Raw genomic sequence first — 119,358 nt, 5'->3', positions numbered from 1 at the left:
TTATTATTATGATAATAACTATTATCATAATAGTAATGATTATCATATAATACTAATTATTATTATGAATGCTTTGAAAGATTTCAAAGAAAAATATTTTCTCTGTGACTTTACACATGAGTTAGTAAACGAACCATTATCTACTGCAGTAGAGAACGTACGACATTTCCAAATATTTGAAGTTCACCTGTTCTTTTGTTTCTTTGAGCAGAGCTCCTCCTGCTGGGTGGGTGTGGCTACAGCCCGGCTACAGACAGGTAGCCACACCCACGGAGACAACCTACCTGAAGGAACCGAAGTCACAAACATTACGTGCCGTGGACTTTTGGCATCTCTAATGGAGACATAATCATCGATACACTGTCATCGAGATCATGATCATAAAATACATCTTCTTCGTCTGTTTTTTGCTCTGCCACATTTCTGGAGTTGACAACAAAGGTGAGGTGCTGCATTATTTGTCCTTCGGTTTCGTCATTTGTTTGTCACGTGATTTTCCAGGAAGTTGTTGTTGACCGAATTTCTAACTCCTCTTTGTAGTACTTGTTTTGTATTTTTACACACATTTTCCTGTATTTTGTGTGTGTGTGATCCTGCTTCCTTGTGGTAAAATGTGTCAGAATGACTAATAAGTATTTCCCTGTGTATTTTTTGCTCTCCCAGACTTCCACAATGAGTTCACATCAGAACTTTCCAAGTACTCCATTGTACATCCTCAGGTGATTGAAAGAGGGAAAAGGAGCATTGACAGCCTGCCAAAGGCAAAACAGGTTGGTAAGAACTCGGCATCATGGCACAATACCACTTTTTAATGTCCGATACCATAACAAATCACAAACACGAGTACCTCCCGATAAAAAATATTGACCCTTTTAAACTATCAAGCTGTTAACAACACATTTGTGCCATTTCAAACTGTTTCAAAGGCACAATTCTCGAAATGTATTACAAATCTCCCATATAGAAGAAATAAACAGCCTCAGCTAAAATGCTATTGATGACTTTTATTTACATTTTTACAGTGAATTGTGCCACATATAGGATTGTATGGGATTTTATCTGTGCGATATCCGATCCAGTGATTTTTACCATATTAGTATCGTATCGGCTCATCCCTAGTAACAACCCTGGTTTAATAAAACTTTCACTGATGCTTTAACATGACGACACAAATGATGCACTTTATTTTTGCATAATAACAGAAAGATGGAGAGGAAACAATATCATATTCACTCAACATAAACAACAGGCATCACCTGCTTCATCTAACACCAAACAGGTATCTGAACAGAGTGAATTCATCATTTAATAACATTATTATTTGCTGTTGTTGTTCCACACATGTTTCATATTTTTTCTCTTCTTGTCAGAGATTTTTTACATCCTAACTTAATCAACTCAACACTAAGAAAACATGTAAGTCACCATATGCTTTTATTGGGGAGTTTTTATAACAGGGCTGGTTTGAACATCAACCCTGAGTCTGTTTTTTTCTTGCCTTCTCTCAGGTGCATTGCTATTACCATGGAGAGGTGGAGGGATATGACAATTCAATGGTTGCCCTCAGCACTTGCTCCGGCCTCAGGTTTGAATTGACTCTGTCTCTGGATTGACTTTCTCTATTGAGCAATGGAAGGGCTGTTTGAACAGTTTCATTTGTTGTAATATTTAACTCGTTCAACGTCCTTTTTGCTATGTTTATCTATGATTTTACATATATTTTCCCAGAATTGAGAATACACAATACATGAGACATACTGTTTGTGCTGTGTTTATCCTTATTTTTTTAAACTCGCTATAATTGTTTCAAATATTGTTCTTTCTCAAGCTTCTAATCCAAGTAATCTTGAGTCCTACTGTTCCTCAAATTCTTTTTGCCCGTTGCAACACCACACCTTTTCTTTTTCTTGGCCACGCATTTACTGTAATGGTGTGTCTTTCCTGCACTGCTTCCCTGCAGGGGTGTTATCATGCTTGGAAATGAGACCTATGGACTTGAGCCTTTACCACAGTCGGCGACCAATGATCATATTCTGTACCTACTGAAGGACGTCCAGTCTGAGCCTGTCACCTGTGGAGTCCTCGGCGAGGCAGAGTCGATACAAAACCATGAAGCCTTTGACCCCGATCATTCGCTGACTTCACTGCTGCGGGTCAGGATGCTCACTGTGATCACATGAACAGTGTGAAGTTATTTTAAAATGTATATTGGCTGAGGGTGGGAGTCAGTGCTCCTCCTTATTTTCTGTTTGTTGTTTTAACAGAGGAGGCGCAGTTTACCACAAACCAGTTATGTGGAGTTGGCCCTGGTAGCTGATAATCTCAGGGTGGGTGTGTATCTATCTATGAAATTTCACTATCGTGTGTGGCAGAGCAAGTTTTGTGAAATTCATGTGTTAATTTCATTGACAGTATAATGTATTGGAGAAAAATGAGACGGCAGTACGAGAAGAGTTGGTGGAAATGGCTAATCTGCTGGACTCGGTGAGATTTTGTAAATAAAAAAAACAATAAACATTCCTGGTCAGGATGTTCTTTATAATCATCGGCTTTTCATTTCTGATCTGTTCCAGTATTACAAACCACTGAATATCCGTGTGGTGCTCGTGGCCCTGGAGATTTTTAAGGATAGTAATCCTTTCAGTGTGGACGGCTCTGCGGGAGGTGTGTTGAGGAACTTTGTTCAGTGGAGAAAAAGTACTCTCATACCAAAGATCAAGCACGACATTGGTCAGCTCATTGTGTAAGTGAAGCCGTCGGATGCCAATGTTTGACAGGCTGCATTCTTTGTATTCTGTAATTTGTGATTTGTGTCTTATTTGCCAGTGGTCAGCCTAACGCATATGAAGGGGGAGTGTTAGGAATGGCCTTCGTTGGTACCGTCTGTTCCGTGGCAACCTCTGGAGGAATCAATGTGGTTAGTCCATCTCCCCTTTACCGTCTTCACACCAGCTGACACTGTGGTGCTTTGGCACCGTGAGCATTAGTGTAGAAACTGACACCGTCTGCATTATTCATGGGAGGATCTATAAGTGCAGCTCATTTTCAGATGCTCGGAATAAGACGGTTAGTAGTATCAAACAGGTAAGACTCGAACTCCGTCTTAAAGAGCTCCATGACGCGGCGTCTTCTTTTGTGTGACTGGATTCTTGAAATTCTTTGTGTTGTGATTGTGTTTAGTTCTATCTTTGATGTGAAGGAAGTGCTCATCTTTTCCCAGCATATAAAATTGTTTACAATGTCCCACCCATTTGGATATCAAGGACCATGGGTTTTTTTCCACAATGAATACACTTTTGTTTAAGGAAGATTAAAGTGTAGCCTAAGCCCTTTTAATTTAATAGAACAGCATTGATTTAATAACTTTAATTTACATTTCAGAATCATATTTATAGATATACCAGCGAAGAAGAATATTATCACTGAATGTACTTTTGGCTCTGTTCACAGTTCAGCAACAGAAACTTGCCTTATGTTTCCACGGTTGTGGCTCACGAGATGGGGCATAACCTGGGCATGAATCACGATGACAGCAGCTGCAGCTGTGATGGGAAAAGCTGCATCATGTCAGCCGGTGCTAGGTAAAACATCTTCCATAGACAATGAAATTCAAGTCATAGTACATAGTGTACAGTATTTGGTGCTTTTTTGCAACACCCTTATTGTCTCACCTTGGCTTTTTGCCCTCAAAGTAAGAAAAATGGCAGTCGTTCTGTTTTTCTATTTAGTTTAATTAAATATCCATGTGTACACTGTACATATGAGCCTTTACTGGTTGTATGTTATGTTATTGAGCGTTTGCTGCTAGTTTTTATTTATAATTTATACCTTTCTAAACACAATTGTTAAGGCGATTAGGTAAAGGGTGTTTTGTGTGAAGCACTCACATGATGATTGTGGTGTTTACTATTATTATTATGTCACAGGTTGTCAAGCGTAATATGTGTCAGGATGATATAGCCTCGTTCGGAGGTCATTCGTGTTGCACTGAAAACGACAGCTGCATAGACTCGCTTCACTCAACAAGGGGATGATGAGGAGCAAATATGACCATGTCATAGAGTGTTATGTCATAGCCAAATAGACATTTCCACTTATTGCTTTTCCTCTTAACTTACAGTGGATCCACCACTTTCAGCAGCTGCAGTGAACAAGACTTTGAGAGGTTGGTCCTTAGGGGAGGAGGCGTGTGTCTGCGAAACGAGCCCGCACCGTCCGATGTGATTGGCACACCTGAATGTGGCAATGGGCGGGTGGACAAAGGAGAAGAGTGCGACTGTGGCAAACCAGAGGTAGAGTTGTAGAGTCTTCTAGAAAGACACAAGAAGTTGCACAACTTAATGTTTTTGTGTAGTTGCTCTAATACATCCTTGTTACATAATGTAATTTACACAGTTTTCAGCCGTAATGACACACCTAAAACTAAGTTTTTATGCCAACGTGTTCGATGACACCAGCAAATATGAATGTCTTAAGCCGCCATTCTGTTTGTTGTTTCAGCAATGCTATAATAATCATATATAATTATTTGTCAAACAAACTAAACTAAAGACTAAAGGTATTTTTCTGGTAGCTGGTCAGTGGTTTATGATCCAAAGCTCAAAAACAAGCTGCTAGATTTAAAAAAATAGACATGAGCTTGTCCTATGAGTGACAGACACCACCGTAGAGGAAGACATGTCTTCTCCTACTGGAGCTTTGTGACACGTACACAGACAAACGGACAGAGGCTGTGTTCACAAACCAGGACTATGAGGATTAGGAGGAAACTTTGTGTGAATGCTTCTTATTGTTTTCAGTCAAGAAGGCAGGCGGTGACATCAGACTTTCCCCACTCCACAGGTGAACCTGCAGGGCTTTCTGAAAGGATGCAATACAGAGACACAGTCTCATAATGTGTTCAGCAATGTGGTTTTAATTCAACAGACATTTGTTTATATTTCAAACTTGTGCACGACAGCTTTGAATCTTGAGTGGAACCCTAATTCATGTCACTGGTTACACCTGTGTTTGTCCTATTATTTCATGTCCTAAATGGCTGCTGTCAAAAAGGTTTATTCAAGACAATCACTCAATTTAAAGACCCACCTTGTCTCTTTAGCTTTTAACTCGGGTTGAATCTGGGCTTCTTGGTTGAGTGGGCAACCTCTTCTGTGCTCTATAAATACATTTGGCATTGTTTCGTGCACATATTGCATGAGTTTAACTCATTGGAAACCCACTTTTAGTCACATCATCCCATTCAAAATGTCAAAGATCACAGAATTTAACAGACATTCTAGTCAGCAAGGCCAACAACAAAATTGTTCTGGCCTAAGACTTTTTCACAATACTGGATAAAAAATGTTTGTATAATGTCAGTAGTATCAGTAAATTAAGTAGAACCTTTTGGTGTAACATGAGTGCAAATGAGAGGAAATGCACACAAGCCATGATGAAGTATTTTCAAGTGTTGTACTTTCTGTCTTTTGAATGTGGTGGAAATGATTGTTCTTGTTTTCATTTCATACAGGAATGCAAGACAAAATGTTGTGATCCTGCCACCTGCAGATTTACATTCGGGTCTGCTTGTGCTCACGGAGAGTGCTGTGACAAATGTCAGGTCAGCACATGAGACTGGAAATCGATCTATCGATCTATCGATCTATCGATCTATCGATCTATCGATCTATCGATCTATCTATCTATCTATCTATCTATCTATCTTCCTTCCTTCCTTCCTTCCTGGGAAAACATTCTTTACACTTACACATGATGTATATTTTTGTTGCAGATCAAAGTGTCTGGAACGCCGTGCAGAAAGTCTATCAACACCTGTGATCTTCCTGAATACTGTGATGGCAAAGGAGCGTTCTGTCCCAACGACTTCTATATCATGGATGGCCTGCCTTGTGAAAACAACGTTGCATACTGCTTTGAAGGCAGATGCCAGACGTATGATTTCCAATGCAAACATCTCTTTGCACCAGGTACATTCAGTTCAGAATATGTCATCTCAGAGTTCACCAGGAGTCCCCTGTCATAAATATATTATTTGTCTTGGCTATTTTATCTTCACAGATCCAGCAACAAAGGCAGCAGATGCTTGTTTTGCACACGCAAATATTCAGGGAAACTTGTTTGGAAACTGTGGCATCACCAGCAACGGAAAGTACATCAAATGTGCTGTAGAGTAAGTACACATCACTTTTTTTATTCATAAATAATAGATCGCTAGAGTGTATCCCTCTGAGGGATGAGGATTAGTTTCACAAGACTGAAACTCTTGAATCATTTATTGCAAAACACAGCTACACAAAGCCCACCTGTTCAAACGCTCTGCTGCAAATTTAAGATGTTTTGTCATCTGAATTGGTCTTATTCGACTCATGGATACAACTATCTTTCTGTATTTCTTTACATTTGTACATGTGTATGTACGTATGTACAGTCAATTTATTTTGCATTTAGTGTGGCATAAACCTGAGCTGTGTTTGTATGTTTTACGGACACTGTACATCAAAAGGGAATTCATACAGTGCAATCTATGCTGCTTCTCCGTATTTGCTGATGTTGCTGTAACTTTTGGGTATATTTTTCTTGTTTTGTTTTTGTTTGTGTTACCCTTAAGCGTTTGTATATGGGTATTTTGTCTTATTTTGTCAACCAACCTAGAGACAACAGATGTAAATTAGCTGTAATCTGGCCTATTTACATGTTGACGGGCAATAAAGTGCCTACTCAATGAATAGATGATAAAACTCTCTTAATCCTATCCTGCAGACATGCCATGTGTGGAAAGGTGCAGTGCACTAATGTGGACGTCAACAACCCCCCACCCGGTGCCCATGTCAGTATCCAAGTAATTAATGGGTCAACTTGTGTGAATGCAGACTTCAACCTTGGTACGGATGTGTTGGATCCTGCCTATGTTAACCCTGGAAGTCCTTGTGGTGCAGGAAAGGTAAACAGTTTGAAACTGGGAATTCATTGTGAGTGTACAAACCAGACAGATGGAATTTAACCAGGAACTTATGTGTATTGCTTTTGTTCCTCCATTGTGAAAGTGAACCAGATGACTCACAATGACTCGATTCAATTCTATTCATTACGTTTTTGTACCTCTCTTGCAGACCTGTATGGATTTTAAGTGTGTTAATGCTTCTGCTCTGTTGCCCAACTTGGACTGTAACGCAAAGACCACCTGCAATGGCCGAGGGGTAAAACTGCATCTTTATTACTTTCTTTACTAGTAACCAGCCACTGATAAAATGTCTGACTTCATTGCTGTAATGTTTTCTGCAGGCCTGTAATGACCAAGGACATTGTCACTGTGAAAATGGGTGGGCCCCACCCAACTGTGCCACGTCAGGACGAGGTGGCAGCATAGACAGTGGTCCAGCTCAGATAGGTGGGGTTAAATTGATTGTGTTTACTTTTCAAAACAAATAAGGTTCTCACTGAAAGTGTGTGACCTGCAGTTGTCGGTTGAAACATTTTCATTTACACCAGTGGAACAGAAACCATAAACATCATTTTAATTCACAATAACTACTGTATAATGCATATTAGGAATGTGTGTATTGAGTTGTTTTGTTACTGTTTATTCACATTGACTTCAGACTACTCCCTGAGGAACGGCCTGTTGATCTTTTTCCTGTTGGTGGTTCCCATTTTGGTCCTTGTCATTCTGGTGCTGCTCTACGTCTTTAGGAGAAGCACCTTTGATCCCTGCCTGAAAAAAGGCCGCAGGTAAACATCAGTGTTTCTGGGCTGTAGTGTTGTAGTTTTTAGACCTGTCTAATATCATTTTCTAAAGGTCTTGGTCTCATCTCTGGCTTCAACACATTTTTACTCGGGTCTTATCTCAGTCATAGAGGACTATGGATTATAAATTAACTTATAATAAGACCACAACTGATTTAATTGTATGTTATAATTGTATGTAAAAACTCTTGTCTTGTCTTGTCCTGTCTTGTCTTCAAATGCAACCAATAAAATATTTATTAGAAAATGTTGCCACCTGCTCAGCCTCCCCACCTCCCTTTACGCAAGGGTTAATTGTTGTTAGAAAGGTATAAATTGTTGTTTTTCCTTTCTTAAACTACATTGAATTAATTTGTATTGCAAACACGTTTCATTGTGGTACTGCTCCCTCACTGGATGAAGAAAGTTAGAGATGTGACAGCAGAAAGTGGAGATCAGTTATTGCTCTTTAAAATGTTTGAACAATGTATGTCATTAACTACCATCTTTGCTATTCATTCTATTGTTGTTATAATCATTGCTTTATTACTACTTGTCTGTATTTGTATTTGTGAAGTGTTCTTTGGTATATGATTTTAAGACTGAGATTATTATTTAATGTATTTATTAATTTATTGTTGCTTTTACAGGTCAAATAATGGAAAAAATGGAAATGCTAATGGACAGCCTAACAGAAATGTTGAAACAGGTCCAAGAACCCAGCCTCCAGTTCATTCTCCCCCTGTGGTATATATCATTTTTTTAATCACTATTTCAGGGAAGATGAAACGATACTTATTTTACAGTATTAAAACCAGGTCGTCATTACATGAAAAGTCGCAAATAGTAATAGAAGTAAATCAATAATAACTGATACTATACCAGTTTTTGTTTTTTTTCAGTATATCCTTTGACTCTGACTATAAGACCTTTTTTTTCTCATTGTAGCCTGGAAATTCAGTGGATACCTCACCTCCAAGTGCCAGGTATGAACTGTTGTAATTTCTTTATTCCATGTAATCCCTATTGCCCTCACACATGCACAGGAATAGACATTTTTGCTTAGGCTTGACTTTTGTGCAAAAGCAAACCCGCAACAGTTTTAACATTATTTTTACATAATTGGTCATTTTCAGGTATGGAGATCTGGACTATTGGAATATTGATGAGAGCATTGTCCCTACGCATCCAGCAGCACCTCGGCAGGGCCCCGGGGTCCCCAAACCAATTCCATCCAAGACACCAAATGAATGATTCTCTTCGTACACTAAGTTGTGAATCCATGAAGTTTACTGTAGGTTAACACTAAATGAAGAGAGGGTTTTAAATCACTATGTTAAAAAAATAAAAATATATACTCTCTGTAACTTGTTACTGGCACCTTTTTTAAGATATACTGTTGTCACATCAGATGATGCTGGGAAACCGTGTATGTGTATGTGTATATAATTGGATACTTCTTTATGTCTCACTGCAAATATGTGCAGATAAAGTATTTTGTAAATTTATTGTTTTGATTGATTTCTCCTCCAAAATTTGTAACATGTTTGATTTCCTGTTGATTGTAAGTATAAAATAAAAGTGACGCTGGATGTTTTAAAGTTTACTTAGTATTTATTTGTCTACATTTTGGAAAAATAAATTCTGTATCATGTGATATATTGACACCGTGTTTGTCTGTTTGTTTAGAAGCCCGGACTGTGTCTAGCCTATGGCTACTGTTCCCAGGGTCCTCACAAACTTTTAAATACATCATAACATAAATTACATTAAGAAACATGTACTGTATATCCTTCATTCTAACAGGTGACAAAGTCTGACTAATCTGATAATGAAGAAAGGGCCTATTAATACAACTTATCTTGTAAGTGTAAGGACATCTCAACTCATAGTTATGAGATTAGGATCTTGTTAAAATACAGTATTTTGGGGAAAATATGAGTTTGTTTAATATTAGGATTTTTTACTGATCCCCATGAAGAATAAATGTCTACTAAAAGAAGATGCTAAGAAGAAGGAAGGTAAGATGATATAAACACAAATATAGCGCTGTAAAATAATTATATACAATGTGTATGGTGTAAAACTGACATCTTGGCAGTTTCTATGTTTTATTTGTATTGCCCTTGTGTGTTTCACTGGTTATATATTCCGTTTTATTGTTTTTATATTGTTTTTTTCAATTTACATCGCTGTTTTATGTATGTATGCGAGTTACAGTACTTTGGTCAACTATGTTGTATTAAAATGTGCAGAAACGTTTCAACATTTCGCTGTTTTTGCAAAGCAGTTCTTGTAATGTGAGATGTTTTCCCACACAACTTATTTTTTACCTGTATGCCTTAGTTGGCTTTTATTCTGAAAGGACTGTTGCCGGAAGTCTCGTTTTTGTCTCCTGTTTCGACGGCGGAAGTCAGCTGTTAACTGCAACAGGAGCACAACACAGTGGGAAACGTCTGAATATTAAATGGACTCTATCAGCTAGGGCATGGCAGCAGAGGAGGGGACAGGTGTCGCTCGGACTCCGGTCTGTCTGTGTGTCCTCTGCGGGCTTCCTGCTTCCGGGAAGTCCACTCTGGCCCGCACGGTTCTGGGCAGCGCGGCACAGCTTGGATGGAGAGCCTCTGTGGTCTCGTACGATGACCTGATTCCGCAGCATGCTTTTCAGATCAGAGCCGTCCAGAACAGCGGTGCTCAACTGACTGAGGTGGTAAAGACACATTCACTGTTCTGTGCATTCAGTTTTCACACTGAGCCAGTGTACACTATACGTATGAGATTATCTGAGACATTTTTTTTGTTTTTATTACATTTCAAAGTTGATAATTATTCGATTTAAAAGTGTGAGTATGGGATTTTCAACAAGAAATTTCTCTAAAACTGTAGACTATAATGTCTGATATCCAGTACACTAGATGTAAATGTGCTGAACATAACTTTTTCATTCTTATTCACTCTTCTTTATACAATTTTCTCTGAAACATAGCTGTGATGATTTGCATTGGTTTTTCCCATTCACAAATGTGCTTTCAAGCAATTAATCTGTGAATTATGTTGCTTGTATTTCTCTGATGTTCCTTTATTAAATATTCTCAGTATGGTGAAATTCAGGTTTCTCAACACATTGATCCATGAATTTCTCCTTCTCTAGCAAACTGAATGGAAGTTACACAGACACATAGTGTTGCAGTGCATTGAGCTGTTCCTTAAGACACCTGAGGTGATGGCAGAGCCACCAAGCAGCTTTCAGATAAACGTAGCCGCGTGGGAGCAGTGTGTCCGTGGTCTGCTGCGCCCTAAACCGGACCGGACACCACTGCTCTTTATTCTGGATGACAACTTCTACTATCCGAGCATGAGATATGAAGTGTACCAACTTGCAAGAAAGTGTAAGTACCTTTTATCTGTGTGAAAAAATCAAACTTCACATTGAAATATCCAGTGTACCACATTGAGGAGGCTTTATTGGCAGAAATTGAACATACAAACCTAAAGTAAGCCTTTTATATGTATGTTTGGAAAGGGCTTTGCTTTACGGAAGCCAAAATCTTTCCCTGACATGTTTCTACAGCAGCCTGAATGGACAAACCAGCAAGGCCCATGATTGTTTGTTTTAATTGGAAGCTAACTTTGCAAACATAGAAGAATAATATCCTTTCTTGTGAACGGGAGGGAGGGGTGGGTGGAGGAGTCCTCCATTTGTTCCAATCTGCAGTCTTAACCCTTCACAGTCTTTCACTCATAGGACCTTTAAATCCTGATTGGAGCATATTGCAAGCACTTAAATGCATCAGGAAATACAGTATTATCAAAAACCATCCTTTTGCACTAGAACAACATAACATTGGCAACTACATGTTGACTATGATAAATTGGTGTCTCCAAGCACTGAAACAAAACTCACCGCCTGGATGACAAATCAGTGTAAAAATGTGTGGAAGACCACAGACAGTAAATTAAACCTACATTGTGTTGTGTCCAAATTTGTGGGTTGTCGTTGCAGATTCACTGGGGTTCTGCCAGGTGTATCTACACTGTGATTTGGAGTCCTGTATCAACAGAAACCAGAGTAGACCTGAACCTGTTCCCACTGAGGTGATACTGGACATGGTGAAGCGTTTGGAGTCCCCAAACCCAGAGAAAAACCCATGGGAGGAGCTGAGCATTTTGCTCAACACGACAGACAAATTATCTACATGTGACACGTAAGACATTACAGTGAGCAGATATGAATACTTATTATTAAAGTAATGCATAAGTTATTAATGAATTGCCTCTGTGTGCTTGTCCTCAGCCAGAGGGTGATGGAGTTGATCTCCTCTTCACTGAGAAACCCGCTGAGCCCAATCGAGGACACCACAGAACAAAAGGTATGTCAGTCCCCTTTGTGTGAGTAAATTTGTTTTTAAATATGCAAATACAGGAGTGGAGATAAGAGATGTATTGTTGTCATACTGTGCAGGAAGCTGACCGTCTGAAATGTGCCATGAATGTTGTTCATCAAGCTGACCAGGCCTGTCGACGCCTCATCTCAGAAGCCATGAAGACAGCCAAAGGTCAGCTGAGAGCTTTTTTTAACCACATACACTCCATGTTTTAGCCTGTAATTTGCAGCCCTGTGACGTAATGACGTCTCATCCCTCCCTCTTCAGAAAATCACGTGTCTTCTGAGTATATGAGGTCTTTGGCCACGCGGCTGAATGAAGCCAAGGCGACATTACTCTGCAGCCTGCGAGAGAAGGTGCTGCAAGAAACATCCCTGGCTCAAGAAGAGGACATTGATGTGGAGCGTGTAGTGCAAAGAGCAGTGGATGTTTTTGACCGAGACAGAAAGGAAATCTTCATGAGAATCACTGGTGACCCTGAATGACTTTTTCCACACAAAAACACAATCATGAGGCATCACACAGCTTTGGAGACTTAATTGTTTACATTTAATCTTGCTTTTTAGCTTGTCAATCACTGTGGCGTGAAACAGTCTTGAAAAGTGTATGGATTATTTAATTCATTTATTTTTTAAAACCCATTGTCCTCCAAATCCATGTCCAACTCAAAATAAGCCACTGCGTAGTATCTATGTACAACGGTTTTTGCATCTGGAGTATGAAACATTGATCAAGCAATTTAATTTTGTTCATCGGGATACATGACACACTTAAGATTAAGAGGGTTTGTATTGCAGTTACTTCAGTCAATCACATTAAACAAATTTAGCTTCATCTTGACATTCAACTACTACTTAAAAATATGGTGAAATAAAATAACATTACAGTAAAGTTGCATCACAATAAGTCTTTAAGACACATGGTTCTGAATCTTTGCAGTGCCTCAAAGCAGCTACAGCACTTTAAAGAAGTGGCTACAGTGACATTTTATTATACTCAAAAGATTGATACATGACCACAAAACTATTCAAGACAGCTTAAAAAAGTTGTTGTTTTTTTAAAAAAAAAAAGGTATAAATTAATATTTTTAAAAAAGGTCTATCTCAATGATTACTGACCAATGACACTGGAGTTTATCAAAAAACATGGATACAACTCCTTTTGTTACCAAACCAACCCATGCATGAGTGGTTAGTTCTATGTGGACACTTAAATCTGTTTCGAAATGATCGACTGAAGAAAAATATCTGATTTCCCTGCAGTCTGAACAAGGAATCACTTTTTGTGTTGGCCCCGTGCAAAATGGCATGCAAAGTCGTATTTGTCTATGCACATGTGTCCACAGATGTTGCACTGGAATGGGTGTTCATAGCCGTGACAGCCCATGTGAATGGTATAGAGTATGTTGTCAGGAAAGTTAATATCACAGTGCTGGCAACTATGCATGAGCTGTTGGTCTGGTGTGGTCAGGGCGGGGGTGGGCGTGCTTGGCTGGCTGTTGCTGACGCTCACAGAAAGAGCATTCATGTTGTTCTCGCAGCCGAGGCTGGGACCAGGACTGCCATGTTCACGGCCCGAGGTGGGAAATACTTGTTTAGATGTCGACATCTGCACACCGTTTGAACACACTGCAAACTCTTCAGTAGAGACCTGATGTATGAGGATGGGTTTCTCGTCTTCTAAAGACTCCCTGTCTGGGGACACTGGAGTCTGAGACTCAGGGTGGAGGTCGGCCAATTGCCCAGCAAGTGTGGACAGTTGGTCCAGTGGGTTATTAAATGTCAAACCGTTGGAACCCTTATTAAGACCTTCATTCTCATCCATCTTGGGAAGGTTTTTATATTCACCGCCACTCAAATGGGAGTGTAATTTGTGAGACAAGTCATTTAGATAATCCGTCTTTGGCATAGAGTTCGGGTTGAAATTGATGAGCAGTCGTCTGCTGAAGCCCATCGTGCCTGTCCTCTTTTGCAGGGTGCCCAGCATCCTCTTGTTGGCGAAAGCAGAGCGCACGACCCTCGTGGGCAGGAGTTTGTGGCGGCGGCGGCGATGGTGCGACAGGTTGCTGCGGTCGCTGCAGCGGAAGGCACAGAGGTCACACTTGTACGGCTTCTCTCCTGTATGCGAACGCATGTGGGCTTCCAAGTGGCGCTCATATGCTGAGGCGAATGGGCACAGCTGGCAGCGGTGAGGTTTTTCTCCTGGTTTATAGTAAGAAGAAGGGAAAAATGCAGTGAGATAAAAAACAAAGACAACAAGCTTTATTTGTCTAGTTTATGTAGACAATATTTGTAATGTAATTATAGAATTTCTAGCCATCATGATCATAATATAAGCTTCTCACATATGAGAGGCCGAAACCACTTTTTTTTTTTTAAATCACATGGGCAATGAGAAAATGTAACTGCAACTGATACAAGTAACACACTATAAAATGTGAGAGGTTCATGGGGGTTGTAAAGCCTGTTTGACTTCAACAGTAGATCGTTTTTAATAACAATTTTTATATGTTGATAGCTCGAATAGAATAATGCTTAGGTTTTCTCAGCCACTAGTATGTGACCACTCCTTCAGCACCTGTATTGTTTCTAATAAAAGTTCTTGAGCCTGGCATTGTCTTAGTAAACAGATGCAGAGGAAATACTGACCCGTGTGGATGCGGATGTGCTCTGTTAAACGAGCCACGCCTTTGTTGGTATAGCTGCAGTAGCTGCACTTGTACTTTCCATCGAAGGTTCTCTCCAGTCCGTCCATCTGCATGTCTGACCCTTCCTCCATAGACAGATTCACCTCTGCCGACGGAGGGTCCAGACCATTCTGTTCACTCCTGGGTGCAGCTAGAAACAAACACATCAGGACTTTATCGTCTTACCATTTCCCTGGGAAATAAACAGTGCTTTGATATGTGTAGAGGTGGAAAATAACAGGTTACATCTATCAAGACACTGGGATCACATATTTTTAGTGCAGTTCCAAAAAATGTCAGTAGTTGGCTGTAAACAAGTGAACTGGATGTTTCACTTCTCATCTAAGAGGCTTCTTCAGTTCTGACTACCTGGTGGAAAAATTCAGGTTTTTAGCCTGTGTAGGCTGGATACCTGTCCAGAGAAACGTTAAACAATGCAGGTCATTCTCCCCCTGATCCAGTTTCAGGATGTTAGTTTCCACTGAGTCTAGGTGTGAAATTTATATGTTATATTATACATCCACTGCATATATGCATGGCACAGCACAGAAGTGCCAGTGCATCTGGACATGGCTCAGCTGTCCACCTGCATCTAAAGGACAAAGAACACTCTTTTAATGCTGAGAATGTACACATTCTGGCCAGAGAGGACAGATGGCGTGAAAGAGAAGTGAAAGAAGCCCTGTACCTAAACCTGGAGAAACCATCACTCAACAGAGGAGAGGGCCTAATACACCAGCTATCAGCGACATCAACACTCACACAGAACAACAAAGGTGCACTCCAAGCACCTTTACACACACACACACAATAGCAGACTGTGTTTCTCAGGTGACCCTTACGTCCCTCTTTCACACCTTGACTCAGGTCAAATTAAAAACCTGAAACTGGATCAGAGGGAGAATGACCTGCATTGTTTAACAGCTGTCTACACAGGTATCCTGCCTACAGAGGTGAAAAACCTACATTTTCACTCCAGCCAGTCAAAATGAAGAAGTCTCTTGGATGGAATGTGTGGAGTTTTATTTAACTTTAATGCACAAAAACGACATAATAGTAAATTTACTACATATAGTTTTAAAATGTTCGATGGGGGCTGGTTACATTTCCCTAAACATTTGAAGTGTCTGTCAACATGTTTTCTTTTGTTATTGCACTTTAAATAACAATTACCTCACAACTAAAATGTATATCCCCCTATTCTTTTTTTTAGAAAGGTAATTTATTAAGTACAATTTCATCAAAGGAAAATCGGTTTTACTTGATTGGAATATATTAGTACACTTTCCACCTCTGATCACTGTATGTATTTTAATATAGTCCCTCTCACCGGCTTGAAACGTCTCCGCTGACTCTTTCTCTCCACAAACAGAGCCTGAGATCATGTTGACATGTTGAGTTTGCTGTGTCAGGTACTCCTGAAATTCCTTCACAAAATCCACAGGCTCGGTTTTTATCTCCTCCATTTCGTCCCAATGTGTAGAAGCTGAAAAAGACGACTAAAGGAGGTTGGTGGTCAGGTCAGCATGTGATAACTAAGCTTTCATATTTGAAAACACAACCTACAGTGGCTAACGAAACTAGCTGTCTATGAAACACATTAGCTCACAGGCGTTAAAATAGCACTAGGCGCTGTCTAACACCGACTGTTTGACACCATATTCAACAAATTATATAACTACAATTTCAGCAAATGAATAACATGAACGCTAAACAGAGGAGAAACGCGGAAATGGAGCCCTAAGCATAAACTGTGAGTTATATTACCAGGTGAACGAATGCCTGACCGATTCAGTTGAGGCTTCTGTGTTCCGTGTGCACATAAACGCAACTGTTGCATTCGCGGACCGTTAGTAAAACAAACCGTCTCTCGCACAAGTGGTGTGTCTTCCCTGCATATTACTTAAAAAAATAACAATAGTAATAAATATAATCACGAGTGACAGCTTAAAATATTTTTGCATCTAATTAACTATATATTGCCATTATTGTATTTCATTGTACACGTACACACATGTATGTGAATCGTACCCGAGGTACTTGAAGGCAGCATGTAAACATTGTGTAACTTGCTCAGTATGGCTGCCCCGTTGGTCAAGAGTTTCCTAAAGGTGAGGACGAATAATCACGTCATTCGTAATTTAATTTTCACAGTTACTGCACTTGTTTTTAACATTTGCATCTGTACCAGCCATCTATATTTGAGCAACCTATTTGGCTCTTGTTCACGCAAGGTTTCAAGCTAACAGAGTGAGGGCTAACATTAGCAGAATCACTCCAAGCTATGTGTTTTGTTTTTGTCCCCTAGAAAAAGATAACAGGCAGCAAAACACAGTCAGTGCTGTTATCAGTGGCTTAATGATGATGAAACAAGTTGACTAATGTACCTAAAGTGAAATAAGAAATATTTATAAAACGTGCGTCTCCGACAGTTGCGATGTCTTTGCTCTACACTTGCTTTTCTTCTCATGGTGAAATTCTAAATATGTACATATGGCTCTATTCTTAGGTTTCAAATTCCACATTTGGTTATGTTAAGACATAAACCGTAGTTGCTAACTTAAAAAAATAAACTAAAATGTTTATGTTTATGGCATGTCTATTTTACATATTGATATGTGTTTTACAGTCTGTTTTCTTGTTTAACCTTGTTTTCTGTTGTGATTTCAGTCTTGCAGACAGATCTCTCGACCATGGGGAACATGCCAGACTGGATGGAGGAGAATGTGCAGCAGTTCTGCTCCAGATGTGGCTGCACACCAGGCAGCAGCAGAGGCAATGCCTTTCCCTCCTCTACAGACTTATTCAGAGGAGGAAAGCATGATGAGGGAAGCAGGTGAGCAGTGTCAGCGTGTTATCATCTCTCCTGTTGACGATCGTTTGAGACAGAAAGTTAAACATCTGTGTTTTTGTCTGACAGTGAAAAAATATGCACAGGAGCGCATTGCTCCATTCGTGTCAAAGATGGATGAGAATTCTGCCATGGACAAGGAAGTGATCGACTCTCTCTTTGAACAGGGTGTATGTATTTCCAGTATCATTACATTTTAGGTCATTGCCATGACTGAACAACTTCGCTAAAATATCTATTTGCAATTTTATTTTTCATACATTGCAATGTATGAGTCAAGCTTCATCACAATACATTGCTGGGTTAAAGAATTGATAATAAGATAACATTACCACAGGAGATACCATCAAAATATTAAATACTATAATATAATGCAAGGATAACAACTTAATGATATGAGCTGAAATGAAGCCTTTGTAATTGCTTGTCTTGTTTTTATTTATTCTAATCTATGAAGTGAATCTGTTATTGCATTTTCACAGCTCATGGGCATTGAGATTGACCCAGAATATGGCGGCACTGGCTCTACATTCTTCTCCTCCATTCTGGTCATTGAGGAGTTGGCGAAGGTGGATCCTTCCGTGGCTGTTCTCTGTGATATCCAGAACACACTCATTAACACACTGTTCTCCAAACTGGGGACACCCGCACAGAAAGAGCAGTACCTCAGCCGACTGTCAACAGACATGGTGAGCAGATAGACTTCCTCTGAAGTGTCCTCAAGAATGAAACACTGTTATTTTTACTGTTGGTTAAATCACATGGTGCCATGACAAAAACCATGTTCCTAGGTGAATATTTAGTCAATTTGGTATGTATCACATATATGGCTGTGCATTTTCTGCGCTACATCATGTCTCACAGGTTGGAAGCTTCTGTCTCTCTGAAGCAGAGTCAGGGAGTGACGCCTTCTCTCTGAAGACACGTGCAGAGAAACACAAGGACTTTTACATCATCAATGGATCCAAGATGTGGATCAGTAATGCAGAGCATGCAGGTGTATTCCTGGTGATGGCCAACGCTGACTTGTCTGCCGTGAGTTACTGACCACCTTTTAATGTATATAATAAATATATAAATAGGGTTGTATTTGTTATTTCTCCATCTTGTTTCATTTGCCTGCATCCATAACAAGTTGCACAACACAAAGTAACCGCAAATTATGATTATTCTCAGTCCTGCATATCCACTCTCCTTTTTTACACACCCTTGCTTGCTTCACATGGCATGTTCTATTTAAATCCAACTATAATATGTACTTTATATGGTTATCTTGTTCTCTATATTAAGAAATGACTTTTTAATGATTTAAGAGGTGTAGAGCTGCGAGTTTCAGTGTAGACATTACTTCCTCTAGAGTAAATGATGACAAAAGAATTGCAACTTAAGACTAAATATCGCATATGTCGGAAAAGAGTGATAAATATCAAATGTAATTGCACAGAGGGTATCTTGTCGTAATATGTAGAACCAAAGGTTCTACAATTCAGCAATAGAAAACAAAATAAAAGATAAAAAACATCACATTTACTAAGCTAGACTCAGATAATGTTTGTTAGTTGTGCTTTAAAAACAACTTATCAAATAACTGATGACCAGAACAAGTGTCTGTTGGAAAGCTTAAACTTAATTGATCGATCATTTCAGCTCTTAACTACTTCATCAGACTGATGTCGGATCCAAATCAAGACATTGCTTACGCAAAAGTACTTTTTAATCACAGGCATTTGTAAATTACAACTATATGACTTTGCATCAATGCTACGCTCACACCCTGTTGGTCAAATGCTTGTGAAACCTTTATTAAAATGTGTACTTCTATCATTTAAAAGGGTTGTCTCCTGATTAACAGGGATACAAAGGCATCACCTGCTTCATCGTGGACCGAGACACTGAGGGGCTTGAGATTGGCAAAAAGGAGAACAAGCTCGGCCTGCGTGCGTCCTCCACCTGTCCGCTCAACTTTGACAATGTCAAGGTACGACCAAACACATTGTGATTTATCAGACTAATGAGAAACAGATACACACCGACTTTCTGCTGTACACTGTAGGTACCAGAGAAGAACATTTTGGGACAGATGGGTCACGGGTACAAGTATGCCATCGGAATGCTGAATGAGGGCCGGATAGGAATAGCCAGTCAGGTAAACCATGAGACGTTTTGTCAAAACCAGCCAAATGTGCTCTTTTGAAGATTACAGTGGGTAAAATAAAACCTTTGTGTTTTTCAGATGCTTGGACTGGCACAGGGTTGCTTTGACCACACCATTCCTTACACCAGACAGCGAACGCAGTTTGGAAAACGCATCTTTGACTTCCAGGTGAGAGCCTCTCATTATTTTACCATAACGTGTTAGTCATTATCTCCTTTTGACGTGGGGACCAGTAAGTGCTTGTGTTATTGTTGCACTCTTTGAACTCCAGGCCATGCAGCACCAAATCGCCCACGTAGCAACACAGATTGAAGCAGCTCGGCTGCTGACGTACAACGCCGCTCGTCTGAAAGAAGCTGGGAGACCTTTCATCAAGGAGGCCTGCATGGCTAAGTACTTCACTTCAGAGGTGAGCTTCCTGATTCACTGACTCATTTTTTTTTTGAGACTCTGCAGCTACTGGATATTTACCTTGTTCGAACTTGGTATTAACATCTGTCCTGAGTGATTTCCTCCACTGTCTTAGATCACATGGGGCAGGCAGACAAGATTATATTACTGCTCTGAGAAGCAAAATAGTTTCATTCAATAAAAATATGCCCAAAGATTGTCGGTCAACCTTTGCAGAGCCTAAATGAATCAGCCTACCATAACAACATTGTCTGTGGTTGTAATGTTGTTTGTTGTGTATGAATTATTACCATCAAACAATAGATTCAGGGTTTGCGTAGTTTAATAGGATCAGATTGAAGCGAGCTTTTGTGCATCACTCCATCCTAAAACTTCATGAAAAACATAAATCAAGGCCAAACACATGATGACAGGATTCTTCTCTCGTTGCTGTGATTATGCGTTTAATTGTATCATGTGCTCAGTTGTAGTATGTCGAATTGTATTATGCAAAAAAAGATGCTAGAAAGGTTTTAGACATCTGTCTAACAATTCAAGTGTTTATCATTCATCTTTATCTCATCTCTGATCTGGTCACAAGTGGACAACGCTAAGTATATCTATGAACGCACACCAGTGTGTCGACCGTTACAATAGAAAAAAAAAGCGATTTTAATGCTAGGTTTGAACAGTTGTACTTAATTTACACTGTCCACTTGTGATCCTGTCTCTCATGTTGGATGTGAACACCAGGTCTGAACAGAGCCATTATCATAATGAGGTTTATTTGGTCCATGATTCTATACATTTATACCGCCCACCCTTTCACTTAACATTTACATATACCCACAGTTCACCTGTGAAGTGTGGCCGGTCAAACTGCTCCAAATTATAATGAGTGTCAGAGAAATGGCAGTAAAACTACTCAGAAAAATCATATTATATGCAAATTAGCTCTGGTTGCAATAACATTGTGAATTGGGCTGCAATGCTTCAGCATGTTTAACAGGTAGGTCCCCAAATAAACAGTATGTGGTGTTGTCATCATTTCCTATGTAGCCTTGTAAATAAAAATGTAATGGCTGTCTTTATACACTGTTGTGTTTGATCTTCCTCAGGTTGCGACACTAACCACCTCCAAGTGCATTGAATGGATGGGAGGGGTGGGCTTCACCAAGGACTACCCCATCGAGAAATACTACAGAGACTGTAAAATTGGTGAGATTATGAACCGCTGAACAAATACTGTGATGGCATTTTTGTTTAGATGACAGTTGTTTGAGGTAAATGCGACTAAAACTACAACGTGGGGAAGGTCACAACTCTCGAGGGCTATGGGAAGGTCGGGTGTGACTGTCTGTGATTGGATCACAGTGGGGGGTGGAGAGAGGGGGCTGACAGTAATCAGACACTGCAGGAATTCTCCCCTCCGAGTGTCATTATACCAACACACAGCCAAGGAAACTGTTGGGGCAAAATGCTACTTTCCCTTTCATCACCTTCATTTTGGCTCCTCAGCTCTCCAGCTGGAGCCGTGGCAGAGCGAGCTACATAATAAGCCCGCTTGTGTCACGATAGTGAAAGCTGAAGGATTATCAACTGAGCAGGGGAATTTGACAGAACCTGACCTTGTTGTTGACCTTTGTTCTCATGCTTTATTTTGCCCTTCTTTGCAGGCACCATTTATGAGGGCACATCAAATATCCAGCTCTCCAGTATGGCCAAGTTCATTGACAAGGAGTATGACCACTGAAAGAATCCGACCAGAGCTCGATCATTTGCACTCTGACATGTTACACTCCGTATTTGTTTCTCTACGATGACTTTGGAGTGTTTTGCTGTTGACCTGGTTTCACGGGTGGTTCTGTTACATTTAAAACTTGTAAAGTAGTTCCTGCCATTGGTGCAGGTGGTATTTGTTTCATTTGCCTTCTAACAGTTTAAAAAATTCCTCTATACTACTTTTTGGGTATATTTGGGCATAATTATTTTTTTTGATCAATTCTGGGATGTAATGTGTTTCCTTAAATTATTCAGTAGTTGACTGAGATCAAGGACTTAAAAGTGTGTTGTATTTGCAAGATAATATAGAGATTCTGAGTAAAACTTTATACAAAGGAAAATATCTAATTGCGATTTTACTGACAGATATCACAACTACAGCTCAATTAGCCTTATCATTTTTATGTCTAGCTGCCGTTCACTGCAAGGATCACAATGTTTCAATGCCAAGTCTATATTAATGAGGAGTTTTCTTAGGGTGTTTAGTGTGTAATAGATTGAAAACATGACATGAGATAACAAATTATGTAAAAATGTCCAATGGGCAGCCACGACCAAGTAGAAAGAGAACTTAACTGGAGGTTTGCCAGTTTGAGTCCCCACCAGGATGAAGGGCTGTGGTACTCCTGAGCAAGGTACCCAACCCCCATTGCTCCCCAGGTGCTGCTCAGTGGCTGCCACTGCTGTTTCTAGTAGAGGTTGGGTTAAACGTAGCAGTTCTGATTGAAAGCAATTCAAGTTGTTGAATTTAATCACCTTGGTGCTCCATAATCACATTTAATTTGTTGAATTAGAAAAAAATGTGAAAAGTAAAGAACAACTGAAACTGAGTCAATCGTTTCATGTTCTTTCTATTTGCCAACTGATACAAGTTTCTGTCACTAGATGGCAGTATTCTCCTGAGTGACAGCAGCTCTATTGTCTGACGTGACGCTGCTTCTTGCTTCTCACAGTGCACGAGCAGTCATTTACCATAACTCCTGTCAGCTCTAATGATATTTAATACCAAATTCATTATGCCTGCAGTGCATAACTGCTGCACTGATCATTTTTCAAGTGAGATAATGTTTGTCACATGTCGTGTTAAAATAAGGTCTATTGTTCTGCACTCAAATGGGTCCAAATTATCAGACAAACCTTTAAGCGTAGTTGTTCAAGACCCATCACAATATATGACCCATCTCTATTTATATATACGTATATATATATATATATACATACACATGTAAAAAAAAGTCAGCTTGTAATTGCTGCTGTGAGACAGTGACAGTGTTGAAACCAGATTTAGACATGTTAAAAATCCCATTAACTTAATAGATATCATCATCATATGAATACATAATAACCATAGAAGATTATGTCATTCATCACGCAGATTTAACAGAGAAACAAAGCCCTTGTTCTCTACAATACCTAGACAAATTGACTGTATTTAAAAAGAGCAATACATTCTATTAATTCCATTTTTTAGTCATCACTGACATTCAAAAACATGCACAGACAAGGTCTCAATCTCACCTGAAAGAGATTCTGATCTCAAGAATCTCTAGACTTCAAAATAAAGGTTAAAATGCAAGTTTTCGGTTTTGAAAATGTCTTTATGTATGGTTATGACATGCCATCTGGTTTTCCATACAAAGAGTGTTTTCCATATATGAAATTTTGTGATGTACAGATATAAACCTATACTTCTGATTGACACGAAAACAGTGGTGTTTTCATGACTGAGAAGTGAACAGAATTGAAATGGTTCCCCAGGCAGACATGTTATTTAATATGTCTCATTAGCAAGATCAGATCCATGTGTCCAAAATCCCTTTAATGACAAAGATGTAAAAGGGAAACAGAGGCCTGTGTCTGAGTGTCCTCATCTTTTCCACCTCTAACCCACTCTGACTTGTTCTTTCTGTTGAACGAGCCGCTGTTTAATGAACACAATCTGATGGAAAACCACAGCTTTTCACTTTTTTTTGCTTTGAATTGGCAAACACAGCTCGACCAGCCTCCTTCTCCGCCTCCCCCCCCATCTTTAACACAGCCATGAGACCTCTAATTATGCAGGGATTCAAGTGGCTTTCCACAAAACACAGTGTTGTCCTTCAGAGCTGGAGAGCGCTCCATGAGCGGAAAGGACAGGCTGCATGTTTGCAGGTTGAGCAAATTCAATTTGTTTGATTACTTCACTGCATCTGCTTCAGCTTTGGTTGATGAATGATGAATCTTAAATGAAGCCCATGTTGTTTTATTTTTTATTATTATTATAATATTTCTTTTAGGTTTTCTTCCTGATTTCTGGCCACACATGGATTGTGTGAGAGCCAACTTTCACCCAAAGATGTGTCCAGAATAGTGCCTTTTCATCACTGACCAGGAGGTTACAGATTTATGTGCAAATATATTCAATTATTCTTTTTTCACCCAAAGGGGATTTTATTTTTTATTTTTTACAACATCTGCAGACAACAACAAAGAATAAGAAAGAATTGTGCACCTGCTCTGACAAATGAATGCTGCACCTGCCTTAAATATAAAAAACTGAGATTAACATGTAATAAAAACCTGATAAAACACTTAAAACAACAAGGCCTCAAAAACCATGTCGTATATGTTGGAAGTTTGACACAGTTGATGTATCAGCTGTATTTAAGATTCCACAGTCCTATAGAATGGAATAGAATAGAATAGAATAGAATTGTATTTAAATATGGACAATACAGTTATCATAGTTCCAATACAAATAATGCTATACTGGTGTGCCATACACATAGAGAGTGTTTAGCTCTCATCCCTAGTTGGGCTTGTACATGAACAGTATAATAACGTTAAAACTACACTTTTAAACACAGAACTACATGCCACAATAACACATTAAAATGTAAATGCATATACATATACATAGTAACTACAGGATAAACTACATTACACACAATAAGAACTGTCAAATGATAAATATAAAACATAATCAGTATAAAGTATGATTTTTAAAAATCCTGCTAAAACTACACTAAAACACAATTTATAAGTTAAATAAACCTAATATACATAAGCCAGTATGACGCACTTTGTCTGCTTTTGTGTCCACATGTTCGTATAGTAATCAGATCACAATCGTCTTATTGCATATGTAACCTGCTGTGTCTAAGCACCGTGCGTTATTATGACAGTGATATGTGACAGTAACAAGACTCGTTGTTTCATTGCATGACACCACCTGCTGCCTCTGTGGCTCTGCAGGCTCCTCTCTGTTCAGAACTGATTTGAAAAGCCTTTATCACAATGGTAAGCATTCAATTTGATGTTGCGCCTGTGGCACTTCCTGCCTAATAACATTACACTGAAGTCAATGAGCTCCGGTGCAGGTGAAGCGCACAGTGCATGTTGCCTTCCTGTTGCGCACACACAGGTGGAGCAGGGGCGTTAAATACAGCAGATTGGTGACGTGGTGCATCAGTAAATAATGCTTAAAAAACACACTAGTACCCTTAATGAAATTCTTATTTTATTACAGCTTTAATAGTGTACTGTGCCTTGCAGCATTAATGCGTAAAATATGCTTCACGTTTGTGCCAATTTAGCTTAAAGCTCCGCCTTTATGTGTGAAGCTCTGAACCATTTATTCAATTTACTGACCAGTGATTGCGCCCAAAGCGCACGTGCCTTAAAGACAGTTTCCTCTTTAATGTAATTGGATGATAAATGTGTCTGTGTGTGTGTGTGTGTGTGTGTGTGTGTGTGTGTGTGCTGCTGCTGCTGCTGCTGAGCCCGGAGCCAAAACGCTTGCGCGGCCTTTCTCTTGAGTCTATTCTCGTCACAACCCCCCGAGGTTTCATCTCAAATCCCATTTGCTGTTTTACCTGCCCAATCGCAGAGACCGAGCGCGTTTTAACTTGGATGGCATCTTTTATCCTCATCATTAGTCTGCATCCATCCGGCGCGCGCATGACGCACTCATCTCTGCGTTCTCGCTGATCAGGAGCTGGACGCGGCGGCTTCGTGAGACTTTTAATCTCACCTCTCTCTGTCTCAGTTTTTTGCATAGAAGAGCTTTTTGTCAGCTGTTTTTTGTTGTTGTTGTTGTTGTTGTTTTTTGATGGTGATCCAAACCGGACAGTAAACGGTGATGGCGGAATCTGACACTCAAGAGACTCGCCAACCCGCAAAAGACTCGCCGTTCTCCATAAAGAACCTGCTGAACATCGAGGACAAACCCACGAAGCCGAAAAGCTTTCTGGGCTCGACCAAAGGAGTGTTTGAAGGCAGCATCTTCTCTCGCCTCGGTGACTTACCTTTCCCTCGGTTTGAGCTTCCCACGCAGAGGATTGGACTCTCGGGACAGTATTTGGAGAGAGCGTCCACCTGGTGGTACCCGTACACGCTTGGGGCTCATCTGAGAACCAGCGGTAAATAATATTATGTACTAGAACTCATGTGAATATTTTGAATTAAGATTCAAGAAGTTGAATACAAGAAACTGAAATTGGAATAATTAGTTGCTTAATTGCCCATAAACAGCGTATCATAAAAGAACATGCATATTCAGGAAAATATAGAACGAATTGTTTAGATTGTCAAATTTACTGTATCAACTGTCACTAAATACTGTAAAAAAAATCATCTTTTCTTGCAGGGTCTGAGAAGGCCAACCCGAGGGAGGCATCCCCGGCACCGGACAGGCGCTCCCCGGATCTCCACAAAAGTGACCAAGATGTCAAAGAAGAAAGCGCCGACGACGACATCACTCTGGATGAAAGTGACGCGGAGGAGCCAAAGAGAGAAGTGGACCATGGCGGCGACGACTGGAGGAAAAAGACGGACGATTTGGACCCGGAGAAGAAGCCCTGTCGGAAGAAAAAGACGCGCACGGTGTTCTCCAGGAGCCAGGTCTTCCAACTGGAGTCCACCTTCGACATCAAGCGCTACCTGAGCAGCTCGGAGCGCGCGGGCCTGGCCGCGTCCCTGCACCTGACCGAGACGCAGGTCAAGATCTGGTTCCAGAACCGCAGGAATAAGTGGAAACGGCAGCTGGCCGCGGAGCTGGAGGCGGCGAACCTGAGCCACGCGGCGGCGCAAAGGATTGTGCGCGTCCCGATACTTTACCACGAGCACGGAGCCGCAGAGTCGAGCGGGGGCCCCGCATCAAACTCACCGGGCAGCCAGTCACTGCTGCCGTTTCCACACCACATGTACTATTCCCACCCGGTGCCACTGCTGCGGCCTGTTTAACACTGACTCTGTCATGATGAGCTGTACATAGGTTTTTAAGTCAGTGAGCCTTCATGATAAAATACCATTTTGTATATTTTGTACATTCAACGGACCAAATGTTGGGTTATTATTATTATTGTTGTTATATTATTATTATTCACTCTTTATTCTGCTGCATTCCCTATTACACCACACCGTTTATTATTATTATTATTATTGTTATTATTTTAAAGGAAGTGAATGAATATATTTAAACATTTTCCGTTAAAAAATTGATTTGTTCACCCTCCTAATGTGTTCCACAGAGATTTGTGTCAGTGTTATAGCAAAAAAATGTGGAATTCAATATTTTGATATTTTTCAATATTGTGCAATATACTTCACGTCAGAATATTCCAGTATATATGTCACATATAGTTTTATTTTACAGAATAACCCCCTTTTTCTTTTAATGTAATAGTGAGGACAATCATTCGATCCTTGAGAAAACGGAAAAAAATACAGCAGATTTGTTTTTGGAGGACAGTGTTATTGTTTTCATATACAAAGACACAAAGATTTGATCTTTTTAAAGCCATGAAAGAGCCAAAACAGCCTTTATGTGTGTGTCTGACTGTGTGTGTGTGTTCTTTTCCCCCTCCTCTTATATTGTTATTGAAAATATGTACATTAAATTGTCTTATAAGCTCAGTAAAAAAAATCTGTTCCAAACCAGAACTATGTAAATACTTTATATGTCACAGTGATGTAAATGTTCATTTGAGAAATGTCGTAAAATAATCGTTGTGAGGATGGAGTGATTTTATTTTTCAAATATTTGAGACGAAGCAGTGACACACGGTGAGTTTGTTTTTCTTATATGGATCACATAATAAATCATCATAGTGGAGTCGTTTTAAAATGCGATGGTCGTATATAATTTTAGATCTGATAAAAAGATATTTTTTCTCCCAGTTCAGTCCTATTTCATCTGAAGAGCCATTATTTGTTATTTCCAACAGTAAGATAGTGATGATGGTATTATTATAATTATTATGAATAATTTGTTTAAATTAAAAGACAAATTCAATCAGTTAAAAAGAAAAATATTATTTAATTTTAATCACATTTATTTTTAATGGGTTTTTTTCTACTTGTGTGTGTCTGAGATGAGGACTACTGCATGACGAGCTGGTCCATCTTTTTTACAATTTTATTATTTATTAGAACTCTGTAGGCAAAGTAACGATAAAAATTACACTCAAAATAAATTTAGATACATTTTAATTATACAACAGCTTAATAAAGACAGCATGGGTATACTAACAGCTACCATGGCAAGCTACTGTGGGCGAAATAGATTAAGTATTTTTATTGTGTGTTTTTTTTACATAGCAACGTTTAACTCAACCAGTAACTCGTAACTCAAGCGTTGGCGCGTGCGTGCGCGTGTGTGTGCGCGCGTGTGTCATCCGTCACGTGATCTCAGCTGAGACAACGGAAAGAACGTTGGGCTCCAATCACATCGCAGGCGGGAATTCGAATATTCGTTTCGACCAATCAGCGCCCTTCCCTACAGATCAGCAAAGCAACGCTTCTCCTCAGAGTGGTGTTAGCTTCACGTAGCCACGCTTTGCTCTTTGACTTTGTCTATCTTGTGTTTGGAAATATTATCGTAAAACAGGCACAATAATAACACTACGGCGTGCGTAAAAACCGAATACACTTCCTCTGATTCACACCCTAACTAAGCGGTAAGTAAAACGAAATTGCGACGACCACAGCTTATCTTATAGTCCGCGTTGTCCTCACTGCTAGCAAACACGACCGGTAGCATTAGGAGTGGGCTCCGTGTAGTTGCTGGATGGCATTTTCTCTCTCGTTCGTTTAAAGAATTACGAGCTTATTTCAGAGAATAAACGGCAACATTATACGACATCTAGCACGTGCGACTGAAACATTTGATGTGGTATAGATGTTATAAGCGAAATGCTGTGTGTTTGTGTGTCGTGTTAGCTTCATTCGCAGCCACTAACACTGGACATGGCTAACAACAAGCGGTAAAGCTATTCATGCTCAAGCTAGCTAGTTGTTTACGCGTGGTGTTGACAGCAGCATTGAACATACCAATGTACATTCACCCATGGCATTAACACAGAATTCATATGGCGATATTGATTCGTGTTTGTTTATGTGTATGTTTTCTCATCTGTTACTGCCTGCTTATCTGAAAAAACTGTAATAAATGGTTTTGAATTGACTGTGTTGGGTTTTTTGTGAAATGTTGTATTTAATATTGTAAATAACAGTGTTTGCACAGTGTCTTTATGATTTAGTAGATATATGTATTCAGTGTGTGTTTGTGTACATAGAGGTGATATATGTGCACAAACCCTGTAAATTGTCCTTTAGTCTTATAATTTGAAGTTCTGCTCTCCTGCAGATGACGGGCTCAAATGAGTACAAGCTGCACCAGGGACCAGAGGACAGCATCTCTGCTGTCAAGTTCAGCTCCAGTACAACTCAGTTCCTGCTGGTCTCCTCGTGGGACTGCACTGTCCGTCTCTATGATGTGGGAAGCAACACCATGCGGATGAAGTACCAGCACACAGCTCCAGTTCTTGACTGTGCTTTTTATGTATGTCACAGGCTTTTGTTTACTACTGACTTCTCAGAGCCTATAGGTTTGCTAAACAGCTCAACAATTGATGGCTTTCAAATTAAGATTTTAGCTAGGAAATTGCAATGGCTACTTTAATCATTCAATTTTTAAATTGCACTTTATAAATGTTAGAAACATATTTGGGTTCCTACACTTGCATTAGAATCGATGAGTTAATATTTCAGTGGTATCTCATGGTAACGACCCATCTTGTTTATAATATTATGCAGTGTAATAGTAAATTTGAATTTGAAGCTTGACTTAAAAGGTTATATCGCAAATCAAGTTGCAATATATGTCAGAAATATCACACTTGGGTAATTTATCCTAATTGTTCAGCCCTGTTAATGTGCTCACTTTTCTTGCAGGACCCAACACATTCCTGGAGTGGAGGATTAGATGCACAATTAAAAACTCATGACCTAAACACAGACCAAGGTGTGATGCAGCGGTTTCTATAAAAGCTGTGGAGCATTACCAAGCATGTGAATAACTGGGAGTTTCATGTGCTAAACATTTTAAAGGTACAATCTACTGATCTGTTTCAATATTTTTATTTTAACAGATACAATTGTTGGAACACATGATGCTCCTATTCGCTGTGTGGAGTACTGTCCTGAGGTTAATGTCATGGTCACGGGAAGCTGGGACAGATCAGTTCGGCTGTGGGACCCAAGGACGCCCTGCAATGCTGGTACCTTTACTCAGCCTGAAAAGGTAGAGCTGAAGACTCATGTTTATCTCTAATTCTTTTTCTAATGTTCATTTCAATAATATTAAAATTACATTCTATCTATCTATGTATGGTAAACAAGTTAATGTAGATATTTGAGTCAGTCACAGTATGGTTTGAAATTGCCCACTGCTTTTCTGCTTTATTGGCCTCAAATTGTTTAAAAAATACAATGACATCTCATAGCCGGTTTCCTCTTTTTTGATTTCCTGTGATTTTCATGTTTTGTATTTATATAGGAAACAAGGTATTTGGAAAGCACATAACATCATTAAAAACTCATTCAAAAGAATAAGCAGGAATAAGGTTCCTGTTCGAAAAGTACAAAAATACATTATGATTTGGGGTACATTTGGGGTACTGCTCCTTTTTTCACAAAGTACTACTTCATGTTACAACTTAATAATAAAGGTACTTAAATGTGTGATGTAGTAATAATAATAATAATAATGTGTAATTGTGAAAATCTTTAAACTATTGTCTAGATAATGTGATAGTAACTTTCTCCATGCAAAAGGTGTATACGTTGTCGGTGGCTGGAGACAGACTAATTGTTGGCACAGCTGGAAGAAGAGTCTTGGTGTGGGATTTGAGGAACATGGGCTACGTACAGCAAAGGAGAGAGTCCAGTCTCAAGTATCAGACTCGCTGCATTAGAGCTTTCCCCAACAAACAGGTACACATTGAAATACAAAATACAAATCAACCTATTTATCAATTAATGCTTGCACAGCTCAAATGAAACACACAGTTTCAACCTGTCTGGAAATTTGCTTCTAATAGAGTTGTCATGTTACATAAACAGTTTCCTGTGTTAATGTGAAGAAGTTGGATGGTAACTGTATATTTTTTCTCTTGGCTTCAGGGCTACGTCTTGAGTTCAATCGAGGGACGTGTCGCTGTGGAGTACCTGGACCCAAGTCAGGAGGTTCAGAAGAAGAAGTACGCCTTCAAATGCCACAGACTGAAAGAGGAAGGAATCGAGCACGTTTACCCTGTTAATGCAATCTCGTTTCACAGCATACATAACACCTTTGCCACAGGTATGACACAGGCTCATTGGCTCTTGGTAAAATCGTTGACATATTTCTTTCTAAATTCCCCAAAACTCTTCACCTGTTAACTGAAGCTGCCAGGGTTGCAGGTGGAACAGTGATATTATAGATCAATATCTCAGCTGTAACACAGTCACAAGTCTTTTGAGGTTGACCTTGAGCTTCCCCTTCTACCAGGTGGCTCTGATGGCTTTGTGAACATCTGGGACCCATTCAACAAGAAGCGTCTGTGTCAGTTCCACCGCTACCCGACCAGCATCGCGTCACTTGCCTTCAGCAACGATGGTACCATGCTCGCCATCGCCTCGTCCTACATACAAGAAAAAGGTGACATCAGCCACCCGGAGGACGCAATCTTCATCCGCCAAGTCACAGACGCCGAGACCAAGCCCAAGTGAGTCTTCCTCACCCCTGTGGTCTGCAGCGCTGCGTATTATATAGCACCTCGCTACTCGCTGAATCTGTGAGCAGCTGCGTTTAAAAGAAGCAAGTCCAGCTGCAGCTTATGCTGATCCATATCTGTCTGTCCACTTTTCAATATCCGACAGTTGAAAGATGCACAGATGAGAACTTGGAAATGAGTCTGTATCTGTGCTGACACTCTGACACTCGGTTTATTGACAAGAAGAAACTGGCTATATAATGTAATGTATTGTTTGTGAATCTAAACTAAGTAAATGTTTAAACTTGAACCCTTAAGTGGTAACATTTAAGGCTGGTGTTGTCTACCTTTTTATAATGAGTTCATATTTTGGTTCTTTGGCAGGAGCAAATAAAATAGTTGTAATACTGAAGTATATCACATTGATTTAATTTAGTCTCAAAAAGGCAGGTGATGGTTTTTTTTTTTATTAAATGCCCCTGAGTTCCTACAACTCAGGATGACAACTTATTTTATCCCAACAATGGGACTGATACAAATCTGTGAGGAGGCACCCTTTTTTTTATCTTTGCTGATAAATAACTAAAATGAACTAACTGTCCAATAGAGCCAACACACTTGAGAAAATTACCATTGTTTCCCTCAGTGGGAGTTAGAAGGGAATAACTGACAAAATTATGAATTTTGTCGTCATGTCTGTACAAAGTGCTCCCACCTTTAGGGCTGCAAGTAATGATTATTTTCACAGTTTTCTCGATTAATCGACTACCTGTTTGGTCCGTAAAATGCTGATTTGTGTTTACCAAACCAATTTTGTCCACAAACCAGAACTATTCAGTTTTTATGATTTCTTTGTTATATGGAGCAAATAAACCAGAGAAAAATTCACATTTAAGAAGCTGAAAAATCAAAAAGCTTGTTTTAATTATTGAAAAAAACTCAAACCGATTAAACGTTGTTGCAGCCCTGCCCACTTTTGTTTCATAAAATTTAGAGTGACTGACCTCCTTTTATTGTTCATGCAAGTGGGATCATTTTAGCTGATGGCTTGTCCAGTTCACGAAGGCTGTTGTCTCCACCTGCAAAAACACAAAATAAGTTGAGCTGCGTTTTCTTTTTCCACATCTTCTGTGGGTTGCTGTGGTCTTATTTTGTCCATATTTGTCATCTGGAGTTCAAGAATTGTTACAAAGACTTTTTCAATTGTGTTGAACTTTGGACAGAATTACACTTTTAAAGAAGTAGAACATCACTCAACAACATGCTTTGGTTCAGTGATTGCTCTCCAGCTGATAGAATCTTTTCTGTTTTTGTTTTTCAGATCAACCTAATTTTACCTTGGAATGGTTCCCTGTGTGTATAATGAAGCCTTTATCACATTTGGGTTATCTGCTGGCATCCAGTGTACATTTATATACATTAGTCTCCTGCCGTTTCTTACTACTTCGAAACATGTTTGTCTCTCTTTGCAAGTAATGTTTGTAAAACTCTTTCTTTCTTGGTTCTTTTTCAATATTTAATTGTTTCATATATGTTCTGTCAACTAAAGTATCCGCTTTATATAAACTTTTTTGACATCTATTGCAAGGGCGTTTTGATTTCCTGACGTTTTTTGCTCTTACGCTTGACTAACACTTTTATACGTGACACTGAACTGTTCTTGAATCAGTCTTTTATTGCTTTGAGTATAATAATAAAACAAAAATGGACCCAACAGCACTTGATCACGCACATGCTCAACTTTTGTCACTTTTACTACCTGTTAGAACAAACCTGAGAAGTTCCAGGAATGTTTCGGGGCAGATGAGGTTTTTCTCTTCATGATGTGTTGAGAGAAAGCGATGGTCCACTCCTCTTGCTTAGGGCTCCACTTGCCCCCAGACAGTGACCTGTGCTGATAGACATCAGAGGTCTGTGGCCTTTAACAGATCTTTGCTTTATTACTGGAGGAAATTTTGGGAGAAAACCACTAAACTGGGTGAAGTGGCTGCGTCTGGCGGACTGCGACGGGAAGTGAAACATTAAAATTAAATGATATTTTCGACATTTAACGTACTTTTTTTATGATACATTTTCATTTCGAACCCCCTGGTAAATTTCAGTTAATCAGGTTTGAAGCACAGTGCTAACGGTTTCCTTGCACTTTTGGTCTGTTTCTCATTTATTGATTCAAAATGCACCAAAAATAATAATTTATTTATCATTTTTGCCAAATTCTGTGATTTACAGGAAAGAAGGAAATGGGCATGTTTTTATCGGGTCATTCGATGTTGTTACAGCTGAATTTTATTTTAGTTGTTAGGCTGCTGACGGTCAGATGTATGGCAGACCTTTTTCCTGCCGTTTTTACTGTTGTATGAATGGGAACAATGATCACAGCACTGTCCTGCAAAAGCCTCAAGTGGCGTCTTTTCCCCTCAGTTCACATTTTCAATTGCAACTAATGTGATTTCTGAAGCCCTTCAGCCAATGCAGCAGAGAAGATAGAGATGTCAATTATTCTGTTTAAGAGCTCCAATTTTTTCTAATGGCTCTATCTGCCGCTGCGGTATCCTGGAAATGATTAGTTCGGTTTGGTTAAATGATGTAACTCATTCCCATGATTGCTGATAATGAGTCTGTCTTTGACGTTGGATTGTGACTGCAGCTTAATATGAAATGGCATTCATTTTGGTACATAATTACTGCTCATGAAACAGACGTGGAATGGCCCGGGGGTTGTTGTTGAGGCTACGGCGAATTACCTTTGCTTCCTGTCATCTTTGGCTTCCGCTAAATTGGAAAATTGAGTTCTTTGAGTGTGCATTAAAATCGTTATGGTTTCCTTGCTTGTAGTGGATAGTTGTTTTTAGAGGGGAAAAAGTACTTTAGCTGCCAATTTGTCAGGTGCAGTTGAGCAATTAATATTTGAGTGACCTCCGCAAAGCTTGCAATGTGTACTTATTATGTTCTGTACCACAAAGGATTTAATGAATGTCTGTAGTTAAACAATTTGCAGCAGATCCTGTACATCTGTTGCATTATCAGCAGCTTCCCTCACGTCAGTCTCCCGAGAGCTTCTTCCAGCTCCTTTTTGTTCCTTCAGCTAAGGCCCAGTTAACCACATGTGCGGTTGTGTGGCCAGGCTCTGGTTTCCAACCGCTGAAGTGTTGCAGACAGTTTGGCTCTACATGAAACCGTTACATGACAATTAAAATGGGTGATTGTGCTCCAACAGCCTGTCAGGTGCATTTAACCCGACCACAAATGGCTCTTATGTTCACTCAAGAGGGCACGGATGACCTTCAACCAGACACCTTATCTCTCAAGACCGGTTTCTAATATTATATGGAGCTGATAATACCGTCCATGTGCTGAGAAATGAGGAAATCACATGATGCATCAGGAAAACATTGACACCGTTTTTTCTTTCTGTCTTGTTTCATATTATTGACACCGTTCTGTGTTGTGGGTTTGTCTTCAGTTTCACTGCAACATACTGACTGGAGATGAAGACAGCCACACTATGTGTAAATATGTTCATAATTGTTTCAGTTATATTCTTAATGAGCGTTAAACACCTTTATTTTATTATTCCTCGCCAGAAATGAGGAATATCATGGGATGCAGCTGTTAACGATGGTGTTAATAATCAATTCCTGTGGCAGTTGAGCAGCTCTTTGTGACATTGATCTCAGTCTCAGATTTTTTCTCCTTATTTTGTGTAACCTTAGGAAGACACAACAGATTTATTATAATTTTTACATTAAAAACACATTTTTACTATATAATCCATCAGTAACTTGGGTAGTTTGACATTTTGGGATGTGCACTTGTTATGCTTCCTGCAGAGTTTAAAGGACATTTAGTCTTGGAAGCAGTAACATCCTCATTTATATGTTGTTTTTTATACTAGAGCTGCTGTTCTGATCAAACAATTGGCCAACTGACAGAATATCAGTGCACAAATATTATGATGCCAGAAACCAAAACTGTCTGTGTCCAACGTCTTAAGGAAGACACAAAACATTAAACCCATCATTTAATAACTGATCACTTTCTCACTTTATAAAAACTCTACACATGTGCAAAGTTTTGGTTAAATAGAAATAGATATAGTCCTCCTGGATAAAACAAAGCTACATAGAGAAGCTTTACCATTGTGGCTATTTTAATTTCAAACCTGGCAACCCAAAGCTTCTGATATGTTTGCTACTAAAGCCATTAAAACAGTCAATATTACATATTAGAAGCATCAGAGAATACATTTTGGGGAATTAGTGTGAAGTGAGTCATGTCATGAAGATTTAAAAGGTTTATAACCAAGTATTTGTGGATGATATGTTAACTATCAGACAGTTTGAACATGGTGCATCAGAGCGTGTCAGAATAAAGATCCTGGACCTGTCAGTGTCCTGTTGCCAGTCCACCCCGGCAGGGAGGGTGAAACCTGAGCCTTTCAGTTGGATGTGGCTGTCCTGCCACTGCACCTCACTCCAAGCTGCCCCCCGCTGCCCCGGGGAGGCTTTTAAAGAGCTGTGGTGGGCAAAACAGCGTCTCCTTGAGAGCATTGTAGTTACATTAGAGCCTAATTAGACGGTGAAGCTCAAGGCCATGTAACCGACTGCTAGGTTTCACACTCGCAGTCATCCATCTCTCTGTTGGTCGGGCAGGCAGGCAGCACTGGGGCGGACTAGTGAGTGGGACTCACCTGGGAGCTGGGTTATAGTAAATCAAAAATCTCTCGGCGTGACAGCAGGGTCAGAGATTTTGGGGCTTCAGGTTCTATGTTTTTTTGTCGCATATTACCGTATTCATTTATAATGAATCACAAGGCCTTGGTGTTTTTACGATCACGCCTCTAAAACTATTTACCAGACGTGTTTTTGAGGCTGTAAATTACAATGTGTGATGTGCTGAAATATACACAATATATATATATATATATATAGATATACTGTGTATGTGGGTATATATATATATATATATATTTCAATTCACTGCTTTGTTCCAGAGTACAAATATTTTATTGGTTGGATTCTGTTTCATTGACTTCCAGTACAAGTTTCCCCTTTAACTGAAATATGGTGAAAACTATTTGATAGATTGTTGCTATCCATTAAAATCTAGTATTATTTTTGGTCCTCAAGGAACACATTAGAAACATGGCTGACCGATAAAGCTGCAGTATGAAACTTTTGGTGAATTTGTATTGGTTATTGTCATCATCGTTTCATGAAGAGTAACTGATGTTTGCTGCATCCTTCATCTTAATGTCACCCACTGTACGATGTATGATCAGTAATGTGATTGTCTTTGTTTAGATACAGATATTGTAGGTTGTTGTTTTTACCGAGTTGCCTTTTCACGGCTCTGGGTTACGCCCCTTCCGTAAAAAGCAGTGGTATGGTGTGTAAATGTTTTGGCTTTTATTTTGAAGGTATGATCGGATGTGGTTGCCTTGTGACGCAATGAACCATTCAAATGACAAAAGCTCCGTGTTGATAGCATAGTTCTGCTATTAAATGTGGTATTCTGGCACTTTTACAAGTTGTCTCAGTGTGTACGATAATATTTGTCAAAATACGATCATTTTAAAGTCACAGTATGATAATTCTGTATTTTCCATCTGGCAACACTGACCAACACTATTAGACCTGACTGAGGAAGCGTTTGTGTGTATACACTGGCAGTGCAGGGGCGGGTGGCGTCGAGATGTATTTATTAGAATTGTAGAATTACCGAACGTATTTTCCGTTCATGTATTTGTAGGTGACATGCAGATGCATCTGCATTTACTTACCTGTGCTTACAAGTGTTCAGTCACTATCTGATTGCAATCTGATTACAGAAATCGCATTTTAATGCCGGGGCCTGTTGGGGCCAACTCTCTTTACTCGAGCAATGTAGCTGTTGCTTCTGTCTGTACAGATATAAATAAAACAGCACCTTCTCTCATAGGCTTAATCTGCATCATTTGAACTCATTGGACAGTGGTTTAACTCGAACAGATGTGCTCACGTTTAAAAGTTATTGAAGCAGCTCTGGAAGTCAGGTAACAAGATGCTGCGGTAAACTAACACCTCAAGAAGCAAACGATGGAAATCGGTGCTGAAGAAAGGGAAAGAAGAGCAGCAGTCATGTCGCCTGTCAAACTGATGAATGTGTGTGTGTTTTTAAGGGGATGAGGGCAGTCGGTGCATCTGGGGTCGTGTTTGAAAATGTATGGCCTGCGGGGTCACCAGAGCGACAGAGTAATGAGCTCTTGTTTGTGGTATTTGTTTGCTCGGACGGTAAAATGGCTCAGTTGTAAATAAGTGCAGTGTTGTAGGTGTGCAGCGTGGATGGATTTAAATCAAAACACATTAAACCATTGTGAAATGAGTTCACACAATGCCGATAAAGCCTGTCAGCGCCGCACGGCTCTCTGCGTTCCGTGCTCCGACGTTCCCACGCTACAGTAAAGCGAGACGCTTGCACGCCGGTTGGAGTAAGACTGAAAACACAAAAGAAGTGAGTTCTGCTCCAAAGGAAAAAAATCCATTTGTTGAGCAGTTTCAGTGCTGCAGCTTTAAGGTGTTGCCTGCAGAGCTGAGAGATAATATTTAAGAGTCCCTACAGATGAAGGACACTCTTCCATGTATTGGGTGTCATTTTTGTTTCATGACTGGGTTGTCAAGTTCCTCCAGGGGTGAAAACCACAAGCACTTAAACATAACTGATCCTTGTCCTATAGAGAGCCACCTGTCAGTCTCTGTGAGAACTGAATCCAGGTCTGTGGATCACGCCGCATATTCCACTTGAAGACATGGAACCTGTTGCATTGTCGTGGTGATTTGCGGTGAGCTTTTGACTGACAGGCAGCTTTCTTGAAAAAAAAGAGAAAGAAACGGTGAGGGCAGATCCCAAGGGGAACTTTGTAAAACAGTAACTTGTTATCCCCGTTTAAACTGAAATCAGATTGCAGGCCTTTTGAGGGCAGCCTCTTTGTGCGCTGCCTGTGTCTATGAAACCCTCTGTGCTGCGTAATGGGCTCATGGCCACGGGGCAAGGGTTACAGTTTGTCCTTCCTGCAATTAGCATTCACGGTTAGCTTAGCAGAACTAATGCACCCACATCTTTGAGGCTCATGTTCCCTGTGTGCCTCTGAGTGACTGCGGGCGAGATTTAACTGACTCCTTGTATCCATTTCAACCTGCTTTATTAGATATTATTGGCAAAATCCCCCTGAAAGAATATCATTTCACGCCAACTATTATCTGCCTATTAAGTGTTGGTGTCACACTGTTGTTCTTAGGAGAAACAGAGGTGAAGGCCTTGAGGTCTATGGACACAATCGGAACCATCAGATCTCCTGCAACGCTCATTTTCACATCACAGATCTGGTCCAGTGTCACTTAATTTAGTCCTTATTTACACAGCAAAGTGATGCAGCCATTGTTGTGTCTTTACTTCTTCATCCCCCTGTGACATGTAGGTCAAGACACTGTGATCTCATGGCAGTTTTCAGCGCACGGGAACATTTACACCGCAGCTATTGTGGACGCAGTTGTGGGCCGTGTGGATCTCATGGGTCTTATGTGACACGTCTGCTACAATGACGCCGCTCGGAGCCATTTTCTGCTGTCGGTTTTTCTTTTTGCGCTGTGTAATATAACATAGTTTATGTAGTTTATGTAGGTTAACTGCGAGCATTGTCTGAGGACTATAGCGAATGTGTCGGCTGTAATGAGGACTGTGGGACTTTCAGGGAGCGAGTGAAGTGAGATGACGGCATACAGAACTGCACAAACCATAACGTGAATTTAACAAAGTACACAAATGCTCGCACTCTGATTTAAAAAAAAAATAAAAAAATGCACAAATACAAAATGACAAAACTCAAGTAAGTAAGAAATCATTAAAACGCACAAATGCAGGGAAAAATCTATGTTATTGAATATTAAACATGTTTGTTGTTTCCTAAGTGCATCCTGTCTGAGTGATTAGTGGCTGCAGTGCATTATAGAGTCGAATCAATGACACAAAATGGGAGGTGCTTTCACAAGAACTTTTTGATTATTGGACATTATTAACTTTCCTGAATTCGGTGAAGTGAAAACAACGCGTTTTCCCATTGATTCAAATGCAGATTAAGCTAACAAATGTGAACGCAGGGATCAATGCATTCATCCCAGTTATGTTTCTGTGCGTGGACCAGCGAGGCATTGGGGAGTCTGGCCCTAATTCATCATCATCCACACATTATATTATTACTGATGGCTTTTGCCTCTGGCAATTCCATTTGTTTGTTCAGATTTGTGACAGGCAGCAGCAGCAGCAGCAGCAGCAGCAGCAGCAGGGTGGAGGTTTGTTCTGCAGCCATGCCAGCAGCGTCTCTCACACACACTCTATTATTTATCTATTGATCATCACACCTCTCAATAATCTGCCGCCTGACACGTTTGACAACATTATGTGATATGGGTCAGAGGATAATGCTAATGAAACTGACTGATAGATGTTAGTATCCGCAGCATTAACCTTGCTCATAGTTGTCACAGGCAGCACATTTACTCAGATGTACATGTAACTGCAGCCCTGCAGAGGCCTGCTGGGATTTCCATGAAAATGAAAATGAAAATAAAGAGCCTGACGTTCAGTGAGGAGCTGCAGTAACGTGTGTGAGAACAAGTCTTTGGTTTTGAGAAGAAAACTAGAAAAAAGAACTGCATTTAAAGTTCTGTTGTGTAACATTTAGGATGATTTATTAACAGAAATTGAATATACGACCTAAACCAGTGGTCAGCAATTGGTGGCCTGTGGGCCAAAACTGGCCCGCCAGCATCAGTATTTGGCCCGACATCAAATTATTTGCTTAGGATGTATTATTATTATTATTATTATCTTCACAAAAAATGATATTTATATTATATTTATATTTAGACATACAGTTTACTTTCTTACTTACTAATTTCATATCGAGTTCAGAGCTTTTATTCTGAAAAACTAGAATCGACAGTTAACCTAAACTAAATAGAAATATAAAAATAAAAACCCTGCTGTTGTCCGTATAATAACTACTTGCATATGTTAGGCTTAAAGAAGAAGCTGTAATTCTTACAATTTAATGATGCACGATAAATAATTAATATTACAAATCTAATACGCATTCGTCTCGGGTTTTTGTTTCTGACTGAAGACGTTTGAAGGCACTTTGTGTGATGGAGACACGATGTTTTGGCCCAAATATTCAATGGCTATTTGGTTTTCAAACAACAGCAGGACAAACCTTATTTTTGTGTTCAGCCAAGGTTCCTTGCTTTACGGAGGCTTACAACAAAAATGAGGAGGAAATACATCCTTTCTGGTGTGTGCAGGCCACCGTAGTTCTCTGTCATGTTTATCAAAGGGAGGGGTGAGTGGTGGAGTCCTCCTTTTGTTACAATCTGCAGTCTCACCATTAGATGTCACTAAATCTTACATCCTTTAAAATAAAATAATATTTGAATATGAAGCAACAACTAAACAGATGTGGACGGTGTGTTTTTGTGTGTCTGTGCACACCTCATCACTTTCAGTAAGGATGAGCTTCTAAACTTTAGGCAGCTCACTGTGGACATTTTTTCTATATTTGTATAATTTGTTTATGATTTATTTCCCCCCTATTTCTCACTTTTTACACAACGTAATTCCTCCTATGTGTCTACGTACTTTACGTGATTCTGATTCTGAAATGTCCTGAAAAATGTCGGCGGATTGTAACCCTGGCTTCCAACTTCATGCTCGTGCATCTGATTATTTACTGTGAAATTTCACTTATAGGAGAGGAGAAGACAAACAGATTGTTTTGTGCTAATAAAATGACGGATAGTACTGTTTGAGGGAAGAAAACGCTAATTAATTTCATCGCTTTATTTTATCCAAAGAGGAAATAACAAGTGTAACAAGTGAACATGTTTTCCATGTCTGTTTTTTTTTTATGGAGTCAAGGTAGAAATCACATCCTGTGTGAACACTGTGAGTGAAGTCATAGGAGCAGGTGGGATGTGAGCACTGCTTCTCTAATGTATCACTCTTAAAAGCACGGGGACAAGAGGAAGAGGAGCATAAAAAGCTCCTGTGCGGCCATTTTTCACAACAGTGACTGATGAGAGAACCTCATTCCATTCACTCCTGTACGTCTTTTGTTGACCTGCAGGTTTTCTACAAGTGCAGTGCTTTTAAGAGGTGGCTGATGTTGCCCGTTGTTGCCCATGTGCCCATTCGTATGTTTATTTTTGGTGAATTAACAATTATTTGAGTACTCCCTGAAGTGAATTAATAGACATTTAGCAGTGAATGATGACTCTTCTGAGGACTAGTGTATATTAAAACTGTGTGTGCGAGAGAGGTCTTCTGGGAATATTATATATATTGCATTAGTTTCAGGTGTAATCCAGTTCCTGTTTGCATTTTCCAGCATTATTTAGCCTATTTCTTTTTTTAACGTATTCTGGGATTATTCTGGTTATTCTCTCTACAGCAAAAGCATTTTTGAATGACAATAGTTCTCAAAATAGTTTGGATTGAGTGTATTGACCCTTCAAGCTGCAATAACACTGAAGAGTTTTTATTTCTATTTAGGAAATAAACATTTGAATCACTTTATATACATATTCAGCCAAGTGATGCTCAGAATAGTCAGCTGCTGGATATTAACTAGTGCTCTGAATGTTTTAGTGCATTGTGGTGTTCAAATTCTGTTTATATCGGGGGCTCATTCCTAACTATTTCTCCCCTCTTACAGTAAACACAACCTTTTTTTCTGGTCTATAATCTCATCTGTCGGCCTCTTTAGAGACTAAACAGGCTTACATCCCAGAAAAAAGATGAAGAGAGGATGCTGACCTCCATCTGAAATTACAGAGGAGGAGATTCTGAGTTTGTTTAGCTGTGAATTTCAGCTGTCGAAACAGTGTCTGTGGTCAAGTAGGTGAGAGGAATTGTTGCACAACATTGTGGAAAGTGAAGACCAGCCGATGTCCTCGGGTACTGACCCACATGAAAACACCAGTGACCTGGTGCAGGCTTTCCGGCTGAACGACTGCTGCTCAGACCGGCCGCTCATTCCTTCTGCGTATGTCGTTCAAAGGCGATCCGTCTCCTGTGTCCACGCTGTTCTACGCTTCCATGTCCTTTTTTTTTTTTTGTCTTAACAAAGGAGAGGTCAGACGAGTCACCTGACCTGACAAACCTGCAGGGACTGAGTCAAATGGCAAGAGGTCAGAGTTGGACACCCAGGCTTTATTGCAAGGTCAAGACTTGTAGTTCTTCACTTACTGGATGTACCAGATCACAGGGATCTTCAATATGTCAAAATAAGCAACTTAGAGACAGGTCAAGGATATCTCTGTAGGTTAAATGACATGCATGTTCACTGCAGAGCACGGCTGATTGTGTTTTACTATAGATTCACTTTAACTCAATGTCTGGATTTTAATAGAACCCGCATTGATTCAGTTTCTAGAAGAATTGCAGCCTGGATCATTTTACCTTGTTACCTTGTCACACTATGTTCTGGTCTGATCCCCATGTCCATTTCCGCTCAGCGCCCCCGCTATCCCTCAGTCACTGCTATGCTACCCAACAGAGCTGGCTTTGTCCCTATGTCCAGTCATCCATATCTAATCTTCAGTGTGTCTTACTGCGCTGGAGACTTGTTGCATGCTTCCAAAGAGGAGAGGGAGCTGTTAAAATGCTGGAAAAATTTGGGGCGAGGCCCATGTATTTGAAAAAGAAGCATTGAATCATTAACTTGGTTTATTATGACACTATAGTACAAATACAAAATAGGAACACACCAGTGAATGAAACCAACATGCTTAAATAAACCAACTGAAGAGTAAAGTAAGCAATCATTCTTCTTGAGGTGGACTGATGCTGAAAGTGCTCTTTTTTTCTTTTAAATTATCGTTTTTTTTGTTGTTTTTTTATATTGCGTAATAAAAAATACAGTGAAACCTGCATGCACATAACTAGCTCACTTCAAGTTAGTAATGTCGTCTTCATCCCAGATCATCTCATACCGTAAATATTAGTGATCAATTTCTATGTTTAAACACACAATGAATTCATCGGAACGCCGACAAAAATAAAGCAAAGTCGACAACAACCAGAGTCTATAAAAATGTGCGTCTACTGCTGCAAACAACACCGGGCTGTTTGTACGACGACCTGTGATCTGTCCCTCAGGTAAAACAGTAAACAGACATTTGAAAAAGTGAGGAGTTTGAGTACAGTGTAATGATGTCTCAGGTAGAGCGCGATACCATCGACACAGAGAGGCTCCCTCTATTGCATTAGCTAAAGGCACTGATATCTTGATGGAAATAACTTCATTTTGGCCACTACCAGGCCCAGTAAATACAATTGCTAGCTGTTAGCGCAGCTGTGCGAGCCTGGTAACTGATGGAAAGCGACTCAGACACAGTTATGAATGGTGCTGCTGGCTGCGCCTGTGCGCTCTTGAATACGTTATCGTCCCCCCTCACTGTGCAGTCGAGCATATTAATAAAGCACCTTACAGTTGCACTGTGGAAACAGACCGTAAATCACTCCCCATTAAAAACCCAAAGAGGCAGTAACACACTCAGCCCTCATCGCAGCAGAGGCCACTGGGGTTTTTTTTAAACTGCCACAATTAACACATTAAAACACTTGAAATCCTGAATTGATGTCACACAATCAGCTCACGTAATGATTAATTAATAGATGTGCAAAGTGTGGGCTCGCCCCCAGAAATTCAAAACAAGAGAAACTTAATCAGGCTAATTGTCTGAAACAATCTTCATTAACATAATATTGCAAGTGAGGATCAGCTACTCAGGGAAACGGGCAAATTGTGCTTTTTTTCCCTCCCTCTTTCCTTCCCTTACCTGCATAATATAAGGCACTCTGTAAGAATGGATGAGCTTTGAGCTAAATCTAGAGTTCTGTTTGTGCACTGTTGCACCGTTAAATGCTCAGTGTGATGCTGTGAATGGTGCTTGCAGGGATTTTAGCGTCCGTTTCGTCTCCGCTGACCCTGAAGATCACAAAGGTGTTGGATGGGATGGTGGTGGTGGCGCTCGGGGACTTCCCCAGCCAGCCATGAGATCCACGCTTATACATTTTAACTGTCACCTGCAGAGCAATAGAGGAAAAAAACTGCAAATTATTCAGTTTGTAAAGAGAATTAGAAGTGGCACAAAATGTTGCTACATGAGAAACTCACTGCAGGGGGTCACAGAGCAGCGGCCCCAAAGATCTACTTATTCAGAAACAATCTGGTCTCACATTGTTTAAAACAAGGTGATTTCCTTGAGGGTTACGACCCTGACTCTGACCTCCTGACCTGGACACAACTAAGCAGGCACTCATGACTTTGACCTTTGACTGCTACATGCTACATGTTTACAAGCTGCTGCTTAGTTGCTGGACTGTGATGTTTTTTACCAACAAATGATCAAATCCATGATTTAATGAAGCTAATATTTATTGTCACTGAAAGATCTCATAACATAAGTCTTAAGATACAGAACAAGTTCCTTTTGCTTCCTCAATATCTTTTTTAAAATTTTGATTGTGGATACATAATTGCCATTTGAATAAAACCCCAAACTTTCAAATTTCCTCTAAACCTGAAAAGCGTGTCTGCTTCTCAGTTGGAGAAGCGATGCGACAGCAGCCCCGAGAGAAACAGAATACATTTGAAATTAACCTTGTTCTCGCTCTCTCTGAGCTTTTTTAATTCCCCCTCACATCTTGAATGGAGTCATACCTCTCTTGATTTTATGTAGGTTGTAGGGCATAATACGCTTTAACACTACATCAAAACGCCCTGTTATGTTTGAGCCTGACAATGGAAGCCTTAACTAGATTTAGACATGCAGGTAAGTGAACCACATCCATTTCAAAAAGAATGGCTCGCTGCATCTCTTGTTTGGCTGCATTTACGGGGGATAACAGAATATTACAGTGCCTTTTCACAGTTCCATTTTCTTTCACTTTAGCATTAGGCAATTTTTCAATTATTATTTTTTTTCCCATGTTCTTTCATCCCCGGCTCTCCATAATGTCTGGGCCTTTTAGTTAATGGTAGTGACAGTCAGAGCCCAGTATATCGGCCCTTGTCCATTTTGCAGGTCATTGTGGAAGCCCAATAGGCCTTTTATTACGCCGACATCAAAAGGCAGATAAGCATTAGAGGTGGGGAAAATACCCTGCACTAGATATGTTCCCTCTTTCCTTTGTCTGCTATTGAAAGTGATCATTTTAATAGTGAAGAGGTTGCTGAGCTTTGGGGGCTGATGGGAAGTGCGACACCCCTGACAGCCTCCGAATATGAGCAAGTCGGCAGCACAACATGAGCGCACAGCACACCCTCAACACCTGCACACTCTTGCTGCTAACCTAATTATCTCCAACAAAAGCCAGTGCGATTCCAGACACACATCTTTGCACCATTTACTTACTTATTAGTGTGCATTAGAACAGGGAGACGGAGGGACAAAAAAAACAAAAAGACCCCAAACAACTGCGTCTTATAGCGGCTGAAAGCCACATGGCTCGTATTAACAATAGCATCAGACACTTCAGAGTGAGTGAGTGTCTATTAATTTGGGGTGCATGAAAAAATATGGCTTCATGACAGCTGGTGGCAAAGAATCACGTAAACCAACACAAAACCACCACAGAGGAATTGTTCTAATAAATCATAGTGGACATAATGGTCGATAAACAGCAACTGGATATTTTAAAGGAAGTTGAGCGCTTCAGTCTTAATAAATATATAAATATCACAGAAATGGTGTGGAATTCAACAGTGATGGATAAAATGAATGCATCCCCCAATAGAACATTTACAGATACAGATTCGGTATCATTAGAAATCAAAATCAACAAAAATAGTGTGATTTACATTGATCTGATGATGCCACACAGGAAGGAAGCTGCCATCTTTTGGCATAAAATCAAAGAGGGGAGAGTTGTGTGCGCAGTCTAGACGAGCCGCCTGCCAGGTGTTGTTCTGCGGAGATGATGTGTCAGGTACAGGAACTGCTACCACATGTTACCCTTTCAGCCACTTGAGCCAAGTGTCTGAGGGTAAAGACGATACGGCCTGTTACTCGCAGACAGACGTGTGGAATGTGTGATGAGCACATTTACGATGGAAAGTGACATGTCACAAGAAGAGATGATGATGATCAGATAAAGAAGTTTCTAAAAATGTCTCACTTCTGACTGTAGATCGTCCACAAGCTTACGAGAATCGTTACTATTTCAGGTGCGGGCAGGCCTGAGTGTGTGAGTGTGTGTGTATCATGCTCACATCATGGCCAGGACCCTTGGGGCTAAGGTTGGGTGTCACACAAAGGGCTCAGAGCTCACCTAACAATGTCTACCATGATGAGGCACTCACTTTCGATGTTGGGGGGGAGTTGTGTAAATGACATCACTCCTCACGTTTCAACCAGACCTCTTCTTATTTACCTTCTTCTAACGATCGTAAATCCTGCCTCTGGTTCACCTTTTAGCCTCTTAAAAGCAACACAACAGCTCGTTCTCATCAGCCCCAAACAAAAAAAGAACCAACATCTCCCTGCAGATACAGCTGGTATCAGTCTCCACAGCATTCCTTCTCTTCTACCTGTCGGGATGTGTGATGAGTGTCAACCAGTTGGGTTCTGAAAGTCCTGAAAGTGCTTTAGTGATTTGTAAAACCAAACTTTGGCATTGTGACTCCCTCTAATTGCTGCAGTATAAACATGATTACTTGCCATTGACGGTCTGACGGGTGATTTTGACGAGCTGGAATAATGCGCGGAGCGGTGTAATTGGGTAGGGACGTGTCACCACCTGCGTGTATTGCCATTCACAAAGTTCAGATTCTTCCCGTGATAAAGTCAAAGAATCCCAGTCGGGTATCATTCAGCGGGGGCTGTTACCTGGAGCCATCGGTGCAGTGTTTCAGGTGAACTCTGAGTGAGCGTAACGCCACACCAGCCTCAGACGACGGGCTCTTTGTTCCACGCCGTGTCTCACCAGACGCAGATGGTGGTGGTGGTGGGGAGAGACACACTGAGCAACACACCTCTGACTCACCAAACATCTTTGTCCATGAGCCAAACGCAATGGAATCAGACCAAAAGTGTTTTGCTGTCGTTTGAGCAGGATGTAACAATTACATCAACGACGTGTGATTTGGCTCGTGGGGTGAATACACTAACAAACCTGCGAGGAAGCTGTAATCACTGGATTATCAGTCGACTCGTTCTGTTCTCTAATTCATGTCTTGAATTAACAGATTAATGGTTTTCCCGGTTTGATTTGCTGACACGGGTACGTTAGGTAAATAATGTTCACAAATGACAACAAAATGATTTAACATACAAACCAAAAGTATGATACTAGACACTTAACAGAGTTCAGCCATTGGCTGGCTTTGGTCGAACTTACACTGACTGCTGATACAAATCAACTTGCATTATTATCAAAGGCGACATGACTGTATTTAATTTTATCTTCAGATTCTCTGAACTCACTTTCAGGAACAGACGCTTCATCTTAAATATATTCCATGTGCAATCACAGCAAAGGCATAATCAATTTCAGTGAACATCATATAAATCCTTTAAAATAAGATGTTGTATAAATATAGTCAACAAAAATAGTGAAGAGTTACACAAACCTTTTAAAAGCAGCAGGTGTGTCAGACAGTTAACAAGTTAAACAACACAAACGCAGCAGCAGGTGTAATAAGCAGAGTAATAGTGTGAACTAGAGGTGCAGGTAGACCTGGCAGATTATAGTGACCTTAATATTTATTTATTTTACCAGTGTAATATAAATAGTAGTAGTAGTGTAGTGTACGAGTGTATCGCAGATGACACGATTGCCCAAGCACACTTTGCATTACTGTGGAGTGAAAAAGACTGGAAAAATAGTCAAAAGCACTCACAGGATAATTTTCTTGCCCTTTTATGGTTAAAATAAGCAAAAAAGGCCAGACGTACATTTTTTATGTTGAGGCTTAGGCGTTAAAGGGGTAAAATGAAATGAAAATCGATAACCAATGCTTCCAAGAATGCCATGAATGAATCGTTGCACGCCGCCCTGCTGGTATAACCAGTCGAGGTTTCAAACTAAGCTGTTTCGATCGATTATGTGTCAAAATCTGTCTTCTACTAACACCTCGATCATGAGTGTTGATCGTGTCTGATACTTTTCATACTGATACAGGATGAAGAGCAGTTTTCCCGCCACAAAAGCCTAAAACAATTAGCTAGTAATTAGCAACAGGTGTCTGTTGAACAACTAATTCATGTAGTAATTGCGTCAGGATGGCATCAGTCCAGAGACTGAAATCCTCAAACGTCAACACTCAGCTGTTCGGTGCTGCAGCTATGGGCCGTCCATTAAGATGCCTTAACTTAAGTTTAGTGGACGTGAACGTCCATATCTATAACTGCATTTGTCTGACGACATGGAGAAAAAAAAAAACCCAACTGGTTAAGTTCTGATTAGCTGCATCTCTGCTTCCAAACAACCTACCTCTGCTAACAGGAAGCCATTAAGACTCTCGGCAACAACCATTTACATCCATTCACCCGGCTCTGACTTTATTTTCATCCGCATAAGTGCATTTTCTGCGAGAGGTTAAAATATGAATCCCGCTCCTTTTTCTCCTCAATGGGTCTGGTTGTCTGGCTGACTTGAGAGGGCACAATCTATGACTGATTTAATTTGCTCTTTACGAACATCTCTAACAGCATTACCCCCAGAGCATACACTGACTGTCCCCATCTAACTCCATTAACTCCCAAATCAGGTTTAAAGACCATATTGATGCCGTCCGTTATTAAGGGTGATTATCAAAACAACAGACAATGGGCCAAAGTGTGTGTTAACTAGTTTATCCATAATTTCACCTAACTGTAACAGATGGCAGGGCTGTCAATTACGTACTGTATCTGCTGCACACACTGTCTGGATATGCAGCATATTAGGCCGCACATTAAAAGAACGATAGTCTGCTCACAGGTGGTCCGAGGAAATGAAGCAGAAAACAAACGACGACGTTAAGTGACAAACACAGAAATGCACGAAGACGCCATCTGCTGCGTCCTAAAACCGCAGCTTCTTGTCTTGTTTTTTTCCTCGTATTTAAATAATTAGGACAATAGAGGAAAGTCAGCGTTAAAAAATTCAGTCCACTTCACCACCTTTATTCTCCTCAATTAACGGGAATGGCTTTTGAAACTGTAATTAAGTGTCTCTGCTCCAATCGGCCTCTTCATTATTCATGAATCCCTATTGATCATATCGTACAGCCCCATACAGTGGGGATCACCGTAATATCCTGAATCCCCAAAACAAATAGCTGAGCTCACTGAGATAAAATGAAAATCTTGGCCGGAGACCAAAAAAGACAAAAAAAGAAAGAAAGAAAAAGTTTCCATTAGATCATAAATCCAGCATTTGATGCCAGATTAGTTGATGACAGAGACTCATTAATAGGGAAAATTCTTTATGGAGCCTAAACAGTAGGACTGTAATTAGTAGTAATTCAATATTATTGGTAAGTGACTTGGAATATGATCCTGTCGTTGTTTTTTAAATTTAATTTCAACCCAGAGTCTGTGGTGTTTTCATTCAATTGCTTGTGTCGTCCAAATCTAAGACAGTAAGTTGGACGTAAAGGATTTAAAATATTGCTAAAACTATTAATTATCAACATTATATATGTATATATTTATATTTACATGGACATTATTCCAAGCAAAACCTCAAAAACAAACTAAAGAACTCTTTGTTTCACACATACACACAGTTGAACAGCATGTTCTTTATTTCATGCTGTTAAATTGAATAGTAATTGAATTGTGCAGAACTGTGATCCTTTCCTTGCGTTCAGTGCACACACGCAGTGTTTATGCACACATCACAGAAATGACCAACAACCACAGGTCTTTCCATATTCAAAGAGATTACACCGTAATGAATATTAATGGCCGGGAGCTTTATTTTAAACATGTATTCAAATTTACTCAAACTCAATCTCCACCTGTGTTAAGTAGGAATGTGTAAAACGTGAACTGTGGCGGTCTGATGTTTAACTAAATTAACAAAAGAGCACTTGAAGAGCCCTCCAATATGACTGGTACTGCATGCTGGGTGATGAATTGGGAGGAAACACATTGAGTCATCCTCAAACTGACAGATGCAGAATCTCTCCACGGGACTCTTCACTGCAGTCTAGTGCTCGAGTGAAAAAATAGATTTTACCAAGTTTAATCACAGGCTATTACAAGGCAGCTTTTATCATTGCCTTCCACTGTGTAAGTGCTGGTGTCTTCACTAGTTCATTACACACACTTGTGATTCTGCAGCACTCTTCTCATGTGTAATTGCACAGCAAGCTTCCCTCTGTTGCTTCCTACACACACTCTGGCGCAAATTATTTCTAATTCTACTTGCCTGCTGTCCTAAGAGCGATGCCGCAATTACAGAAATCTGAACATGCCCGATAATTTCCCCGCAGTTTTCTCATAAAAAAAAAAAAAAGAGTTGTGCAAATAAGTCATTTTCAAGTATGTGAAATTCTTTGAAAAGGTTTTCTTTTAAAACCTGCAGTTAGACCATCGTCCTTCCACAGCTGACCCTTGTTGTTTTTGTGGTCAAAAACACAACTTCTTTAATACTTCTGATTCTGATTATACTTCTGATTAAGTCTGATTATTACTTCAGCTTTTCTTCAAATGGCTAAATATATCCCTCCTCTCCACATAAAAAAGACCAAAAAGCCACAGTGGTTGTCAATATTATCTCTTTAGGCAAGCAGAATGTGCAGGCTTTGTAAAATGCCCAGCTCCAGGCCTTTTGTGTGCCTCCATTCATTATCACCACAAAGCAGTTGATGTCTCCCCTCTTTGCCTTTTTCTCTCTGTGCCGAGCACGAGGTGCACCCGCCTGTCCATTACAGCCCTGTGACACACGTGCAGCCTGGGAGATGGCCAAACGGGCAGGAATGTGAGCATACGTCCCTGTGGAATCTGTAGGCAGCATCACAGATGAGATACATCTCGTCTGGTTTACTCGTTAGCCGACGTGTTTGCTGGTGAAATTGCAGCTTTGTCGCTTTGTGGCTCCGCTGCTCTTAATCAGCGAATAGGCGAGTGTCGTCAAGTTACGGCCGGAGGAAGTGCTGCTTCTTAGCGATGCAATGACACACTTATATCCTCCTTTTTCTTTTTAAACTTCATTTAGGAGTCTTCTGGATAACCTGGTTTATGTTAACTGGCACTGAAGCAGTGCCATTTTTAGAGAAAATGAACATACGGATGAACAACGTAATTAACCTGCACTTTAAATGATGACATGAATAGATCTTAAGGTCTTTTTCTCTCTCCCTAAAACACACACACACACACACACACTCACACACAGACACACACTGTAATTACCCCCCTCCATCCATACAAATTGGATGAAGCCAGAACCGTGGTCTAAGAATATAGACCATAATTAATAAATTACAGCCACTCTACTCAATCATTCTCTACTTTGGGGACATCTCAACATCCCATTCTCCACTGAGCTCACAGGAACACACCTACAGTGGCTCCGCGGTGGCTTTGTGGATGCATCTGGTGCCACTTCTTACAACCAAACAGATGCCCGAGTGAAACTGTGGGTCATATCCCAGATCTTTCCCGTCTGTGTGTTTACAAGTAACAAATCAAAAGCGTGCATTATATCTGGCCTCTGAAAATATGCCTGGGGGAGCTATCGGGTTCCTCCGCCACCCCCCAAGCTTCCCCTCACAGCTGCTACACACACGAGCTAGGATTTTTTTTTTTCTTCAGAGGGAAGACTGTGGTGAGGTTCAGAGATGCACAATCTTTAAATGTTTGACTTAAGTTCCATTTTCTTCATTAATATTAACATTAAGCTGAATAATTGGGACAGAAAAACACACACAGGCAGGAAAAATAGGATGTCCACCAATGTGTTTTCAAAGTGACACATCACGCACCACGCGCCGCCTCCATTTGCAAAAATATTTCTTTGAAAATAATAGATTTCGTTGTCGTCGTCGTGTGTGTCCCCCCGGGCTAGAGAAAGGGCCTGCTGACGACTGTCTAATGATCGTCGGGTCATGTATCAAATGTACAGCAGCTGGAGGCGAGAGGGGGGAACACATATAGTCAGGGGGTTGGGGGGGAGTGAGGGTGAGTGTTTGGGTGCTGAGAGGGTGGGTGTGAATTTGTAATGGCTGCAGAACGGCGGGCCGGGGTCATACACATCTGTGACCTTTAGCATTTCATTCATGCAACACATTTATTTAAGCCTCAACCAAGGCACAGTCATACACAGTAAGAATAATTAAATACTTGATGTTTTTATTATCATAAAACAACCATTATTTAAGTAAATATCATTATCCTATTACCATTTATCAGCTTGCACTAAAATAAACAACAATAATCCAGAAAGATCTCAACCACTCCGAGGACGTGAATAGGCTCAGGTGACACTTTTAAGACTAAATTAGTTTTTTTTTATTCAATTATAGAGCAGAATGACTCAAGCCAATTGTGAGACTGAGGAGTTAAAGCGCTAATTAACGAGAGGAGCGTGAATGGAAATTATCAAGGGAGAGCACTAGAATGAAGACAGTCGAGTCAAGTCAAAAAGAGGCCTTTCAGCTTTTTGTAGACGGAGAAATAAAACATTTTCCACCAATCTCTATTTATCTAAATAAATAAAACTTTGATGAGTTGAAACTAGATTGATAATTATAAAGGCTTTCTCTGGGATGTGATGAAAAAAGGTATCTCAAATGAGTCGCTCTTGGCCAGCACTGCATTATAATCATCACCTAATCTGATCGTTATACAAGTCACGGTGACTTTTCCCAATTAGACAGGACCCTATTTGTTTTAAATGAACTGTGAAAGTGCTGTCATGTTCTACTACAGCCATTGTTCCATTTCCTTTAACGTGTGGGGAACGGCTGAATATTGAACGAGACGGTAATAAAGTAATACTGCCACCTGCTGATCGTCTCCTTCATGTTTGCCTCACATCAGCCCTTTCCCACAATTCAGAGGATGGGGGTCCTTAAGATTTTGCAAAAACCTCTAAGGAATAAAGCACAGATCACATTTTTTTTAATCTTTATAACCAATAAATAATCTATAAATAATAATAAAAAAGTACTTTTTATAGCACAGTATGAGACTCAGATACAATTCCTCCCACTTTTAGAGGCGCTGCTCGACATTGTTATTCGGAGCCAGTGACACACATGTTCATGACTAGTATGCAGACCATGTAGGTCCTGGTGGCTCATCAGAGCCAGTGAAGTGCACTGACCTGTGGAGTGTGTCCCAGCAGGGCCCACAGTGAGTCAGCAGACAGTGTCCTGACCCTGGAAAACTCCAGTGCGTCCATCTCCTGGCGGTTGACGGCGATGTACTGGCAGCCCTGGTAGTCTCCTTTGAGCTGGTCGCCACAGTGCAGCCTCACCAGGTCCCACGTTCCTACACTCCTCAGGACATTGCGCACTGTCTCGATCTGCCTGTACGACAGATGACCTGCAGAAAGACACCTGTTCATGGTGAACTGCTCATCTAAGACCTAATTTTTCACATTTTTAGAACTTCACGCAGTATATGCACTTCAAAAGAGCTATATACACACTTTGGACATGTAACACTGTCTTAACCAATGTATTTGCTCAAATGATTCTGTGAGCAAATGCATTTGCCCATTTTTCAATATCTGGCAGTTATTTACAATTTACTGCATGTTAAAATAGTGTATTAACAATTTGAAATGAAGAAAAACAAAAAGATTTATTTAAAAAAAACCCCACTGTAGTTGTACATGAACACCAGATTTTGCGTGTTAAATTTTAAATTTTAAACATACAACTTATTTAAACTCACTTTTTGATTGCCAAAAAAATGGAAACTTATGCCCAGAAATGTTTCCAACTCTCTCCTCTCTGGTGTCAAAGACACTGATTTGCTTCCGACAACAGCACGAGTGAAATGACCGTAATAACCACACGTAGGCTTTGACGTGCAACTTCTCAGCTTTCAGAAACCGTTGGAATTGTTCTGATGGCACAAACTGTCACGTAATTATGGTAATGCAACATGCTGTCTACGATGCGCTCTGCGTTAAAGGGTTAAAATATGTCTCAGGGCTCCTGGAAGACTCATATGTCAGCAACACTTGCCTTGTGCCTGAACCGTTAGTTAAAGAAAGAAAAGTTAAAGAAATATGACGCGCAATTAATGGTCTGGTGTTCAAAATCAATCAGCCCTTTTAAAAAGTCATGAAATTAGGGTGAAGGATAACCATAGCTCTACAGGTAATAAAAACAACACTGATGATAAGAGCGGATTTACTTGTTCATGTGGTTTTATTAATGTCATTAATTTATTGTGTCACTATTGTGAAACTGAAAATGATCTGTAAGCACAAGCACGTTTGAGGCCTCAGTCATGGAGAAAGTATGTAGAAAGTGATGATTTATATAATATAAATACAGCGTGTGTTTGGGATGTATTAAGACTTTGAATAATCGTGTTTATCTTTGAAGGACTCACTCACTCACCAGAGAGCCAGGAGGGAGTCAGTGCATCTGATATCCAGGTCATGTAGCCTTCCCTGAAAGATCTCAGGAAGTCATCTATCTGGCTGTGTGAGAGCAGCTCCTTCCTCTTCCTCAGCTCCTCCTCCAGATCACAGTCCGGGGAGAGGAAGATGACCCTGGGGAAGAAAAGGTTTTGGTGCACGGACACTCCATTCCTCTTCAAATGGTTGCACAAGTTTGTTGTTTTGGTCTAGAGAAGGAGAAGAAGAAAGAGATGCAACTGATTATTACTTTGACTTATTGATCCTTGTTGCTGTGTTTACATTAATCTATCATCAGTCTCTGATTTTAATTACTTTGTCACTGCTAAACATTGTACTTTGAGACATCATGTATTTTTGTATTCTTTAAATTAAAAGTATGAAAAAGTGATATAGCTTTACAGAATCCTTAAGCCAATTCCTTGATTCTTCATATAACATCTTTCCATTTTTCTTTGTGTGTGTATTTTTATTTTGTCATGTCTGTGCACTTCTGTTATTTTGTAAAAAAAAAGAAACAAAATCTTTATATTGATATCACATAAGAAAAAAACAACAACCTACCAATCATCTATCAGCATTATATCAGCAATTTCCTGTTGACTAATTCAGCCACAGTCGACATTCACAAAGTACGTCTCAGTGATGGAAGATTTTAATCCTTTTGGAGAAATTATACATCCTCAAATGGGTCCAGCTCCATCTGCTTTGTGTCGATAAATGAAGTTAATAGATCCAATTCAAACAACTATTTTAAAAATGCAGTGTGTGTTTGCCGTCAGTCCACACTGAGTATCTATAGAGATGGTAATGAATGACTCCAAACAGACCCAGGCCCGTAAGGTGACAGCTGTGTTTAGGCACCTGCCTGCTTTCACTCCCCTCCCTCTGAGCATAATTATGTTCTTTCAAATGAAGAGTGCCCACTCGTGAAGTTTAGGAAGCCCCACTCCAGTGTTTGAAATTTCCATATAAATTGTTCCGGTGACTCATATGCTCTTAACACTGCCGGGATTTAGATGAAAACAATGTAGCGGACAATTGATTGGACCTTGGACCTAAATATGCGAAACAGTTTGACATTTAGGTTTTCATGATGCTGTTTTAACATTTTCAGCATTTTTCGTTTCATTTTTTACCATGATGGCTCTCAGGGGATCTTCAGTCTGCTCGATGCAGGTGTTGGTAAAATGTTGGTCCTCTTCTTTCACTTGAACATGCCAGGTTTGTTTGTGAGCAGACACAGTGCCTCTCCAGGTTTTTATGTCAATGCAGAAGATCCCGTGGCCTACGTTGAAAAAGAACAAAAAACATTAGTTTAGTGGTGAATTATTGAGTATCAGCAAAAATATACTACTTTAACGTATAGTTCATACAAGCGTTGAAGTATGAAATAGCAATGGATGATGGGGTTAAAGTACAAGATCATGTTTTATGACAATATACTAAAAAATTCTGAATTTCCGAATAATCGTGAAAATAATGGACAGATTAATCAATTATGAAAATAATCGTTAGTTGCAGCTCTGAATACATATTGAAACAAATGTCTCAACATCAGTATATAAGCAAATGTACTATTTATTGGTCATGGCCATGTAATGATTCATTCTTCACTTATATTTAAAGTAGCTCCAGGAAAAGCCATGTTTAAGATACTAGATCATCACATTATGACAACACATCTCAATATGAATGTACTTGTTATTTATTGCTCAGGACTCATTAATAACATGTGACAACAGATCCAAACCTGTGAGTATAACAACGTTGATGTCATCTTTGGCCGTCTGAACCTGATCGGGAATTCGCAGGTTGCAGTAAACATCCTCTTTTCTCAGGCCAGTGAGTTTCCTATAAGAAAAACATTTATGGTTATACTTCAGTCAAAACACACACACAGAAGTTAAGTTTACATAAACTCATCTATCGTAGGCCACTTGGGGGCAGTGGAACAACATTGACTCTATGAACTACTATTACTGGCTCATTATTATTATTTTTGTACAAAGCAATACTGGCATTTGTTGTGCCGACTGAATTTGACTGTGGCATGTTCTCTCTCGTGCGTGTGTGTGGGTTGTCGCTGGGTTCTCTGGTTTCCCTCCACAGTCCAAAAACATGCAGATTTGGATTTGGCAAATTGGACACTCTTGTAGGTGTGTGTCTCTATGTGTGTCCCTGTGATGGACTGTCCACCTGTCCAGGGTTGTACCCTGCCTTTTGCCCCTATGTCAGCTGGGATTGATATCAGCGACACACTCATGTGTAGGATAAAGCGGTTATTACACACAGCTGTCACTATAACAACGATATGAGTGAGTGAACTCACCTGACGTGCTGTATAAATTCAGGTAGTGTCTGTGTGTGTGGTGGTGGGCTCTGGCCTTGGACACTCTCTGAAGCTTTGGAGCTGAGATGAAAGTGGGTGAACAGGCTTTCGAGCTGAAGCATTCTAGTCTTTATCTGGGGGGGAAAAAAGATGACGAGGAGGAGGCAGTGAAAACACAGATAGCATATGCAGTGAAAACATGTTATGAATATGTGTAAATGTGTTGTTTGAGCTGTAAAGTTGAACTAAACAAACTCCAGTGTCCTGGAAGCATCCTGCTGTCAACATGCTAGCTGCTACATTCACTGTGAGCAACAACACTTGAATCTGAACTTGAGAACAAAGAGCAGAGACAACAGAGAGGCGTCACTCTGACAGACAGCACATACCGTGAAAGGTCTCGCGCTTTTTGAAGGAAAGAGCCGGAAAAAAAAACACACGCACGAAAATGTCACTCGAACATTATCCTCGTGTTATCGTTGGTCTGTGGGTCCTTTTCCAAATGTTGAGTAACGTTAGCTCCATATGAAGGAAGACTGTTTCACAATGTCACACGCGGCCCCTCCCCCTCCTCCTCCTTCACCAGCACATCCAGCTTTCCAAGAAGTAAACAACAGACCACGTGCACCAGCTGCAGCATCATATTTCGTCCCTCCGTGACGTCATAATACGTTGTTTTTTTTTTCTGCCTGACGCAATGACGATTGCGGCTATTTCCACGTGATGTCCAGCTGGTGTTATGAACTGAGGATCAGTTGGTGGGAGAAAATATGATGCCATGTAAAAAAAATAATATATATATGTAAATAATAATTGACTACAGCAGCTGTCGTAGTAATGGAGTAAAAACTACACCATGCTAAAATTCTAATACTTTGAATTGTACTTCTGAGTGAAATGTTATTGTGATACATGTAAATATCTGAAAACTACGGAAGAGTATTAGGGACACGTGAAAATATTTGTTTAAAGAAAAAATAAAGCAGCATGAATTCTGAGATTAAACTCAGAATTCTGAGATTACAGTCAGATTTCTGAGATAGTTCAAAGATTATAGTCAAAATTCTGAGATTAGAGATTAAAGTTATATTTCTGAGATAGAGTTCTGAGATCAAAATCAGAATGTTTTGAGATTAAAGTTATAATTCCCAGATTAAAGTCAGAATGTTCTGTGTTTAAAGTCAGAATTTTCTAAGGTTAAAGTCAGAGTTCTGATATTAAAGTCAGAATTCAGAGAAAACAGACTTTTTGCTTAAAATACTGACTTTATTCTCAGAACTAATCTCTGAATTCTGCCTTTAATCTCATAATTTATTCTGGGTTTTTCTTTCTTTCTCCTTGGTCTTATATGTGGCCCTAATACTAATAATATAATATAAGATGTGGAGGATAAAATGGGAGAAAATAGATGGATAAATAGACATAATATTATGTGATCATATCATAATAGGTTTAAAAAAACACATGATGGACCTTATTCTTAATCTGTAAAAAGACTTGAAGCCTGATTCAACCTTCCTCTTTTTTTCCTCTGAAAATAAAATTATGCATTTTAAGAGGTTTATCTATAATATAGTGTAAACATGATTGGATGCATTTTGTTTCATGGTTGAAGTGAGCTCCTCTGTTCTGCTCTGGTGTCTTAAATGTTGGGTCCTTAATAATAGAAGAATATGAAGAGTTTGCAAACACAATACATGCAATATTGTATTTTCACAAGTCATAGACATTGGCTACACTTACTGTACATCTAATCAGTACAAACATGTGCAAAAGAAAAAGGGAAAAAAAATATACAAAAAGTAATAAATAATCAATCCAGCCTTAAAAGACAGCTATGGAATAATTTTACTGTATCAGTGTTTGTAAGACAACTAGGACTGAATTATTCATGATTACAGGTGACCTTTGAGAGTACAGAAACAAACTCCTGCAGTGATGCAGGGAGGTTTGACCTAGAGTTGGCTGCAAATAATAAAATATGTTTTTGCATTTCACATACGCCGTATCAGAGGACACAGGTGAAACGTTATTGTCTGTCTTCTGTCTTTTTTTCCCCTCTGAACTCATCGATAGACACCCGAGGATTTTCATGCACATTCACCAGGATTCTCACATCCTGCATGCGAGGGCAGGAGGATATTACAAAAGTGATGAAGAATATTTAATTCAACAGTAAATACACAGCGAAAATCTCAATGTGGTGATAAACAATATCCGGACAGCACAAAATACTGTGAAAGAGTTTAATATCAAGAGCAGATAGCCAAATCAGCTCATATGGGCTGAATGGAAGCCAATAAACAGAGGCACTCTGCCCCTCCTGACCTTCACTTCTGGTTTAGATGGAGGGGATAAAGCAGGCGCAACCTCAATAAAACCCGTACAATGGAGTAAAATAAATAGATATTAAATTAAAGCAGAGGCAATACTGGCTGAACTGCTGGTGGAATTCCGAGAACAAAAGCGTCTTTGTGCACTTTAATATTGTCCACAATCACCACCTCGTGATACATTTCCAATCATTTTCATCTCCGTATCGCCACATATAATCATCTTGTATTGGAACTTGCAAATGACTTTTGTGTGCGCGCGTGTGTGTGTGTGTGTGTGTGTGTGTGTGTGTGTGTGTGTGTGTGTGTGTGTGTGTGTGTGTGTGTGTGTGTGTGTGTGAGTAAGTTTATACTGTATATTAAATGTGCTTCATGCTCCCAGTTTGGCCTTTAGAGTTGGAGTTAATATCATCCATAATCTCTCTCATCTTTATGGTGTGACCGAGTCATGAGCGCATGTTTGTGTTGCACAAACTTTACCCGACATGACAAAAAAAACTTATTTTGTTGACGATTTAGCATCTGGTGGTTGTTTTGGTTATTTTATATTTAGGCTAGTGCTGCTGCTGCTGCTGCTGCCATATTGTTTCCTTCAGCCTTTTGTCACAGAGTGAAACACACGCCCTCTTCATCTCCACTGCATTCTTCAAGTGCTTCCTGGAGCCTTGCATCTACTATTGTCTGTGTTAATGTCATCTCCACCTAATGCACCTGAAGAGCCCCACTGTGTGTGTGTGTTCTTGTATTTGCTGCTTTGTGAGGTCGAAAAACCATATAAACCATATGGAGGGAGGACATTTTGGGGAAAGTGAGGACATTTTGGCTGATCCTCATATCTTTGAAGGGCTTTTTCAGGGTAAAGACCTGGTTTTAGTTAGGGTTATAATTGGGTTTCGGTTAGGATTACGATTAGGCACTTAGTTGTGATGATTAAGGGGCTAGGGAATGTATTATGACTGAGGGTCCTCACTTTGAATGCTGTGTGTGTGTGAGTGAGTGTTTTCAGCTCCCCTCTTTAATATAATTAGGCATCAGGATTCATACTTGGGGAGCTTATCTACCACAGAGAGCTTGGTGACCATACTAGAAAGAAAGGAGCTTAATCTGGAGAAGGATAATGGCACAAGTTTCACGTATTTGTCAGATTCTCACGAACAAGAAGATGATACTTTTGCAGTCTTTCAAATCGTATATATCTCATTTGCAGAAGTAATGGTCACAGAACATCGCCGATGCTCTGCTCGCTCATCTTTGCTCATTTCCTTTGCATTATTAATACGAGAGATTCTCCATATGCTCTCTGTGTATTCGTGTCCATTCGTTTTGGAGGGAGAATGAGCATTTAAGAGTGAGGAGTATAAAGAGCTTAAACTGCCCCAATCAAAGTGTGTGATTTAAATCCTGCCAAAGCAGGAGGTTTAATAGGGGCTGCAGCTGATTGACCTCAAGAAAATGGCCTCTAAGTGATCACGGGTCAATCACCTGTATAATTACGAGCCAACCTGAACATAAAAAGAGAAAAAAGCTTGTGTTTCATGGTGCCAGCTAATGTCACTCCTAATATAATACATGCAGTTTATGGAATTAAAAATGTTGTGTAAAAGTGTGAACAACAGTTTTGTTGTAACCCTGGAGAACTCTCCTTGTAACCGGCCTGCCTCAGTAAATAGTCATGACATATGAAGAGGTAATTAGAATGCTAAAGTTTAATTGTTCAATTATCACGGATGCGAGAGGAGGAGGCCTCGGTGCCATTTCACCGTGTTTGAAAATAGTGTTGAACTCCTCGTGTGCGGCGCACGTTGTAATTGTTGGCAATTACAGGCAGAGAGCCCTCTCACTAAGCGGGCGCGTGCATGGTCGGCACCTCTGATGAGCCTGTGCTGTACTGTATCTGCCTGGTGCACGGCTTTGCAGAGAAGAGCGCGGTGAGCTGAACCTGCCGAGCTTGTGCTTGTGGACGAGCACCTCGACGAAGCTGCTGCAAGACAACACAAACACCAACGTGCACAAGTACTGCCGAGGACAACACATGTCACGTCAACATTATTACAGAGCAAACAAGACAAGATTAGTCAAGCGTAACCTTCAGGGTGTAAGGTCAATCGAGCAATCATCATCATCATCAGTGCATTTTATGCTGCCCTGGACATTAGTGTAGGCCAAATCATATAGGTTAAGTGTGAATAAAATAAAGTTTACTACCATATACAGTATATATATACGTATATATATATATGTATATATATATATATATATACATATATATACGTATATATATATATTACATTTGATCGATATGTTAATAAAGGAGGAATAGGGCATATTTTACTTTGAAATTACAGCTGCTGATGACCTGAGATGATGACCACTGATTACCAACAATTTCACATTTTTCAGAGGGACCAGATGGGGAAACTAAGGGAGCGACAAACGATGCAGTGTCATTTTTTACGCAGTGGCTTTTCAGGATGCTCATTAGTGATCCAAATGGAACCATATGTGTCCAATTTGTAATCGGCTAATTCGGGATGAGAGGCAACATCTTTGGGGAGAGAAAAGGTCTTAAAGTGAGAGATAGAGAGAGATATTCAGTGAGTCTTTAGTGATAATATTTTGTGTGTGTGTTTTTTTTAGACTAAATTTTGATGTGATTGTGACGCAGAAGGACAAAAATCTATACTTAAGAAGATAAATGATAAATAATACAGTAATGTAAAGTTGTAGTATTTCAAGGCTGAATCAAATCCCCTGTAAGTTTGCACATCAAATTACTACAAAATTACAATGAATAGCATTGAGTTGTGTTAAAGGGCAGTTTCACCCATTATTTCCCCACTTGGTCAAATGAAGAATAAACTTAAAATCATTGTGACGCTGCTGTGTTTGTTTAATTCATATTCTATTACAGAGGTGGATTAAATTTGATCAGTTTTGTTTTTTATTAATTAAATTTTATTCAGATCCTTTACTCATAAAACTTGACAGAAACACAGTAAAGAGCGTGTGGGGCTTTTATTGTCTTTGAAGGAAGTGACTTTTATGTTGACTTTTTGTCAATTCTATTCATTTTTTTATAATCCCAACTTCCTGTGTTGTTGTGGTAATGAGACCTGTATCTCAGATCCACTGTCTGATGATCAAATAACACATTTACCTCTGGAAATTGGTAGAAAAAACAAACAAACAAATAAAGCAACCTTATATTTTATTTTTTGGCCCCTAAGGAGAACCACTTAAACTACATGAACCTTTCTGCTTTAGTTTACACAAGTCATTTGACAGAGACACCTGTGTGACTGACTGTGTGTCAGTCTATGGTTACACTCATGGTTCTGTGTGCGGCTCAGGTGACTTAGTACATTCTTTGATTAAAGATGAAAGAACCCCCTGTTTTGGCACAGAGAGGACACTTGTGGTTCAAACTACACAAACTCTTTCACATTCAAAGCACTAAGAGACGACTGTGCATGTGCAGTACAGTATAGTACAGTGTTTCTATAATGTACAGCAACGTTCGGATAGAGATGCAGCTCCACATGCTTTTGAATGAATATTGTACATTTGGACATTTAAACAGAAAAAAGTAAAATCATTTAGAATAAAATGACTCATAAAATACACTTACAACATACCAGGTCACTTTTTTAAACAGTCCTCTTGATTTGAAAAGCATATGGCAGCAGCAGACATGGCCTCTTTGATGAATGATTTGTAAAACCAGAGGTATAACAGGTATTTTCAGCTCTCCCCCAAACAGAAAAAGGCCCCTTTCATGTTCCTCCACCTCAGTACTCACCATGAGAAACAAGGGTGCAATTGTGGTTGTCACCAAACAATGCCATTTTTTCTTTCGTTCACTCTCTAAATTCCCCATATCATCTCTACACAGATGAGCAATTTGTCTGTCATGAGGTCTGGGGGCATCAGGCCACTCTGGGCCTATTTTACTGACAACACTGTTATTAGCTGTAAGCCGAACCAGTGGCAAATGAATCTACCCCACTGTTCGGCAGCCCCGGGGCTCTTTTCAGCGATTAATTTGATAAATATATTAATTATGAATCTGGACGACAGTACAATCAGATTGTCAGGCTTCCAGACTTGGCCTTTGTGATAAGTCAGCTTTGAGATCGGGGGCTCCTCAGGTTTCAGGAGCTGTCATCCTCGGGGCTCAGCCGCTTATCAGCGCCTGACCCATTCACTCGGTAATTTCCTGTGTGTTGTAATTAAATGGAGGCTTTCTGATTGCAAGTGACTCTCTTTAAGAGGTTCTTCTTGGGTTTCAGGTTGAAAGGCATGGGCTGTCTCTCCTGCCCTCTGCAGGACTCGGTGGGCACTGAATACAAACGGCAGTAAATAATTCATTTAGCCATCATAGTTTGAGACAGATATTATGTCCTGGTCATATTATATTGGAACCCATGAATTAATAAGAGCTTATCTCATGACAAATGTCCCAGTGAAGAAGGTATTATCACTGATATAACTGAAAAGAAGAAGTGAAATTGACTCAAAGTTGTCATATTTTTATGATCAAATGAGTAGTTTTTGTGCTTCAAGCAAACTCACAATGTTTCTGAGATTTGCACTTGTTCTCTGGGATCTTTTGGCTACTGCTCAGATACTTTTAGGAAACCCTGTGCTGGCTGTTGACAGTGAATTATGGACATTTAGTGGAGGTGCTGACTCTACCCATCCATTTCCATCCAGATACTGTTACAGACCTGGTAGACAAGCAGCCTGAGCCCAGTGAGCAGCAGCAGCAGCAGCAGCAGCAGCAGCAGCAGCAGCAGCAGCAGCAGCAGCAGCAGCAGCAGCAGCAGCAGTGCTGTCTGAGAAAGCAATGCAAGATGTGCTGTTGAACCCAATCTGGAAATGTGCAACTTATTTTCCTGCTTAAAGAAATAAAAGTTTATTAGAGATATACCAAAAATGAAGTTAAACTTAACCAGTTCAGTTTCAAAGTTGTCGTTTAAGTGAAAGAACAAATCTTGTTCAATTATTAGTCGATGACTTTGTAATGTTAGGATATTTAAATAAATAGATAAAATAGATGTTTTAAAGTGATTATTCAACAGCCAACGTTTATGTCTTATGTTGTCAATATTATAAAAAAATTGCTTATTTTGTTTTTGTGTGTTTGCTTTGCTTCTTATGGGTTTTTATTACGCTCTGTATCATTCTTAGATGTTTTATGTCTTTATGCTTTCTATTTTTACCAATTTTATTTTGTTATTTGACGTCATTCTGTACGACACTTTGGTCAACCTTGTTGTTTTTCTTAAATGTGCTCTATAAATAACTTTGAGTTGAGTTGAGAAGAACATATTTTTAGTACAATTTAAATCAACACATTAACTAAGTTACAAGTAAACAGTATTAAAACTCTTAAGCTCTCGAGTGGGATCCAATCAATGAAAACTTGAGTTGTGTGAATGTCACTTCCTCTGAAGGCATGAAAGGTTTTCCCTGCTGACCTCTTTACTTCTCCTCCCTGGTATCACGCCACATCCCATAATTAAAAATCATGTTTTTTCATATAGGACTGGTGAGAGCTATTCATTCAGGAGCCATTCTGGGGCTTATAGCTTTAGGGGCAGGGCTGGGGAAGAGGTGGGGCAGTAGCTTTTCAACTTTAATGGCCCCTGTGTGTTCCTGCTATTAATCTCAACAAGGAGCCAAATGGCTGGATGTCAGCTGCAGGGGCAGAGATGACAGCCCCCAAAATATTACCCTAATTGGGTGGAGTTTTATCTTGGACTCTTGTGCTCAAACAGGTTCTCACCTTTGCTTGTTAGATGGTATAAAACCAGGAGTATTATTCTTTAAGCATAAGAGCTATCTATTTTTATAAAGAAGACATACATTGATAATTTACACCTTGTAACCTGTGTAACAATATTTCAAACGCTCAAACAACCCCTTGATGGTAAAATGGAGCAGGCAATTTACAAATGCCACCGGGGTGAGACATGGTTTATTGCAGGGAAATGCCAAAGCGGCACTGACCTTGTTTTTCCACAAGGAGGAAGCAGTGCTGAGAACATGCAGTGATTGTAGCTCCCTGAACATATTGTTGTAATGTTGCTTTGCTGCACTAGATGGCAGGAGTGTATAATTGTGTGTCATCATGACAAGGATCTTCTGTAATAGGACAACCACCTGAACAAACAGCAGCTCTGGCCGCCCTCAGTGATGGCAAAGCTCTAAAGTATGTTTCTGTGCAAAATGACTTGCACATAAAGCAGTGAGGAAAACAGTCCTTTAGAAAGTCGTTAATGTGATGTGATCAAGTTTGCATTTGCACAGTGTGATGAAGCATCACCATGTGTGAGAGCTGCATGTTAGAGAAGGAACAGCAGAGGTTAATTGCAGTCTCCTGCAAGCTCGATATGGCAAAAAAAACAAAACCATTACACTCTCATATTCATGTAATTATGCTGATATAAAATCTATTATCTCAAGCCAAACTCTGTTGTCATTCCATTCCTGCTCGTTTCCTTATAGCTACAAATAAAAAGAAGAATTGCGCGTTAGCGTTTTTAATTACGGTTGCTCTCAAAGGTGAATGGAACACTGATGACTTTTTTTTTTTTAAGGGAGGGATTTATGGAAGTACTGTGGAATCAAATATCAAATTAGCAGAGCAAATTAATCCTTGTAGTGAATTAGATCACTCCATGAGGAAATTGGCTTTTCAGCACAACGCAGGGGATGAGCAGGCTGGATTGGTATGAAACACACTGATGAGCTCAGGTGAATATGGATGGAACCAACTGAATTAATGAAGACAACAGGAGTTGTCCTTTCATCTCATGGCTTTACATAGTTTTCTCGCACACCTGAGTTTGTGTATCAGAGGCGATGCTCTCACTTCACATGGTTATATTCCCACAATGCACCCTGGAATTGGTCTATTTTTGCATTGTGTGCACATAACTATTATTCTATTATTATTAAGTACTAATTTATTCTTCCTGAAACTGTTGCTGCTTCAAAATGATGACTACAAATATGCATTCATTGTCATCATGGCCGAAGTCAAACTCAGCTAAATGAGGCCAGAACCTAAAGCAATACTCACATTTTTATTTTTATTCTCTACCTTCATAGTTACTGAAACATGTTGAAAGTGGTTGTGATGAAGCCTCAGGTGAGAAATAGTTAATAAAACTACTGCGTGAAGTCTGTTATATTCAAACCACTGTCAAATGAGTTCACAGAATGCTGAGTAAGCCTATCAGCTCTGTGTTTCTCAGTATTACAGTGTTTAGATCTCGTGTTGCCCGGCAACATTCCTGCACCGCACACAAGAAGCGATTAGTTTTAAATCAAAACAGACGGAGGCAACAGCAACACTGTGTTAGTAAAGCGAGGCGGCGGCGGCAAACAGGTTCAAGGGAGTACAAGCAAAAGTTTCAGAACTGCTCTCAGGAGTTTGAGAGAGGCTTCATACCACAGCCCACGCTGTAAATGATAATCCTGCATCAGGTCTGATAGTGTTGCTTGACAGAGCCTATTTTCAGATAAAGACAGGCAGAAAAATAACATCAACAACAACAAAAACACCAAGTTATACTCCCTAAGTGCAGCTGACCAACTATTTTATTCCAGCTATAAGATTTTGTTAAGTAAAATCTAAACTTTACTGTACTTAAGTAAAAGTGTTTGCTTTTTGTCATAAATACGATCAGAAAAGTTAAAAGGAATTTAAAGAAGTTGTGTTTTCGGCTTCATTTGTTGCCGCTTGCCGTGCGACACATTTATCTGAACGTTACTGAATCCAAACCCTGTGCAGCTCTCACACCACGTCTGACACTTGTGGTTCGTCGCTGGAGAATTGCTAATGAGATGATCAATACTTTACAAATTGTGTTTGCTTTTGCTGTGTGATGTGGCAGAGGCTTCAGAGAACAGCTGATAATGACATTGTGAACTCATCTGTGAAATAAAGAGATGAAAGACAGATGGCCTCATATTTGAGTGCGTACACGAGTGGGATTGACATCGTCAAGGGTGAACGTGCAAAATCATCTCTTTTTTTTCATTTCTGTAATGGGGCGAAAACCTCACTGGTGTTGAGCCCAAGCTTTTACCTCTGTTAACATTAGACAAAAGCAAAGCTTATTTCTGCTCTTTTCTGTATTTATCACCATTTTTACCTAATTAAACAGTGCTATAGCGAAAAGGTTACGATTAAGAAGGTTAAGAAGAAGGTTAAGAAGATAATAATTGGAGTCCATTGCTTTATAATAACACATACTAAGATTTGTTGAGCAGAAATCCATCAGTTTTGTGTTTAACAGTTGCTTATTTGTGGCCATGAGTTTTGTTGTCACGCTGCCAAAACAACAAAAAGCCATAGACCAGAGCCTTTGTGCAGATTATTATTTTCTGATGGTGAACCCAGGCTCTGTCGCAGGGTTTCCTCCACATCAGCACAACTAATGTGAAAAGACAAGCAGTTTTAGATTGTTCTCAGCCTGGCACATACAGATGGAAGACATGAGCAAAAGCCTCCTATCAAGGACGCTTACACTCAGTGTTAGATTATTGCACACAGTCACCGAGGAATTATCATTCTGGTCCTGGATTAATCTAGATATTCAGGCATTTGTAATTTTTCATCTGTTATGTGTGAGTATAGTTAGATGTTGAGTACCAAAAGTAAACATATTGGTGTACTACACTGTATTATGATATCAACATGTATTAGATTTCTGAGTAGTTGAAGAAAAGCCATCAAGACTGTAATTTTATCACTTTTCGGATCATGACCTTCTGTTAAAGAAGTGGTCACTACAGCTGTAAACTCACCAGAGTGAAGTAAAATCTCTGCTGCATCGGTCCATGTCGTTATACTGTTGCAATACAATTTAAAAATGTCACACTTGAAGTGGCATAAGTCAGCAGAAATGTTTGTGTATAAGTGTCTTAGCTCCATAATCAGATGTGGCAGCTGTAAACGGTAAAAGAGAGAATTCGCAGCCCCATAAAATGTGCAGCACGACTGTAGACTTTGCTGACGATGCAGCATTTTAATATTGTCATGAATTCATAAAGATTTGGGCTGTTTACCCCCATAAGTTTATAAAGTGATGTAATGATTTTTATCTTAACCTACAAAGTGAATTGTTGCGGTGGAATATGATGCACTATTTCGCTGTGGTAAAAGATCAGTGAAATAAAAAAGTTCAGTAACAGTGAGTCAAGGGAAGCCAAATTATATCTGCGCTAACATGCTTGATCTTCAAAGCACAAACCTGTCATTACACAAAGGACGCCTGCATTGTTCAAACAAGCAGATGTGGTTGATAACGTGATGAAATTACAGACGAGAAAGAGAGAGAGAGCTGAGCAAGGTTTTATTTTTAGCTCCCCATTTTCGGTCGGTTTCTCGGCTGTCATCGTCTCCTGTTGACTGAACCATTGACTAATTATAGACCTGTCGAATTAAAACAAGTGGCTGAAGATGCTAAATACAAGGTGACAAAAGTGATGCTTTTAATTAGTGGATATTCAGTAAGATTTAGATGATTTCCATTTTTATTTCATTCATTTATTTGTGGAGTGCAGCCACACGGTTGGTGTAGTGGTAAGCACTCTTGCCTTTGCAACAAGAAGACCCGGTTTCGAAACCTGGTTGGAACAAGGGCCTTTCTGCATGCACTGTAACAAAATTTCCCGTTAAATTACAGTAAACTACTGGCAGCTACAGTTGCCAGCTTTAAACTGTTATTCTACAGTGTACCTACTGTGATTTACAACAACAGTTTAGTACCGTAAAGATATTACAGTACTGTGCTGTATGTAAAATAAACATTACAGTATTATACTGTCAGCTCTTTGGTTGCAGTTATACTGTTATTTTACAGTTCCTACAGCATTCCCCATTAACAACTTATTACTGTAAAACTGTAGAATGTGTTCTTCACAGTGATATAAACTAATGATTTAAAATGTTTACATTTAAAAATAAAAATAATATTAATAATAATAATAATAATAATAATAATAATAAATTAAAATAGTTATCACAGAAATGGCTCAGACAAGAGATGGCCATTAGGCATTTATTAAAGCTGAACATTTTCAGTATCTGCAAAATCCATAAAAACACCATTACTACTTGGTTGTCAGAATTTTTTCTTGAACTATGACAAGTGATGGCTAACATTACATTCATTAAACTTTGTATTTTATTTTATACAAATTATCAGCCAATTCAACTTCAATTAACCTTACTGCTAGTTTTGGTCATCCATCAAATTTTTTAGTAGAATGGCCACATGGGGATTCACTGTTGTTGCCAGCTTCCCTGTCTTCTTTGACACCATCTTCCCCTGGCTGGGCTTTCTTCCCCTCTCAGGATTAATCCCAATGAGGCGCCTAAAATGTAATAATAGAGAAAATATATAAGATAAAGATCATTTGCATTTAATATGGACATATATATTTATGGCAATGAATGTAAGAGCGAAAGGCCGAAAACTTAGAAAAAGCTCTTGTGCATTCAGGGAAACCACACTTGAAAGATGCATTAGGCAGACAACTATTATGTGTGATAATGTGCCTGACATGTGCAAATGTATTCCTGCAGGTTTTACCACGTATGTTGCAAGTTATCATGTTTTCACTACAAGCCTTCACAGCAAAACTATCTTTAGAAAAAGAAATCATTACATCAACAACTAGTCAACTAACTTTTAGCTACTGTATATTACATTAGTGCACATTTGAAGCTACTTTTTAGCTTTTTGCATAAACCTGGATAACAAGCGTCTCCCTATAAACTCCCATCAACCGTTTTACTTGAAAAAGTAAAACAACAAATGGTAAAACAGAACCTTGTAGCCCACCTTAATTAGATCTGACAACAAGCCAACTTGTGCTAATTTAAGTATTGTGCTTCAACAGAAAGCTAAACTTGTGTCCACATAGTTGCTAAATGAGAGTATGCTAGCGTATGCTAGCATGTGGCACATACTTTTGACTCAATCTTTTTGGCAAAAAACTGTCAATAAAATGTTAATCCAACACAAAATCACATTAGCATTATGTTGTCTTTTGCAAGACTATATTTACCTTCTTAAGAAAGCCATGGGGACAGGATGGATGAGGGTGTGCTGCGCAGTTCAGGAGAGAATGGTGAGGAAAGCAGCAGGTGATGTCTCAAGTGCTTCATCCAGTTTGGTGCTTTCAGCAGTCCGGATGAAAACTAATTCTTCACCTTTTTGTTATTGTGACCTCAATCTGTATGTGTAGGGCTAGTTTTAATTTCACTGAGTTTTTTTTTATTTTGCTCAGATTAAACTGACCAAAGAGCAAGTCTGATTTAAAAAAAAATAACGGAAAAAGAAAAAAATACTATATTATACTGTAAAATTACAGGTAGCTTGCTGTAAATTTTAAATAAATACTGCTTTTTACCGTAAGATTTTACAGTAGCTTGCCGTTAATATTTTGTTCCTCAAAGACATCAGAATTTACAGTATTCAACTGTATTAATGGAAAACGGTACACTACTGTGCAAAATATCCAGTATTTTTACAGTAATTTGTTACAGTGTGGAGTTTGCATGTTCTCCCCGTGTGTGCGTGGGTTTTCTCCAGTGAATGGTTGTTTGCTTCTAAGATGGACTGGATGGATCTAAGATGGATCTGTCCAGGATGTACCCTGCCTATCGCCCTATGTCAGCTATGTGGAGGATAAAGCAGTAGAAGATGGATGGATTTATTCAGTGTAGAATCACTTGAATGTATGAACAGCATGAGCCTTCTATTTACATGAGACTGTCATGTTGGACCACCATGATTTCTTTGAGTTTTAGGTGGCGTGAATGTGATTTCAAGTTTGGGAGGATCTGCAAAAGTGTTGTCGTATCAGCTCATGCTTGCATTTGCCGTCGCTGTCTCTGTTGTCGTCCTCCTCTCCTTGTGTTTGGAGATTATTTGGTCTTTTCGCTTCATGTTAACTTTTTATGTTATGTTATGTTAACTCAGTCCTGCCTGTACTAACTATGTTCAGGCGTTCTTTCAACTCTCTCCTCTCTGGTGACAAAGGTGCAGATTTGCCGGCTTCCTGCAACAGTGCGAGTGACATTACCGTAATAACCACATGTGGGCTTTGACGTGCCACTTCTCAGCTTTCAGAAACTGCTGGACTTTCATCGCTGATACGCTTGGTGCTAAAGGGTTAAGGCTCAGAAAATAAAATCCTTCTTGTTTCAAACTGATTATACACATATACAAACATTTACTGAGCTGATGTCAGACTTACCTGTTTATTGCCAGTGACACTGAGGTGAAAAGTGAAATAGATTATGTACCAAACTTAAATATATCTCAAGAAATATTGGAAATGTCTTACAGTTACGTGGTCTCGGACCACGTAACTGTTCCTTCGGCGCCACCCTGAGGTTGAGGTGGACAGTTTATTGGACGAGTTACTGTGAAATGATAAAGACACATTCAATACCTCTCAAGCTGATTGTCGTCGCTTGCACTCTCTCTGACTTTTTATCTGGTGCCATCATGTGGTGCAGTATTTACACCAAACAAACGCAAATGTTAGATACAACAGTGAACTTTCGAGATGCTGAATGGATCTTTTTATTTTTGCTTTGAAACGAGCTGGCTTCCAGTTTCACTCGGCTGCTGACAATCATTTAAATATCACACGATGTGCACGGCCGTCTTTGCAAATCTACGGAGAGGCACTTTTGCCCATCATTGTTGAATTTATCGTCAGACTGGTTTCAGTGGTGATGAGTAAGTCAGGGGGCAAAGGGATGCTGGCTACTCCGTGTTATTGTTAGCACTGTCAACACTTCCCCTTCTCCTTGCTTGCAGGTTGGCATTTAACTCTGTTTGTATTAAAGCGTCTTGTCTGAGTCAGTGTCCTTCCTGTCCTCACCTACGAGACCTTTATGTGCCATTCAGCAGCTGTGCTATACCGCTCGCGTCATATAGCATGCATATACTGTTAGATAACACGTATAGTCCAGTAACAACAAATTTTTTTCTCGACCCCATCCCAACACAGAGAAATCCTGCGTCGTATTGAGATGCACGTTGTAAATAAGAGTGACAGGTCTATATTCAAAAGGTGAGTCAGGGAAATGTCAAAACCAAAGCACACATTTAGGTTTAAAATTTATTCCGGCCCGTCGCGCCATGAGAAGTCAAGTGTGGAATTGGAACTGGCAGCAAATTCAAATCCACACTATCACAGTAAAAAAAAAGGAGGAGGGCCGGCAGGCTCTCTGTCATCCCACCGTCTCTCACAGTCAAGTCCTACACTTGTTAAATCCTCTGACAAGAGGTATTATCCTCAAACGTGTGAGTCCGCACACTTTGAGATGCTGTCTCAGACACTGCAGACCCAGAGAACCGTCCACTACCCAGTACCCACTCACACACACACACACACACGTGCAAATATCAGATTTTAGGTGATACACACATCTTGACACAGTGAGGACGACAATCAGCACCGACACTGTTCCACTTGGATTAAATGAAGACACTGACGAGCTGTCATGCAAAAGCAAAAATACTTTGATAATGAACAGAATGCAGGAGAATAATTCCTTCAAAAAATATGTTCAGGTAAAAAAAAAAAAGTTGATTGGTTTTGTCAGGAAAATTGACTTTCAATGTCCGATTTAGTTTTGTACCTTTGGGAATTCATGATCATCAAACAACACAAGAAATTTGATGAAATGGCTGAGATTTTTGTTTGTTTTTTTTCAATCTTTTGATATTTCATACTATATTTTATCTGTTGCTTCCAAGTGGACACCTGCTCCATACACTTGTGCTGTAAACAAACTTTGCATGTGTCTCAAAGCTCATAAAGCCATTTTGTGATGTATAAATGACAAAATCAGTGAGGTTTGATGACTTTTGTCTGGACTGACTTCACTAACACTTACATAATATGAAGGTGCTGTAGGTCTGTTCATTTAAGCATTTGATTACCAGAGGTCCGGAGTAGACAGTGTGTCCAAATTGCTTAGTTTTCATGGATCCTCATTAACATATAGTGTTCTCTTCTCTTCCTGGTGAAAGAGGATGCATTGTGTGTTTTTAAATGTGCATTTATCAAAAGCGACCTGTCTAACGTCGCCTGATGATGATGAATGAGGATCTTTGTGTGACTGTGTTCTACATTGCACTTCTACAGGACCAAAACCCTCTTAATCATGTTTCTTTAAAGAAGCATTTGCACAGTATTTGCCCATTCTCGTTCACTTAGAGTCCTATATTTCAGGATGACATTATCATTTGTGTCGCTGTCATTTACTTGTGAATAGAATAATTCCAAAAAGCTGCAAAGCTCGTGCCTGGGATCATCTAGTGACTGTGGGCTGATAAGGCCTCTAAACTGACACTATAGGGACCTGCAGAAGCACTTGCATGACAGCGCTCGATTGTGCCTCTCTCCAAAGGCTGAATGGCCAATGATATGTGCGAGTGTGGTGCTGGGAACGCATCCATCATAGCCAAAAGCCTTACTCGGGACAGAAATGGGGCCGCATTTCAGCTTAAATAACAACCAGCAGCTGGCAGGCTTCTCTGCCCTCCTCCTCCCTGCGGCAGCCTTCTCTTTGCATCAAGAGCAGAAATCAGCCTATATATGTTCACCACAGACGCCATTTACAGGACGCCATTTTAATGAGCCTCACATCCGAGGAAAACCCTCACCTTTTGCCACAGTGATGAAAGTGAAGAGAAACTCTGAAGCGTGCACTGTATCACAGGATCTCCACACTGGAATATCATGTGTGTTGCAGTAACAATTCCTCTTTCCACCCACACACCCTCACTCTGTCTCAATCTCCCCCCCATTGCATCTACAACCATCACCTCACACTCTCTCCCAGTGGCTCACGTGCTGCTGCACACTCAGATGAGTCCCACGCTTCACAGGGAAAATTCTCCACACTCCAAGTCCAGAGGGGGGAGCAGAGTGTGGGGGCGTCGTTTGGCTTCCAGGGGGACCGACCAGAAGATGTTGCTCCACATCAGTCTGATGGAGCAGACAAAATCAGCAGAGATCCTTGAGGATGACATGCTGCTGGAGTGCAGTGATGGTGCAAAAACATGGAAGAAGCCTTATATATGTCTTTGATTTAAAATCTAATAATATTTGATTGAATGAGTCATTTAGTGTTGATTTTGTTTGCTCTTTTGTGCAGTGTGTAACCATTCCACTTGAAAACAACACAGACACTGCAATTAACCATTAACTGGGTGTTTAGAGTCCAAGAAACTAATGAATCATTTAACATTTGTCCTTGATGCACTTTTTTTCTTCCACAATTTTCCAGTAAAAGATAAGTTTGGATTATGTGAAATTATTGGAAAACTCATCCCACACTCCTAATAAGATTGCTTCTCGGGGGAGGCGAGAGCGAGTAGCCCACACACTGGGCAGCGTGTGCGGAGGGGTGATGCCTCCAGAGCGCATCACTGGACGACAAGACGCCACTGCAAGACGCAGTGCCAGAAGAGAGCAGCTTTGGCACGGGAGCTTGGTTTCCTGCAGTTTGTAGGAGAAGGGGAGGAGGAGGAGGGGAAGATTCAAAACTACGAATCCCCAAAACAAACAAAGAAAGCGCTGCTCATGTCGGAATCCTCCCGATCATCTCCAACACGGTGACAATGTAGCGGGGACAAGCGGCGCGGATCTCCACCGGTGGAGAGAGAAGTGGGGACGCACGGGCACGGTTCTGATGAGGGGATTAATGCCAATCTGCAGCGGCGGCGGCGCATGAATGGATATGTGCAGAAAAAGTGTGGATAAGTGAGTGACCACAGGATGGACACTACGGAGGTCATCCTCTCTGTGTTGGTGGTTGTTATTATTATAGTGTCGTTGTTGTCCAACGTCCTGGTGCTGGTCTGTTTCCTGTACAACCCGGAGATCCGCAAGCAGGTGCCCGGTCTCTTCAACCTCAACCTCACCTTCTGCAACTTGTTGCTGACCGTGTCCAACATGCCGCTCACTCTGGTGGGACTCGTCAGCAAGACTCAGCCGGGAGGGGACGGCTTCTGTCAGAGCGTGGGATTCCTGGAGACCTTCCTGTCCACGAACTCGATGCTGAGCATGGCCGCGCTCAGCATCGACAGGTGGATCGCGGTGGTGTTCCCGCTGAGGTATCACTCCAAAATGCGCCACAAGGACGCGGCGTTTGCGCTCGGCTACACGTGGGCGCACTCCATGTCCTTCTCCACGGTGGCCACCTGCCTCTCCTGGGTGGGATACCACCGGCTTTACGCGTCCTGCACCCTGGCCAACCCCAGGGCGAGCAGCCGGACCCAGTTTGTCATCTTCACCGTGTTTTTCCACTCCTTCACCTTTCTCCTGTCTTTTATAGTGTTATGTGTCACTTACCTCAAAGTACTGAAAGTGGCGAGGTTTCACTGTAAAAGGATCGACGTCATTACAATGCAAACTTTGGTGCTGCTGGTGGATATACATCCCAGGTGAGCTCCATTAACTTACTATTATTATTACTACTACTACACGTATACTGCACATATTGCCCCCCCTTCTTCAAGTGCTTGAATGTAGTATCGGGACATTGGTCTAAAAGATGGTCTACTTTTGCACATCAAGTAAAGAAAATATTAAATTCTAATACAATCTGTACACCATACATACTGTAATCTTAATCCTAATCTTCTGCACAGCAATAGGTGGCCAGTGTATCAGCACACAAGTTTTGTGTCACAGCTAAATTGTTGAAAATGGGTAGAACACATTTATCTGCATCCATAGGTAATAAGGTTTTTGGTATCAGAAACAAAAAAAGTGATATGGATATGGATTCATCACTATTTAATTGATGAGACTCAACCATACAGAGGGGTGAAAATGCTATGTTTACAGTTTTACAAGAATAAATAAATGAATAAAAAAGACCTAGCACTGAAAGGGGCCTCTTTCACTGCTGGGCCCACGGAATAACTCTAACTTTCCACCCTCTTGCACCTCCACCAAGGCTGCAATACTTTTCTTTTTTTTTATCCCAAATTTGAATCCAAATAACCACAAACATCTTACTTGAACTATAACCTATGTCCAGAGAAAACGCGTCCAAATCAATCCTCAATGTCTGGAGATATGCTGCTCACAGACGGACAGACAGACAGACTCTGCGGCCCAAAGCTTAACCTCCTTGGCTGAGATGATAATAATAATACTAAGGCAGTGTGTGTAATATTCAGCTGTAGAGCGGGAACAAACTGTACAAACCCCCGGATCACAGGGGAAACGGGGAGCAGGCAGCACCCTCGTCACCGTGGCTGGTGCCATCGATGACAAGCGCCGCCATCAGGAGCTGGAATGACACTGTTGTGTGTCTGCTCACAGGACAAACTGTGCAGTTAATGATGCTTTGCACTGACATTTGAATTGAGCCCTCAGTATTCAGAGGGGACACACAATCTGATTAAACTGAAATGTCATACAGAGCGATTGCTTTACTTCATAACCACACACTATGACTAAAAAAAGAGGAAGAAAACCTGTGTGTGTGTGTGTGTGTGTGTGTTCGAGGTACTTATTACAGCATGCTGGTGTTCTTTTCCCACACTCATCACCCCAGTGTCATCAACTCCTACTTAAAGCAGTTTTGGATCATTGCAACACAGTGCATTTATAGGCGAACGTCTAAAATCGACTGTTAGGAATTGTAATTCCAGGTAGTAGAGGCCTTTACTTTGCAGTACAAACATGTCTTTGGGATAAATCAATTATCTGACCACAGCTCAGCCTTGGCTGGTTCATTCTTCAACCCCATGTACAACAGACATGGTCTCTTCTTCCTTTGTGTCTCATGCGGGACACTTTGTGGTCTTTACTTGAAGTGTGTCTCACCCGTTATAAACCCAGTTGCCCACTGTGTCTCCAGCGTCCGCCAGCGTTGCCTGGAGGAGCAGAGACGGCGGCGGCAGAGAGCGACGAGGAAGATCAGCACGTTCATTGGCACCTTCATGCTCTGCTTTGCTCCCTACGTGATCACCAGGTGAGCTCTGGCCCACACTGCGGCGTATAGGCTGCAGGCTTTTGTTTTGCTGGTTTCTCTCAACGCTCCCTCCCCTCCTCTCCGGGTTTGCCCACCCCCACTTCCTCCTCTCTGCCTTGTCTCTGCTTCCTCTCCACACAGTGGAGGCCAGATTGGGAAGATGAGATTGGCTGACCCTGTGATAAGTAATATGTCTGTGTTCTGCCGTCGCTGCTGCATTTGCACTTTCCTCGTCAAGTTTGCATCTCATGCGGTTAGGTGCCGCCAGCGTGCATAAAACCACTGCACAAAGAGAGCATCCTAAACAGACAGTATGTGCAGATTATAGACAGTATACACAGCAAAAACTATAGTTAACTGCTGTGAAAACTCCCAACAATGCTGTTTTTGCTCTTTATATGTGTCCTTTCCAGCGTCATGGACGACTCAGTCCACTGACCTTTGTTGTTTTTGGTTGTTTCTTGGTTTCTCAAAACCTAGAAAGAAAAAAAAAAAAGTTAAATTATCTGCATGCTTGGCTTGGTACCAAAAAAGTAAGTTGGAAAATGCAGTATAGCTGTGCTCTGGAAAAGTGATACAGCCCTTAACTGAAAGGAGCTGCTCGTTGCTGGGGTAAAAAGTTTAAGCTGATTGTGGATGATTAGTGAAACAGCACCAAGAACATTGGGTCCTGAAAATGCAGAAAATATCTCCTCAAGAAGCATTTCCTGCCTCTATTTTAGGATGAACCCACAGGGCATTTGTGAAGCCACACATGGACATCAAATCTAATTTTACGTTAGTTTAATACATTTGAGTATTTTTTATAACTTCAAAGATGATATTGCAAAGACCTGGCTCTTTAAGACATCATTTTAACCCTTTAACCTTTGCTTATTGTACCCATAAAAGGGCCAGAAAATGTCCTGTGAGTAAGTGCTTTCGTGAGTAAGTGCGTTTTTCCAGAGCACTTAGAATTTTCAATATGTGGCAGTTATTTACAATTTACTGTGTATATAGATATATATATATATCTATATACATATATACATATAAAGAGCACATTAACATTTTAAAGTCAAGAAAAACTATTTGAGATTTGATTTTAGAGTTTTATTATGAAAAAAAACACAGTAGTTGTACATGAATAAGAGATTTTGCATTTTAATTTTGAAATTAGACCAGTAAAATGCATGAGTATTTGTCTAAAAATTGGATATTTGATAAAAATGCGATGCTCTCTGTGTGTTTGGATAGACGCCGATTTGTCTGCTCCCTGCGTCGGTGTCAGTAAAATTACCGTAATAACGACATGGTTGGCTTTGAAGTGCACCTCAAACTGAGCCTTCAAAGTGCCGTGTAATCACGGTAACGCAAAGAGCGCTCGCCCAAACGTAGTAAAGGGTTTAATCAAATGAGGAGAAGGTTATGAGAATCGTATAGTTGTCTGGTCGGAATATCATTGTTTAATATCGTAACATAAAAGCTCTTTAATTGAGGTCCTAGACAGTTGGACTTGTAAATGAAGGGCTAATAATAAGCAGATTACATGACGTTAGTAATGGATGGCGACAGCTCTGCATGGTCTCCCTTTGCAAATGGCAGTTTACTGAATATACATTGTTCTCGAAGCTTCTCCGCCGCTTGTGTAGCACTCGTTTGTCATCAGGGTCGTCGTGTATATAGTAGAAACCCCGCTGTGCAGCGTGGCAGCTGACTTAACCTCCTGTTCTCTTTGGTGCTGTGGATAATGTGGGCAAACACCACTGATGGGCTACTGGCCCACAAGGCCAGTGTTAATGTGCTGACAAAGCTCCACTGTGGACAGAGTAATCATACAGAGTGCAAGAGAAGAGGATCAGCGTTTTTTTTTTCGTTTTCTTTTTTTTTTACACCTCTTTATGATGGCACGTTCAATAAAATATCTCAAAAATGAGTGTGAAAGCAGCAATTTAATGTCTTTACGAGCTCGCCTGAGCAGAGTGACCCCGAGATGCAGACAAGAGGCGAGACTGTAAAAGTCATTATGTGACCTTTTTAATCAAATAAATACAGGATTGTAACCACACAAGAGGTTTCATGTGGAAGAGATCACATTGTCAAATAGTCCTGTATGGCAACATAGGTTTAGTCGTCTGACATAAGCTATGCCACACACTAGTTTTGTTAACTGTCATTTTGAGTTTAAGAGTTTTGCACTTTGGCAGCACTCTCGTGGTTTCTTGAAAATCAGAAGAGAGAAGCCATATTTGGATGAGAGCGGAGCTGGAGAGGAGCTGAGAATGTGAGCACGGTGCATGACATCTGCTCTCAATCCCATCACAGCCATGCTCCAAAGCATACACTGCTTTCCTGTCTCTTTTACTCTATATGGGACTATAACTCACAAAGTGCTCATATACTCAGAGAGGAAGATTGTGATTTTTGTCACAGACTTATATGCAAGCAATCATAGTACGTTATATTTCGGTACAGTAACAACATGGTGACCATAATAATTTAATAGAAATAGGGAAGTAATACAATTCACAGCATGGTAATGAGTATTATTAGAGGAGATATTACAGTAATGTCATGTCATTGACATTATTCCTCCCCTATGCAGAACACTAAGGGTGGGAATTGCACGATACAATACATGATACATGGTCCGTGATACCAATAATATCACGATACAGCGATTCTGTCATAATCAATATATTGCAAGACAATCATATAGCGATACATCGCGATATTTGAAATGTTAAAAGTGCAGGATTTCTCTATTTATTCACAACATAGAGAACAAAGTGCATAAAGTCTATGCATTGAACGTGGCATCTCTTAACGTAGCTTTCTCCACCATTATCTTGTAAACTCTCTCCACCCCAGTTTCCCTCATTCATTGGAGCAGCGCCGCCGTGAGGAGACATGAAGTAGAGACGCCCGGCGAGTGAAACTGGCAGGGACTGTTTACTTTAGCGTCTTAATTTGTTAACACGTCTGCACAAGCGCATTTTGCGTCACTGCAATTGTGCGACGGTTTGTGCTATCGGAAATATTCAAGCGGTTTCTGAAAGCTGAGTGTTTATTACGGTAATTCCACTCACGCTGTTGCAAGGAAGTCGGCCAATCAGTGTCTTTGTCACCAGAGAGGAGAGAGTTGGAAAAACACTTGTTCATAAGTTTCCATTTTTTGGCCTGTTTCTGGACATTGAGACAAAGACTCAAACAAATATTATTTTAAATATGTTTTATACTGTTCAATTTTCAAATTTAACACGCCAAATCTGGTTACGACAGTATTTTTTCTGAATAAAACCTTTTGTTTTCTTCATTTCAAATTGTTAATACACCATTTTAACATGCAGTGAATTGTAAATAACCTCCAGATATTGAAAGTTATTCTGGAAAAATGGGCAAAAGCCACAAAATCACAGGATCATTTCTGGTCCTTTTATGGTTAAAATAAGCAAAAACATGCCTGAGGTGTTAAAGGGTTAATTGAAATATCGATATTTGGTTAAGGCTTGAAATATCTCACAAATGTGTATGTACTTGTGCACGGTGCTGCTGTCCCTCTCTCACCAGTCTTTATGCTTCTCTCCAGGATTGTGGAGTTATTTCCAGCAGTGCCTATCAATCCTCACTGGGGCATCGTCTCCAAGTGCTTAGCGTACAGCAAGGCGGCGTGTGACCCCTTCGTGTACTCGCTGCTTCGACACCAGTACAGGAAGACGTGCTCTGACATCATCAATAGGCTGCTGAAGCGCGGCTCCTTAAACACGTCCGGCCGCGGCCAAGACAACCAAGTCAACAGCATACCGACAGTGGAGTGACGGAGAGAGTGGACTGATGGGAGACGGTCCGAGGGTGGACTTGGCTCTCGGACGACATGAAGCTGATTTATTGTTGATGAGGAAGAAGAAGACAAATGTCCGTGTTCTGTATCTGCCTGAATCTAATGTGACATTTCAAGACGCGAGCGGCGACACCGACGAGGCACAGAGGCCACTGTGTTTGCACAGCGAGTGTCCACAGCAGCGTCAGTGGAGAGGACATTTCACAAATGGCAGATCTCGCATCCACTTAGAGAGAGAGCGCTGTGTCTCACATGTCTCGGGCCTCACTCAAACACGTACTGATTTTGCAGTATGTGTTTGTGTTTTAAAAATAAATCACTGTAGTATATATATATAGTCATATTTAAAAAAAGAGACAGGAGTGGCTGTACGTATGTTGTAGTCTGTGCAAAGTGTTTGCAAGTGACAAGTAACGCGTCCATACTGTATGTAGCACTGAGAACTAGCCTAACCAAAATTAACTGTATTGTATAAGTAATTAAATAGCCGTATAAAAAAAAAAAGAAAAAAGATGAAATCATACAATACAGCAGACGGTGCAGCTGCACAGTCTGGCTCAGGTTTTTTTTCCACACTTGATCTCTCTCGGTCAGACACATTCTTAGACGACTTTCCTTTTTCTAAGTGCATCGCTTTGAAGCACGAGGGCCAGTGGAAGGAAGGCAGGAACAAGCAGGACTTCATGTTTGCTGTTTGAAGGACTTACTGACCTGGCCAAGCAGAGGTTTAATGGGAAACATGGGCCTTGAAAACCAGCTGCCTTTGCTATCATGACTGACATGTGCCCCTCAGGTTGTTTAGTCAACTGGAGCGTGACCAACTGTACTTGTTATTCACAGAGGGGAGTAAACCCACAGAGACTGCATCGCCCTCTGAAGGCCCACATGATGTCTGTCACGTGTAATTGACTGGCGATCTGTCGTTTGTCTACAGTGATAGCAGCAATCGGCAGTTCTTCCAACAGGCAAAAAAAAGCAAAAATAATCCTTTCCCTGAAGTGAGTGCAGCAGTATCATGAATATTACTGCCACCTTTTCTTTTTCACCATGTCATTTGTTGCAATTACTGAATCGGACGTTGGCGAGACCACACGAAGGCAATGATCGCTCTCATAATGGAGAATAATTTCGAGTTCTTGGGCCTCCAAGCGGAGAGGCACACTTAAAAATGAATAACTGATCAGTTTATGATTACACCACTCACGTACATTTGAAAGCTCAGTGGGATAACAAACTAGTTTACGAGGCTAAATATGATCGCCGTGAATGGGTACACTCCACAGTGTGGTTCCATTTCAATATTGAGGTTGCTGTTGAAAGGATTTAAAGATGTAAAATGAACTTTCTTCATCGTTTCTACCTCAAGAGGTGGTGTTGTTTTTGTTAAAAAGGGAGTGGGTTGGATGTAACGAAAAGCAATAGTTTTACCACATTTTAATAACACTTACATCTGCATAAGCTATTAGAAAATACACACTATACATTTAACATGATTTCAGAGTACAGTAGAGTCCTAAAAGATGAAGCGAACATAATAATTCAACTTAAAATCTCACAAACAACGTATCAATGAATAAAAATTCCCTCATTTCAAAGTGGAGACCATAGTCTTTGTTTACATGAAACATTCATATCACTAATTCTCCACCCGTGTGTTTAGATGTATTCATGGAAATCAGAGAGACAGCTTTCATAGTATTTGATTCATAAGAAGAGATACATGGCAACCAATAATAAACATACAGTGTTAGTCGTATATTTGTCGCATATTAGAGTTTTCCAATGCGATGTGTAGCTACTGAAGGACGACATTACCACACATTTACATGAACACTAAATTCATACATAATTCTACATATTTAAGTCAAATCGTGAAGACTCACTCCGTGTTGTGTCTGCCGTGTTACGCCCACTTTTTTCTGTATCAGAAGACAGGCAGCTCTGTATCAGAGAGCTTTTGACCGGGTTCCACTAAAGAGTTGACGTCATTTAGGAGAAGGTGCTTCAAAAAAAAAACAAAAAAACATAGTATATATTATATATTGTACTGTTGTATTTTGAAAGTTCATTTTACAGGACATATGACTTTTCCGTGCATTTGTACACAGTGTGTTTAGTGTTTCGTGTGAGCATGCAGGGCGGGTTTATAAGTGACATATTGTGTGTATTTACAATTGAAACACACACAGTGCCAAAATTCCAAAAAACATTAAAAGGCCAATTGAAATACCCAATTCCTAATTAATAATTTTTATTATTATTGTTATTGTTATTTTGTGTCCACACTTATTAGCATTTATGATAACACAGATGGGAAATGTTTGTTTATGTCATATTTATTGTGTGTTACTGTATGGCACACCAAGACATCAGATGCCTTAAAAAATGTAATATATAGTGTTTAAGAGTTGTTGTTTTTTCCTTTCAACATGGCATTTACTGACAGTAAAAAAAGAATCATGGCCTTATTCACTTCAGTTCATTAACATTAACAAGGAAGAGTATTAGGGCCACATGTAAAAAAAATTAAAAGAAAGAAAAAAGGAAGAAGAATTCTCAGAGAAAAAAGTCAGAATTCTGAAGATTCTGAGATTAAAGTCAGACTTTTTTTTCTTTACATGTGGCCCTAAAACTCTTCCGTACATTAACTAGAGTCTGCTTATGTGTTTGTGTTTCCTGGTTCCGCAAGTAATTTGTCACTGATGTGTTGCACTGATTTTATTTTATTTTTTTCCATAAATGATGACTTTATGATTATTGGTGGAAAAACAATCTCAACAGGAAATGAAGTTTGCTGACAGGTTTAGATGAATGACAAAACGTCCAAAGTATTTTGTGTCCTTTGATATGTGCATACTTGTTATTTATAACGACACTGTATTCATTAGTGTTACAGAATGTGCTGCTTCAAATGCAAATTAGGTTTTTAACTGTGGTTAATAGTTGACAGTCAAGTGAGTGTAATATACCTCATTTTGTTGTGGTGATGGACTGGACAGCCTGAAGTGTTTTGTTATGTATCTCCTGATTTATTAAACCTTGTCTCAGTGCTGCTGCTGCTGCTGCTGCTGCTGCTAAAGCTGAAGTCAACACACTGATGAAGGTGATGGTGGTGAACACGATGACTGCTGTTTCATTTCTGGTGATGATGATGAAAGATTAAAATGTCTCGTGTTGACACTGAAATATTGGAGGAACTGAGGAAGATGATTAGATTAAAAGCAGCCTTTATCAAAGTAGTCTTGTACTGCATTGACCGAAATAATAATGTTAAAGGTAGGTGTTGGTGTAGGTGTGAAAAACAGTTAGAGCAGGCTACGTTTTGAATTCAAAAGTCCAAGCCCCTTTCTTCAGACTTCCCTCGGAGAAGCAAAGAAAAGCATACTCTTTATACACATTCAATGAACATTTTGACACTTAACATGGTCTGCAGCACTGGACACTTTAGCATTGCTCTGTTGACTGGGCTCATTTCTGCACTGATTAAGATGGAATATCACATACACTAAGACTCGGCCTGTCCGTTCCACAGCTGACTGACATTTTTCATTCTTGTGACAACGCATACATTAATTGTAAAAACAGGTTTTTACAGTCCATTTGTACCCATGATGGTCTCTAGAAAGTTTTCCATTCATTGCATCTATTTTGGGCAGTTGGAGCTGCAGTGCATGTTGTTCACGATAGGGGCGGCTCCATGCCAATATCACTTGAGTGTCCAATGAGTCTATCACAGGCTTACTCATCACTTTATTTATATGATATTTAAAGCTGCTGTGTGTATCTTTGTTGTTGCTGATGTTATTATTCTGCCTCTGTTTGGTCCCCGTGACCTGAAACGATGTAACACGATCTGTATGCTGCGCTCCTTCCTCTGAAAATGGGCTGTGGGCTCTGTCTTGTAACGCTGTCAGACCTGACTGAGGCCGGCAGCCCCGGTGTTGTGTTTGTGGTCGCTGGGTGACACAAGATGTAAACATTCTTACACTGAGAAACACAGAGGGAGTCAAGAGCTTTGTGTGAACTCATTTGATATTGGTGTGAATGTAACGTACAGTTGTTTCCATTTAAAACGTGTGCCCTGTCACTCTCTGCAAAGGTCAAGGTAAAAGTGGCCTCACAAGACACATTTGTCCTATTGAATATTAAAATCTTTTTATGTCAACATGTGCAATGTTATATGAGTCTGTAAAAGAAATACTGCAGGCTGTTTGGCAGTAATCGTAAGCTCAGCCGCGACAGTGCATCATAAGACTTTAAGCACCAACGTTATGGGCTGAGAAAGACTCTGACTTTGTATCCAGAGCTACTGTGACTGTTTCCTCGTCAGAGCCAAGTGATTGTTCAGTTCACACCACAGTGCAGGTGGTAATGAAACAACGTCAGAGGCAGACTGATATGGCCTCAGCGCTAACTGGCTGATATTCTGTACAATGATTCCCGCCACAGGGACTACTGATTATCTTCGGGTGGGTGGCACTGACCACAGCGCATGGCTTAATCATGGCTGGCCTCAGCCCACTCACTCAACTGACCTCCCCATGTGAGCAGTGAACCACAAACTGCGAGTGACAAGTGGACACCTCGCTCTGCAAAAACATAGGAATGTTTGTCATTTTTCCTCCCTCCCTCTCTCTTTCTCTCTCTCTCTCTCGATAACGCTTTGTAACGACGAGGACTCAAACGAGGTTTAAAGACGACCCCGGAAAGTCAGCGACATATTTTTCTATGAAGTTCATGATCCTGTTTGTGTAACGTATACAGTGCATTGAGTGTTACCCTTCTTTTTAAAGGAGCTGTATGTAAGAAATGTGTTGTATTTAGTCATAAAATGACCACTAATTACAATGGTGCAGCCAATTCATTGTAAATGTAAGAGGAGTTCCCCATAGTTCAACAAACTTGAGCCTCTGGGGAGGAGGCAGTTCCCAAGAGAAATATGGGATTGCAGTCCCCTTTTTAAACCCTATTTTTAAACTCTGTTTGCATGTCGTACATACATTATTTAAATGTGTAAAAGAAAATAGCAATATCTTATTTGACAGGTAAGCCTCAAAATAAATGTAAAAGATGTGGAAAGGCCAGTGACAGCAAAGAACCTGTTTTTTTGTTTGTTTGTTTTTTGCTATTTTTGGTTGAAATCACATCATAATGCACACATGACTCAGCAGGGGGGAGCCTCCTCACCCGAGACAAGCCAGTCATGTTGTTCATTTGCTTTATGTGTCATCCAAACTCCAAAATACAAGACCCTGCAGGCTTTGGCCTCAACATCTGAATGACATGTGGGTGAATTTGTCACACATGTATCCATGCCTTCCATACTCCTTGACTTTTATTCCACCTCCACTTTCTGTCCCATGTGTCTCATAGTTTACTGTGTACGCGAGGAAATGGGATGTGCTATGTCAGTGAAGTGGCTGCTAAAATAGGATCTGAAATATAATGTATATGCACAGGACTCTCTCAGTATGAATGATGGAGAGTAAATAAAAGGAGGGATTTCAGGCACAGGTCCAGACCTTTTTCTTTAATGAGGACAGTATTTCAGGAAAGTGTCCCTGATCCAGGACCTTGACATGGTCTTCCTAGAAAACCTTACTGGATCATGGCCTCTATTAATAAATAATGAATCACTATCAGGTAATCTTGTGCTTTAAAAAAAAAGAAACGATGCTCTAAAAGGTTCTAAGGAATTAAATTGTCCCTCTTGATTGTGATCAAAACAATCAGTGCAGACACCTGTGTGTGTATGTGAGGCCTTTGATTTGTTTGAAAAGCATATCTGAGAGAGCCAAAAAAAAAACACGTATAAGTCTCTGTGGTCTAATTATTTTTTTTATCCCAACTACATATTATCTTCTAAACCACCCACCATCACACTTTAATAAACCCAGAGCTCCAGCTTGTACCAGCTGTGCACGATGATGACTCACAGCAAAACAAAGTGAATTGCATAATCATCCCTTACTGCACAAGATAATTATACAAGTGCGGCAAACGTAAGACTCACCGACGGTATACGCGTTCGTTTGTTAAAGATAATGGATGTTTACACTAAACCACTATCCTTATAGACTGCTCCACTACTCAATGTCATCCGACTCTTCATATTTCATATTTATACTTTCTTGAGAACAATATCCAGTGAGCGCGATGTTGTCATTCCCAGTAGGCAGGATGATCAAAAGTCTGAAAATCAGCTTGACGTTGCGTGAAAGTTTTCGACAAAACAAGAGATTCAAACCACACAGATAAATTCTGTCTCTTTGCTCATTTACACTGTCTAATTATCCCCAGCTTTGCAAATGAATACATACATTACATAACTTTTTTTCTTTTTTTTTCGACAACCCTCCCTCTCTTTGTTAATCTGGTTGTCGTCTTTGAAGTCCGCTGAGCCCACAGTGAGTCTAATCTGTCCTCTGAGGCTCTGGAGCAGCCGAGGGCAGCGAGGTTAAGAACTGGTTTACCAACGCCGCATGGCGACTCACTCCTGTGATATCCAGGCCGGCACTGCAGCACTTCAAAGGCTGGACCAACTTCTGAAGAAGCGTTGGCCTTTCAACTGCTGGCAAGGGCAACCGGTGACTGTGTCTTCCCACACATCTGCACGCTATCACAGCTGCAGGCCACAGCGGCTGCACTGTGCAGGGTGTGCAGCAGGACCACACCTCCCCCCATCCTGCCCTGACCCACACCCACCTACACTCAAAGGGATCGTCTGCAGTCCATATGGGAGAGGCTTGGATCTCAATTTGTCTCAAAGATTCTGACCGGTTGTTTCTATTATTCTTCAAAGATGGCACAGTGTTGTGGTCCAAATGGTGACATCTTTGCATCATCACGCGAATATTTTACAGCCATATCATTTTCAGGTCGTGTTTGGTAAATGAAATACAACTTCAAAAAACATATACATATAAAAAGTTGTGAAAATTCTGTGGCAACACAAAAAATCTCCCACTATCTTTGTGAAAAAACAGTGCTATAATTCAATCAACACATCACTTGTTCCACTCATTGGCCACATTTAACAATCCCACTATTACCTGGACAATCAAATGTATGCAACTAAAGGTGCATTTAGTTAATCTAACACATCAGAAACACTTTGAATTGTCCAATATCTTGCAGTCAAGCACAGCTGCTGCACAGAATCTCCCCTCAGTTGTGTTAAAAATGGTGCTGCAGATCAGTGTCTGCCCTTTTACCTCCGAGGCTTTCTAAACTGGGCCACCTCTTTGCCTCCCCCTTTTTCATTTGAATGCTGAATTCTCAGAGGAAGTCAAGTCAACAATGAGGTAGAATTTGAAAATTCAGAGATCTGAGGCTCTGGTAAACATTCGAGTAAGCTGCAAAATGGTTATGTCTCAAAGAAGCCAGGAAGAAAGCAGTGTTGTGAGATTGCATGTTGGCCACAGCTCATGGTTACTTGTTTTTTTGGCAGTGCTGTGGGGATGGCTGTTGATCTGTCCGTTGGGAGGACTGATATGCTCCAGTTGCACTGAAGGTAACGTTAGAAAGGTAATCAGGAAACCAAACGTCTTGGTTTCTGATCCCTGTGGACTGTTTTTTGTTCATGGATTTTTGGCAACATTAGCTCGACATGCCTCTTTTGTTTCATGCTACTTAAGCTTTGTGCTCATGTGCACTGCTTATTCATTTACTTAATTCTTGCTTACTTTGCACGGTGCCAAATCACCTGTGCCATATATGAATATACATACACATATTGCACTTTTCCTCTGTTCATAATTCACTGCAGAATAGAGCTGACTGGACGATAATGATTCTTGCACTCTCAGTGCAGTGAGAAGATGACAGGTGCGTGAGCCTCCAGTCCGTTCAATAACCTTTGTGGCAAAAAAAAGAAAGAAAAGTGGAGGCTTCCTCTAATTGCATGTCGGCCAGAGAGAAGGAAGGTTTTTGTCAGAATAAGCTAGTGATGTGTAAAAGCCCCAGTAGAGCTTTTATAATTAGAGCCTTTCCACGCCGGCACTCGCCAGTTACAGACACACTGCTGCGGAAATCAAATGAGATGATGCTTAAAATTAACCAAGGTGATTACAAGGAAGTTATGGGACTGTAATGGGGTTTATTTTCCATTAGGGATGTTCAATCAAGCAGGAGCGAATGTAAAATCATAGTTTGATATTAATTAAGGAGCGGCACCACGGTGCATCAGTCATTACTGCTTTGACTTTATTAATCCCTTGTCCTCTTAATGCGGAGGCTAACACGTTAACAACATGCATGAGTCGGACGATATATTTGCTTTAATTCTATCCAGCGATGGTCGACATTTATGTGGTTTTCACAAGGTCGTGGAAGAGTCCATGTTAATAGCTGTTTGAATAGAGAATATACCTGACAAATTACAAATAGAGCAGGATTTTGAAAATCTCTCTTTTTTAGAATCACAGCCATAACTATCTGTGTAACATCCCACAGCTGACACGGCATGTCGGAGCAAATCCCAGACCCTTGAGTGCTGCCTGCAGAGCTCAGAGACAAGAGTGTGTTGGCACAGATCTGGGGAAGACTTCATAAAATATGAAAAATATTCTTCCACAGTGAAGTTTCCCCAAAGTGCAATGCCCTGTATAATTCTTCTTAATTTAAGAGATGCCCATGCAACAGTCAAAGAAGGAGGACCAGACAGGAGAGAATGTCCACTTATAAATAAACCAATATTAAGATCAACACATGTTAAATTTGTGTAAACTTATAGTCTTTATTTAATAACTTGACAAACCAGAGTTTATAAGAAACAAATCAGTGACACACAAAGAAGCCACTCTGTCCAATATTTAAAAGAATTAAAAAAAAAAAAAAAATTTGCACAAATGCAGGTTAAAGTTTTGTAATGGTTTACGTAGCTGAGTTACATAAGTTAATACGTATGTACATCATAACAGTAATACTGTAATGTGAAGATAAAACCTCTATCTGTAGCTTATAATATTATTTTATCTTAAAAGAAATGTGTGTTTATAGTAGTGATGTCGTGATGTCTTGAAGGTGCAGTGTGTAAAATTAAAAAATTGATTAATGGTGAAGTTACGTCCTTTCCTTTTAAAAACCTGTATAGCTTTAAGTTTGTATCAAAAGGCAGCCTCAGTACGATCTGTTTACATAGGATCTTCAATTTCTTCCAATGAATGAAAATAATGTCACCAAAATTTTGCACACTGGACCTTTGTGGATCCAAGAAAAGAGGTTTAACAAACTCTTCCTAGGATTCAGTGGATATTATAACACGTTCAAAGATGAAATTTGTGATGAGCTTAACCCCAAACAAAGTAACCCTTTTAAATTACCCACAGTTTTAAAATTTTAAAGTAATTTTTTCTGACAGCTCTGTGAAGGAATCTGACAGAGGTCCAGTCCCAGGGCTGGAGTTCTCTGCAGTCTGATCTGAGCTCTCCCTCTGGTTTCCTCGTACGGACATTAAGTCCCCAGACGTCTTTGTCTGGACCTGCGGGCTTGGAGTTGCCTCATGGGCAGTCTGATGGGCTGCTTGTTGAATCGTTCCATGATTTCTTTAATTCGTGACAGGTTGGTGCGGCCGATGGTGAAGTCGCACCTGGTGGCGCCCATCTCGTAGCCCACTTCGCACTTCTTGCTGGTGAAGCTGTAGCCCAAGGCCCTGGCTGTTACTTTGTACTCTCCAGGATTCAGCAAGCGCCAGTAGTCGCCATCAGCAGCTGGAAACACCCACACACAGGGATATTTTACCAGTGTACTTGAGAGGCTATTATCAATTAGAGATGGTGGGGATTGAACCCGTGTCCACTTACATGTGGAGCATGCACTCATCCACTGAGCCACACAATAATCAATGGCTGGCGTTGCTCAGTGCATGTGAGTAGAAGTGAATATGACAGTGGCAACATGGCGGATCGCATTAACCCTTTAACACAGAGCGTATCGCAGACGACACGTTTGCACAAATGCATTTTGCGTCGCCGTAATTACATGACGGTTTGTGCTATCGGAAAAATCCCAACAGTTTCTGAAAGCTGAGACGTTGCCTGTGAAAGCCAGCATGTGGTTGTAACGGTGATTTCACTCGCACTGTTGCAGGAAGCCAGCAAATCAGCGTCTTTGTCGCCAGAACCGGAAAGGGGAAAAGTGGGAAAAAGCAGCCTGTACATAGTTTCCATTTTTAGGCACACTGAGACAAAAACTCAGTGTGGTGTCCATGTACAACTACAGTGTTTTAAATAGAACGTTTAGTTTTTCTTGATTTTAAATTGTTAATACACTATTTTAACATGCAATAAATTGTAAATTTAGAAACCAGAACCACACACACAATAAATGACAATATGGGTTAGGGTTATGATATAACAGATTCTTTTCCGTAGCTTAACAAGGATGTTTTTTAGATTTAGACTTTTTTTAAAGATTTAGATTTTGACTTTAATTAAAGTTTAACTTGACTCCCAACAACACAAAATATGTAATTAATCTGACATAATCTAAAAATAAACAAAAAATAACCTGTAAACTTGACATTGGCTAATTTACAATAGCGTATTTTTAATAGATCTCCAAAAACTTAAATAGATTTAGTTTTCTTTACTTTGTAAGAGAATAGTGAAAAGTAATGGCACAGGCTCTGTTCATAAAGTTAATTCAAAACAAATAATTGTATTTCCATTAGCATCACTATTAGTACTTTCTCTCTACAACGTTTTACTATAGTATCCTTGTGGGTTTTACCTATGAAGGGCAAAGCACACATTAAATTACACATTATATGTGAAACAGCAGCAATATAAACGTCACAAAACCCCTTAATCTAAACCCCTAAAAATATAAAAACCCTAAAATAAATATTCTGGAGAGCTCTTAGTGTTCTACCTTTGCTCTTTATTCCTACTGAGAGTTTTAAAAATAGCTCTGCATTGTCATGTTGGATTTCCTTGGTCTCGCAGAGCTGAGCACGAATGCGCTCGTGGTGTATTTGCAGCCTATGACTCACTCATAAGAACAACAGTGTTGTTTCCTTCCAGTCAACCAAACACCCACCTGACACGTTTGAACGAACACTGAGGCAAATTAAATGTGACAGCAGGTCTGTCGGTGCAGCCGAGCTACAGTCGATCCCAGCGCTTGCATTACGGACATCTGCGCTCACATTACTCACAAGCAGATGACAGAAGGGCAATCTAATTGTTTCCTGAAATGCAATATATATTTATAAAATGCTAATGAGCTAATGACTTTTCTGTCGTCTAAACATCCGATATGGGAGTTTAGACGAGCTACCTGTCCAGCCTTTTCGGACTGCAGTCGATGTATGCTGATGAAAGGATTACTTTCTGTGTACAATGGATCATCAGCTCCGAAACAATAATAACAAAATAAAAGTATGGAAACTTTCATCTGCAAAAGTAACATTTGTAAGATGAGGACGTATTCTCAGTTTCAGTAATTATGACTAATGTCATTGTGAACATTCAATTTCACGCTCTAAGTACAAAACCGCTTTGGCTCTGCTCAGCGGAGATTTCTTCTCGGATGCACAATCAATAGTCAAATTCAAAGCAGAAGCCTCGATGACACTCGATATGACTTTGAATTAAGTCAGACACATGAAATGCTTTATTTAGCCTTCAAATGCTCACAGAGTGACTCAGGCAAGTCCATGAGTCCATAACTTCAGCTGCTTTGATTGTAATGTCTGAGCTTGTATCCACATACACACACACACACATACATATGCTGGGCACATTAACATGGTAGCTCAGTCATAAAGCAAGTCGTCTTTCAACTCAACTGGAAGGTTGTGGGTTTGATTCCTGGCTCGCTAGTCTATGTGCTGATGTGTCCTTGGGCAAAACACTTAATCCCAAATTGTGAATGGGTCTAATAGGAAAATGTGCCGTGTGAATGTGTGAGTGAATGGGTGTGAAAGGGTGAATGGGTGTCGTGTAAGCCTTTAAGGCCCTGGTATACCAAAGTGTGCATCGCAATGCGCGGACCCTGGTATACTCCCGCGTCAGGATCCTGTAGTATGTCACTTCACCATCGGGTGGCGGTACAAGTCTGGACGCAGGGAATAGGAGGCAGTCCTACCAAAGAAGAAGAGAACGATGCTGCAGGTCCCTCGGACACGTCTGGTTCGATGCCCGTCGGGCAGGGGAGTCGGGCGGTTCGAGGCTATCCTTGCCGACTTCTTGCGAAATATTTTTTCTGCTTGGTGAGCATGGCCAACGCACTCTTTGCGCACGGTTCCAAAATCTAGGCTGCATGCGCGGACCCAACGCGCACCATGCACGAAAGTTTACCGGGGCCTTAAAGCAGATTTGAGTGAGTGAGTGAGTGAGTGAGTCATAAAGACAAGAAATAAATACAAACTATTTACCATGTCAGTGATGACTTCAAATTACCAATAACTAGCTGGAAATATAACAGAAATCACATCATGTGATATTTTTACCTGTACGAATATCATGGCTGATGCCCTCCACAGAGATGGTGGCGTTGGCTATTCCACGACCTTGCAGGTCCCTCACTACACCTTTGATCCCGCGATGCACCTGCACACGAAAAGCATGACCTGTGCAGCCATGTGTGAATCCTGCCCTAAGTTTACCCCATTAACGGCTACTGCATAATTTAACATAATATATATTACACAAAGTGATGTTGTATAATTTGCAATGCATAATGTACGCTCTGCAGTTTAACAGCATGGTAAAACATGTTCCTCCTCATCCAGCATCAATATTTAAATAAAGGCTGCCTGCCTGTGGTCGTATCCTCTGAAGCACACGTCACAAGATTAAATAAAACATAACAGGACATGTCTGTCACAGTTCAAACATCGGAAAGAAAAGCTGAGAATGCAGCCTTGAACCTGAAAGACTTCTGTAACTCTCAGTCTTCTATAATGCACCGTTTAGTTATGTAATGGCATTTTGTGCAGGTGTTGACTGCTTTCAAAAATAACAATTTGAATTGTTTCTTGTTTTATAAAATGACTATTTTAAAATGTATGAACTAGGGCCAAAAAAGCAGTTAGCCATCAGGGGGCGACACCACTGTTTGAATGAAAAAACGAGCCTACTTCTCCCTTGATTTGTAAGTGAACATTTTCACTTTCACTTAATGATCCTCTAATAACAAAGTGTGTAATGTCAATTGTGTAAATTATGTTTAATTTAGAGGAAAAATAGACGATGAAACAGCACATTTGAGTGGAGACAAATGTGACTGACAGCTGCTACTGTCTGATTGAAGCCTGATCTGAAAACCTCCCGCTGTAAAAACTCATGGCAGCAGTAAAATTGCAGAACAGGGAGTTAACTATGCAACCGGTCATTGAATTCTCTGTAATGATGATATTATAGTCAACTCAAGCTAGTCCTGTTGCCTTTGACTCATGATGACTCAAATGTTGATATGACCTGTACAAGACAATTTGTCAAACACTTGTAATCATTTCCATAATGTGCAGAAAAGTCAAATAATGATGTTTTTTCTGGCTGTGTCATTCATGTCCTTTAGAGGATCCAATTGTTTCCTATTTGCTTTTTCAGAAAAGCTATCCATTTTACATTTACATCTATGTAGGTGTTTAAACGTTTGAATGCGTCTCATGATGTTTGGAGTATGTGATCAACTACTGAGGTATCAACACATATATCTTAGATAAGAACTCCAGAGGAACACAAGACCACAGGAACCAGACTAACTCCAGACTAATGAAAAAACGACTTGTCTGCTTGTGTATTTTCTTGAGTTGCGGGGGCCGCTTTCGCCTCTGTACCTGCTCCATGAAGACCAGAAGAGACTCGCGATTGTTCTCCCACTCCTCGGGCAGCTCGCTCTCATGAGGGAATTTGTCACAGCCCACGTACATCGACAACTCAAAGCAGTTGGTGTGCAAGTAGCTGAAATCATTCATACCTGCCGAGAGAGAGAAGAACTCATACAGCAAAGGCCAGCGTCAACTCAAGTCAGCACTCTGCTGGGTTCAGTATGCAGATGTGGGTGTTAAAACAAAGAGCTCAGAGCAAGACACAGTGTTATATATATATATATATGTATATATATAAGTGTTATAGCTATGGACACTAACTGCCAGCTGCAGTATGCCAGGACGCCCCGTTGATGGTGCCGTCCTCCTTGGCGAAGTCCTCTGTGTGGCAGACACGTCGACTGGCATCAGTCATCAGGCGGTGGGTGGATGCGTAAGAGAAGGCCAGCCAGCGGAAGACGTGGTCATCCGGGGTGGGGGTCTGCTCCCTGCTCACTCCCTGGGAGCGAGTTTTGTCGTATGGGAAGGTCACCACCAGCTCTCCTCCCTGGAGGTTGCCACCCAGCACAAAGGGTATCTTCTCCATCCACGCTATCAGTGCCCTCGTCTCCAAGGCAACCTACAGGGGAGAGGGGAGGATGATGTTGTTCATCCACTCATCTCAGTTGCATCATTGCTGAGTGAACTCCCTCACAGTGACAACAGTTTCAGTGCAATATGCACACGAGGGAGAGGGATTAAGCATGAAAGGTTGTACCACACCACGTCTATGCTCGAAGCTAATTCCACTATTCCACAAATATTTCTATTCTACAATCTGGAAATTCACCCGCTGATGGGGCTGATATAATTAAGCAGTAGTTGAGCTGTTCAGTGAGGCAGGTGTGGACAGTTTTCACAGCTTCCTGAACACAGACGGGGGATCCCAGCTCTACAAGCAGCAGCAGCATCAGCAGCAGCAGCTATTCTGGAGGCTCTATGTGACTCACACAGGGCTCTCAGTAACGTCAAAACACTCGTGAGGAGGAGCTTTAAATAGATCACTGGGGATATTTCAGCTCACAAGCCTCTTCGTCACAAATAGCAAATGCGCCCACTTCTCCCAAAAATAGATTGCACATGGCTGTTTTTTTATGCCCTTTTTTTTTTAGCAAGCGGATGTTCTCTGCTCTGGGATTTGTTTCTTAAACTGGAAGAGGCACCGGACACGGACAGGGACACAGAGTTATAATTTGCCAGCAACGGATGCAGTCATTGGAAGATATAATTTGATGCCATTGTAAGTTGAAATCCAAATACTTGCTTGTTGGAAAACGGAAACATAGACAGTGAATGAACTGAAACTTTCAGACTCACTGAGGCATTTGAGGACAGGTACCACTCAGGGATGGGCACGTGGTGGTTGAACACTTTGCGTGGGATCCATTTCTTGGCCTCGGCTTCCCACAGTATGGAGTTGAGATCGGGGAAGTTATGATGTATGTCTATTCCATCGGCACTCCATCGACCCAGAGACCAACCACTGAGCTCCGAACCCTGGATAAAAAATAATTAACATTTCCATGCAGGAAAATGTCTGTGTGACAATGGCTGAATATTTAGTTTGGAAAGAAGAAAAATAACTATGTTTTTTACGCTGTGTTAGTGACAGTCAACTCAACATTAGAGCAGCCGGGGAATTGTGACGTGAGTTTTCATTCTCAGTGACCCTCTTACATTACACATAGTCATTTGATTCAACCTCAGTATAATCAGCCACAACCAAACATGATCATTTGAGCTGCCCTTTTGCTCTCCTATCTCTTTGAACCGTGAGGTCCATGGGAATAAGTTGTATGCTGCACCATTAGTGTCACAGTGCACGTTCACATTAGGTCAGCAAATTACATGAACTGTGTACATGGACTGTGTAAAAGGCTCTGACCAGGCTCTGTCATTACACTTTGTAAATCTAGCCTAAAACATATTTTCATTTGATAGTGCTTTAACTACAATACACTAACATTACAGGTATATTTATACATTTATTTACTTTCTATTTTTACTCTTCGCTGCCAGAAAAAACAGCATTTATGCATCATGATGCTGGTGGACCAGCATATACCAGCGTGGACCAGCAAAGACCAGCATAATGATACCAGAGGATCAGCATAGACCACCATAATGATGCTGGTGGACCAGCAAAGACCAGCTTAGACCATCATAATGATGCTGGTGGACCAGTATACTAGCATGGACCAGCATAGACCAACAGGGACCAAAGACCAGCATAGACCACCATAATCCACCATAATGATGCTGGTGGACCAGTATATATACTAGCATGGACCAGCATAGACCACCAGGACCAGCAAAGACCAGCTTAGACCACCATAATGATGCTGGTGGACCGTATATATACTAGCATGGACCAGCATAGACCAGCAGGGACCAGCAAAGACCAGCTTAGACCACCATAATGATGCTGGTGGACCGGTATATATGGACCAGCATAGACCAGCAGGGACCAGCAAAGACCAGCATAGACCACCATAATGATGCTGGTGGACCAGCATATACTAGCATGGACCAGCATAGACCAGCAGGGACCAGCAAAGACCAGCTTAGACCACCATAATGATGCTGGTGGACCAGTATATATACTAGCATGGACCAGCATAGACCAGAGGACCAGCAAGACCAGCAGACCACCATAATGATGCTGGTGGACCAGTATATATACTAGCATGGACCAGCATAGACCAGCAGGGACCAGCAAAGACCACCCACCATAATGATGCTGGTGGACCAGCATATACTAGCATGGACCAGCATAGACCAACATAGTCCACCATAATGATGCTGGTGGACCAGCATAGACCAACATTATGCAGGACCAGCACCATAACACAACAAAGGGCTGGTCTATCCCAGGTAAATCTAGCCCATATATATATGTGTATGTATATACACATATATATATGTATGTATATATATATACATATATGTATCACTCATCAGGACAGTTTATTTTGATATATTCCAATGTTCTAGTGTGCACCTGCATCACATGTGTTCTCATTTCATCAGGAGAGGAGCTGCCAAACAGATACGGTGCCATTTTCACCAGGGGCCTGCGCCTGATATGAGGTCACTAATGGCAGACCTACCACTTCAAAGGCTCTCTCGTACCCATCGGGGTTGACAGATGGCAACAGATGGATTCTGGTCTCTTCCACCAGGTGACGAATGCGCTGGTTGCCAGACAAATACTCCAGGCACATGAACTGCATCAGCAGGAGGAGCAGCTCTCGTCCCAGCACCTCATTACCATGGGAACCTGCTGTGTAACGAAACTCGGGTTCACCTGTTCAATGAGTTTGTTTGGTAAGGGACGAAACGGGAGGAAAATGAGGATTCACACTGTGCAAAGTGTGATGTGTCTGACATTGTTTTCATTGCAGAACAGTCACGTCCCGTCACTTAAAGAACTTACCAACTTCATGTTCCCCGGGATTGTCGGAGATCTCGATTGCGTACAGCTTGAGGCCGGTTTGGCTCTTTCCTATGTTATAGATCCGAGTGACGTTGGGGCACATTTCATTTACCACCTTCATGAGCTGCGGAGGGTAAATCAAGGAAATATACTGTGAAAGAAGCTAATGTTAAGCCATGTTTTTCTGTGCCACATTTTCATAGCTTGAGTGTTCTGACACTGCTACTTTGAATGCTGGGAATCTGAATCCTCAAACAGTACCATATTATCTCCATTGTTATTGGTGATTTCAAAAATAGCGTCACAGGTGCTGAGACAAAGGCTTTATTTAATATCACTCTGGCGAGTGTGTGTGTGTGTGTGTGTGGGGGGTCTGGTGTGCTGCAGTCTAGGTAATTACCAAGACAGGCTTGTAGAGAAGATGATTAAAATAACGACGACTCTCATTTGCTCATATGTGCACGAGTGAAGACACAGAGACACGGTGCAGCAGGAGGAAGACTAACAAGCTGTTGAGCACAGAGCAACTGCATTAATGGCAGAAATCTGTGTTTACTCGCACTCCCAGCTGCTGCAGAAGCTATTAACCAGACAGGAGCGATGGGCTTTTAATTAAGTCTGTGCGGAATCTTGATTCTTCTCACCAAGCACACAAACATTAGATTTGTTCGTTTGACAAACGATTGCTCCCAGTTCAATATGGCTCGGCGTTCCCTGGATAAATTTAGAGTCAATGTCGAACATGCTGTCTACAAGCCTTTTACCATAAAACTCCACTGCCTTTTTTTTTTTTAGAAAAGGACATTATTTAAGCCCTATTTAATTAGATTTTTATTCATTATTGTATATGATTGAGTTTGCTCTGCATTACATCTTACTTAAATTTACATAAACTATTTAAATAGTGTAATATTTTATATTCTTATGTACGTAACAACAAATATTACCATGGGCGTTTATTTAAATTCTTCTATTCTGTTTTATTCTATTCTTGGAAATGTCAAGGTTAGGTAATATGCCATCTTTAATAAAGTGGAAAATATTTCTACTTTCAGCTACTTCATAATGCTGTTCAAAAGTCCAAGCACAGGCAATATCAGTATTCCCAAGGCTATTACATTATAATCAGTGGAGATCTATGAAAAGCACAATCCTTGAGAGAAATCTTTCTCATTCCCCTCATGGGGCATGTCCTTTATTTGAAAAGCCGCGATGGGCTTTTTCCACTCTAAGGTCCCAGCGCAGCACTATTTAAACAGCTGTGGACACGAGACAGATATGGTACCTGGTGCCTGCGAGGAGAAAAGAAATGTCGGGGTGAAAAAAGGCTTTAGAAGCTGAGTTTTAAAAATACTCCGCCCTGTCTTTGTGAAGGCCTACTGAGGCTGGACACCCTGTGTGACACGCATTAGCCTCACCGGTAACAAAAAAAGGTGCATTTAATTCACTTTGATATTGCCGGGGTAGCGTTTCAAACTGTCACGGCAGAAAGAAAGGCCGCTGTGTTACAATGAGCTATATGGGGCGAGTTTTTTAATTGGAGCAAGTCTCACAGTGGGCCAGAGCAGCAGGTTAGGACACCAGCTGTCGGCTGTTTGGCACAGGGTTTCGCAGCACTCGTACATTCACATTCACTTGGTCACACTGCACACGGTGACAAATACAGCTGTCCACCTTATTGGTACAAAATGGGCTACTGTTCATGACAAGTATATGAATAAGTAATGACACGAGCCGGGAGATGTTGTGCGCATTCTCATGTGGCTGGCAGCATTTAGTTCACACAATGTTCCTGCAGAGGACACAGTCTGTCTGCCTTTGGCTCTCACTTACTCAAGAAGATTTAATAGCTCCGAGCTCTGGTCTCTTTGCTGAATAAGAACTAAGAGGTGCAGGCTGAGATCTGTTGTTTCCCTGTCACCAACGCTCACCTGTCTCATCTCTTTGTAGCTGTGGTGTCTGAAGTCCAAGTCGTCGGACGTTATGACTTCATTGCGCCTGCGGTAGTAATTATTTGGATCTGTGGATGAAGCAAAGATGCTCACAGTTATTGATATTTAGGAGCGAGATAAGGCAGATGAGGCAATTATTAGACTCTACATGCTTTCAACTAAGTACAGTAAACGATTTTTAAGACTTTTAATTAAGTAATATTATAAAAATGTGACTTCAACTTCCACCAAAGTAATTTCCTGGTAGGATTTGATTTGTTTTGCCAAAGTTCTCACTGTGCTCAACTAAAAGCTCTTTTTCATTCATTCAGCTGGAATTCTTCATGTGTCTGCTTTGTCCATACAAACCCGTCACCTGGCAAAGGACAGCCAAGGATCTCCACTCTCATACAGATGTTTCCACTGTTAAACCAAGAGCGAGGGTTCACTCGGATGTACCGGGCGACCACCGGTGCTGGGAAGATGTTCCGGACTGGGATCTCCTTCTCCCTGTTGGCGGTGAAGATCTACTGAGGCAAACACAGTCAGCCAAACGGTGAAGAAAAAAAAACACACACTGACAAACATGACTGTTAAACCCATTTGTCTTAAGCTATTTTATTTCATTTATTAGTTTATGTCTTGGGCAGTTTAAATCAAACTGACGCAAGCTATTAGAGGCATGGACATTTCCAACCACCGTGTCGGTGTCCTGTCCACAGCTCATCGTGAAATCGAATGGCTGGCTCACATCGACCTGCCGTCAGATGAAATCATCACCATGTCAGGTGTTGCCTCGCAGAGCGTGCGTCAGAGGTTGAGAAACGTTCAGTCGAATCACATTTATGCACGTTGGAGCTCAAATACTAGACAGCCAAAATTAAGTTTGTTCTTGCAAACTTCATTACAAACATGGTAGGTATATTTATGTTACATTATATATAATATACTATATAAATATATGAGATATTAATAGAGCAGATGTAACTTTTGGATAAAAAAAAAAATACTTAAAGTAAGCACAGGACAATTCAATCTTCATAATTTGATCGACATAACCCAAATATAAATACATATCCATGCACCATGTCAAGAGTCATTATACGATGATTCCATGATGAGTTTATTTTAGGTAATCTCTGCTTCAAAGGTGGAGCAGCAAGTTTGTAACTGAGACTAAATTGCCGTAGGGGCTTTATCTCCCACATTGATGACATCAACCAGCCGAGGGAGTCTACAGTTACGCCGAAATTTCATTTGCAGGGACGTGAACAACAACAACAAATGAACCTAATCAGAGCTGTACGATGTTCATTGGTGATATCGTTATTTTACATCCGTAATCACTTGCTCTGTGTTGTTTTTTGTTTTTTTTAGGTGTAACTCTGCTTGGTTTATCTGCAGTTACAGGCTAAGTTACAGTGGCCAAGAAGAAAGAAGACAAGAAGTCAGACAAAACGCCAGGATGAGGTTCCCATCTGTTTGAGAATTAGTGGTATTTGCTAATGTTCCCACTCAGCTCATTAAGCGTTGGAAATGAGCAGGACTCCACAGCTTTCACTCTAATTGCTCTAAAGACGGAATTCAATTTGTCTGTCTGCATCCGTTCAGTCTGGGAAACACAAAACAACACTGCATATGAAGCGTTTCACACACAGAGAAAAAAACAAAGATTATTGCTGAATCTTAAACACTTCACGTTGCAATAAGCAGATGTAGGATATTAGTTTGTAAATGTCATGGTTGTTACTCACCATGTCTCCCGAGCCGTTCTTCAGCGTTACCCAGGTGTGACTGTCGTTGCTCACCATGACCTTGTACGAGGTCACCCAGTCACTTCTGTTAGTGTTAGAATGAATGGAAAGAAATTTCTTGTCAAGCTGAATTCACTGCAAATAGAGAACTGGGGTGAGACAGAGTTAGAGTCGATTTAAAAATAGTAAAATTGGAAAAGAGGCAACTTTTCACTTTAAAACTGAAGTTTGTCACAGATTACTTTGATTATCAGACTAAAGTTTCAAAATCAACACCGGACATTTGTTGGAAAACAGATTGAGCTGCCATTTTGTATCAATTCTTATTCAAGATTTTGGGAAATGCGCTCTCTTATCTTCATTTTTGATCAACATTCAAAACATCAACATCTTAACGTCGATTCAAATTGGGATGGATTTCAAACAGTAAAAAAAAAGAATGACCCATTTTGGTCACCGGTTATGCTTTATATAACAAATACTTTGAGCTTTGCATCACAGCGAAACCTTTTTCAATCCATATTGTTATGTTTTCGTAACTCTCGTCTTCTGTCCCTGCCCTTCCAAGTGTCCATCACTTTTCATCTCTTGAGCATTAAACACTTGAGCATTAAATCTGCCTTAACTTCTATCAAAGTTACATTATTGGCATGAGACAACACAGTTCTGACCTACTAAATAAATCTTAAAAATCTAAAGCTGACACTGAGGTCTGAGGCCCCCCAGATATTTTAGGATTTTAGAATCCTGAGAATGACATACCACTAATGACATGACTATGGTATAGCATGTTTAACAGACTGATCCACGTAATAATCAGTAAATCTTATGAATAGTTACCATGACTAGTCAATTAAATTGGCATTTCAAAAACGTAAAATAAAACAACCGGTGCAGACTTGATGTTTGCTGTTTATAGTTCTGCATTCCACAGAACTATAGTTTATAGTTCTGCATTCCACAGAACTATAAACTATACTATAGTTTATAGAACTATAGTTCTACTACTCACGACGTACACGTTTGGTTTGTAAAATGATTATAGCATATACAGCACAGAGGTGAAACTTCACAGCAGGTTTTTGTTTGTTTTACATGTCTCTGAAAAAGGAGTTAACCAATGACTTATGTGCCACTCTGAGCCCTCCCCTCAGCGAGCAGCATGCACGCTGGCAGGGACTCCCATCGTCCTGGATAAAGACATCAGTGCTAAGCTGGTGCAGCCTGGTAAGAATTCCCAGTTCTGCTAATTAACGCACTGTTAGAGAAAGAAGTTGGCAGCAACAGACAGCTACATGCCCTACAGATCTAATTGTGGAGAAATCCTGTCTCAGGAATCAGTGTCTTCTATGCCCTCAGAATGCGCTGGCCTTGCGGGGGAAATTACAAACCCGGCCTGATAAAGTGTGTCTCCCCGTGCTCTCCAACTACGCTGCAGTTTCCTGACGTCTGTGCCACCCTTCCCAATTAAGAAGAACAAAGGCCAAAAGTTGTCAAATATTACTGCGGAGCAAAGTCAGAGTAGGGGGAAATGTGAACAGAAGAGGCTGTTTGGTGTTCTTGGTGAACAGAGGAGCAGATTAAATGCAAATGGAACATTTCTCCTTCAACACGTTGCTGTAAGGGCGAGGACTTTACTTTTCATGAATAAAAGAAAGTTCTTCATTTCTACACATTGCTGTTATCAATGGGTTTGATATTTGTATTGGTGCTCTACAACTTATACAAATTACAATCATTTAATTCAGTGAACTGAAACCTTCTGTCTGCATAGAAATCTACAACATATTATACAGTGGTGGAAGAAGCCTTTCTGAGTGATTTTTTAATCAAATTTAATTGCACGTTTGAGAAGTAATTCATTCACTGCCTCATTTTGATCTCGAAAAGCAACCGCATCTTGGGCCAGTTGGATTTAACAACTCTTAAAGGATTTCAGATTGTCAGAAATAGAGAGCTCCTCTGTTCACCGCTGTCTTTACCAGTGCACCAGGGATTTATGGTGGCCTTTGCCTTCCAGAAAGAATGTCATTGCTCTTTGTTTGTGTACTAACCTTCAACTTCAAAACATGAAAAACGTGTTTCAGTTTGACCGAAAGGCTCGTGACAAAAGTGCAGTTAAAAGGCTTACCTCAATGCTACATAAACCACACTATTTCTTTTATTTTAAAAGTATATCATATATGTCAACACATTTAAATGTGTTGAAGTTTGTTCTTGTACGTGAGCTTCCTCTGATGGTACTTTGGAGGAAAAATCTGAAATTCTGTTCTGGTGTTTATACCAACGTATGTGAACGGAGTGGAGCTGTAGAGCTTTAAAGTTTGAGAACCCCTGGTTTAGGCCACTGTAATTTCCCCCGCCAGCACAACCCAAATTTACAGCCTGGTGCGCAGACAAAAGGAGCTTCCAGTCTTGTTTGAAAAGTGTGGGCTGAACAATTCAAGTACCATGACAACATGCACCTTTTCGCCACAACAATACACACACACACACACCTAATCCTTTTCTGAAAAAATATAGACATGTGCATCAAAATGAACTTGTGAATTGTATCGATTATAAATGACTTAATTTACTGATTTTAGAAATATTACGCACAGATTTGCACTATTGGGTCCCCATATAAGAACATGTGGGCTATAGAGGACCTTTGCTGTTGTGGTTACAATAATGAAAATGCAATTAAATCTAGAAAAGGTCATAGCTGCACGTTGGCCGTGTAACAACAGCTGTCCTTCTTAATTCATAATTACCACAGACACTCAATGTCTCTTTATAATGATGGGCTCTTTTGTAGTTTCCAAACGAAAACAGTCAATAATATCGTTGGACAGAATGATTCTTAACTCATGTCATGTGACTTGCTGGATGTTAATAATGTGCATCATTTACAATACAATACAGTACAAACAGTGGCATACAGACTGAAGAGACGGGAATGTGTAGGCGGTGTCCAAGTTTAGAGTAAATGTGTAGCCAATGTGGAAAAAACTGTTAAAATCAGCAGTTTTAAAATAATCCCTTAGTGTTATATCTCCATTTCTCCCTCATATGAGTCTAATGAACAAGCTTAGAATTGAGCAAAATCAAAAAAAAAAAACATGTTATTTCAATAATGCTGTGACCTTTTAAGAGAGATGAAAGAATGAGGCTGAGTTCCAAATCAATACACCCTTAATCCCACAGTGAGGGGATCAGAAAAGTCTTGTGAAAAGGGCAAACATCCATGAAGGTCCAACGCTACTTAGACGACATTAGAAAGCTTGTGTTGTTTATGTTTGTAAAGGTAGAAAATCCACGTTTTGGAACAATGATCGCTGCCTGGGATACTTTTAGTAGTTTCCATATAACACAGTCATTGTAAAACTCTTCTGTTCCAGCGTGATTCAGAGTTGCTTTGATCTGGACTGACTTCATCTGAAATTGGATGGATGGCCGTGACATTTCGTACAGACAGTCACGGCCCCTGAAAATGAAAACATCTAACCTGACACGAACAACCGCTGTTCCCAGTATATAAGACAGCCACCCTAGTCCATTTCTATGAAATATTTCAGCTTTTCCTTTACAAATTGCAGGTTAATGAAACAAAGAATAACTAAAAAAAAGTCACCTGCAAACATTTAACCCTTAGAACACGGAGCATTTCGTCTGTGTTTTTTCCATTGCTATGCTAAAACGTACAGCATAATATACAGAGGCTATAGGAATGTGTAACACAGAGTGTCTTATATAGCGTTTATATCCAACTATATAAACACACCTGAGCAAAAAGTACTCTTTTAAAATCGCATTGAATTTGGGCATACGTCACAGTTCAAAGTTCGCTTGGCTCGTTTTTATGAACAAAAAGATAAGAAAAACTAAAGCTATCTTGTGACTTCTGCACAATTATTGCTACTTTATATTGCTACCAAAAAATGAGATATAAAAGGAATCATAACTGTAACTCATCAATACATTAGAAGACGAACAAATGCATTTTGTAAAGCCTGAATATGTGACCTATAAATTATTATTATTATAATGTGGTATATAAATCATTATTATTGTTATAGCAATTATTCCCACAGCAATTGGGAATAATACTCGTGGGTGCAGTAAGGGCTAAAGGGACGAAATGTAAGCTAGAGTCGAAATTGGGTACTGCAACCCAAATAAAAAAATATTGCCCTGCCTGCTCTCCTCCACCTCAGCTACATGGATAGACAATGTCTCCATGAAACTTTGAAGACAGTAAAAAAGGACTTCATATTAATACTTTTTCATAAAACAAACAAACAAACAAACACATGTTTGTCCATGACCAAGACAGACATCACTACACTTTAATGCAGCTTGGGAAAACCTGTCCCCGTCATTTAGCCTTTCAAGTTCGCTCGAGCAAGAAAGAAAATCCCCGTTCTCACTGTGCGACCATCTGCAACTCTCCGTGCATGTCTGCATGGTTCCTACTCACGACCAGAGGGAGCTCCTGCCTTGTGTGATGACCCCTGTGAACTTGGTCAGCCTCCTGGCGTCCACCTCGAACCACTGCAGCGGGTCATTTCTCCCTGCACACCAGGCCCCATCATAGAGGTCATCCTCATAAAGGCCTGCCTGCGGGTCAGAAACAGGCATGTGGAGCACAATTGTATTCCAGATGTACATGTTGACTCTCTCTCCCTCTCACATACACACACACACACACACTGCCTATGCATTGTACAACCCACTGACTGGTAGGGCCTTAAAGCCTACTGTACACTATTGAACTCTGACAAACATGCAGCAAAGATAAGAATCAGCTCAGATGGATAAATGTGTCTTCTGCCTTGACGAAGACATTACTTAAATCTGTAGTGCATGGCTTTTAAATATAAACAAAAGACATCATTTAAATTGAAAAAGTAAATTATCAGTAATTATAGTGATATCTGAGACTCTTTCTAAATCCAAGCATTCCCGGATTTAAGTTTTAGTGCACACTTTAGTGAAAATGTTGAATTTACAATATTACATTTAATCCATAAATCCCATGCTACACCCGCTGACATTGTTGTTCACCCTCCTCATCCTAACTTAAACACTGTGATGATACGACGGCCTCTTTATGCTGAGCGTCAAGTCTCTTTGAACTGCACGTCTCCTATTATTTCTTATTATTCCACGGAGTCATTTTCAAAAGCGGCACATAAAAGAACAGAACACATCAGCGTTCACTTATTACCACCTCAAAGAGAAAAAAATTAAAGGTGCATTATGTAGATTAAAACTGAAAACGGGATGGAATAGTTATCTGTGTGTCCGAATGATAAGCATATTGTTTTCGTGTATGAATTATGTTAAATTAATATTTAAAGTCATTGTTATGTGTTTAGTTCATTATGCATTGTACAAGGGTGTGTCCCAAAGAAGCTGACCAATCTATCTACTTGTAAAGGCCGTGGTATACTTCTAAAGGCCTGACTTGTAAAGGCCTGATGTCGCTCGCCACTCGCGATCAGCAGTGCTAAATACATATAAATACACAGACTCCTCTGTTAAATATTGAGATTTTAGACATTTCCCTGGTAATTGTTGGAGATTAACCCACATTTTTAAGGCTGTAAAGCGTTTTTAACTGATAGTGGTGACTTGTCCTGGGTATGACATTAAACTGCATCCAGGCGGAGTGGGGAGGTCGTGCGCCCCACCCTGAAACCTATAAAAAACGCACATGTGACCGCTACTACTCACTCTGTGACTGAGCGGGCCCTTGGGTTACTCGGGTTTGGAACCTTCAACTCTACAACGGCAGTTGTCCCGCAACTGGCAGATGAGAGCAGCGCCAGGTGGGCTGGCATGGTTTTAAGGCTGACCTTGACTGTAATCAAGTCTTCCGGCAGCCCGCTGCAAGCACCTCAACCAGAACCAGCACATCTCCACACTCAGTGGTGCCGCTGGAGAAAAGTGTGTGGGTCTCAGATTCACTGTAAACACATTTACGCGAAGGCTATCCGTGTCAGAACCAATGAGCCTCAACCGTTAAGTCCTGTGGCGATGGTACTCTGGATGACGGGGACAGGCTCGGTCAGCTGGAAGTTACTAGTCTGGTGACTTGGTAGGAATGTGTCCTATTCCTTGTGTCTAGACTTCTACCATCACTCAGTATGCCAGTATACCTTGGCGTGTGCACCATGTGCACGGATGTATAGGATGTGTAGACTAAAGAAGGGAGCCATGCATCCTGTACTTTCACTGATTTTCATCTAGAAAAAGCATTTCATGTTGTTAGCTGCCTTAAACTAAATTCCTCAAACGAAAATGTGTGTGTTTTTAGTTGATAGTTGATTTAGTTGAATGATAGACCGGGTTTGTAAAATAATAGGGTCTGTTTTATATTCCATTTTTTTCTGTTGGCTATTGTCGCAGAGAGCATCTCAGGAATGTGTTGTGAAACAGATTTCACTGAAAAATGGCAGAAGGTTTGGCTGTGGAACAAATGATTACATTTTGGTGCCCGTCCAGATCTAGGTGCAGACATGAAAACAATGTGACTATTAAAAAAGTATCCCATAATTTATTTATTTTTTTAGCAATTTCTGTCCACATTTCCCTGCCAGTGTGCATCTCAGAATATCAATTCAATTTTTCCCCAAACTGTTGGTGTCTGGAATGTTAGAGCAGCTAAAAATAAAGACGGTTTATGGAAATAAACAAACTTCAGTGGCTCTGATTCAGCAGACAACAGTCACTGCTTTTGATGCATCTAGAATGGACAGTATCCCTGTTCCTGCTGACACACATGCACTCACGGCCAGTCGTTGGTGTTGTTGCATCATCATGTTGAAACATCATGCCTGGTCTTACGTGAATTAAAAGCATGTGTGTGCATATGGTTCAATGCAGTTGTGCAGTTGGCCTGCAGACGATGGAGCTCACTGTAGAGGGAGTGCGCACAGGCAAATACCTTCAAAGCACAGCTTGCACTAACAGGAAATACCTTTTCTAAGATGCCAATACTTTTTATTGGGCTTGGGGGTGTTCCCCTGGATTGAGCACAACAGCGTGATTTTCTTTGTTGAGTTAGCTTTGGAGTAATTGGAATACGGAATAAAAATATCATGGAGCGAGATCGCGGGATAGAGCAGATCTTAATCTAACCAGAAGGTCAGCACTCGCACTCGCACCGTGTGCATATATACTGTACTTTTGCACCTGACAGCTGTATGTGAATGGGTGTAAATGATAGAATGAACATGTGAATGTGCTGTATGAATATGCATGTGAATGAATGAATGAATGAATGGCAGAACTGTGGTGTGAAGCACTTTAAGTGGTTGTCAAACCCAGAAAAAAGAGCACCTTTCATCCATAATCAACTAAATAACAGCAGCCAGCATCTTTCTGTAATTATATATGCATTATAATGTAAGTGCCAGCATTTCGGCAAAGCTTCCCCAAGCTACTCCAACACTTTACATACCTGAATGTTAAGACGACCTCTGTGTGCACCAAGGCCATAGCGCTTCGTGCTTGACGCGTGAAGCTGGAAATCATCAATCTTCAGCGTCTCCAGTCCCATAGGAGGGCATTCTGGGTAATGGGAATGACACAAAGGCATGTGATGGTCATGTTATCATGTGATGCATATTGCTTTGCATGCACAACTCTGCATGACCTACTGTAGCTCCTGGGTCAGGGCCTCATGCGTTTGCTAAAAGCTTGACCAAATGACTCAAAGGCAAAGACAGAGTGATTTAGACTTTGCACAGTGAGCTCAAATGTGTGAAGCAAACAAAACTGCACAGCATCTAATAGCATGCACTTTATATAATAACAATAACCTACTGTAGACAACAACACGCAGTGGGCGACAAACACCAAAAGATCATATTTTGAGCACAAAAAATCTTTAACAGGTTAGTCCGTATGGAGGAAATGGAATTTAACAGCGAGCCGGAGACTTTCATTTATAAATGGCTGTGAATTTCAAAATATGTCGAGCTTCATGGGTGATTAATGACTGTACACGTTGAACATTTCCTTCTTTGTAATTTTGCAAGGTCCACCTCCTGCCGCTATCTAACTGCACATTGAATACATGATTAGAATGCTGTAATGACTTGAGCATGTGTAGTTATCCTGAAAGAGAGAAAATGAGCCACAAATCCGTCAAGTTCACAAAACATGAGATCAAAGGACAATGTTTCAGTAAGGGAAACTTTTTTTATTTATTTTTTTAGCTGTCATTGGATAATGCACTGCCTGCTTGATGAAGATTAACGTTATTCAATTTGAGTGTGTCTGCCACTGCTACAACAATATGCCCCCTTTTAGTAAACGGTTTCCAGGTTAGCTGGTGGCTAGTTGTTAGCATGTCGAGGTCTTCCTATCGTCCATGAACTTATTCTATTATTTGAGTTGGCAGAGCATAAAGTCTCAGTCTCCTTGTCAGTCAAAAACAAAACAAATATACCAGCAAGAATGAAGTCATGTTTTTCTTGCTGTTGTCTTCTTATTCTTATTGTACTGTGTAGTGGCCTGTGGGGCTGTGGAGTGTGCACAAACCACCAGGTCGTGACCAGGCTGACTTGAGTCCAACTACATGCTGTAGTTATTTGACTCCCAGTCATGTTATCTGGCTGTGTTAGAAATAGAATTTATTTGGTTTTCACACACACACACACACACACAGTGATCGTGAGTTTGAAATTAAAATTTATTCCTAAATTTTAAATGTTTCCTTTTTTTACACACCAGAAGTGAACACACACAAATCAGACGCAGGAGCAGTGGGCAGCACTTATTGTACAATTTGGGTGGGATTTACATGCACTTTTTAAAGTCTGCTTTTAGTCAGACTAACGCAATAACCTTTATTCTAACATCATCCAATCAGTGCATGGTTGCAGGTGGACTTGTATTGGACATGCTCTCAGTCTGTCCCACCCTAACTTACTTCTGATTTTAAAAAAAAACACAGCAATGGGTGTTGGGTTACCACTTGAACACAGCTAACTGTACTTGTTTACAAGATTTTTGATTTGTATGTCTGTGTCTCATCACCATCTCTACTTGTCTTTGTCTTTGTCAATTTGTTCTGTTCCCCAGGGTAACATCATACTCTTCTTTTGTTCCAGATTGAGGATGTTGAACCTGTCACTCATCTTATCACCAAACTGTAAACTTCTTTCTTTAATATCTCCGCCACACCTTATCTAACTTTGATGCGAGTGGAGAGACAGATTTGAAAAAAAGAGGCGTAAGACTCAAAGCAGAATTCTCGACTGAACTGAAACTTTTCTGAACCTTTAAAGACAATCCTGGCAGTTTGATTATAAAATACAAAAAACACAGTTTAACATCCACACCAGTGCCTGAGCTCAGTGATGTGTCTACCCACATGTTGAAAAGGTAGATGAAGTTGTTTCATGTATGGATTAGTTTTCTTCAAGAGAAACTTCAAAGGATTTGTCTGATGTTGCCACACTCCAAAATTCTCAGTGGACGCAGTCCTTTTTTTATACTGACAAGATTTATAATAATGATAAATGGTTAATCATTTTACCATATTGCTCCTATTTAAATCAGGTTTGTTACTGTAGCTGATGACACTGGACTCTGTGCAGCCCTAACTGTATAAATCTACAATGCAATATGCCACGTAGCTCATAGGGTTGCTGGTAGGACCGATGATGACAATTAGCCGTCATCAGTATAAATAATCGTCTTCTAATTAAGTCCTTCACCATGCCAATTATGCGGTGACACCCACTAATGCCACAGTAGTGGCTCAACACGTGGCTGCACTTGAGGCCATTTTAGAAAATTATAGTCTTCAAACAAGAGTGCTGCACGTCAGTTCAGAATGTTATTTCATTTGCTGCTGGAGGGAGCCTCAAATTCATTTGAACAAATGCCTGTCTTTAAGTGATTGCAGTAACTGAGATGGTGTTGGCTAAATAGGGCTCTTTGTGTGAGATTGGCTCGTCTTTTACACTGGGGTGGATATCACCTAGTGACGGCCAAATGGGCAAATCAAGGTTGACGCGTGAAATGTCTGCTGCCCGCTGGCTCTTTGGGTGTTAGCAGACCTGCCCGGACCGCAGCGTTGAAATTTAGAGTAAAAATTTCCATGGAGCAACAGCCTTTTTTTTTTTGTGCATGCAGCTTCACAAGTCTCTGTCATCCAGCCAGCATAGCCTTCACAAAAATGAGAAGAGGAAGAGAATAGGACAAAAGGAATTCCCGTTAAGATCTGGACATTTGCTTTTACAGGATGTGCACCTGAAGCTGCCAGTTAGGTGCATTTTTGAGCCACAGAGGAAGTTGGCTTTGTGTTTTGTAATTGTTCCATCAGCCTCGATGTGTCTGAGATGCTGAAGATTGTCAATCACAAGAGATACACACAAGCTGCAATATTTGGTGCAGGAAGCAAACATAGCTAAATAGCCAATTTACTCCCTCCTGTAATTGATTGACAAGCCAGAGGCAAAGCTACTGGTAGGACTGGGACCAATAAAACATGTGATGCTATATTTTTGGAATCAGAAATCACAAAATACTAGAGCCTTTAAGTGGCCCCAGAAGATCGAACTAAAAAGGACGTGCTTCTGCCATGTTCCAAAGCCTTAAATCATCATCCCCATCTACATGCTATCCTTTGCAAGTGGATCCACGGAGAAAGACATGAACCGGATCCAACAATAATGTGTGCTACAAATGATATAGTTGACAGTGAAGGACTCATGTTGCTTTCCAGACCATTAGCCATGTTACTGCTGAGGGCCAGGAAGTGGAGTATAGACAGGTCATGTATTTCAAATTTCTATTTCACATCTGGTAGTGGATTTGGAATAGTCAAGGTGTGTGACTTATTCATAGTTTGTCTACGTACTATTCCATATGTCTATTCCAAACAACAAGCCTTCGACCTTTGACCTGTTCTTAATCTATACTCAGTTAAATTATCAACCAACATTAGTCTGTACACTCTACTTTTTAAAAATCCAAATATTAATACAAGACGATGCAACTGTTGTTGAACTGATTAAACTTGGGTTTAAAAAAAAAAGGATTTCTTTTCAAATCACAAATCACACAAACTGACACAACCTTTACACAGACCGGCCTCTGTAGTCTGGCTGAGCACACGTGACAAGCTGTGATATCTCAGCGGGAACATTTCTGTTGCGTCTGATGGGACTAATGAATGGACTGTTGAAACATCTGCTGAATCAGGCTTTGACGATCCCTGCTATTCTTAAAGCTCTATTTAATGAATTCCCTATTGTTTCTGTGAATGTGTAGATGTGTGCAGGCGGTGAGCTTCTGCCACATCTTTAACAATGGCTGAAGAATTAGAAAAGTTTTTTTAAGCCATTGGAAACAGCTTGATGCATAGACTGTGCATGATTTAATTTTATACTTTTGAGGCCCTCGGCTGCTACCAGGAGATGGTGAAAACAAATACGGGAAACAGTTTGGTGCTGAGTCACCGTTTCAGCCATGAAGACATGATTTTGGGAGTCTGTGCTATGTGCCAGGCGTGTCAGCATGGAGTTCTCATTTTCCTATGCGCACGAATGTCCAAGTTTCTGCTCCCATTCCACGCGTGTTAAATTTAAAATGGCAGCCTTTCTGTCTGTCTCAGTAGGTTCCTGACAATAGCCTCAGTATAAACACATAAATTCACAGTTGGCCGTCACATCCAATCTCACCCTCCCAGCAGCATAAATACAGCTTCCTGTTATGCTAGAAATGTCTGACACTCAGCAAATAGGTGTTATATGGACAATATTGCCAATTTTAGAGTGGCGGAAAGTCTGAGGTCCAACTGCATGCACTTTGCCCCAAAACAGTCTGAGCAAGATGAGTTGAATCTGTCCTCAGACGTGACAGAGAAGTGACAGCTTGGATTCAGTTTAGCAAATATCCTGTAATCCATGGAAACTAAACCCACTGCTTGAATGCAAAGGGCAAGCACGCCAGCGCCTCAGTGGCACAACTCCACTTGTGAGAGTGTCATCGTATACTGCCAGACTTTTCCTCGGAGGGAAAAAATGCTTTTTGAGAAGTCTTCCCCTCTCTCCAAAATATTTATCATCTCTGAGAGTGTTTGTTTCTGTTTTTTCATCAAGCAGAGATATTACATTGGTGGGAAGATGAATTTTTATGAGATCATGAATTTCACATAACAAGCAAGGGTCCTGTGGTTCCTCACTCACCATCTTTTATTGAGTTGTATTGTCCTCCGTCTGAGATGCCATCTGGGGTTTTCGGGGGGCTCTTTTTGTTCTTCTCTCCCTTTTTGTTGTTCGCTAAGGAAGGGAATGACAATATTACAGGAAGAGAAACATTACATTTTGTCTTTTTTCAAAGGGTAGTCATGAACGTTTATGTCTGTTTAAAACCGCTGATTCATACGTACGGCGAGAGAAAGTGAGAAAAAGAAAGAAACTCTGACTGGAGTCCGTCTCACACATGTGGATGGATTCAGGATTGGGGACTGAACCAAGAGACTATCTGCAGGCCAGGAATCTGAAAACATTTAACTCTTGTGCTCCTTACAAGATATATCCCATGTGGGCCAGTGATGCTTTTTAATTTGCAATCTCATTTGAGATCTTTAATACACCGATAACATTTACAATATAGCGGCCTTAGCGGTTAAGAGCAGTCATGTAAATACCCTGTGCATGCAGCAGAGGGTCACATTCCAAGGACCGAAGATGAGAAGAAGAAGTGAAACGTGTGCTTTTTATTTGACAGAGTGTCAGGTCAGGATATAGGCCTCACGTGATAACAATCCCTCTCACATCTGAAAGTCTTTATCCTCGTCTCATTCGGCGGGGAACAGGTTAAATCCTCACCAATGCGCACCAAGCTGCACACAGTGGAGAGACACAGCACTCCGATATGATGCTCACTATGTCAATGCTTGGGGATTTTTTGGAAGATACGTACAAGTTGCTTTAGGGGTTTTAGAGGTAATAAAAATACATTAAACACAGTAGAAGTAGGAGCGTTAGGGTTAGTGATGGGGCCATGGGCTAATCCTAACCTGTATGCAGTTTTAAAATGGTAAAAGTAAAAACAGGTTCTACAGGTTAAAGTGTCAAGTATTCAGTGTAACCTACTCCTGGCTCTCGAGTGGATAAACTGTTGTGTGAGTGAAACTCACACAACATAAAGCATCTATCATATTTTAAAATGATCACAGTAAACATGGGACTAAGCAAATGACCTATTTGCATTCCAGCAGAACATTAACCCTTCGTGCTCATGTGGCACGGATCTGTGCTGCAGGTGCACCTTAGGGGGGTGTGTTTATAGGTCACATATTCAGGCTTTAACAAATGTGCACAAAATAGACCGTTTTTCTTTACTTTTTGTTCATAAAAAGGAGCCAAGTGAACTTTGAACTGTGACGTATTTCCAAATTTAAGACATTCAATCAGATTGCCGAGGTTGTGCTGAAAAAAGGATATAAGACTATAAGTCTGTATCAGCAGAAATACTCTGTTTTTGAAGGGTTAATATTATTTTGTTAATGTGATGTTGTCACACTCCTTGTCTCCAACCTGCAGCGGGCATCTCTTTTGAGACTGTGTGAAGCCAGATGCCTGAAACGTGAGGTCACTGTCGACACAGCTGCTCAAAATTACCTGCCGCCATCCAACAGAAACATTCACGCCTGTTACCTTCCTCCAATCACCTGCCAGGATTTAAAACATACCTACAAACCTGCTACTGCATGTGCTGAGAGTCCCAGAGTGAGAAAGAGGGAGAGAGAAAGCCTTCAGCTGTATTTTTCTACATGTGCTACAACAGGACAGCACTGCCAGTTCCCACTGCTGTGGGGGGGAAAAATGTGGATTTCACATGTGTTCTGGCTCCGACGTGTAATTCAGTCCTGACCTCTGATGTGCACGAGGCCGTTGTGGTATAGAAGCTATATAACACGGAAAAATGGCTCTGATGTATATGCACGTGGGGGAGCGAGGAAGATGAGGAGGAAGACTACCTGAGGAGGCCTTTTTTGTTTGTTTTGGGTTTTTTTTCATGTGAATTGAAGGCAGCTGTTCCTCTGAAGTCCCACAGGACACAGAGGTTCAATCACTTGCCTCATATTTTACATTTGAATGGATCAAATTGTGTCCTGGGGAACATTAGACACAGACAGAGAGACTGCAATTTAACGGTGGCTTTTTGAACAACAATAAGGTGCAAGTTCTTGTGAAAATTCATTTCAGTCATGTTTATTTTATTGGTTAAACAATCCTGCCTTAAAAAGCCCAAACTATTAGCCATACACTGTCATCTAGTGGCTGCTTTGACTCAGAAAGTTGCGGTCGCAAATTCAGTTTTTAAGGGAGTCCCACAAGTCCCTGCAGTAAGAATATCGATTATGTAGGTGTTTCATTTGGGTTAGTTCTACTTTTTTTGATTGCATTGGCACAAGTAAGATTGTTTTTTGAATGAGCTGTAAAGCACAAATCATTTTTTTAAAGCTGAAAATTCAAAGAGAGGGCAATTCTTTTACCTGATTTGGCATTAGCTGTGGTTTGATCTGTCTGCCTGCTGCTGTGTTCCTTTCCCTTGGGCACCTTCTTGTCAGAGTTTTGGCTTGGGTGCTCATACCTGTCAGGTGTCGAGTCCACTGGCTTCTCCTGGAATTGAACCTGGTTGTACTGTTCTCTTGTCAGCAACTCCTGCATGTAGTAATCCTCATCCTCACCATGGCTGAGGTCCACAAACCCCACGAGGAGTCCCAGCAGAGCCAGGGGCGTGAGGAGGCTGCGGTGCTGTCTTGTCATGACCCCAGGGGATTATCTCCAGCTGAGAGTCCTGATGCCGTCTCCAGAGGAGCCTGCCACTGCTGCCGGGCTTTGTCCCATCAACTGCTCCCCTTCCTCTCCCTTCCAACTTAAACACAGGGAGTTCACAAAGTTCTCAGAGCGCTCCAAGTTACTGACGAAAGCAGCGGAGCCAGAGGGTCCATGGACGCCTCAGCCTGGGAAAAATGCAGTGAGGGAGGGAGAAGCACAGAGTGAAGAAGATGAGAGAGTGCAGAAGGTAGAGGCAGGAAGAGACAGATCTGTCCTTCAGATGCTGGCAGAAGACTTAAAAAAAAGAAATGTTTTTTTCTTGTTCTTGTTTAAATTCAATCCAGTCCTCTCTGCTGACACTTTGCAGTCATTTCACCGAAGTGAAATAGGGATAGAAATCTGAACATGAATGAGTATCTGCTTTCATCTCCATCTCCTCCCACTTTGTCTGGGGCAGGCGCTGCTTTGACAGAGGAAAAGTTTCCTCTCCACTCTGGGATTTAATCAGCTAACCAGTCCACGCGTTTGTGTGTCCAGAGAAGCAGAGGCGAGCTTTCCTGTCCATCCACTGTTTGGGTGCGTTTGAAGTCCAGATTGGCACAAAATATACATTCCTGAAGAAACAGTAGCAGTGATTTGCCATTTTCAGTCAGAGCAGTGCATCACAGCTCTAAGTAAGAGTCTGTTATTGCACTCAGCATCAGCTGACGCCACATGATGTCCCCTCACTGGTAAAGGTAATTAGCTTGTTGCTCCTTTGCAAGTTGAGGTTGTGCTTGTGTTTCAGCCTGGACCTGTGTGGACTTCTAATTTACACATTAAGCAGTGGGCAGAAATCCGACTCAACAAACTCTCTGTGGAGCATCCAGACATGTTCCAACACACGGAAGTTTTACCCTGTGTGTCACGGCACATCACATCAGTGCCGCCTGTCCTCAAGAAGTTCTTTCTCTCCTTTACTCCCACATACACACACACACAAACATGACCCACAGCAGTTGATGGAGTCTCAGTTCCACAAGCCAGAAATCAAACTCCTGATTAAAACCATATTTTTAGTAGTATTAGTCTTTTCTCCTTTGGTCAAATACTTAAAAACAGGACAAAGGTTTAATCACAAGCATCCCTGGCATTTCACAGGCATGTAGATTTATAGCTGAGCTGAGAAATGTCCCGCCTTGGGCTCATGAGATTTAGTCATAGGGAGAAGTGAGTCCAGGGATCGTTCACACAACTAATAACAACAGCTTTTGACATTTTGTCAACCTGAGGCAAGGCAAACTAAGGCAAAGATAATGACCCTTTAACAAGCCTGGTGCCCTTACGGCATAATGCCCAATTTAAACGTCAGATCATTACTCACAACTCATGTGGATGTACGTTATATATAGTACATATAGACATATAGAGCAGAGTCTAAAACGGCTGCATGGAAATAAGACTTAACACCCGGGAGTCAGAGATCTTATGAATGGAG

General features: G+C 40.5%; 9 protein-coding genes across 14 annotated transcripts; 6 read left to right on the top strand and 3 right to left on the bottom strand.

Annotated features, from left to right (window-relative positions):
• Positions 1-233: 233 nt before the first annotated feature.
• zgc:174164 (uncharacterized protein LOC570656 homolog) lies at positions 234-9,390 on the top strand. The gene is made up of 22 exons (XM_044013907.1): positions 234-441; positions 664-770; positions 1,203-1,279; positions 1,371-1,416; positions 1,509-1,585; positions 1,961-2,153; positions 2,265-2,327; positions 2,413-2,484; positions 2,574-2,743; positions 2,827-2,917; positions 3,451-3,581; positions 4,121-4,292; positions 5,513-5,602; positions 5,774-5,969; positions 6,061-6,172; positions 6,763-6,943; positions 7,113-7,199; positions 7,285-7,390; positions 7,602-7,731; positions 8,376-8,472; positions 8,674-8,711; positions 8,862-9,390. The coding sequence occupies exons 1-22, from the start codon at positions 375-377 to the stop codon at positions 8,977-8,979; spliced, it is 2,421 nt and encodes an 806-aa protein (XP_043869842.1). The 5' UTR covers positions 234-374; the 3' UTR covers positions 8,980-9,390.
• A 735-nt stretch (positions 9,391-10,125) lies between these two features.
• Positions 10,126-13,369, top strand: LOC122759128 (L-seryl-tRNA(Sec) kinase-like). 2 transcript variants are annotated; one of them, XM_044013710.1, is made up of 6 exons: positions 10,126-10,432; positions 10,877-11,114; positions 11,729-11,930; positions 12,020-12,095; positions 12,188-12,281; positions 12,378-13,369. In XM_044013710.1, exons 1-6 carry the CDS (start codon positions 10,214-10,216, stop codon positions 12,593-12,595), a joined length of 1,047 nt encoding a protein of 348 aa, XP_043869645.1. In that variant the 5' UTR covers positions 10,126-10,213; the 3' UTR covers positions 12,596-13,369. The 2 variants fall into 2 exon arrangements, with proteins under 2 accessions (XP_043869645.1, XP_043869644.1); XM_044013709.1 differs by having other exon boundaries at positions 10,126-10,435.
• Positions 13,175-16,651, bottom strand: LOC122759126 (zinc finger protein Pegasus-like). 4 transcript variants are annotated; one of them, XM_044013703.1, is made up of 4 exons: positions 16,564-16,651; positions 16,127-16,282; positions 14,759-14,947; positions 13,175-14,311 (listed from the first exon to the last, which is right to left on the bottom strand). In XM_044013703.1, exons 1-4 carry the CDS (start codon positions 16,634-16,636, stop codon positions 13,386-13,388), a joined length of 1,344 nt encoding a protein of 447 aa, XP_043869638.1. In that variant the 5' UTR covers positions 16,637-16,651; the 3' UTR covers positions 13,175-13,385. The 4 variants fall into 4 exon arrangements, with proteins under 4 accessions (XP_043869638.1, XP_043869640.1, XP_043869642.1 ...); XM_044013705.1 differs by having other exon boundaries at positions 16,127-16,295; positions 16,564-16,617; XM_044013707.1 differs by having other exon boundaries at positions 16,584-16,614.
• A 186-nt stretch (positions 16,652-16,837) lies between these two features.
• On the top strand, positions 16,838-23,927 carry acadsb (acyl-CoA dehydrogenase short/branched chain). The gene is made up of 11 exons (XM_044013708.1): positions 16,838-16,907; positions 17,467-17,632; positions 17,717-17,817; positions 18,130-18,336; positions 18,512-18,682; positions 19,500-19,625; positions 19,701-19,793; positions 19,881-19,970; positions 20,074-20,211; positions 21,311-21,410; positions 21,869-23,927. Exons 1-11 carry the CDS (start codon positions 16,875-16,877, stop codon positions 21,943-21,945), a joined length of 1,302 nt encoding a protein of 433 aa, XP_043869643.1. The 5' UTR covers positions 16,838-16,874; the 3' UTR covers positions 21,946-23,927.
• A 1,889-nt stretch (positions 23,928-25,816) lies between these two features.
• On the top strand, positions 25,817-28,080 carry hmx3b (H6 family homeobox 3b). Its single transcript, XM_044014242.1, has 2 exons — positions 25,817-26,374; positions 26,602-28,080. The coding sequence occupies exons 1-2, from the start codon at positions 26,095-26,097 to the stop codon at positions 27,195-27,197; spliced, it is 876 nt and encodes a 291-aa protein (XP_043870177.1). The 5' UTR covers positions 25,817-26,094; the 3' UTR covers positions 27,198-28,080.
• Positions 28,081-28,637: 557 nt separating this feature from the next.
• bub3 (BUB3 mitotic checkpoint protein) lies at positions 28,638-33,709 on the top strand. Its single transcript, XM_044014706.1, has 8 exons — positions 28,638-28,912; positions 29,602-29,796; positions 30,189-30,258; positions 30,386-30,537; positions 31,071-31,229; positions 31,419-31,596; positions 31,786-32,002; positions 33,312-33,709. The coding sequence occupies exons 2-8, from the start codon at positions 29,602-29,604 to the stop codon at positions 33,319-33,321; spliced, it is 981 nt and encodes a 326-aa protein (XP_043870641.1). The 5' UTR covers positions 28,638-28,912; the 3' UTR covers positions 33,322-33,709.
• Positions 33,710-43,735: 10,026 nt separating this feature from the next.
• Positions 43,736-58,533, bottom strand: si:zfos-911d5.4. 2 transcript variants are annotated; one of them, XM_044014371.1, is made up of 8 exons: positions 58,343-58,533; positions 57,954-58,087; positions 57,375-57,475; positions 56,761-56,909; positions 55,602-55,830; positions 54,350-54,570; positions 54,028-54,114; positions 45,068-45,112 (listed from the first exon to the last, which is right to left on the bottom strand). In XM_044014371.1, exons 2-7 carry the CDS (start codon positions 58,073-58,075, stop codon positions 54,055-54,057), a joined length of 882 nt encoding a protein of 293 aa, XP_043870306.1. In that variant the 5' UTR covers positions 58,076-58,087; positions 58,343-58,533; the 3' UTR covers positions 45,068-45,112; positions 54,028-54,054. The 2 variants fall into 2 exon arrangements, with proteins under 2 accessions (XP_043870305.1, XP_043870306.1); XM_044014370.1 differs by lacking the exon at positions 54,028-54,114 and having other exon boundaries at positions 43,736-45,112.
• A 17,373-nt stretch (positions 58,534-75,906) lies between these two features.
• LOC122758948 (G-protein coupled receptor 26-like) lies at positions 75,907-84,676 on the top strand. Its single transcript, XM_044013363.1, has 3 exons — positions 75,907-76,782; positions 78,213-78,326; positions 81,895-84,676. The coding sequence occupies exons 1-3, from the start codon at positions 76,115-76,117 to the stop codon at positions 82,121-82,123; spliced, it is 1,011 nt and encodes a 336-aa protein (XP_043869298.1). The 5' UTR covers positions 75,907-76,114; the 3' UTR covers positions 82,124-84,676.
• A 6,185-nt stretch (positions 84,677-90,861) lies between these two features.
• Positions 90,862-118,289, bottom strand: cpxm2 (carboxypeptidase X (M14 family), member 2). The gene is made up of 14 exons (XM_044014666.1): positions 117,596-118,289; positions 115,278-115,370; positions 110,534-110,643; positions 107,546-107,685; positions 103,084-103,168; positions 101,706-101,856; positions 101,330-101,418; positions 99,399-99,522; positions 99,073-99,269; positions 97,280-97,459; positions 96,245-96,542; positions 95,933-96,072; positions 94,601-94,700; positions 90,862-91,856 (listed from the first exon to the last, which is right to left on the bottom strand). The coding sequence occupies exons 1-14, from the start codon at positions 117,867-117,869 to the stop codon at positions 91,600-91,602; spliced, it is 2,238 nt and encodes a 745-aa protein (XP_043870601.1). The 5' UTR covers positions 117,870-118,289; the 3' UTR covers positions 90,862-91,599.
• Between the last annotated feature and the right edge of the window lie 1,069 nt (positions 118,290-119,358).

This window comes from Solea senegalensis, linkage group LG18 (assembly GCF_019176455.1).
Source record: "Solea senegalensis isolate Sse05_10M linkage group LG18, IFAPA_SoseM_1, whole genome shotgun sequence".
In the NCBI taxonomy this organism is placed as follows: Eukaryota; Metazoa; Chordata; class Actinopteri; order Pleuronectiformes; family Soleidae; genus Solea; species Solea senegalensis.
The sequence above is the reverse complement of the archived record's forward strand: the minus strand, read 5'-3'. Positions and strand labels throughout refer to the sequence as shown.

Bases quoted from the DNA above. Each gene is read 5' to 3' on its own strand.
- zgc:174164 (XM_044013907.1), top strand. From the start codon at position 375: ATGATCATAAAATACATCTTCTTCGTCTGTTTTTTGCTCTGCCACATT. The intron at 1,417-1,508 runs GTAAGTCACCAT...GCCTTCTCTCAG, and splicing joins ACTCAACACTAAGAAAACAT to GTGCATTGCTATTACCATGG. The intron at 3,582-4,120 runs GTAAAACATCTT...CTTAACTTACAG, and splicing joins ATCATGTCAGCCGGTGCTAG to TGGATCCACCACTTTCAGCA.
- LOC122759128 (XM_044013709.1), top strand. From the start codon at position 10,214: ATGGCAGCAGAGGAGGGGACAGGTGTCGCTCGGACTCCGGTCTGTCTG. The intron at 10,436-10,876 runs GTAAAGACACAT...CTCCTTCTCTAG, and splicing joins GTGCTCAACTGACTGAGGTG to CAAACTGAATGGAAGTTACA. The intron at 11,115-11,728 runs GTAAGTACCTTT...TTGTCGTTGCAG, and splicing joins GTACCAACTTGCAAGAAAGT to ATTCACTGGGGTTCTGCCAG.
- LOC122759126 (XM_044013703.1), bottom strand. From the start codon at position 16,636: ATGCAACAGTTGCGTTTATGTGCACACGGAACACAGAAGCCTCAACTG. The intron at 16,283-16,563 runs GTAATATAACTC...CGTCTTTTTCAG, and splicing joins GTCAGGCATTCGTTCACCTG to CTTCTACACATTGGGACGAA. The intron at 14,948-16,126 runs GTGAGAGGGACT...GTTTGTTTCTAG, and splicing joins AGCGGAGACGTTTCAAGCCG to CTGCACCCAGGAGTGAACAG.
- acadsb (XM_044013708.1), top strand. From the start codon at position 16,875: ATGGCTGCCCCGTTGGTCAAGAGTTTCCTAAAG. The intron at 17,633-17,716 runs GTGAGCAGTGTC...TTTGTCTGACAG, and splicing joins AAGCATGATGAGGGAAGCAG to TGAAAAAATATGCACAGGAG. The intron at 17,818-18,129 runs GTATGTATTTCC...GCATTTTCACAG, and splicing joins ACTCTCTCTTTGAACAGGGT to CTCATGGGCATTGAGATTGA.
- hmx3b (XM_044014242.1), top strand. From the start codon at position 26,095: ATGGCGGAATCTGACACTCAAGAGACTCGCCAACCCGCAAAAGACTCG. The intron at 26,375-26,601 runs GTAAATAATATT...CTTTTCTTGCAG, and splicing joins GGCTCATCTGAGAACCAGCG to GGTCTGAGAAGGCCAACCCG.
- bub3 (XM_044014706.1), top strand. From the start codon at position 29,602: ATGACGGGCTCAAATGAGTACAAGCTGCACCAGGGACCAGAGGACAGC. The intron at 30,259-30,385 runs GTGTGATGCAGC...TTATTTTAACAG, and splicing joins TGACCTAAACACAGACCAAG to ATACAATTGTTGGAACACAT. The intron at 30,538-31,070 runs GTAGAGCTGAAG...TCCATGCAAAAG, and splicing joins CCTTTACTCAGCCTGAAAAG to GTGTATACGTTGTCGGTGGC.
- si:zfos-911d5.4 (XM_044014370.1), bottom strand. From the start codon at position 58,075: ATGCTTCAGCTCGAAAGCCTGTTCACCCACTTTCATCTCAGCTCCAAA. The intron at 57,476-57,953 runs GTGAGTTCACTC...TTTTTCTTATAG, and splicing joins GAATTTATACAGCACGTCAG to GAAACTCACTGGCCTGAGAA. The intron at 45,113-54,349 runs GTCAGTGCACTT...ATTGCTCTGCAG, and splicing joins TGCTGGGACACACTCCACAG to GTGACAGTTAAAATGTATAA.
- LOC122758948 (XM_044013363.1), top strand. From the start codon at position 76,115: ATGGACACTACGGAGGTCATCCTCTCTGTGTTGGTGGTTGTTATTATT. The intron at 76,783-78,212 runs GTGAGCTCCATT...CTGTGTCTCCAG, and splicing joins CTGGTGGATATACATCCCAG to CGTCCGCCAGCGTTGCCTGG. The intron at 78,327-81,894 runs GTGAGCTCTGGC...GCTTCTCTCCAG, and splicing joins GCTCCCTACGTGATCACCAG to GATTGTGGAGTTATTTCCAG.
- cpxm2 (XM_044014666.1), bottom strand. From the start codon at position 117,869: ATGACAAGACAGCACCGCAGCCTCCTCACGCCCCTGGCTCTGCTGGGA. The intron at 115,371-117,595 runs GTAAAAGAATTG...TCCCTTCCTTAG, and splicing joins CACAGCTAATGCCAAATCAG to CGAACAACAAAAAGGGAGAG. The intron at 96,543-97,279 runs GTGAGTCTGAAA...TCTCCCCTGTAG, and splicing joins ACCTGTCCTCAAATGCCTCA to GTTGCCTTGGAGACGAGGGC.